Source organism: Beta vulgaris, chromosome 3, assembly GCF_026745355.1.
Source record: "Beta vulgaris subsp. vulgaris cultivar EL10 chromosome 3, EL10.2, whole genome shotgun sequence".
Taxonomy (NCBI): Eukaryota; Viridiplantae; Streptophyta; class Magnoliopsida; order Caryophyllales; family Amaranthaceae; genus Beta; species Beta vulgaris.
In genome coordinates, this window is record NC_079204.1 from 1,350,350 (window position 1) to 1,493,276 (window position 142,927).

The 142,927-nt window shown below is 34.7% G+C and overlaps 13 protein-coding genes and 1 pseudogene across 14 annotated transcripts in view; 3 read left to right on the forward strand and 11 right to left on the reverse strand.

Annotated features, from left to right (window-relative positions):
* The window catches only part of LOC104887949 (probable inorganic phosphate transporter 1-3), a 2,156-nt gene extending 999 nt beyond the window's left edge, over positions 1 to 1,157 (reverse strand). The window contains exon 1 of the mRNA XM_010672738.3: positions 1 to 1,157. This exon is cut by the window's left edge and continues 999 nt beyond it. Coding sequence (XP_010671040.1) covers positions 1 to 698 — 698 coding nt within the window. The 5' untranslated portion in view covers positions 699 to 1,157.
* A 10,480-nt stretch (positions 1,158 to 11,637) lies between these two features.
* LOC104887951 (probable inorganic phosphate transporter 1-3) lies at positions 11,638 to 15,272 on the reverse strand. The gene is made up of 3 exons (XM_010672740.4): positions 15,202 to 15,272; positions 13,449 to 14,190; positions 11,638 to 12,660 (listed from the first exon to the last, which is right to left on the reverse strand). The coding sequence occupies exons 2-3, from the start codon at positions 14,168 to 14,170 to the stop codon at positions 11,775 to 11,777; spliced, it is 1,608 nt and encodes a 535-aa protein (XP_010671042.1). The 5' UTR covers positions 14,171 to 14,190; positions 15,202 to 15,272; the 3' UTR covers positions 11,638 to 11,774.
* A 27,874-nt stretch (positions 15,273 to 43,146) lies between these two features.
* Positions 43,147 to 45,574, reverse strand: LOC104887952 (probable inorganic phosphate transporter 1-3). The gene has a single exon (XM_010672741.3). It carries the CDS (start codon positions 45,102 to 45,104, stop codon positions 43,506 to 43,508), a length of 1,599 nt encoding a protein of 532 aa, XP_010671043.1. The 5' UTR covers positions 45,105 to 45,574; the 3' UTR covers positions 43,147 to 43,505.
* Positions 45,575 to 50,696: 5,122 nt separating this feature from the next.
* Positions 50,697 to 54,290, reverse strand: LOC104888076 (probable inorganic phosphate transporter 1-3). The gene is made up of 2 exons (XM_010672908.2): positions 54,175 to 54,290; positions 50,697 to 52,316 (listed from the first exon to the last, which is right to left on the reverse strand). Exon 2 carries the CDS (start codon positions 52,293 to 52,295, stop codon positions 50,697 to 50,699), a length of 1,599 nt encoding a protein of 532 aa, XP_010671210.1. The 5' UTR covers positions 52,296 to 52,316; positions 54,175 to 54,290.
* A 2,515-nt stretch (positions 54,291 to 56,805) lies between these two features.
* Positions 56,806 to 58,409, reverse strand: LOC104888077 (probable inorganic phosphate transporter 1-3). The gene has a single exon (XM_010672909.2). The coding sequence runs from the start codon at positions 58,405 to 58,407 to the stop codon at positions 56,806 to 56,808; it is 1,602 nt and encodes a 533-aa protein (XP_010671211.1). The 5' UTR covers positions 58,408 to 58,409.
* A 6,559-nt stretch (positions 58,410 to 64,968) lies between these two features.
* Positions 64,969 to 70,651, reverse strand: LOC104888079 (probable inorganic phosphate transporter 1-3; annotated as a pseudogene).
* Positions 70,652 to 79,365: 8,714 nt separating this feature from the next.
* LOC104887953 (probable inorganic phosphate transporter 1-3) lies at positions 79,366 to 81,125 on the reverse strand. Its single transcript, XM_010672742.3, is given in 2 exon segments — positions 79,366 to 80,819; positions 80,822 to 81,125. Coding segments are annotated over 2 exon segments (1,599 nt in total). The 5' UTR covers positions 80,967 to 81,125.
* A 4,810-nt stretch (positions 81,126 to 85,935) lies between these two features.
* LOC104887954 (serine/threonine-protein phosphatase PP1 isozyme 2) lies at positions 85,936 to 94,708 on the reverse strand. The gene is made up of 4 exons (XM_010672745.4): positions 94,052 to 94,708; positions 87,872 to 88,431; positions 87,563 to 87,781; positions 85,936 to 86,566 (listed from the first exon to the last, which is right to left on the reverse strand). The coding sequence occupies exons 1-4, from the start codon at positions 94,224 to 94,226 to the stop codon at positions 86,543 to 86,545; spliced, it is 978 nt and encodes a 325-aa protein (XP_010671047.1). The 5' UTR covers positions 94,227 to 94,708; the 3' UTR covers positions 85,936 to 86,542.
* Positions 94,709 to 98,463: 3,755 nt separating this feature from the next.
* Positions 98,464 to 103,223, forward strand: LOC104887955 (uncharacterized). The gene is made up of 2 exons (XM_010672746.4): positions 98,464 to 100,470; positions 103,088 to 103,223. Exons 1-2 carry the CDS (start codon positions 98,668 to 98,670, stop codon positions 103,121 to 103,123), a joined length of 1,839 nt encoding a protein of 612 aa, XP_010671048.3. The 5' UTR covers positions 98,464 to 98,667; the 3' UTR covers positions 103,124 to 103,223.
* A 110-nt stretch (positions 103,224 to 103,333) lies between these two features.
* On the forward strand, positions 103,334 to 110,456 carry LOC104887956 (uncharacterized). 2 transcript variants are annotated; one of them, XM_048640745.1, is made up of 8 exons: positions 103,334 to 103,597; positions 105,164 to 105,307; positions 106,362 to 106,429; positions 106,569 to 106,619; positions 106,716 to 106,775; positions 106,910 to 107,019; positions 107,176 to 107,273; positions 110,034 to 110,456. In XM_048640745.1, exons 1-7 carry the CDS (start codon positions 103,474 to 103,476, stop codon positions 107,270 to 107,272), a joined length of 654 nt encoding a protein of 217 aa, XP_048496702.1. In that variant the 5' UTR covers positions 103,334 to 103,473; the 3' UTR covers position 107,273; positions 110,034 to 110,456. The 2 variants fall into 2 exon arrangements, with proteins under 2 accessions (XP_048496702.1, XP_010671049.1); XM_010672747.3 differs by having other exon boundaries at positions 106,910 to 107,273.
* A 930-nt stretch (positions 110,457 to 111,386) lies between these two features.
* LOC104888080 (early nodulin-75) lies at positions 111,387 to 114,659 on the forward strand. The gene is made up of 3 exons (XM_010672913.1): positions 111,387 to 111,608; positions 113,869 to 113,909; positions 114,278 to 114,659. Exons 1-3 carry the CDS (start codon positions 111,387 to 111,389, stop codon positions 114,657 to 114,659), a joined length of 645 nt encoding a protein of 214 aa, XP_010671215.1.
* A 1,104-nt stretch (positions 114,660 to 115,763) lies between these two features.
* On the reverse strand, positions 115,764 to 117,685 carry LOC104887958 (hypothetical protein). Its single transcript, XM_010672748.4, has one exon. It carries the CDS (start codon positions 117,668 to 117,670, stop codon positions 115,892 to 115,894), a length of 1,779 nt encoding a protein of 592 aa, XP_010671050.2. The 5' UTR covers positions 117,671 to 117,685; the 3' UTR covers positions 115,764 to 115,891.
* Positions 117,686 to 122,996: 5,311 nt separating this feature from the next.
* On the reverse strand, positions 122,997 to 124,781 carry LOC104888081 (hypothetical protein). Its single transcript, XM_010672914.1, has one exon. It carries the CDS (start codon positions 124,779 to 124,781, stop codon positions 122,997 to 122,999), a length of 1,785 nt encoding a protein of 594 aa, XP_010671216.1.
* Positions 124,782 to 139,605: 14,824 nt separating this feature from the next.
* LOC104888082 (ethylene-response factor C3) lies at positions 139,606 to 140,586 on the reverse strand. Its single transcript, XM_010672915.4, has one exon. The coding sequence runs from the start codon at positions 140,517 to 140,519 to the stop codon at positions 139,788 to 139,790; it is 732 nt and encodes a 243-aa protein (XP_010671217.1). The 5' UTR covers positions 140,520 to 140,586; the 3' UTR covers positions 139,606 to 139,787.
* Positions 140,587 to 142,927: the final 2,341 nt, after the last annotated feature.

Sequence of the window (142,927 nt, forward strand, 5' to 3'; positions counted from 1 at the left end):
CAATAGTATGTCGCAGCAGCAGGGAAGGCTCCAAACATCAACACAATACGCCACATGTAGTCTGACTCCGGTGGAAGGGAGGCCACAGGGTCGACTTTGAAAGGGGGAGGCTTGAATTTGTTCTCAAACGCGGTTGAAACTATTAAGGAAACTATCCCACCAGCTAAGATACCCATGCCTTGCATGGCAAAGACAGCAGCGATGAAGCTTCCACGGGTCTTCTTGTTAGCATACTCAGACATGATGGTAGCGGATAATGGGTAGTCTCCTCCAACACCGAATCCAAGCCAGAAGCGAAAGAAGCAAAGGGTGGTCATCACCCCTTTAGCACTTTTTCCGAAGGAAAGACCGGAGGCAATGGATGTGAAAACCATCAGAATCAAGGTGATACCATACACCTTTTTTCTACCCATCTTGTCTCCGAGCCAACCAAAAAAAAGTTGGCCAGCTAGAGTCCCACAAAGGGCAACTCCACTTACAGCAGCTGATACATTAATAGGTAATGCCCCTGGCTTCTTTGCTCCTACTTCAGTATAGTATAAGCGACCCAAAAGTTTTGTCACCAGAGAGATGCAAAACAAGTCATAGGCGTCTGTGAAGAAGCCCATACCAGCAATCACAATTGCTGTGAAGTGATACCATTGTGTTTTCGCCACATCAAGTGCGTTAAGCACTTCCAATTGATTTCCTTTGCCCATGATGATTTTTTTTTGTGTTTGCTATTTTTTTGTCTCCCTCTTTTTTTCTTCAATTAGTCATACACTCCCTGTAATCAGAGTAATATATCTACTTTAGTGATATGAAAGATACTTGTCACTACAATTACAATTTAACAATTGTTTAAACTCTAAGGCCAAAGAAAGACATGTCAATCCACTAAACTAACAATATAAAGAAAATATGGAGTATAACATAAATTTTAGAGAAGCTCATGATCTGTGCGCTTATCCACACCCGGGAGTATTATCCTTGAACGGGTCAGTCGCTCAACTAGGGTATCAAGGACAAGTATGAACTACGAAATTTTTACTGAGGATAAATGCTTAGATGATTTTAAAGAATTGTTGTTTTATCAGTTGAAACAATATGTTATTTTGTAACCTGCCAACTCAATTTTACGTTGTTCATTATGAAATGATACCCTATATGGAGACAATGTCAATAGAAATACAAGTCAATTCTTTTCCTAGTTTACATGCAAACTATAAGTTTCTTGCTAGTATCTAAACATTGATTTTTTTTTTTTTCAGCTGGTCTTCCTTGAGGTGTCCGATGCTCCAATGACAGTGCATCATGTAAATGCATTATCAATACCCTATTACCATTTTTCTTGCTTATTAGTTATATAACTTTAAGCTAACTCTTATCAATAACCCAATATTGTTAAATTATGGGCCTGGGCCGCACCCATCACAAGGAGAGAGAATCCACTTCACAACACAAAGGAGGTTCCACCATAAAACCATATGGCAATAAGGGGAGTAACCCTTTTGTATTATAAAGTGAACCCATCTCTCTTATTTAATCAATGTGAGACACTCACATGTAGTGTGCGCTATACATCATAGCTTCAACACATATACATGAAGTATCCATCATCGGTTACCCCTTTCATGCTAATCATTTAACTAATAACTCACATTGCACACGCAAATATCTTACACTCTATTATTCAAGGACGGTTTCAAGATATAATATAGGTTGGGAATAAGAAAATTGTTATGAGAAGAACAAAATTGAAAGTGGAAAAGTAGGTAAATTTCCCTTTTTGTTTTTCTCATATTTTGTTTGTAAGAGGGGGTCACGTACCCAATGGTTTCTTTATAAAAAAAGTTAAATTATATAATATATGTACAATCTAAGCAAGGTCTTGGGTACGAGTCTCACAGTATGCAGAAATTCTTGTTGGGAGACTCACCCACTCAATGCAGGTGTGCAAACAAGTCGATCTAGATGTACTCGGATCTCTGGTGAACTGGTGTACAGGTGTACTATGTGTAAAGTATCTTATTCTAGTTTATGAACCTATATATGGTTCTCTAATCTTCTTTAAAACTCTAAGGCTAACTCTTCATGGCCTCTAGTTTAATCTAATCTCAAATTCGCGTTTAAAAAAAGTTTGTTATTCTACTTACTAAAGAATCAATATTCGTAGAAATATGAAAGGGCAGTTGCTACCCTAAATTTTTTATATAGGTCTCAGGTCTGCTTATATATGATACAAATGGAATTTACACTCACACATCGGATATTACACTTAGACTTACTAAAGTATCGTGATTGTATACCCTACCAGTTCTTGGCGTAGTTCATAAGTATGGTGATCGAAGGATACTTTGATTAAATTACGGTGAACGTTTAATGCAGATAATCTTATTTACTAATGCATATGCAAATTTTTTAATTACACAGAGATAAGAATGCTGGAAGGCAATTACAACACGAGTATGCAAAAGGTACTGATATGAAGACTTAATGACGATGCTAAATATTAAGAAAAGAGGATTTAAAGAGCATGCATAAGGTAATTAGCATCATAAAATTACCCTTTTCTTTACTAATATATACTTTCTTGTTCGCATTGGTGAATATATTTATGTTCATGCAAGAAGAAGGCTTGTTAATTGATGCAAAATGTAACAAAATAGAATATAGATAATATAGTTGTAAATTTTGGAATAAACAAAGTATCTTAAACAACTAAATGTAACAAGCATTTACCATCACGTTGACGATTAATCTTAAAAAGAATTAAAGCTACTAAAAAAACTAACAACTAGCAATACCTAACAACTAATTCTCCTCAGGGTTGAGAAAAACTATATGCAAACCGAATAATTAGATACTGAACTAATAAAATTTAACGAACTAGGTACCTGCTCCAAAATATAAGTTATCAAATCAAATAATATGAAACTAAATGGGTCAAAAGAATTAATATAATTTTTTTCTTTTCAATACAGGATCAATTTACACTTTTTGTAAATAATAATAGTGCGACCTCTTAGCTATTACTATAGTGGAAATCACATGGTGATGCGGGTACTTAGTGTTGAATAATATTATAAACAACTAAATTAATAATTGTACTATAAAAAAATTAAAATATTGTAAGTTTTCAAATCTAGTTACCATATTGGATACCCGATATTCGATCCGAAAATCTGAATACCCGAATCTCATTATCCAAACTTATTCAGTTCGGTTTATGGATATCATTTTTTGTATTATCGTTATTGGATACCTGATCCAAAAACGATATTGGTTCGAGTACCTGACCCATACTCAACCCTAATTAATTCTGCTCACACAAGGTACTATAATAAGGTTTTACTAAACCGGCCTAGATAGAATGTTTGTATCATTAAATGAAACAGGTTTCATAAGTGGAGATGAGAGAGAGAGAGAAACTAACCTGTCTTAAGGCAAGACATGCACTCACAAGAGGGAAAATGAGTTGAGGGAGTAGAGAACTGGTGAAGGTAATGGAAGAAGAATGATAAGTATTTAAAAGGGTATCATGTTTACACATTCTCCCAGAATACTCTCCGGCATATATTAGGGATATACTCTCACTTTACGAGTCAAATACTATTCTTTTGATCAGGATTTACATGTTCGCATGAATGTATCTAAAATTGGAGGTCCTTATCTCTCTTACCTGATATTAGCTACATTAACTGTCTTACATGTTTTGAACAAATCAATAAGTACGGTATCTTTCAATAAACTAACTCATATTTGTTAATCAACAACATACTTAGAAAAGGACATAGGATATCGGATATATCTTACAATCCTAAGTTTCATAGTGTAATAGATGGGCTTATAATATTATGTTCCGTCCACTTAGGTTGGAGGGATATTATACTCTCTTCAACACTAAAAATGATGTAGGAGATAAACTGTCATATAGGAATGACTATGTGCGGAGTGGAATGAATTATGAGATGTAGTTAGGAATGCACAATAATTTTAGCTTACAGTACAATCGGTAAATAGTGGATTTTAACTAAGAACATGTGCAATTACGACGGCCATCTTGTTGGAAGTATAATCAATAAGGAAACCGGATATACCACTCCAAGGCACAGAAACTACCCTTTTCTATTAGTTTAATTTCGCCTCTCTAGAATCACCGGGTTAACATGAAATAACTAATGAGATACAATGGAGGAAAAACAATTCACAAGAGGATCTTCTATGTGAATCAACAAGAACTTTTGTGTTTGTTGTTTGTGAAGAACATTAGAGAAAAAATGCTGAATTTTCTCTAAAGCAAAGCAAGTTTTAGTGATATCAAAAACTGAATTCTTTTCCTCCATCAAATGAATGACAAAGGTATTATATAAATATTACCTTCATTGATTAGAGTAGTTATTGCCTTAATATCCCTTTAATCCTCTGATTAAGAATCCCAAACGTCATTAAAAGGATAAGTACACAATACAATGGTTAAAAACCGTTCACGCAAAATTTCACTCTCCGAAACAGTATGTACGCCGCGAGGCGCGATACAGATCATCGCAAACCGCGACAGTGCGCTGGTCGCGACCCGCGACGGGTGTCACGACCAGTGACGTCTCCCTGATCGCGACCCGCGACGGATGTCGCGACCAATGACGAGCTTCTTGTTTCGCTTGATTGTTTCACATGTTCAGCGTCTTCTAATCTTAGCATACTAGACCTCCAGCTCTTCTAGTATAGAACCATATGAACTTATGAACCCATTACACTATAAATGTAAGCATTGTTATGAGTAAGGTCTTGCAGCGTTAGTCTATTTTAATTCGGTCGCAGTTAGAGGGCCTATTATATCTTTTTAAGCAGTCCAATTCTCACTACGTTGCCAAACCATACCCTAATGTGTTCTCCATTTTCAATAGCCCATGAGCTATTCTTGGACAATAAATCCCACCCTTTTCCAATCCCTTTCTACACATGTGAATCATACTTAAAACTTGTGACGTTGTTTTTGTGAACGTATATGGCAAAAATACATTCTTTAGCAGCGCTTGACTTCCTATGACACATGTTCCACCCAAGCTTAGCCATGGACACCAGGTTCAAAGCCATATGATTCCTTATTCATAGACCCCCTTTTTCCTTTGGGAGGAATGTAGTATCTCTATTCACTAGATGCATTCCTTTTTTTATCCTTCGTGTCTCCCCAAAGGAGATTATTACGAATCCTATCTATATCTTCTAATTACGCTTTAGGAAGGCACGTGGCTTGCAGAGTCGACTGAACTAGACAAAGTCTCCCCGCTTTATTTAGAAATGTTGTTTTCCATTTAGCCAACCTACTCATCACTTTATCCACGACGAATTGAACTTTTGCTCTTGACGGATTTTTGTGAGAAATGGGGAGACCTAGATACATACCTAAATCTACCGACTCACGGATATTTAGAGTATCTTGGAATAAGTTTCTATCCTCTTCATTTGTATTGATCGAGAAAATTAACTTGCTTTTGTTTTCGTTAATCTTTTGACCAGACTTATGACAAAAAGCATTCAGCACCTCTCGAACGGTAAACGCACTGATCTCATCAACTCTCCCAAAAAGAAGGAGATCATATGCAAACATCAAAGCACAATAGAAGCTTTGGATATAAGAGTTTGAGCTCCATAAAGTCAACAATAGTACTTTTTATTTAAAAGAAAATTTTCATTAATTGAAGGTCAAACGACATTTACAATAGGGATTTAAGAAAAACAAGATACAATCAGACAATGTTAAATCAAATTCGTCTTCAAAAAAAGCTACAATGAATCAGATCGAGCAATACAACGTAGCCCTCTTGTATTGGCTAAATCAAGCAACTATTGATGATGCAGTCTATCATTTTGACATAGTCTGAGAAGAGCAATCTTGATCGAACCTTGTTGACCGTATCCGAGATTCCAATACCTTCATGTTGAGTCTCGAACCTCAACCAAGAACAATTTCTCGTACATAAAGACAAAAAAACTATACTCACAACTCCCATAGGGGAGAAGGAGACCTCTCCATGGCAGAACTAAAATTCTCATAATAGAGATTGAAAAAATCTCAAAAAGAGCGACTAATTTATCCAACAAGATAAGAAATAAAGAACTAAAAACTGGAAAAGGGGGGGGGGGGAGCTTATTATGGATGAAATCATCCATAATAGTTCCTAACTGATAAAGAAAGGATACAGAAGGCTAATATTTGAAAGAGAAAAGAGAGAGAAAGAGAGGGAGGAGAGGCGGTTAGGTTTCACTTAGATATCGGTCAACAATAGTCAACAATAATACTTAATGCTATGGTTTTAGCCTTTCTCCACACAAACAAAGTCAACGATTAATAAATTGCTTTTTGTCATTGTTGGAGTAGTAGTGAAAATTTATTTATTTTGCATTGTTGATAACTTGTGAGAATAAGTCACTATGGCACATCGCAAAAAAGACAAAAAAAAAAAAAAATGCAAGCAAATAATTGATGTCACAGTCTCACATATACTGGTTACTGATGGAAATTGTTCACTATGTACGCTACAACTCCGGTCCCGTCGGGAGAAAAAAAAGCAGAGTTCACTTACAACTCCGGTAACAATCATTATTTAACATATATAAATCATATATTATAACAAAATAATTATTCCTCATCTCTTGGGTCTTGGATTTTTTTCATCAAATTAACAATTGGATATATCATCTAATTACTATCAAATAAATAAAAAATTGCATATTGTTTCATGGCCAAACAATATTCCGATAGCAACATTATTAAATTTTCCTGGATTGAGAGTTTGACCAATACATCCAAGTTTAGTGGTGTATACACTATAACATATGGAATCTTTATATAATTTAATAATAAATGTTCATTGAGCCTAACACAAGCTCGTATTGAATGTCCCCCCGTTAAAAAAAAGGCGCTCTTGTTGAATGAGAGTTGGGCAGTTGGCCACATAACCCTAATGTGATTTTATCATTAAATCAATCGACGATAGATGGAATGTTGTGTTAGCTTATATACACATTCTTTCTTGTTAATACATAAGATACAATTAGTAATAGTTTTTTTTTTTGAGATATACAATTAGTACCAGTTAACATGAAGCTTAACCTATAAAATACTGTGTAAAACTCAAAAATACTAGAGTTGATCTCTTGCCTAGTTGCCCTTCTCTCTTCTCTAAATAAATCATAGTCTTCTTTTAGCCAGTTCGGCATTGCACCATTTGATGGTAATAAGCTTTAAAATATTTTTTTTTCTTACTAGTTTTATTATTAATCCTCGATCCCTCTTCTTTTTAGGGTTTTTAATTCAATTATTGGTTCTTTGTCCTTGTAGTTGTAGTAGGAGATTAAAATTGAATTATTTTTATTTCTCCTTTGTGGGAACTCAGAGTTAGTTATTTATTGTTTTTCAAAAGATGCAACTCATTGATTTTTGTTACTCAATTTTTTAGCCAATACTACATTGGATTATAGTTTTGCTTCACATGATCAAATTAAGAAACTAACTTTCTCCTTATTAACGGAAAACAATAGATGTTATAACAAACAGAATAAAGTAAGGAAATATTAAAGAATAATATACCCCGTCAAAAAAAAAAAGAATAATCTACACAAGAATTTATATGGTTCACTAATAATATTTAGCTATATCCACATGCACAAGAAAGATGTTTTATTATCTTTTAGGAGACAGAGTATAGTATGAATGTTTCGTAACGTCTTACAAAATCTTGCAGGATGGAAGAGCCCAAAACAAAGGGTCTAGTGGTACGGATCCTGAAAAATGACCCACGTGGGTTCGAAATTGTTCAAACATAAATCCTAAATTACTTTTTACTATCTAGATTACAGTTTTTAAAGAAAAGGAAAACTTTCAACCATTATACTTAACAAAACTTCCATTGTTGGTTACATTACAAAGAAATAACTATATATCTATGATATGAAACATGAAAAAAAAAAATAGAAATATTAGCAACTACCACAAATATGAAATCTAAAATGGCTACTTAACAACAAATCAACACGATGGTAACACTAATAAGCTCTTTGCATTTTTGGTGATATTGTGATGTATAAAATTCTCTATGTAAAAAATTAATATTCGCACTTTTAGTTTATAACATGCACATTTAAAAATTATAAAAATGTATAACATTAATCCTTCACATTTTAACACACTTCTCATTGCATATCATATAAATATATGAGTCGTGAATCAAGTGATCGACATTCGGCACAATGAAGTTTTGACTAATTTTACTTAGTACGTGTTTAATTTATTACTTAAGCAAGGGAAATAGGAAGAGAATGGAAATTAAACCAAATTCATTACCTACTATTATTTTTGTTTGGTGGGAAGGAAAGATTTAATATATTAGATAAAAAGGAGAGCTAAAAAAATAAAAGAAGATAAAGTGTAAAATATTTAGCAGTGTTATTTTGCTTGCCTTTCTTATTGACTTTCATCAAGTTTATACACAATAGCACAAGGTTACCACTGAGCCAAAATTGCATATGTTTAGTATTATGCGCGTGTCTTTTATAAAAAGGGTATTTGTTTTCCAATTTCTTCTTTTTTTTTCGGGATCCGCGTGGGTTTAATTGAACCCACGCTGGATTCGCCACTGGTGGAAAGCCTAAAATCTTTGTTTCTTTTAAGTTTTTTTTTTTTTGTTTCTTAGGTTATAATAATGTCTCCAGCGAAAAAGGGTTATTTTCTTTCGAAAGACAAGGTTTTTTCGATCTCCTTTGAAAGACAGGTTTTTTCGAACTCCTTCGAGAGACAAGGTTTTATTTGCGTTTAATAGGGTCTCCAGTTATGTCGGGTTACTATTGATGTTTAATGGTCGGGTACGAATTACGAATTCAACACAAGAATTTTCTTCCCCACAAAATTATGAAGCGACGACAGATCCACTTAAAAAGTTGTATGAGACAATAGAACGAGAATATGCCTAATTGTTATATCTATGTATTTGGATTCTCAACCCTTCACCAGTTAATTCTTGTTTTATTTTTGTTTCCAATATCATTAATTGTCAATAGTAGATGTCATATAATTTTAATTAATGAAATATAATGTCCTTTGGACTTCGTTCAAATAAAATAATAATTAGAGTATCTAGTCTCTCCCGGATGGGCTGCGTTTCTGGGCTGGCAAGGGACTCGTACATGTGGGCTTGTCTCTAAGATAAAAAGGCCTGTAGTTCAAGAAGCTGCACCCCAATAAAAGCTGGGCTACGTAAGGACTTGAGGCCGATAGCCCGAAAATAATTGCTATGCTAGTATGAAGCTCTTAGACTTAGCAGATCTAGTACTCAGATGCGCGCGAATTGGCCCAATGGGCCATAAAATTTTGAACTTATGTTGATTTTGTGCAATTTGTATCGTTGGAAAATTTTACATTTAGTTGTGACTAGACCTGGTTATTTTGACAAGATAGTCCAATGGTTAAAGAGTTAAAATTAATTTCATAGGACTTTTATTGAATAGGACTTTAATGGACAGGTCATTATTGAATATGGTCCTTATAAGCCCAATAAATAATTTTAAAACATAAAATATATATTGTAAAAGAAAATTTCATGTACGAAACTCGTAACCTGAATTGACCCGCCCCACTATGACCATTTATGAACCGACATGTTTTTGACCTGCACCGGCTTTGACCTGACCAGCCCAATAACCAGGACTAGTTGTGACCGAGCAAAATTGAAACCCACTCAAGGGAAAAGTTGTTATTATTCCTATCCATGATTAGCCAAACACGTTACAACCCTGACCGAAAAAAACTAGATGTAGTCACGACTCACGACAAATACTATCCGTAAATAATCATTTTCCTGTCAATATTAGATTTTGTCCATGCATAAAGTTGGCTTCATTTTTTTTAACATCAAGTGATTATATGATAGGAATTGATATTTTGAGAATATTTAGTAACAAAATTTCAATACTAACATTTAATAAAATGTATTCTCCATTTAGTTAAGAGAAACATCTATATTTATATTTATTTTACAAAATATGATGAATATAATATAATATAATATTTTATATATATATATACATACATATATATATATATACATACATATATATATATATATATACATATAATAATATATATGTATATATATATATATATGTATATATATATATATATGTATATATATGTACATATATATGTATATATTATATATATATATATATATATATATATATATATATATACATCATATATATATATATATCATACATATATATATATATATACATACATATATATATATATATATATACATATACATATATATATACATATACATATATATATATATATATATATATATATATATATATATATATATAAATAAGTGAGTTTATATGAGAATGCATACTTAAATAAGAAATGATAATGGATTTTACGCATTGTAACTCTAATGAACAATTTGGGGTCTAAAAATTTTTAGGGAGGTATAACTCTAATGAATAAGTGTTGTAACTTTAACATAATCGTGTGGTTGAGATTCATTCTCATTTCTCATGTGAGGAGCATTCTCATGTGATATTTATATATATAGGGGCAAGATCACATGAGAATGCTCCTTGACATGAGAAATGTAAATGAATCTCTTTTTTTTTTTTTTTTGCTAAGTAAGAAAGAAATATATTTCAAACCAAACATCATTACAACCAACATCTAGACTTTGAAAGGACAAACCAACTAGGTTGGACTCTCCAACTCAAAGCTAGGCACTAATTAGTAATTACAGACTTGTTGTGTAATACCTCTCATCCATTCTCTATCTCTCCTACTAATCCTCTTTGGGAGAATACTATAGACTCTTTCTATTACAGAATGTTGAATTCTATTAACTATACTATTCACAGACCCAACTTTCTTTTCCCAATACACATCATTCCTAGCCAACCATATGTAATAAAACACAGCTGCTACTGAATGTGAATGAATCTCAACCACACGATTAGATTAATGTGACAACACTTGTTCATTAGAGTTATACGCCCTAAAAATTTTTGAGTCCAAAAAAAAAATTTGAATTTTTTTCTAATATTTTGGAGTTACATCACTTATTCATACTCCCTCCGTTTCATTTTAATTGTTACGCATTGATATTTTACACTATTCCCAAAATGCACTTTGACCCTCGTTTGTGATCTATATGTGAATAAAAACATAGTCATGTAGGATCTTGATAAATTCATCTTAATATGTATTTTATTAATATGTACTTTATAATTTTTACAAATACAAAACTAGAGATATATATCGTCAAAGTTTCGCATTGGCATGCGTGAAAAGTGTAAGTGTAACAATTGAAATGAAACGGAGGGAGTAAGAGTTATAGCGTGTAGAATTTATTTTCATTTATCATGTAAGTATGCATTCTCATATGAACTCACTTCTATATATAATGTTAGTTGATGCAAAAATCAGAGTAAAACGGCGATGTATAAGAGCAAAAAGTTGTCGATTTAAAAGCACCCAAGCAAGGAATAGTTATTCTTGATCAACAAATACCTCCAAGCAGATCAGGCCATCACATCACTGGCACATTGATCTGCTTATAGAAATGTACAATCTTTAATAACATATACAAATTTCAAAATCTCTAGGGATATGAATATGATATATTACATTGACATTTATGTTATACAATCGCAAACACCAAAACCAAAATAAAACACTTTGAAGTAGGTACGTAACACTACCTTAGCAAAACAAGAGCATTAATTAAGAGCAAATTTTTAGATAATCATACTACTGAAGAATTTCCGCGAACATTAGTTTCCTCTTCATCTTCAATAGGAGCTTCATTAGCTGCTTCTTCCAATGACAAACCCTTAGCTTCTGGCACCAAGAAAGTAAAAAGCATACCTATGAAGTTAATCACACCAAGCACAATAAGTGAGTTCTTCTTTCCAATACCAGCTGGATAACCATGATCTCTCTTTGCCGGGTCCTTCTCTTGGGAAGCATATACAAAACCGAAGGCTCCAACAATGGCTCCGGCTTTACCTGCCGCAGCTGATATACCATGGCAAGTCGACCTTAACCTAGCTGGGAAGACCTCAGCAGGGACAACAAAAGTTGTTGCATTAGGTCCAAAGTTGGCGAAGAAGAAGGTAAGTCCATACATAATGATGAACCCAATACGATGCTCCCTTTGACTCCAGTAGTCATAGGGGAAAGCAATAGCAAACATGAAAATAGTCATCATTAGGAATCCCATAAGTTGGATGATCCATCGCCCTATTACGTCTATCAGGGCTACAGTGAACCAATATCCAGGGACAGTTCCACAAAGCGCGATCAAAGTTTGGGCTCTAGCCACCTTGTAGACTTCTCGTATGGCGCTCATCTTGCTTGCGTTCGGGATCCATCCAATAGAGGTGAAGATGTCCTTTTGGAAAAGATTTTGACTGTAAAATGCGATGTCAAGTAAGAACCAGGTAGTAGTGGTGCCAATCAAGCGCATGCCGTAAACTCGAGCAAACTCCTTTGTGAATAGCCCGAATTGTTTCTTCGAATCTTTCCCTATGTCTGCTATCTTGTCCTCCTCAGAATCAATGGTTACTTGTAGAACTTTTGACATGTCTGCTGCTGCTTGCTTAGCATTTTGGGCAACCAAAGCAGTATACCTTCATAATATTGTAAAATAAAATCTCGTTAGAATATTTCGATGTGTATCGTCAAATCATTATTTATTAGTACTTTATTTATAAAGTATTCAGAAAAATTCCATTTGGTACCATCGTACTTGGTGCTTTTCATCTAGTACCAAATTGTTTTTCGGATTCTATATGGTACTACTATAGTTTGGACTTCTTCTCTATTGTAATATTCTGTTACAACGATAACATACAAGTGGAATTTACCAAGTATTTAACTAGTAGTATGTGATTAGAAGTATTAGCGGTTAAAGATGTGCATCGTAGCAAATTGTGTAAAAGCAAATGGTAGAAATAAAAAAAAAAACAAGAGGGGTATCGTAGCAAATTGTGTAAAAGCAAATGGTAGAAATAAAAAAAACAAGAGGGTTATCAAAATTGTACTATGAGAGAATTTCTAATACACCTTTCGTTTTAAAATATAATTCCCATTTTTATTTTGGGTGTCCCAAAATATAGTTCCCGTTTCCATATTTAGTTTCATTTTTTTTCCGTAATTTGTTTTAAAAAACCGTGTCTCATCATTTATTTGTTTCTTGAATTTTGTTTTTTCCTTTGTTTATTCAACCAAAATGTTACGATTAATGTTCTTTCACCAATCATTCTCCATTCTCTCTCCTAAAATCATCTTTTCTCATACAACATTTATTTAAATAAAAAAAATCTTTACTATTCTTCTTAGATTTTACTTGCACAAATTACAGTGAAAAAAAGCAAATGGAAATTATATTTTGAAACGGAGGGAGTACAGTAAATACCTTGCAGTTTCAGGCATCTGCATGCGATAATAGTAGGTGAGACCGGCAGGGAAGGCACCAAACATCAAGATGACCCTCCAAATGTAGTCAGATTCAGGTGTAAGTGATCCAGCAGGATCTTCTTCAAATGAAGGTGGCTTAAACTTGTTCTCAAAGGCCGCGGACACAATAAGTGAGACCACACCACTTACCAAGATTCCAACTCCTTGCATAGCAAAGACAGCCGAAATGAAGGCCCCGCGAGTCTTCTTATTAGCATACTCAGACATGATAGTCGCGGAAAGTGGATAGTCTCCTCCAATACCAAACCCAAGCCAAAATCGGAAGAAGCAAAGAGTAGTCATGACGCCCTTAGCCGTGTGGCCAAAGGACAATCCTGAGGCTAACGATGAGAAAACCATAAGGACTAAGGTAAGACCATACACCTTTTTCCTGCCTAACTTGTCACCTAACCACCCAAAGAAGAGCTGGCCAGCGAGCGTACCACACAAGGCCACACCATTAACCGCGGCGGAGACATTGATGGGTAGGGAGCCCGGCCGTACTGGGTTGGGCTCGGTGTAGTAGAGCCGACCTAAGAGTTTTGTAACCAAAGAAATGGAGAAAAGATCATAGGCATCGGTGAAGAAACCCATACCAGCAATGACGATTGTTGTGAAATGGTACCATTGTACCTTTGCTACATCAAGTGCATTAAGCACTTCTAACTGGCTTTTGGCCATTAGTACCTAACCTTTGAAACCTGCGAGAAGAAAAAGATCGATCATGCACTTTCACCATTAATGATTTTATATGATAAACTACTTATTGCAATGCAAAAAAAATTAAGACTGTTGTTTTTGATGTAATCATAGAATAATGAATCCCAAAAATAAAATAAGAAGAATTTGTATCATTTTGTTGCTTTAAAATTCATTTCTAACACTTTCTTTTTGTCCATAATCGCTAATGCAGTATACCTTTCTTTGATCTTTAAGTTACGTATTAGTACGTAATTAAGATTAAAAAAATTAATATTTTTAAGGAAAAACATATTGATACATGAACTCTTACATACAAGATTCAACATAATACTTTTTAACAATTTAAATTAATAGAACTGACGACTGCAGTTTTCAGATTTTGACTATCAAAAGTCAAGTTTTTGCCGTATCATGCATTACACCTTTTTTCCGGTAATTTTATTTTTTGGTTAGACTAGCTCTTTCTAGGACCATCTTACAATATCCCTTAAGATGGTGGAAGAAAACATAATGGCTATCAACTAATAATATTTATATGGCCTAAAGCAAAGATTATTCATCTTACCAAATATCAATAAAAAAATTAGTAATATTTATATAGACCTAAAAAAATCATAAAAGCCATGCGATTTTACTTGTTTCACTTGGTACTAATTAATAATTACAACTACTCCCGTGCATGCTTCCAAATCTTTTTTACGTGTTTATTTAACACGTAAAAAATAACAGAAATAGGTAAAAGCAAGATAAAAGAAAATCAAAAGTGAAATAAAATATTGAAAAGGAGGGAGAAAAAAAATGTGACACATGGAAAAACTATTTATAAGAATCGAAATATAAATTATTTTCCTTATAACATTCCTTATAACATAAAATAGATTTATGAAGAATAATTTTTTAATAACTAATAATAAGATATGTAAGTATGAAGATAATTAAGGAGATAATGGTATAACCTTATAGGAATATAAGATTACAATTTACAAACTAGACTGAGAGTTGAGACCAACCTGCTGAGTGAGAAGATTAGGGACAGGAGCCTGAGAAGCTTGTCAAGCTAAAAAAAGGACTTATGATTTAGATGAAGGTAATGGTGAACGATGTCGAGTATTTATATGCATGAATGAGATGCCAGCTTAATTTTTATGGCATTAATTATTAGTTAGTATTAGCTTAGTTATGCTGTCGTTTCTGTAAGTCAATCAAACGACCTTTTCTTATATTGTAGGCAAGGCCGATCCACATTGAAGAATAAATGCCGTGGGACCAACCCTCTGCAAATTTGTCATTAAAAAATTCTACTTTGTCTCTCAATTTTATTATATAGGTTTATAGAATGTAAATCCAGCCATCAAATTTGTGTTAAAAATTTATAGTTATTTGGTTGACATTAAAAAAATATTAAAAATAGAATTAGTTTCTCAAAATTTAAAGTTCAATAACTTACACCATTTCTTATTACTGTTATATATATACAAAAGAATATAATAAATTTTCATCGATAACTTTGTAGTTTTTCGGTTTCAATGGCAAACTTGTGGTTTTCAAATTCTCACAAATGACCTTGTACTTTTGTTACGTTCAATTCCTAAACATGATTTTTTCCGTTAAATCTAATTGTTAAATCAATGCACGCAAATGAGATGTTTCTGAAATGCAAATTGAGGGAAATTTGGTCTTTTTTTTTTTTTTTACAAATTTTGACCTCAAATTTGGCCCATAAAGTGCCAAAATGTCCCCAAAACCTTGACAGGGCCATTTTTTCGGAATAAGTTGCGTTTCAATTTGCATGCATTATTTTTGTGAACCGAAAAAATAGCCCGGTCAAGGTTTTTGGACAATTTAGTTCTTTATGGGTCAAATTTGAGGTCGAAATTTGCAAAAAAGATTAGATGCCCCTTAATTTGCATTCCACAAACATTTCGATATGCGTTTATTGATTTAACAGTTAGATATAACAGAAATTTAATGGAAAAAATTACGTTTGGAAATTCAACAAGAATACAAGGTCATTTTTGAAAATTTGAAAACCACAGGACCACCATTGAGAAACCGAAAAACTACAAGGTTGCCAATGAAAATTTCCAAAAAAATATTGGTCCACCAATACCTAAATTATCAATAGGCTCCCCAAAAGCACGATAAAAGTTCATCCAAGACATGTTCGTTTGCGTTTATTGAGTGGTGCTTGGCTTGAGGTGGTTGAGGTGCTTAGGTCTGGCGGCAGTTTTGATGGGGGAAATTAGTTTAGTGTAGTGATTAAGTTATTCAATGTATTTGTCTTTATTTCTTAATTGTGGTCTCCAACTTTCTCTCTCTAGATTTCTTAAGAAGTCTCTCTACATTTCTTAAGAAGTGTGCCCTTTCTCTCTATGTCACTTATTAAAAACGGAGGAAGTATATTTTATCCTGTAATACTATTTTAAAGTGTAATATCAAAATTTCAATTTTTTTGTATATCTATACAAATATATTAAAAGGCGTGTTTAACAACGTTTATGCGCCACGTGGCACCCTGCCACCAGAATTTTGCCACGTGTCTGTTAACCAATGAACTCAAGTGGTCATTATTTAAAAAAATAAACTAGTTATTAGGCCCGGGCTATGCCTCGGGTAAGAAAAAATTTCATTTATTAATATTCTATCCACGTCTTTCTCATATAGTAAAAAAAAGAAACATACGTGAACATTCGAACCAATAACCTCAAATACGAAAGAAAAAGTTACAACCATCACTCTGCCATACTATTGTTGCTTATTTAACCAAAATTAATGATGATATATGAAAAGAGAACTTTTGAAATCCCTATAATGAATGACATGACTTTTTTAAATGAGTATGAGATGAATTATTTAACTACTGCTAAATTATAGCATAGAAAATGTCCGGGCATCGCCCGGGTGTAAACATTAGTTTAATATTATTTATGGTCATATGAGTGCCTTAAGTGTCTTATCGTAAAGATAACTGACATAACATATAAGTGGATCATCGTGGAGCTAGCAATAACGGTGATTTCGCCAAGAAGGCTCGAAAGCATGTCAAGATGATACGTCTGCCTTGTAGCACATAAGCAATTGTAAAAAATAATTAATTTTATAATGATGGAAAAATAAATTAAACAAAACAAGATTCGTGAGTAATATCAAAAAGTAAATTGAATTACATGAAGACAAAAGAATTTAGAATTAAGCATCCCCTCTAACTAGCTAGCATGGTCTAATGTAGTTATTACCGTCTCTATCCCACAAAAGATCTAATTATTAATGCTCAAAAAACAAAAATGCACCCTATAGTTACTAGAAATTCTCTTTTAAGAATTGATAGCTTCCCTAACATATATTTGAATTTTTTCCTTCGATAATGCAAAAGTGAGTTTTAATTCTCAAAATATGCCCAAAAAAATAAAAATTCCCTGCATACCGTCCAGGTAGGAAGGCACGCGAGAATTTTTTTTTTCCAACTTAAATAAAACCGCTACTTGAAGTAGCGGTTTACAAGTGCCGAGAATTTTTTTTTCTCAACTTAAGTAAAATCGCTACTTGAAGTAGCGGTTTACAAAAAAAAAAAAAAAAAAAAATTGTTGTTGTTGTTGTTGTTGTTTAAACCGCTACTTCAAGTAGCAGTTCATTAACCAAGTTGTGCTTACATTTTGCCCAGGTAAACCGCTACTCAGAGAAGCGATTTATATTTATAAACCGCTACTTGAGATAGCGGTTTATATTTATAAACAGCTACTCACAGTAGCGGTTTTCGTGGGATAAAAAAAAAACAGTTTCCCGCGTGCCGTCCTACGTGGACGGTACGCAGGGAATTTTTATTTTTTTTTTGGCATATTTTGAGAATTAAAACCCACTTTTACATTATCCAAGGAAAAAATTCACATGTATTCGCACCTACAATAATGAAATCCAACAAATAATATAAGTTAAGCACACATTCTAATTTCCTAACTATCAATTCCCTTAATTAGTTTTCCGGAGGAATATCAATTCCTTAACTGAAATTTTGTAAGCCATTAGAACTCAACTTTCATTGTAATTAACAATAAAGGTTTCGATCAAAATCTATTTTTCTAATCAAATGCAACGCTAAGGTGCACAATTTCAATTGAAAAACTAAGCATAACTAATAATCAAATAATTAGGGGATTGGAAGTGGGAATAAATAAAATTTAATGTACTTAACTGTAGATAATTAAACTAATCAAACATAAGTATATTATCAAAGCAATTAATTAATAATATAATTAAAACGGTTATTTCACCAATACCTTTGATAAAGAAATTTATAACAATACCCCAATTTTTTTTCAAAATTCACCAGATACCCCTAACCTTTTAAAAAAATCACTAGATATCCCTACCTTTAAAAAAATACCCAAAATGCCCTTAATGACTAACGACGATTAACTTCGTTCGTCATTAATGTTAATTAACCCTAAACAACCCTAATTTACCCCAAAAAACTCTAATTAACCCTAGAAATCCTAAAACCCTAACACACTCTCACCCCCAACCTACCCTCCATTCCCTCCTCCTCCCCCCAGCTCCCCCCTCCCCCACAGCCGTGCCTCCCCCCTCTCCCTCCCCCAGCCCTAATCCCCCACCTCTTTGAATCCCGATCCCCCCAACCCGCAAAGAAGTAAACTTCTCGTAGACCTCAAATTCTACGCCGCTGGAGATCTTGACGTTGTCGGTGCTAACGTAGGTAACCCAGAAGGAATTCTACGTCGATGCGATCTCTTCGAAGAGTAGGCGATGCTGTTTTGGAAACGGGGATATGAGAGTTGTTGATTTTGAGTGAAACTTTGAGTTTTTCGCGATGGTGTTTGAGGCCGGGTAAGGTGATCCAGTGTGGTGTACTGTCAATTGCGCAAGGTGGGGGAGCCATGATTATACTCTGTATCCATTCGAAGGGGGGGGGGGGAAGGGGACTGCTGGATTCGAAGGGGTTTGGGTGCGGGCTGGGTGGTGGGGGTGCGGGCTGAGTGTGGTCGGGTATGGGGGGTTTACGTGGGTGGATGGAAGGGTTACGTGGGGCGGCAGAGGGAGTGGGGGAGGGGTTGCGTGGCTGCTGCGGGGGAGGCCGGGGGGCTGGTGGTTGGTGGTGGAGTTGGGGTTGGGTTAGGCCTAGTTAGGATTTTTAGGGTTAGTTAGGGTTTTTAAAATTATTAGGGGTAACTTAAGTTTTTTTTAAGGTTAATTAGGTTTTTAGGGTTAATTAATGTTAATGACTAACGGAGTTAACCGCCATTAGTTATTGATTAAGGGCTTCTGGTGAATTTATTTAAAGGTCAGAAGTATCTGGTGAATTTTGAAAAAAAATGGGGATTTTTGGTGAATAATTTTTTTCGTCATGAGTATTTGACGAAATAACCGTAATTAAAACCATAATATATGCATAAATAAAAGTAGAAGAGAAGAAAAATCAATAATTGTATTGATTTAGCTAGAAAGATTGCAAAGAATAATGGATGTTGCTGTAACGATTTCAATGTAAAAATAATAGACCAACTTCTTAAAACCATCCTTATCAATTCAAAGCCTATCTTAATATATACATAAATTTTTGGAAGGTTTAAACTCTTGAAACATAGGAAAATCAGCTAAAAGCTTAAGGCCGCTCCCTTGAAATTTTCCATCAGAGCTTAGCCACGGCCACGCCAATGCTAGCTACCCATGGTGCTTGCTTCCTCCTATTACTTTTCTTCTTTGCCACAAAGACTTAAACCATGGTTTGCCCAAGAAAGAAAATTTAACGCACCACCAAGACATGCAATGCAAGGATAAGGCCTTGAATTAAGCTTGGAGGTCAATTAGGTGACTGAACATATTACCCTTGACGTTTGTCTCTCGACGTACACATGAACCAAGCATCATCATCGATCATAATAGCCTTGCCAAAGCAAGAAATTTGAGCAATTATCTATAAAACAAAAACAAAAGATTAAACACGATGAGATTAGAAATATTGAATTTGAAGAATGATACAGGGGCGTATTGTAGATTAAATCGACCTAATTTACGTTATTGTCATTTTTATTATGTCTCCGAAAGCTTACTGCTTGTCTTTATGGCTTTAATGCCTAGTAAAAAAAAAATCCAAATTCTCTTATCAAAAGACTAATCACAGCAATGTAGAAAGCCCTACAAATAAGCTACATGAAATAATGCCACATCGAACATGTATTATTATCATGATATCACATCAATAAGGAGCATGTATGAATTCAAATCTAGGATCAGCCGATAACTATGTACTAATCCACTTAAGTTATACGAAGTTCATAAATGATAAAAAAAATATAGAGAAACCTAATTCTTTCAACTATTTACATAAGAAAAAGTGACAAGTTGATAATTTTTTAATATTTCGTATATGAACGAAGAACCTATTAGTGATCTAACAAGCAAAAGCCTCAATAAAATTTATAAATATATATTTGCAATAATAATTAATCTAGTAAGTAGTTCACAATAAACTTAATTATCAACTTTACTAACAATCTGTATTACATTAGATTTTGTGTAATATCGGTGGAAATTATGGGACTTTTAGTAAAGTACTACGGCCACAAACTTACCAGACCCCAACCCCAACCACCCCCCCCCCCCCCCACCCCAACACACACACACACAAAAAAAACTCACAGGCTCGACCAAATATCGGAGTATCTATCTCCTCAGTTCTAGTGCTCTACTTAACGTGGTTAAGAAGAAATGAATATCCTATACTCGATTTGCGGATATTCGAATAGAAACAACTGGAGTGTCATACTAGCCATAATTAGCAAGTAAACAAAATAATAACACTTCAAAAACTTCTCTTTTGTCAACTAGGAACCACTTCGATCCCAAAAAAGAAAGCTAGGTAGTACCACTAGTACGTATCTAATTATCTAATTAGCTGACTATTACGTCATCTAAATGGTTTCGACAGCGTTTATTTTTTTAGTCGATTTAATTAAGATGGTTGTAGATCTAATATCTACGTCCTCACTCCTCTCTTTACCTTTGTTTGAAAAAAGTTTTGCTTTTCTGATGGGTAAGAACTAAGAACCTATTCTTGTATTAGAAACATCATAGCATAGGTGATTGAATATAGTTGTTACATCATATATATAGTGTAACAACCTAAAACCACTTCTTCTTTTATATATAATTAAAAAAAAAAATCAAATAGCATGAAACAAGTAACAAAATGACATTAGATTCATGTTATTATTTGTATAGTACATGCCATTTTTGTTCGAGAATGTATCATTATGTACATGTGAGATTTTTGTTACAAAATAAGTAATAGTGTAATATGTTAATTCAAGACATACTCTATAAACGACATAAGATTGATTATCCTTCACTAGTGGAAAAAACCCCATCGTATCTAGTCAAATCGGGATTGCAGATCCGATTTTGGTTCGGATCATATGGGCCCACAACCATTCTTAAGATTAACTGATCTGGTTGTACTACAAAACCGGACCAGTTATTGAAGTTAACTAACCCAACCCGATACAACCGCATCGATTACCCTCAATTACATTTAAAAAAAACAGTTCCTCGAAGATATATAGGCATAATTTCACACAAAACATTAGTGTAACCAACCAAAATTTCACACAAGTGAAGACTGATAGGCATAATTTCACACAAACAACATTATTGTATACATAACTAATAGGCATAATTACATATTTAGAAAAATCTGAACATTTGAATATTACAACAATATCTAACCAACCAATATAAATATGAAAAATATAAAAAAAATTACAAAAAAAGACAATTAATCGCTATACAAAAAATCAAAATTAAAGAACATTTACTATGAAAAATTTGACAAAAAATAAATTAGAATATATAAAAAGATGAAACCTAATCGCTAATAAACTAAAAATCGAAAAGAAAATGTAAACTAAAATCTAACTCGAACTTGGTTCACCCTTCACTGATTTGTCAAAACCCTAATTCCTTGAAAAGGAGAACGGGAGATTATTTGTCTTGGGCGAGACGAGACCAGCGAGATTGGTGTTGGGCGACTCGAGACTTTGATTTTTGCATCTTATCCTCTCCTCTGTCATCTCGTGAGTGATGGTGAAAATGAAAATATGTTAGCGCTGGATCCACTATTTGAGAGGGGGAGGAATTGGGGTTTGTGCTATTGTGGCTTAGCGCTGGACAAGACAATTTGGTATCCAAAGAAATTAATTAACTGATCCGATTTAGTGAACCGGATCAGTTAACAAACAATTGGATCGATTTTCTATTAACTATCCGGTTAAACAATGAACCGGATCGGTAAATTTAATTTCCCTCGCTTTGCCTCCCGAAAATGCAATATTTGCGGATCCAGTTTTGTTAAAATTGAATCTGTTGTTAAGTGATACATAACGTAAATTCCACTAGTGTTTGAAAAAAAATAGCCACGCTCGATCGAATAGAGAAAATGAATAATCAACTACAGTAGATTTTTCAGAAAACAAATAACGAACTAATGTTTATGCACAGAAAAAGAAAGAAAAAACGAAATATCTAGTTAAGTGTAATTTATCGCACGATTATAACTAAAATACTTTTGGCGAGAAATGTGTATTACCAACATCAACGCCAACATACGCCTTAGTGCATTCCTTTTTTCCAAATTTCACCCCTATTTTTTCATTTTACTCCCGTTTAATATCATGGCCCTGAATTTGCCTTATTTGAATTTATTGGAGTTTCTTGATTGAGAAATTTTTATAGAATTTTTATATTCTATCGATCAAATTGTTTTTTTATTCATCCACAAAGATATTTCAAATAGTCTGACGCTTTTCAAGAAACAGATTTTATAGTTTTGTCAAAATAAATATATGAAACAATCCCCCGTCCATATCTCAAATTTTGACCTTCATTTCATTTGATAGGGAGTTTAAAGCGATATAGATGACAACAAGTTGGGAACTAGAAAATAGAGTGATAGTTGGGCAAAATATAATTATTAAAAAAGTTAAATTATGAACTTGTAGATTTTTTTTTTTTGGGTGCAAAAAGAGGAGTAAAACTCCAAAGAGGAAAAAAAAAACTAAAATTGAATGTGACCAAGCGAATCCCCTAATATCCTCATGGACTATTTGATCCAAATTTAAATTGTACATCATGATAGAAAATAAATACGGAAACTTGCTCAACACTATCTTCTGTTAGTTTTGTTAATGTATATTTGTTTTTGTCAAAACTTGTAATTATTTTAAGCAATTAAATACAAGTCTAACCATGCTGAAGTCTGAAGATGCTAGCATGCACGCCAACCAAACAACTGGAACAGATATTGTAGATCGGCTTGATATTAAATAACGATAGTTAGAATAACTGAATAAGCCTACATTTAGTATTAAAAAAGTCTCTCAAATCCAACATTTACGTCAAATTAGCGGCAGTGATTAAACTTGTTACGTCTGTTATGATCTAAAGCAATAAGCCAATAATTATAACCATTTTAGTCTTAGGTATTAAAATACTCCTATAATCCTTTATTGATCGTATTATGTGGGAGCACGTAGTTGAACTTTTCTAATGATTGATATGCTATCAGATCATTGGATTTATTCTAGATAAATATAAAAACAGATGGATATTATATTCTAATTATAATTTCTCCTATATTGAGCATCTAAAGACTGTAATTCACGTAATTTATAAAGTGGACTTCACAACTTATTATTTAAGAGTTCAGACTGTGTAATCATATAAAAATAACTGACGTAATTGGAAAATTTTTTGGCTCATGGTATTTAGGTTACGGTTGACAAAGTTCGGATATCTGGCTAAATTTATAGGAATTGGAAGCGAAAACTGGTAGGGGCCGGTTTAGTAGAATTGGAACCGAAACCGGTACAATGAGAACGATTCCACAAAAATTAGAATCGGTAGTACTAAGGAAGTGTATGTTGGATATCGTTTTAGGTACTTGGTTATACTCCTTCTATTTTATAATATAATTAGTTATTAGGTTCAAGTTATAGAAAATTTTTCATTTATCAATATTGTACTTTAAAATAATAACACTAATAAATATTACTTGGTATAATGGTTAAGACTTTAGTTTATGAATTTGACGTCATGAGATCAAAACCTATACTATGCACTTTCTAAATTTGTTTAGTGTGCACGGATTACATAAAGTAAATAATACTCCTAAGGAGAGCGCCATGTGGTACCCTTCCTTGTTTTGGAACGCCTTCTAATATATTCTAATATATTTACATAGATGCTTGTTTTTTTTACACGGTCTTCAAGATAAACATTTGACGTACTTTCAATATCTTCAATTCTTTACTAATAAAAAAAGATAAAAAGTTGATATTATATAACTACACATTGAGGCGAATCTAACAAGATCCAACATGAATATTATTTTTATATGCAAATGAGAATATTTGGTCAAAGATTTTAAAATTTACATCAAGAGAGATAAACAAGCACTATAATATGGGACGTATGGTGCATAGGTTTATCAATTTGTTTTTAGCTATATTCAACAAAATTGATGAATATGACATAATTAATTAAAAATATTATTCTTATTATTGATATTCTAATTTCTATTATGAGAATATTTTTAATAACGCAAATCATAATTATTAATTTTGTTGGATGAAGTTAAAAATAAATAGTTAAATCTATGCACTAGGTGAATAGGTTAGAAAAATCGTATAACTTTACTAGCTTCCTGTATAGTTGTATACCATCAATACAAATATACAATAGTGTATATATGGTAATTTTCAACTTTTTCAACAACTGAGGAACTCCAAAAATTTAAACTAAATAAGGGTTTTGCTGAATGTCACCTTGTATTTACCATATGTCATCCGATATTTGTACTTTTTTTTGTACTTCTCAGTTCTTGTGCGTTTTTTCTCACCATTCTCCCTTTTTTCTCAACTTTCTCTCTCTAATATTCTATTTCTTTTACAATTTAATTTTTTTTTTTTGCTAAAGTGAAAATATATATTGCAAACCAATCTCAAATCAACAACCTACAGAGAAACCAAGGGGAGACAAACCAACTAGGTTGGACCCTCAACCCCAAGGCCCTCAACACCATTTACCTACAAACATTGACAGCAAGCTCTCTGAGCCATCCTCTATTTGCCATAGACACTTTTTTTGGGAGAACACTATAGCATCTATCTATAACATCTTTTTGTACTCTATGAACAATATTATTTACAGTAGACACATACTGGGACCAATACACATCATTCCTACTGCGCCATATATGATAAACCACAGCTCCCAGAACCATTGCATATACTTGTTTCTTAAATTTTGGTTCCTTGCATCTGCTGATCCACTGCATTATTGACTGCACAGTCATGTTACTCAGCTGTATCCCCATCCATGTAGCAATCCTTCTGAATATAGACTTGCTATAATTGCACTCAAAGAACAAGTGCGGTTGAGTCTCCTCCTGCATTCCACAGATCAGGCATAGGTCAGTTGTTGCAATACCCATGCCATATAACCTCTTTGTAGTCTGTAACCTGTCAAGTTGCATCAACCATATATAGGAAAAATCTGTGTTTTGGGATAATCATTCTCTCCCAGACATACTTATCCCAATGTATCTTGGCAAATTCACCTGTCAATATAATATATATTGACTTAACAGAATATTCATTCATATTCTGTAGCACAGCTTCACTGAGTTTTCCTTTAAGAACATCTTTTACTTCACAAATTTTCTTCCAATACCAGCTGCATCCTTGAGAAGGTTTATAATCCCACCAATTTGCATTCTTCACATAAAGCTCATTCACCCACTTGATCCAGAGATTATCTTTTTTGGTTTCCAGGGCCCAAGCAAATCTCCCTATAGTAGCCTTGTTCCAACACTCTAAATTCCTCACCCCTAGGCCTCCAGCATACTTAGGGCTGCAAACCTTCTCCCAGGCTACATAACCACCCCTGCTACTAAAATAATTTCCTGACCAAAGATAGGCTCTACATACCATTTGAATTTCATGAATAACCTTCTTTGGCAAGACAAACATTTGAGCCCAGTACACTTGAATACTTAGTAAAATAGCATTTACTAATACCAGTCTACCCTGGTAAGAAATGTTTCTACTACTCCAGCATCTCACTCTTGCTGTCATCTTCTCCACTAACACCATGCACTCTTTCACCCCCAATCTTTTGTGACTAATTGGGACCCCAAGATACTTAAAAGGCATTTTTCCTCTAGTGAAACCTGAAACATTCAGGATTCTTTGAACATCTTCTTCCTTCATGCCTGCTGTATAAACTTCTATTTTGTTTTCATTTACCTCCAACCCTGAAGCATTAGAGAAGTGTTTGAACCCTTGAAGCATCATGTAAACAGATTTGAAATCACCTTTACTACAAAGTATAAGATCATCAGCAAAACTCAGGTGGTTTAGCTTGATTCCAGAGCATCTAGGGTGAAAGTGAAAGTCAGTTTTCTCCCCTATCATCTTCAATGTTCTAGACAAGTAGTCCATCCCAATAACAAACAGGAGAGGTGACATAGGATCACCTTGTCGAAGTCCCTTCTTTCCAGGAAAGTAGCCACAGCAACTCCCATTAATCACTAAAGTATAGTGAGGTGATCTAACACAATCCATAATCAGCTGTGTGAATTTTTCAGGGAATCTGAGAGCCTTAAGTAAGCTTTCAATAAAATTCCAGTCAACTGAGTCATAAGCTTTCTTCAAGTCCATCTTAATGATACAGCTAGGACTAGCCTTGTTCCTCCCATATCCTTTCACCATATCTTGACAAATCAGCACATTATGAGCAATGAACCTCCCTTTGATAAATGCTCCCTGGTTCTCAGCAATGATCTCTGGTAGGATCTTGCTTAATCTGTTGCATATCACTTTAGTGATAGTTTTATATATCACATTACAGCATGCTATTGGTCTGTATTCAGTGACATGTCCTGGGCATTTCACTTTTGGCACTAAAGTGATAAGTGTGTTATTGACTTCTTTCAGGAGTTTTCCATTCTGAAAGAAATCTTTAACTGCTTGAATAACATCATTCCCCACAATGTTGCCATGAGTCTCTGAAAAAGTGGGTTCCAAACCCATCAGGTCCAGGGGATTTTTCCCCAGGAATAGAAAATAGCACATTCTTGATTTCTTCACCTGTCACAGGTTCCAAAAGGCTATGCTGATGATCTTCAGTAAGAAATTTGCCTCTTTCCATAATCTCCTGGCTTATTCGAGTCTCATGCTCTTTTGCTGTGCCCAGTAACATCTTGTAATACTCAATGAAAGCCTCATTCACTCTTTCATTTTCCTTCCAAACTCCAGAGCTATCATGAATGCCATAAATTGTATTGTGAAGTCTTCTCTGCTTGATAGCTTTGTGAAACAAAGCACTGTTCTCATCACCATGAGCAATCCATTCTACTTTTGCTTTTTGTCTCAAGAAAGATAGAAAATTCTCATGAATTCTCCTATATTCAGCTGCTGCCTTTGTTTCCATCTCTCTGTTGCTTAGATCATTACAATCCATGAGCTTCTTCTGACACTCCAGTAGCTTTGCAAGGGCCTGAGTATCAGCAGTTTGGATGTTTGCAAACCCTTCCTTATTCAACAGCTTCATTTCCTTCTTAACCAGCTTCAGTTTCTGAACTACACAGAACATTGCAGTGCCAGTAACATTTGTGGACCAAGCATCTCTAACCCTTCTCTGAAAATCAGGAGCTTTACTCCACATCTTATAGTATTTGAAAGGTTTGTTCCCCTGCACTATTTCCTTATGGACTCTCACTAATATTGGGCTATGATCAAACAACCCTTCAGGCATGAACCAAGCTTCAGAAGTAGGAAACATCTCCAGCCACTGATCATTACATAGAGCCCTATCCAACTTACTAAAGACTCTGGCCTCTCCCTCCTGTTTATTATTCCAGGTATAGAATGCTCCAGTAGATTTGAGATCACTCAACCCACATCTAGCTGCACATTCTCTCAGAGGCAACAACTCTGCTTCTCTTACATTGCCACCCGTTCTTTCTTCTCTATTCATCATACAGTTAAAATCACCCAAAACAAGCCATGGTAATTGGATCTGTGCTTCAAACTTCTTCAGATCCCTCCATAGTCCCTCCCTTCTATCTGCCTGATTAAAGGCATAAACAAAAGAACAGTAGAATTTGATTTTACTGCTCACCCCTTCAACCATACAATGAATTACCTGAGCTGACATTGCTATGATGTTGACATGGAATGATAATGCATTCCATGCAACTATAATTCTGCCATTCTGGTGATATGCAGAGTTAGAGCAAAAACACCACCCACTAAAGAGCCTTTTATACAAATCTCCCATCTTATTAACTTTTACCTTAGTCTCAATAAGACTAACTAATCCCAGGGCTCTAGTGTTTAGCAAATTTTTGACATCCAGTTGCTTATTAACACTAGAGATACCCCTGACATTCCAACAAAGGATGCTATCCATTCTCATTTGGAGAGTTCCCTCTCCTTTGTTCACCCTTCCTTGCTCCACAGTCAATGTTCCCCACCATAAGCTCCTCATTCTGTAAGCTATCCAGTATCTCAAATGCATTTTGTGTAGTTATCTTCTGAGGCTCCTGCACTGTTGCTCTAACCTTCACTTGCATCTCATCTTCCTTTTTTTCCTCCACCCTACTTGGAGCAGGACTTATAATCTGCTTAGCAGGTTGTTTTTGTTGCCAGACCTTCCTACTCACCATTCCACCCTTATCCCTACAGTCATCCTGTGTATGTCCCACTTTCTTACAATTACCACAAATGGTAGGTCTCCATTCATACTTGATCTCATACACCACCTCCACTCCTTTCTCATTTATGAAGTTCAATTGATCAGGAAATTCCTGATTCACTGCAACTTCAATCATAACTCGAGCAAATTGGAGCTTCTCTCTTTTCTCAGTAGCTTGATCTACCTTGATATACTTCCCCACCGGGCTCACCAACTTCCTTAAACATGATGTATTCCAGTATTTAAAATCCACCATCACCTGTATCCATATAGGGAGAACCTCAAAGTTCTGTTTCATCACATCCATATCAGGATCCCAGGCCTTGACAATGAGAGGCTTATTATCAAAAAAATTAGCACTCCCACTTAGGACCTGATCTCTGCATTCCATCGTTGTAAATCGCACAATGAATACCCCTCTCTTTAACATATTTACCTTATCCACCTTCTTGTTCCTCCAGATTCTCCTCACAAATCCTTCCATCACCAATGGTGGTGGATTTGCACCAATCACATAACATATGATTGATGACCTCCAAAAATCCACCTCCGGCTGAACATCCTCAAGCTCAATTTTCACAGTTTCTCTCATTGTATTATCCCTATTAACATTCTCAATACATCTATCATCTTTAATAGGGTCAGAGTTTTCTGAACATACCTCATTATCTGAGAATTGCAGAATCGGGATAGGTTCTACCTCCCTTACACTTCGATCAGCCCAGCTAAGCTTACTCCTATGTTCCTTATCCATCTTCTCAGCATTCGAATTCATCGAGGATAACCATTCGGAAAACAGCCTGTGAGATTTTTGAGTTCTCTGCAGCTCTAGCACATCATTTTCATCATCCCTCATTTCGACCTCCATTGCTTGCACACCAAGCAACTCATCCATTGACTTCGTTTTCTTCGCATTTGAATCCGAAACAGGTCCTTTTGGTTTACTGTGGGATTTCTGTTGTTTTGATGTTCTCGCCATGGCTAAGATGATTGCATCTAAAGAAGCTCAAACTTCCAGAAATCGTTACTGTTTCATTGAATAACCTAGAGAGAGGAGAGAGTTTCTCTCTCTAACCCTATCAGAATTAATTTTTTTTTATTATTCCCTACAATTTAATTTTTGGGTGAACATTTTTACAAATATTTATTCTTGCGGATCTTTTACTAAATATTCCCCAGTTTTTAGCTTATTCACTAAATATCCTCGATAGTTTTGAAATTTCGCCGGGTACTCCTAAGTTTTTATACAGATTTACGATGAGCCATTACTAGTAATGCAAGTCTAACTCCATTACTTGAGAATTAAGATTGGCCTAGTAGTTGTAAGGTCCTCTTGCCATCCCTGTGACAGGGGGTTCGATTTTCACCCCTTACAAGAAGGATCCCCGGCCCAATTTTTCTCATTCCTTGTAGTGGAATTCTCTTTATCTTAAAAAAAAGAGAGTAACTCCATTACTCATTAGACCTTAATCAACTCAAATTAACAACCTAATTATCTCCTTCTTTTGTGTCTTCCCTATCCCTTCTCTTTTCTTCATGGAGTTTCTATGCAGCTACAAGCCTATCACCATCGGAAGTTCTTCCTGTCTTTGAGCTCGAAGTTTTTGCAGAATCACTCTCTTTGCTCACCTAAATCATCACACATCGCTATTAAAATGCCTGAATCACCAACAGTAACACTAGCTAGTAGCTACTACCACCTCTACTCACCACAACCATTGACCAAAACAATCGCAAGAGTTTGATACTAAAACCCTAACCACGTACGCCTTTCATTATAATTAAAGACTCATCTATCTCTGAACAATGTCCAACAAAGGCCAACAAGAATAGTAGCAACCAATTTCACCACCCTCATTAGCGAAGAACGATAGCCTCCACCGCTGCCTGTATTTCCACTTGCCGCCACTTCGCCTCCAGTCGTCACCTAACTCTAGCACCAATTGCGCAAGCCTACATTCATGCAAGCCCTAAGGAAATCAAATCGGAGAAGAAATTAGGGTTTATGTTAGAATAATTTGTGGTAACTTTCAAACAAATTTTAGTCGAATATAGGCATGAATTTAATTAATTTTTATTTATCTCAAATATCAGATTAAAATTGTTTGACAATATAATATGAAATCATAATTTACATCCAAGAAAATCACAATGCGGAAATATTAGGGTTTTGTTTTAGTGGGCTAGAGAGAAGGTGGTGGTTCACGCTGGATCACAAGACGGCGGAGGTTGACAGGCGACGGCGTGGCGTGACAGTTGGTGGTGATGGGTTTGACAGTTGGTATGGTGACTAGAGCGAGGATGAGATAAAGCGAGTCTTTTTTACATAGGTTAATTAGTTTTTTTTGCTAATTAAGAAAATAATTTAGACATTTTGATAATCCAACTAGGGCTTAAATAAGGTTATTTGGAGGTTAATGACTAATAAAATAGATGATCGTTATATTCACTAAGGTTATGCTATGTAATTCTATAAAATTCGAGGGCCTTTGTAAATTTCCAAAACTTAAAAGGTATTTCGTAAATTATCTCAAAATCGGAGTGCATTTTATGAAAAATCCGTTATTTTGATATAGTGCAAAGATGATTACAAAATTATTAATCATTAGCCAAAAAATAGCAAGCATGATTATTACTTTGTTAGGTACCACTGTGGACCTAAATTTTCGACATCCACGCATGACTTAAACGAATTAATGCGTCTAGTCCGGTTTGATTTTCGAAATTCTAGTCTAGTGTGAAGAGCACAGTCAAAATAAAGCAAAACGAATCTTTTAATGCAGTGGATAAGATCTCCAATCTTCGAATTAGATCTAGCTAATTTCCTGAATTTAATGGGTTTGTTAACTTTAGGTCATGGGTCAGGTTTGACGGGTGTTTAAACTAAAAAAAAAAGTAGTTTTTGGGGTTCAAATCTTTGGATCGGGTCAGCTTTTGACATGTCTAGATCCTTTATTTCGGGCCAAAGAAATAATCGCCCTCAATCATTCTATATGATTAAAAGCTAAAGTGCAAAAGATGTGATAAATACTTATTTATGTAATAGTTGTTGCTATTTAAATCACATATATATAAGTCGGATAAATTAAGTCAATAGAAAGTTGCTAAATTTTTTGTATATAATTTTATTTTTGTATCTTGTCATGGTTCTCCGAGATTCTTTTGTGTTATCGATCTTGTATTCCCTCCGTTTTTTGTTGTTGTTTCTATTAGAATCTTTTTGTTAAAAGAAATTGGTAAAAGTATGTAGGAATAACTTTCGGAAACGAAAGGAGTAGTAGATATGCTCAAATGTTCGGAACTTCGCATTAGGATAAGTAGATACCCATGGGCCATGAGTATGAGAGCATCCCGAGGATAAAATTCCCGAGGATAAATTTCGAATGCCACGAAAAAGAAGGCAAGTCGCGGCTGAACTCAAAGCATGCGGCCTTGCTTCTTTTTTTTTTTTTTGAACAAGCATGCGGCCTTGCTAATGTATAAATACTACAGCATACACAGACGCAAAACTACATGAGTAAAGCAATAGTGCGACGCAACCCATATTAATTCACGAAGAAAGTTCGTACAACTAACTAGAAGTCATTCAAATTGCGTCTTTTACCATGTTCATTGTAAATTTTTAACACTTAAATTTTACTCAAACTCCATTAGAACCTTCATTATGCTTTCAAAACCCTATAGGCTGCCTTAAGAAACGAGCGAAAACTTAAGAGATTTTTCCAATGACATTTGGAATTCCTAAGATGCCTTAGGAAATAAGGGAAGTATCACGCAAGATTTACAAGGCCATAACCATAAAACGGAAATAGTTTATCAAGAGCTTATTCGTTATCGATTTTTGTTTTCAATTTTCTATTTTCCAAAAACAAAAAATTAAAAACTAAAAAAAGTAGTTTTCACTTTTTAGTTGTCATTTTTCAAAAAAATCATGTGTTCTATAAGTGTGACTAATTTTTGGGTCATTATAGGGCATATATTATATGACTTTCAAAACCAAAAAAACTGAAAACCATTGTGATATTACTTGTAAACAGACACTAAAGTACTAGTACCATCCGAAAGTAACTAAAATAAACTTCCACGGTATCATAGTAGTTGCAAAATTTTAACATTATCCTTACCTCCAATTTACTATTTTTTCAATCTTTAAATTGGCTATTTTGGTTTTCAATTGATTTCATATTAGTATATTTTGTGAAAAGTAATACATTAATACGAAATAAAGGAAGTTCATTTTGGTCAAATATATTGTGTTTATAATGTACTCCCTCCATAAAATATAAGACATGTACAATATTTAAACTCGAATTTGACCGTTAATTATTCTTAGCTCTTATTGATAAAATTAAATGAGAATAACATTATATACTATATTTTAAAATAAATATAACGATATATATAATTATATTATTTTATTTGTCATATTATAGAAGAAATTTATGATCAAAATAATTTTTTGGAAAGCATGCATGTAAATATGTGCCTTCTTTCTTAAACCAGATGGACAATATAATGGAACAAGCAACAAACCCATGTACACCTAGGAATAGATAGCCAAGAGGTCAAGTTGACTTCTAACTATAACTGATTCCCATTCTAACCTAGCTAGTCTATAACTCTAGGTTAGCAAACCTAATCAAATCCTGTATAATCACTAAATTAATTAATCACACACAATTATAAACCAAACAAACTGATAACTTGATTAACACACTTTAGATATTACGATAAATAATCCTAAATGAATCATGCACACACAACACCCAAAGAATAGGATATAAAATATATTCAATAAAATAAAATTAATCATGTCTTTGGAGCCACACTAATTATAATGATAATAGGTGAGTAAATACTTATGATGTCTTCTCGAAACATGCTAAACAATTTAGCCCTAACTCAAATTTTTCTATGGACGAGTCATGTCAACTTGACCACTTTATTAATGGGCTCAAATTCTATCATGGACCTACTATTTATCGGATTCAAGTTGGATTTCAAGGACGTTCCAATTTTTGGTACATCTAGACTTATGTCGAGTGGACCTGTTTAATAGAGTTTCCTCATCTCTAATCTAACAGAAAATTCTATGTGTATTAGGTCTCTTATATATGCTTATATTTTTCGGTTTAGTAATTATATATTAATATAAGTACTTCTTACGAATAAGATAAAATAAGGGGCTCAGATGAAGGGAAGTGGGGGAGAAAGAGGGGGAAAAACTAACCTGTCTAAACTCTAAATTACCAAATTGTACTCTCCACTCTCGAGGTGTAACACCAAAAAAAAGACCAAGGGAGTTGTAAGCTGGTGAAGGTAATGAAAGGAAGCAACAAAAATGTTTGTCATCTATAGACATTCTGCCGGAATTTTCTCCGGCATATAGTACGCATATACTATTCTCATATCTGCCGGAATCTACTCCGGCATCTAATAAGCATATACTTTACGCTAATAGTCAACGGCAATTGTTTTTACAGTTGACTTAACAATTTACATGCTTAGCTTGTATGACTCTTTCTAGGACAACTCAAGTGGGAAGTCATCATCTCTATTACATGAATACATGTCATTTGTTTTGTCCATTATGTGAACGAATCAAGTGTGAGTATTTATGAAGTAAATTACTAATCACTACCCAACAAAAAAGGAGTTGACTTCTTAGTTTTAATACACAACTTTTACAAAAATTAAAAATAGAAAAAAAAATGATGATTAACGTGAAAGAATTGTGGTGTGCATTACCTATAGTAATAGGGACAGCATATATTTTGTTATTTTTGTATCAAAGATTTTTGTTATTTTTGTTTTAAAGATTTTTCCTATGTTATTTCTTGTATGGCAATTAAAAATGTTATTGATTTGGTAGTGGGCAAAAAGAAGACAAAAAGGACAAAATAAATATTTGCTTAGAAGTAAATATTAAGAATTCCTAGACAATGATTTCAAATTTTACTAAATGGCAACTTATATCACTTTGTAATATTTAATTATTTTAATGCACTCATCAAAAAGCAAATGTTCAAACTAAACAAAATTGAGAAAGTATTATACATCCGGATATACATAGTACATCTAAGGTTATTTCTTTGCTCATTGCTCAATTGAGCAATTAAAAAAAAATAGTCTTAAGTGTTTGTTAGATCTGGATGTACAATACAGGTTTTGGTACTAAATAGGATATATAAAATTTTGCGTTTTGAATCCCAAAAAACTAAGTTAGAGTTCAAGCTCTTTTTAGTTCAATGCTAACTACTTCATATGACTATTTTTTTTTTCATAAAATACAAATCTCACAAATATATATATTGAGACGAATCTAAAAAAATCTCCTACGATTTTTTTTCCTAAATACAAATCACCGAATGCAATCAAAGTGTATAATGTAAATAATATACACTAATATTTGTAATAGATGAAGTATAAGTAGGAATAGCAACGGGTCGAACTTGGACCGAATTATGCATAATCCGACTCCGACCCTACAGAAAGTCGGATTTTTAAATCTGAGTCCGGCTCCGACTTCGACATCCGACTTTGAAAATCCGAATCTAACCCGACTTAAAATCCGAACATCCGACTCCGAGATCCGACCCGACCTAAAATCCGAACATCCGACTTAAAATCCGAACATCCGACTCCGAACCTGATCCGATTTATTTTTCTTCCAATTTTTTATAATAAATAGTCTTCTATAATACAATAATTTAATCATTATAATTTATTTTAATCATCATATGAAAATGTTATATAGTACAAATAATCTAATTATTACTATTATTTTTAACTATAATTTTTTCTATGGTAAAATTTTATATAATACAATTGGCTGAAATTCGAAGTCAGATTATACATCAATAATACATTACATAAATAAGAAAAAAGGATTGATTGACTCAAAGTCGGATTTCGGATTCGGATGTCGGATTATTTTATGAGATCCGACTCCGACCCTCCTCCGACTCGGAGTCGGATTACTTTTTTGTCAGAATCAACTCGGATTTTTTTACTTCGGATCGGAGCGGACTAGGGTCGGATTCGGACTGGATTGCCATCTCTAAGTATAAGTTTACAAGGTATGGTATTGGACTATTGGTAGGCTGGTAGCCATGACAGTGGCTTGATCGCTGATCACTAACACTGGACAGTTATCGATCTCGTCAGTCGTCACCGATAAAAAAGAGTTTGGCCTTCCTTTTTTTTTTTTCCTTTTAATCCTCCCAAGATATCATTTGGGCCATCCCAATGTAATATTGATAATATTTGGGTCACCATATCCCTCAAGAAGACAAGAAAAGGAAATCGGAATTGGGCCACCCATTTCTTAGATAGTAAGGACACTTATTTGTGACTATCTGCGAATGTATCATGAATTATGTGCTATCAACGACAAGTCCATGATAAATGTTATTTTTCTTCTAGGGATCGACACCTTATGGCTTATACCAAATTATTCTAACGTGCCATAAACAAATCCAACTCAACAACGAACATTCTTCTAGAGCATCAAAAACAGGCCTTCATAGGATAGAAGGATTTCAATATACAATCCTCATAATAGTTCTCTTGGCCTCGACAAAAAGAGTTTTAGTGAGGAATTTGAAGTTCTAAGACGAAGACGATTTGAGTGATTTTCCTGACTTACGTGTTACTAAATCATTTATGCCCATGTTGAGGTGGAGAATGCAGACAGTTCGGCATGATTGTTGGAGCTAATGCTTGCTACTTTTGAAAAATTTTATATATGAGTTTGTTAGTTGTTTTTTTTTTTTTAGATTGTTAGTTGTTAGAACCACAAAAGAAAATTAAGTTTTATGTTATATGCATATTTGCCTTCCACGAAAGGATCTATCGATCTATTATTATAGTTTTTGAAGTAGAAGTACTTGATTTAACTCAATTAATTGATTGTAGACAAAAAAATTAGCATTATCTACATAGACAAGGTACATAGTATATCACCATCAACGAATAAATTGTAGCAAATGATAACAAAAATTTCGAGTCTCCAAACTCATAAGAAGAAAATAAAACTTAATATATGGTTAGACAAAATCATGTATATGGGTTAAAAGAAACTCTCCGGTAGAGAGATAATGTAATATTATCGTGAAGTACAACTTAGAAACTAGTAAAAGAAAAGAAAATAAGGGATTTAGCCATAACTAATAAACGTGGTAGTAACCCCAAGATCAATGAAGAAGACTAGGTTTGGGAGAGAGAAGTGATAAAAGGAATCATAATAGAGGGCAAATTCATACTACCAGTTATACATCTTCAAATATCAAACTTAAAGTACCTACCCTACCCAAAAACCCAAACCCTAAAAGCCACCCATCGCCCTGCAGGGTCGCCGGCAAGCCTGCAACGGGTCCTCTTCTTCATCCTTAGGTTAGTTTCGTCCCCCTATGTTGAGTCATCCCTTCCCTGTTTGTCGTCCCCCGTTCTCCCTCCTCGTCTTTCCCTTCCCCTGTTGTCCATCCCCTCCCTTGTTCGTCGACCCTCGTTCCCCCTCCCCTGTTCCTTTTTCGTTAGTGTCGTGGTTTCCTCAGCGTCGTTTCCTCCCCCGTCCCCAACGTCATTTTGGATCGCGAGTCGAGTCTTCCGCTCTCCGTGGTGGTGTCGTGTCCTCCCCCCTCCCCCTGGTGGTGTCGTGTCTCCCCTCTCCCCTCCTTGGTTTATGTTTGAGGTATCTAGTTTAAGGTGTGGTGTTATGAATCTAGTGATGGTTTTTTTTAGTTTGATTCGTTTAGTGTATGTTTTTTCCAGATCTAATATACCTTGCTTTTTGGTGTATTATTGTTCTTGGGTGTTTGTTAGTAGTGATCAATCGGCAGTTCAAGTTTCTTGGTTTCCTATGACAAAGAAAGATCTAGGAAACCTGGTGAATAGAGCCAATTATGATCTTGGAGTTGGCCATAGGGTTTATACGACTTTAGGAATTCGAGTGTTAGTTAAAATGCGAGGAGGTTCTCAATTCAAATATGTTGTGCGTTGATAAGTCGATTTTTAGTTGCATATAAGTAGGATTTAAGTCTCATTTTCATGTAGTTTTCAGTACATCTTAGGTCTAATTACATGATTTAAGTAGTTTTTGAACCATTGTGTTATTCCGAGATACTTTTGCCTCTTCTTTTTTATTTTCAGGTTCTTGTGGTCAGTTGTGGGAAAGAGAGGCTAAGATGGTTCGTAGCTGGTCTAGATAGTGGTTCCCGAAGGCAGAGTAGATGAGTTTGAGTCCCTTGGAATCGAAGAAATGATCACTAGTGGAAAAAACCTTATCTGTCACTTAGTAACAGATTTAGTTTTTACAAAACAGCATCCAAAAATCAATAAAAAAAATGGGAGGGAACACTGGGTGGAAAATCTGTTCTGGTCCTTTAGCAAACCGAATCAACTTTTAGAAACTGCTTCGATTTTTCTAAGATATGATCCCGTTCACAAGACCGGATCATATTTTCCTTTTTTTTCTAAACAAAAACCCGCGATTAACACCAGCCCATTTCCCTCAATTGAACAGCCCATTTCCCGTTCAGTATAAAAGCCCCCCAAAGTTAAATCCTTCATTTTTCACCCTCTCACTCGCCCCTTTTTTCTCCTAACCCTCTAAATCTCTCCAACTCCGCTAATCTTCCTAACCCTAAACCAAACAACACCAGAGAAATGCAAACCTCTTGAAAGTAGGAGCAGTTAGAGTTTCGATTAAACAAAAAATCATCGCAAAAACTAACAAAAATAATAAAAATGTCAAATTTCTCAAATCCCTAATTTTTTTAATCTGCAAAATCAGAGAAATCATTCGCATATTCGGCATCTTCATTCCTTTGATTATCGTCGATATTTGTGTGTCTGATGCTGATGCTCCAACTTCAACTTTAACCGCCATTATTGATGCATCTCCTCCTCCGCAAATACAATCGGCAGAGTCGGCGAAGGAGGCAGCGAGTTCGCTAGATATTAGGATTGCAGTGGTCTTGTTAAATATCATCCATGGGTTTGAGTTTTTGTATGTAGATTGTAATTTTTTTTGTTTTTTTACATCTAGGTTTGTTTTCGTTAATTTTCATTTCAGTTTTTTTTTCCTTTTTTTTCGTTTTTAGATCTAGGTTTGTTTTCGTTAATTTTCATTTCAGTTTTTTTTTTTCCTTTTTTTATCTAGTTTTTTTTTCCTTTTTTTCGTTTTTTTAGCTCTATCATTTTTTTTTTCATTTTTTAGATCTATTGGATGATTTTCACGGCTGATTTTTCGTTTAAATTTCACGACTCATTTTTTCGTTTAATTTTCATGGCTGATTTTTCATCTAATTTTCATGGTTGATTTGTCATTTCACTTTCTACCTTCAATTGTGTATATTTAATTACAGATAGATTCCCCTCAAAAAAAAAAAATTACAGATAGATCTAGGAATTTTTTTTTTAGTTTGGAATTAATGTGGATGTATTTCACTGAATTTTTAGTTGTATGCCAGTGTGTATTTTTCGTTTTAGTTTGGGATGTATATATGTGGCTGATTTTTCGTTTTGTTTCGTATACCAGTTTATTTTGGTGGAAGGCGGTGGAAATGTGGATGTATTTCGTTTAGGTAGTTTAGACTTGCAGGTCTGCAACTTTTTTTTGACATACATTTCAACAAACTGATGCGGTTCTTAAGGAAAACTGATGCGGTTTTCCTTAAGAACCACATCAGTAAATCATTTAATGATCCAAATTTTGACCGAATCAGTAAATGATTGGGAGCTGCTGCAAGCCCACCTGATGCGGACCAAAATTGCATCAGTAAGCCCGATTTTGACCTCATCAAATGGGCTTTTTTCCACTAGTGGATGATACTTGAAGAATATTTTTTTAGCGGGACCACTCACAATTCCGCTTGACCAAGCGACAAGCCACAGGACCAAGCAAATTGCTGCTTACCCGTGCATATATGTAAAGTAAAGACAAACAATTATGTCTCATGTGCACTGCCGTGTAAGATTCTGCTTGTCCGTGCACCAAGGCGCGCGACCGTGCACATTTCTGCTTGCTTGTGCAAGCTGTTATCCGACGAGTTTCATTATTTCCTTTTTTACTTTTTATAGTTTTTTAGTTTTCTAAAACAAATTTTGGAGCAACTTTTGATTATTAGGAACTAGAATATTAGTTTTAGAGAGCTTTGGAGAGCAAAACTCCATTATTGAATCTTGAGATTACATCTTGGCTACTTTGGATTGATTCTTCCTTTATTGTTATGTCTTTTTATTTATTTCTCAATTGCTTTGTTATTTCAACTATGAGTGAGTACTTCTTTAATCTAGGGTTATGTTGAACCCTAGCAATTATTGATGCATGGATTTCCCTAATCCTAATTTAATGAAATTAATTATCCTTACTTGATTGAATTGTGCTTATTTTCAATATCATACTAGGGATAGGTGATTTTGAATTAATTTCTTATGTCTTGTTTTCAATGGAAGTTGAATCTAGATGAATTTGTTGATTTAATCAAGAGTTTGAATTTCTATATGGAAATAAGTAGAAAGGATTACTAGAAATTCATTTGTGATGCCATGCTTAATTTCTCTTTCTATGCATGGTAATAGGTATGATTTCTTGTTTAGAGTAGCATAAGTACTCGGGAGAGCTCTTTGGTATTTTTAGGGTGCATTACTCCTTTTGGACTATTGATTTTGTTATTCGGGATGAGAATTATTCATGTACCATTTGTGCTAGTGGACTTAATTCTAGGTGCTTTTATTGATTGATTTTACCTCGTGTGTCAATTGCTAGTTGGTATAGTTTAGCATCGGTATTAGTTTAGCATGCCTTTCACTGTTGTTTGTCACGTGTTAGTTAATTTAAGTCAAGATATCTAGTGTTTGATATCTTTTGTCTCTGTGGATTCGACCTTGACTTGCCCTGCTACATAGTTAGGAGGTTTGGTTAAGAATTATCTTTGTTAGTTGCACGACACGCCTATCATGGGTCGTTCTTCTAGGTTTGGGATTGTGAGGTAGGATCTTTGGATCCATAAGTGGGGTGAAGTTTATCAATCTAACTGGTCCCAATTTCTCGTGATGGCTTCATGTGTCATCACACCTAAAAAATGTATCTTGTGGGAGGCACTCCAATCTGATTTGGAGCAAGTTTCGACCTCCATATCTTTCGAGTTTCAATTTAATGAGACTAAACTGCGGGTACCTTCGCAGCAGGGTCGTCATAAGTTAAGTCATAAAGGATGTGACTTCATTATTAGTTGATTCAGTAGAATTCCAAGAGGATATTTCTTTTCAAGTACCTTGGGAGTTAGGGTCTAGTGGACATTGCAATTGGGGTCTACTAGCTGTCGTGCGACAGTCTCTCTTTGAAGATCGTCAGAGTTTCATATCACAACAGGCTCACTCTCATATCAAGTCTTTTTCATCAAGACATATAACTCAACCTCACCCGCCATCGCTCAAGACAACTGTTTTTGGATTGGATAGGTAATAGTTAGTTTTTTTTCATAGAGTATATACGAGCTAATAAAGCTCTTATTACAATGCCAGTAAGCATGTTTTTTATTTTCAAATATTAACATCTTTAAGTTTAAATTACATGATATTCAAGAAGCTAGTAGATACATTGAATTCAGTCTCCAACTTTTTTCATTAGTTAGATTGTTTCAAGAATTTTGTTTCTTCAACCCCTGCCAGTCCCCATATATCAAATATTATCGATCAAATTCGTTGATATGCGAATATAGTTTATTAGCTTCGTAGCCCTAAAAGACATGCTAACAGCCTAACATGTTCGCCCTTGAATATCTAAAATATCACGTACATAATTGGTTCAACAAAGCTGTACTACAACGCAACTTTGCTATAAACTTTTTATTTGCCTGCACGTCTACATAATAACAAGCAAGGGATGTGTATCTGTATCTAAGAAAAAACAATAATAGTAATAGAGTATCAACTTTTGCAAATATGTGGAGCACCGCACTGCCAGCAAATTTGTTCACCATTGGCAAACTTTTACCCAATAATATTTAGAAAATTTAAAACCCTAATTGAAAGAAAACATAAAAAGAAAACACATCACACCCCTTTGTAACTTTTAACCTATATGGTATAATAAATAATTTGATCAAAGCATTCTCTCCCTTTTGCAACTAAATAATTTAAAATAAAATTTTCATTTACTTTTTTCAGTCACCCTCCCCGTCAAATTTGAATGTCAGTTTGAATCCCAAATTTGATTGTTTTCCTCATACATTTTGATATTTGATATTAAACCTGTCTTATATTAGTTGCAATAATTTAATTTTTGCACCATACAAATGTCTCACTTTGATCATAATTACACCTAGTATATAAAAAACAAATGTTTGTATATAAGATGTTTTAAGATATACTCTTTGTGTATATTTTCAACATATTAACTTTTCATAATTTTTACTAGAAAAATTAAGAATAATAATAGTCAAAATTGTTTAGTATAGGAAGGAGGAAGTAGTTTATTTAGTGATATCTCTTCAATAATAATTTCTATCTATGACGTTTGTCTTCTCCACCGGCTAATAGATGAGTTAACATCTTGGAGAGTTTTGTAAATTTACATGATTGGATGTATTAGTTTTATATTCTTCTCTTCGTTAAACTCTTCTTTTTTTTTTTTACTCACTACATTGTTGTTTTCACTAGTTTTTATGAGATATCTATTTAAATACTTTTGGTGTACTTTAGGCACCTTTAGCATTAAATTAGGTGGGAGGAACCTTATTTTTAATTTGAAGGGAAATTAAAAGTAGTAAAAAAAAATTATTTGCTAGGAAAATTACGAAATATTATAAAAATTATTACTTTTCGATGGGCAGAGTCTACTAATAAATGAAGTTGAAAGTTGAAACAATGTAACAAGTAAAAAAAAGCAATAATTTAAAGAAAATATAGCAATTAAAAAAAAATTGAAGGGGGTGCTAATTATGTGGATCTGCGCTACAAAAGATGCATTGTCATTGAAATACATCATGTCAGGTACGTATAATGATATGGGAGCCGAAACCAAAGGAAAGTCGTTAGTTGAGTAGGTGTTGAAAATCATATGGTAGTCTAAATCTTGAGTCGCGCGTCTATTAGGATAAATTGTTATCGTAAATGTCGTTGATGTATCGTTAATGACAATCTCCCTTTAATTAAAAAAACAAAAAGTTTGTGTATGAGATAAGAGGGATCATACGCGGATGTGATTATATTTTGGTTGGTAAAGCTCTCATCCAATACATATATATCCTTAAACTATACATAGAAATTTGTTAGATGGAAAGTAACAGAAATCAACTCAATTTAACGAAAAGTTATAGCTATCTCACCTGAATTGTTTTGAGTTTGTGTATACACTCATATGTACAAGGAAATAAAAACCTTATTTACTCAAGTGAGGCTGGGAATCAATACACAAATAACGAAACCAAGATGTACAACAAACCGAATTAATTTTGGGAGGACAAAAAACCTGAAGTTAAGTATTCTATCAGTTGTTGTAAGTTTGCCTATTCAGTTATGAGTAGTAAAGAAATTATAATCAAGCGCCAGCTCTAACCTCATAATCAGCATCCTCAAAATCAACTTCTCCAGCAAGTTCTTCAAGAGATTTACCCATGGGCTCTGGTATGAGGAAAGTGCAGAGCATACCAAGGAAGTTGATTATGCCAAGAACGATAAGAGAGTTCTTCTTACCAATACCAGCTGGATAACCCTCATGTCTCCTAATCGGATCCTTCTCTTGAGATGCGTAAACAAATCCCAAGGCTCCTACTATAGCACCAGCCTTTCCGGATGCGGCTGATATACCATGGCAAGTGGATCTGAGCCTAGCGGGGAAAATCTCTGCTGGCACCACAAAGGTGGTGGCATTGGGACCGAAATTGGCAAAGAAGAAGGTAAGACCGTACATGATAATGAACCCAATACGATTATGCTCCTTTTTCCAATGGTCGTAGGGAAAGGCAATGGCGAACATGAATATAGTCATAAAAAAGAATCCCATCATTTGGATCCACCATCTACCAATTACATCTATGAAGGCCACAGTGAACCAATATCCAGGGACTGTTCCACAAAGAGCAATCAAGGTTTGAGCCCTCGCTATCATATAAACCTCTCTAATCGCATTCATTTCATTTGCAGGAGGAATCCATCCAACTGAGGAGAAGAGATCTTTTTGAAAAAGATTTTGACTGTAGAAAGCAATGTCGAGTAAGAACCAAGTGCTCGTGGTTCCTAAGAGACGGATACCATATCGATGAGCAAATTCACTAGAAAAAAGCCCAAACTGGTGCCTTTCACTTCTTACTATTTCCTCAAATCTCTCTTCCTCTGCATCTAGATGTACCTTGAGGATTTTTGACATGTCTTCAGCTGCCTGTCTAGGGTTTCTGGCAACTAAGGCAGTGTACCTAGCAGTCTCAGGCATTTGCATACGCCAATAATAGGTCAGGACAGCAGGAACAGCACCAAACATCAACACAATACGCCAAATGTAGTCTGATTCCTGTGGCATAGAGCCCACAGGGTCTAATTTGAAGGGGGGAGGTTTGAACTTGTTCTCGAATGCTGCTGAAACTATGAGGGCTACTATTCCACCAGCTAATATACCCAAACCTTGCATTGCAAAGACAGCGGCTATGAAGGTTCCACGGGTCTTGGTGTTGGAGTATTCTGACATGATGGTGGCTGAAAGAGGGTATTCACCTCCAACACCAAACCCAAGCCAGAATCGAAAAAAGCATAGAGTAGTCAACACCCCTTTGGCAGTACGACCCCCAAAGGAGATTCCTGAGGCAATAGACGTAAAGATCATCAAAATCAACGTCATTCCATACACCTTTTTTCGACCCATATGATCTCCGAGCCATCCAAAGAAAAGCTGCCCACCCATGGTTCCGAAAAGCGCCACACCGTATACTGCGGCTGATACATTAATGGGCAAGGTCCCTGGCGTATCTGCGTCAGGTCGGGTATAGTACAAGCGTCCGAGCAGCTTTGCCACCAAGGAGATGCAGAACAAGTCATAGGCATCCGTGAAAAAACCCATACCAGCAATCGCAATGGCTTTGAAATGGTACCATTGTGTTCTGGCTAAATCGAGCGAATTAAATACTTGCAATTGTCCTTTTGACATGATCACTAATCAACTGCTTGCTTTTTTCAGAGTCAACAAACTTCTATGTTCATCTCACATCATTTCTTCCCTGTAAAGTGTAAACAATACAAACCTTTTAATATGCTGATACTGTAATAGCTTATGGGTTTATAGATTATCAAGAATGAATTATCATAATCGAGACAATTACAGCATATTAGTTATAGCCACAGTTAAGGAGCAAATAATACGCACCTGAAACTTTAGATTAATTTGTAAGGAGAATTTCTTGATTTTGAACTTCAAACACATAATATTTGTAATTATGTGGACAAAATTTGGTGAGAAGAGGAAGAGAAAGTAAAAAAAAAAAAACTGACCTGGATCGCTAATGCTCAAGAGGGATAAAGAAGATCTGATTACGGAGCTAAGATGTGGATAATAAAAATGGCAATGCTTGCTCAGTTTGGGTCAACGCTATAGCTTTAGGACGAAGCTCTATAGTTTAATTAAAAGGGGGAAACAACATAAACTAGTAAAAGGCGAGCTAACTCTTAAGGGCTCTACATCTTTTTTTTTATATTGTTACTTCCTCCGTTTTTTTTTAGATGTTACACTTTTTATTTTAGGAAGTTTTAAATTAGATGTTATACTTTTATTTTGGGTAATAATTTATCTCTATCTCTCTCCCATCACATGTTCACATGGGGCCCTTTTGTTTTTTTTCATTCTCTCTATCTCTCTCATCTCCAAAAATTACTTAGGAGTCCGTGATTTGAAAAGTGTAACATCTAATAAAAAACGGAGGAAGTATGAAAAAAAGACATGTTTTAAAGTTTTTACTAGTATTTTGCTCTTAGCGATAACTCGGATCAGTTATAATTATCAATTATATTATTATTTATAGTTATTATAATTGATTTTATAGTTTTTCATTATTTTATATCTAGTGCGAAATTGAAAAATGGACGTTATAGCATGATAAATTATTTAAAAAACTTCTAAAAAATTACGGATAACAACTGTTTTACTGGAATTTGAGTAAGAGAATGTAATTACCTTAATAAAAGTTTTAGAGATTAAAATGTTTGTCCATCTCATTATAGTTACATATAATTATAGGACATTATTATGTTTTATTTTGAAAAATTAAGCATTTTGTATGTAGTGGTGGTTAATTAGACTCTCACATTTCATTTTAATGGTCATCTATTTAATTCCTAGTAGTTACACATTATTAATACTTTTGTATGATATCATAAACATGTGTATTAGACTATTAGTCTTAGAAGTTTGAGAATAGTGTCACGTGACAATACATTGTTGGAGATTGAAGAGTATCATATAGTGTGTTCCTTTACTGGAACACATTTAATTTATATGTACAGATTATTTACGTTTCATATGGTCAAAATTTCATAACTTTGTTGATATTTACCAAATTAAATAGCGTAAAATGAGAAGGATGTGAACTATTATTTCTTTGCATATTTTTATGGTGAATGTGCATGTTTTTTTTGTATTAACGATACATTTTCTTCGCCTCAATTTATGTGTGATAATTTTAATTTATTGCAGCTTATATAATTAGGTGTTAGAACTTATATCAAATATTGCATTAATTTTTGAATAAAAAAAAATATTGCATTAATTTTAGAACGAAAAAAGTTTTTTTTTTTTTAACATGTATGATATTCACAACGTAAATTGAGAGTCATTACTCATATATATACTTCATAATATTAGGAAAAAATTATAACTATTCAACCTCATCGTACAGATTTTATACCTAGTACAGTGATGCTGTCAATCACATTTCTCATCCAACTAGATGCCTTTCAATTTTTTTAGTGGGCATAACCTCAAAGTTTTGTCGTCTTTAACTTGTATATATTTATTTTAATGTTAAATTTTTATTTTAATTATTGTTGACTTCGAAATATAAGGAAACTCTGTAAAGATCCAAATTCCAAAGGGCATGGTTTCCACCACACAGAAGCCCTCACAAATCACAATGACTTTAGGGATTAAATTAGTTTCAATCTACTTAGGATGTATCCAAGAAAACATAGGATGTAGCATAAATGTTTACCCGTTAGGCGTTAGCTTTATAACGCGAAGTCGTGAACTGCGTTATGAATATCATGTTAACACGTTCTCCCTTGATCTCCAAGATCTTATATAAGTTATAATTCTTATACTCCCACTCAAGAAGTCAATTCTATGTTTGTGGAATTCAATCTATTTGCCTACACGTCTGCAACATATAACTGTCCTTGAGATTCAACTAAATCAAGTATGTTAGACTTTTTTTTATATATAAATAAAAAATCACACGACAAACAATATACTTTTTCCGTTCTGTTTTAAATGAAACGTTTGTTTTTTTATGGAAGCTAACACACTTTTTTAATCATAATATTCTTTAGTTGTACACACGTAAAAAATATAAAAAAAATTATAATTTGATAGTATGCATCGAGACCAATCTAACAAAGATCACATTTGACTATATTTTTCTTTATATAAAGACGATAAATTAGAGTCAATATTTATCTATGAATAGTGTCATTTCAGCCAATTTTCATTTAAAACATAATGAAGGAATTAGATGAGATTTGATCATAGATTTTGAAAATTACTTTTCAAGATTTTAACCAACTAAACTAGTTGATATTCACAACATGTTTACTTTTTAAAAAGTAGAAAAACTATTTGAACATAATAACATCAATAATTACCAAGTAGTACTTGGTCTAATGGTAAGGAGAGCACCCTTCCAACCTCAAGGTTGGGGGTTCAATCCCCACTAGAGGCACTTTGAGGGTAGGGTTTCCCCTTACCCTTCCTCCTTACTCTCAAGTGCATGGCTCATTAAAACCCGAGCGGGGTCCGGACCACTTCTTCTTACCAAAAAAATAAAAATAAATAAATAACATCAATAATTGAATAACCTTTGATAAAATGGATAAAATAACATGAAGAAACAAACTTTTAGGGTAACTGGGAAATTAATATGTGGAGGGATGTGGGCTAAAATTTATTCACCTTGGGTAAAACATTCCATATAATTTTTTTTTGAAAACAAATTACTTATATTTATCTCCCTTTACTTACCATATTGACATTTGCACTTATTGGAAAAACAATAAATACTCCCTTTTATACTACCTTCACTTATTCCTCATCAATCTTCTCCCTTCCATCAATCTCACCTTCTCTCTTTGAGATTTGACATTTTTTATAATTTATTTTTCTTGTGAAGATTTCGATAAATATCTATTATTTACTGCATCCGTTTCATTTTAATTGTTACACGTCACTTTGATATTTTACACTATTCACAAATTTCACTTTGACCATCATTTGTAATTTATACTCGGATGAAAATATAGTAATGTGGGATCTTGTAGATTCATCATAACATGTATTTCATTAATATGTACTCTTTATAATTTTTACAAATACAAACTAAAGATATATGGTTTCAAAATTTTGCATTGACATGTGTGAAAAGTGTAAGTGTGTAGATTAAAATAAAATGGATGGAGTATTATATGATTTAAAAAACACAAAAGGTAACTTTAGCTAGAACAGGATAGTAGGCTTTACCAAAAAATTGAATGGTCATCACTTTGAGCATTGATTTTGGAGATATATGACGTGATTTAGCCAAAAGAAAAAGCTCCCGAAAAAATTGACAAGTTCAACGAAAATTTTGAAGGAATTTTTAGTTTTAAGGTTTAGAATGTGGCAAATCTTTTAAAAAATTGCATAAATTTTTTGGATTAAATTTGTATGGCCGAACTTAATTTTCACTCTCTATGTTTTTCGAATTGGTTTTATTTTTTCTCACAATGTCACGTTGTAGATCTCAAAATTTATGCGATAAAAAATTTACCCCATTCCAAATCCCAAAACTACAATTATTTTTATCCAAAGTTTATGTTATAATAACCATTTTTATAGCAACTTTATTTAATTATTTTGCCTACATCATGGAATATATATTGAAAAAAAACACTCCCTTGGAAAAAAGATCCCCTCTTTCTATCCTTGATAGCCTGCCCTACTGGCGCCAGTCTCTCCTTCAGTTCAGACAAATTTAGTTCAGGAAAATTCAGTTCAGTTTAGTTATTAGTTTCATCTCACAGTTTTCATTCAATTCTGTTTAGTTTAGTTAGTTTCATCTCACATTTTTCATTCAATTCATTTCAGTTCAGTTTAGACTACTAATTCAGTTTAGTTCAGTTAGTCTAAAAGAACATAGCCTACTTTGCTTTTAATTTATGAACTGGCTCAATTTTGAACTATAATATCATAGTAATTAGTACTAGTATATATAGGAATCGGGTCACCTTTAGGCTCCATTTGGTAGGGCGTAAAACGTTTTCATGGAAAACTATATTTCTCTATTTTTAGTTTTACATTATTTGGTTGGCAAAGTAGTGTAAAATCATTTTCTGTTGGAGTAAACTTACTCTCTCGGTGATGGAAAACCATTTTCCCTTCAAAATGAAGGGAAAATCGTTTTACTCATCTCTCTTGTACACTCACTATCTCTTTAATTACTTTATTTCTTTTCATTTTCCTTTAATTTCATCATTTTTCTTACATGAAACCAAACAACGGAAACTAATTTTGAAATTGTTTTTTCCATTGTAAATTGTTTTCCAAAAAGTCATTTTTACACTGAAAATATTATGTCCTCCCAAACGGAGTCTTAATGTGTTTATGAATAGTTTGAATTAACTAATTGTTGGTTATTGATTTGATTTCATATGGAGTATTGTAGATCGTAATTAGTTTATTTGTGTATTGAATAAAGAAAATGACATCTAGACCAAAAAGATCAAAAGGGCAACAACAATCAATTTTCGGCAATTAATCATAGTACCCACCAATTTGAAAATCCTAGATCCCCAAATGATTCTAGGATGCATTACTTGTACTGGCATAGTATTTGAAGAGGCCAACTACTCCCAAGTTCTAGGAAGCAATACGTATACTGGCATATGATCAGAAGTAGCTTTTTAAATTTGGAAGTCTACAAAAGAAAGGAGTCTGATTCGTGTCAAATAATCTGACTTAAGCAAAATTGTACACCCTTTACATTTACTTATTTTATTCTTTTTATTTTAAATCTTGATACTATTTACAATTAGAAAGAAATTTTATAAATTTTTCTGAAGATATAAGAAAAAATGTTATGTGAGATCTTTTTTGATATGTCTCAATACGTACGTACTTTATTAATATTCAATTATTATAATTTATAAAAAATATGTAATAAAAAATATTTCGGGTCAAAAAATACAATGGCAAAAGAGGATAGTTAAAGTACGAAGAAAAAATACAAAGAAAGTATTGCAGAAAATATAGCTTAAAGAAATGAAACACAAAGGCGTGTAAAATATTTAATTTCATTGAAATCATCAGCTAGTTTTAGTAGCTCGGTAAACATATCAAATAAATTTATAGGCAAATAAAACAAACAAACTCTTTAATCGCACTCATCAATATGGCACATTGCCAAAATCCATTAACACAAAAATTAAATTAAATTTCGAAATCAAATAATTAAAACAGTAAATATGCTATCATTATTAGTATGAGATGATCGTAGTATAATCAAGCTGAACTCCTGTGGTCATCCTCAACTTCATCAACCTCCACCTCACCAGCCAGTTCTTCTAGAGATTTACCCATAGACTCGGGTACAAATAGTGTGCAAACCATACCAAGGAAGTTGATGACACTAAGCACAAAAAGGGAGTTCTTCTTCCCAATACCAGCTGGATAACCGTGATCTCTCTTGGCCGGATCCGGGTCTTGTGACGCGTAAACAAATCCGAAGGCTCCAATGATGGCCCCAGCTTTTCCAGTTGCTGCAGATATACCATGGCAAGTGGACCTTAACCTAGCCGGGAAGACCTCAGCAGGCACCACGAAAGTAGTGGCATTAGGACCAAAGTTGGCAAAGAAGAAGGTGAGCCCATACATGATGATGAAGCCAATACGATTCTCCTTTTGCTGCCAATGATGGTAGGGGAAGGCAATGGCAAGCATGAAAACAGTCATGAAAAAGAATCCCATCATTTGGATCCACCATCGTCCAATTACGTCTATGAAAGCGACGGTGAACCAATATCCAGGGACGGTTCCACAAAGAGCAATTAGAGTTTGAGCTCTCGCTATCATATAAACCTCTCTGATAGCATTCATATCAGCTGCAGGTGGAATCCATCCAATAGAGGTGAAAAGGTCCTTCTGGAAAAGGTTCTGACTGTAGAACGCAATGTCAAGTAAAAACCAGGTACTGGTTGTTCCTAAGAGGCGAATGCCGTACTGACGAGCAAATTGGGCAGTGAACAACCCGAATGATTGGTTAGAACTTTTTCCAATTTTTTCAACCTTCTCCTCTTCAGCATCAATTTGAACCTTCAGAACCTTCGACATGTCAGCAGCAGCCTGCTTGGCATTCTTTGCAACCAAGGCAGTGTACCTAGCAGTCTCAGGCATCTGCATACGCCAATAGTATGTCGCAGCAGCAGGGAAGGCTCCAAACATCAACACAATACGCCACATGTAGTCTGACTCCGGTGGGAGGGAGGCCACAGGGTCGACTTTGAAAGGGGGAGGCTTGAATTTGTTCTCGAATGCGGTCGCAACTATTAAGGAAACTATCCCACCAGCCAAGATACCCATGCCTTGCATGGCAAAGACAGCAGCGATAAAGCTTCCACGGGTCTTCTTGTTAGCATACTCAGACATGATGGTGGCGGAAAGTGGGTAGTCTCCTCCAACACCAAACCCAAGCCAGAAACGAAAGAAGCAAAGGGTGGTCATGACCCCTTTAGCGCTGCTTCCGAAGGAAAGACCAGAGGCAATGGATGTGAAAACCATCATGATCAAGGTGATACCATACACCTTTTTCCTCCCCATCTTGTCTCCCAACCAACCGAAGAATAGTTGGCCAGCTAGAGTCCCACAAAGGGCAACTCCACTCACAGCAGCTGCTACATTGATAGGCAATGCCCCTGGCTTCTTTGATCCTACTTCAGTGTAGTATAAGCGACCCAAAAGCTTTGTCACCAGGGAGATGCAAAACAAGTCGTAGGCATCTGTGAAAAAGCCCATACCAGCAATGACAATTGCTGTGAAATGGTACCATTGTGTTTTTGCCACATCAAGTGCATTTAGCACTTCCAGCTGTTGTCCTTTTGCCATGTATATGATGAAAAATGTATACTTCCTCTAGGATGCCAACACTGCAAGGTATATTACATATTTGAGTGATATTAATATTAGCATATGGTGAAAGGGATCAATATTTCTACAGAACCAAAATAGTGGAATGTTTTTGTTTTTTGGTGGACCATGATAGTGTTACGAATTATATACATAATAATGGCATGACAATAAGATCAGAAATAAAGTAACTAATTAGATGGATAAATAATTTGATAGCTCTGAAGGTCTAGTTTGTTATAGTGCTGGCAAAAAATTATCTAACCTAAAAGCAGATTTTTATTATGGCTTGTTAAAAAAATTGGCCAAATTTAATGTCGAATCGTGGAATCCATAAAAAGTTATTTGCAAAATCTACTTTAAATCTTCAATTTGTCTTCTAACGATTCGAAGTCAATCAACCTGATAAATACTTTTATAGCTTAAATAAACAAATAACACAAAAAATAAACACAATATCGATAAAATTTGGTAGATTGAGGAGATCATTCATCATACAACTGGATATATTATGAGCATGATACACCAAAAACAATTTTTTTCTCATTTGTTTATTTAAAATCATTCAAATACGCAAAATATGCTAAAAAATGAGGGATCAAATGAACAGATGAGCAAATATTAGTCTTGGATAACACGCTCACGGTACACAGAATTACCCAAATCTATAATAAAATTTTTGTTGACGCAGTGGGTAATTCACTCACTACTAATAGAATTTGATATAATTAAAGTGGAAAACTCAACATTAACAACTATTTTTAATAATTTATTAGAAGTGGATAGTTCATCCAACTAATAAATGTAGTTATTTCCCCATAACACAAACAATCAACAGAATACAAAAGTTAAGTCAAGATCTGGTAAACACTGCAAACCCAAAAAAACACACACATGCCAAGCACCAACAGGATTTAGGTGAAATTCTCGTAAACACTACAAACGCGGGGAAAAAAATTGACCTTTTAATTTTACCATTTCTCCCACCTCTAGTTTCGAGTGACTGTACTGTACGCCCTAATGTATTTTCTTTTGATGCTTTTGAAGGAAAATGTCCGAACTCTGACCTTACAAAACAACAATATCTAAAAAATAATACTTCCTCCGTTTCAAAATAGATGCTACATTGTTGACTTTTTCACTATTCATGAATGAGGTTTGACCATGCATTATTTACTATTAGGTAAAATCAAATGTTATAATGTAATATGTTGTTGGATTTGTCTTAATGTATATTTTCAGAAAATCAAAATTTTATACTTTACTCTAATACATAATTAAAGATATTAGTAGTCAAAGTAGTGCCTCGACAAGCGTTTTAGTCAACAATGTACCATCTATTTTGAAACGGAGGAAGTATATAAATGTATGATGTTGTTGATATATATATGCTTCAAACTTTTAATGTGTAGTTCTTAAAAATTAATTAATTATTATTTCCCAATTACGTCATTGAAAATATTAATTGTAAAAAATACATTAGAGACTTTCTTTTGGATCGGTAAGATGAACTGCTCTATCGGATCGGAACCTCGCACAGGTCAACCCGGTCCGAATTAGTGAACTACTGAGTAGAAGGAGGGTAAGGAAAATCCCTATTCTTAAAATGTCCCTAATGAGAATTGAACCCTAACTTTGAGGTTGACAGTCATAATACCAACTAACCACTAGGCTAAATTTAGTTTGATGATACATTAGAAATTATAAGATAATATAAATTAACATAAATTAAGATAAGATAAATCAAAATAAGTTGAATCAAACAAAAACATAAAAAAAAAAAATTTAAAAAAAAGGCGAGGCATAGACACAGTACACTTACCATGTGGAGGGGAGGAAGAGGAAGACCCTGAAGCACTAAAGAATTCTGATTTGTGAAGGAGTGGAGGGACGAAAGACAAGTATTTAAGTGCGTATATTATGTTTACACATTCTCCTGAAACCGTAATCTCCTCCGTAATCTAATAAGCATATACTCTCTTACAAGAAGTCAAAACATTACTTTTTTGCTTAAATAATTGTATTATCATTACAAAAATTTACATGCAAGTTTGTAAGAAATGATTGAAGCTTTCTACAACCGGAAATACTCCTACTTCTTACATGACTTCTGGAACACAACTGTCGTACCCTGTTGAAGATAACGAGTACGGTATCTTCTATTAAACTACTATTATTAACTTCTTAATCAACCAGTAAACTGCCAGAACATTAGATAATCCTCTTTCATTTTACATTTTCTAGTATTAGGATTAAGACTTAAGGGTTAGGGTTAGAGAGTTACTTAGGATTATAGGGTTAATTAGGATTAATGATTAACAGAAACTTAACATCGTTAGTCATTAACGGTTTTTCGTGAATTTTATTGAAATAGTAAGGGTACCTGTTGCATTAAAATAAAATTAGGGGTACCCCATGAATTTTGAAAAACCACAAAGGGTACCTGGTGAAAAAACCGAGTATTCTATGTACATAAATACTGTACTTGCAAATCTGCAACCGTCCTTAAAACTCCTCTCAATTCTTCAAATTGAAAAATCTCCTAATTGTATATTTTATTTTTATCTTAAGAAAATGAAAGTTTTAATGGACGATATGGTATGGCCAGGGTACGAAAGGTTTCGAAATCCGTACGAATGTTTTTTGCTTCTAAAAAATACTCCTTCTATTTTTTTAATTAATACATTGTTGTATGCACGAAAATTTAGGTAATGTCACTTTCAAATTTTTTGAATGGTAATTTTTGGCCTATTTAATGGGGAAAAGTGTAAAAGTACTCCATCTGTTTCAAAATATAAGGCATTCACGCTTTACGAAAATTACTTTGATAATATCTCTCAAATACGATAAATAAAAATTATAAAAATTATACCGTTGGATTCGTCTTGAAAAATACTATAATAATATTTTTAAAATTTTCTATTAACATAAATTGAAAGTAATTAGCGATCAAAGTTCGACCTCGAACATCGTGCGTGCCTTATATTGTGAAACGGAAGGAGTAGTTTTTAATGGGTGGAAAAAGAGATAAACAAATATAATAGCATTACTACATGGTGGGCCAAGTACCCCAAATATGAAAAATGTAGCAATTAAAAAAACAATCATTTAAGGAAAATTTAGCAATTAAAAAAACGGAGGGAGTAATAATATCTCCAACACTCCACCAACCATTGTAAAATAGGAATTTTCACCAAATAATCTCCGAATTTTAAAAAAGTTCATCATATATTCTCAATGTTTTCAAAATTCACCATACACCTCTGATTTTTTTTCCATAAATACATCCAGTTGCCCTTACTATCAAGTGTATACTAAAGGTGAGTATTTTGTCAGTTTTCTGTTAATCCACAATTTATTTCATATATACCCCCATATATTAAAAGTTAATACATAATATATATCCTCTAAATTAATGATATATCATTACAATGGCTAGTTTATCCATTGGAAAACAAGTTTGCTGCCAATCATTTGCATTCTGTACATAACTACAACTGATAGAATTCTACAACTTATTATCCCTTATTTGTGAATTTTTTCTTGGCTCATGAATTCACACTCAAAACAAACTTCAGAAACCATCAATATGCATAAATAAAACCCACAAGTAGATTTTGCAGATGTAGGAGAAAATTTGCAATTAGGAGACTACAACATACATCATAGATCTTTCATGACACATAATTTGTATCCAATAAACTAGTATTTTGGCATGTGTGATGCACCGCATTAGTTATAATTATCAAATGTATTATTATTAATAAATTTCATAATTGATACTATCAACTTTTCGTAATATTCTGTCTAGTGCGAGATTAGATAATGGATGTTATGGCAAGATAATTGTTCAGAAAAACTTATAAACAACTGAGGATAAGAATAACAAAATGAATGAAATTAGGGTAAGAGAATGTTATTAGTTAATAAAAGGGTTAAAGATCAAAAAGCTTGTCTACATGCTTTTATAATTATATATAATTATAAGACTCTATTATGTTTTACTTTGAAATATTAAGCATGAATATAGTAGTGGATTAGTGGTTATAATCTCACATTTCATTTCAAAAGTCATATGTTAGAATCCAAATAACTACATTATTTCTCTAATTCACATTATAAACATTTATATTAGAAGCTTGACAAGAGTGTCACGTGTCACCGTTCCATTGATAGAAACGCCTTTTAATATATTTGTATAGATATTGGATAAAGAACCACATGATATAGAGTCTGTGAAACACAATACTTAAGGGTAGAAAACTGCACTTAATTAATTTGTATCGATCACCATAATTATGTGATTAATTAATCAATCCAATTCCACATGCATTCCAAAAAATAACAAATTAAAAAATTTTCACAATTAATAAAATGAACCAACTCAACAATTGATTGTTAAAAGGACAATCCAAGAAATCTGAAGAAATAGTAAACAATTGAACATTTTGTCTTATGATGACTCAAGATAAGTCATTCTCACACGTAATTAAGCTGAACCCCTGTGGTTGTCTTCCTCAACTTCATCAACCTCCACCTCACCAGCTAGTTCTTCGAGAGATTTACCCATAGACTCGGGTACAAATAATGTGCAAACCATACCAAGGAAATTGATGACACTAAGCACAAAAAGGGAGTTCTTCTTCCCAATACCAGCTGGATAACCATGATCTCTCTTAGCCGGATCCGGGTCTTGTGATGCGTAAACAAATCCGAAGGCTCCAATGATGGCCCCAGCTTTTCCAGTTGCTGCAGATATACCATGGCAAGTGGACCTTAACCTAGCCGGGAAGACCTCAGCAGGCACCACGAAAGTAGTGGCATTAGGACCAAAGTTGGCAAAGAAGAAGGTGAGCCCATACATGATGATGAACCCAATACGATTCTCCTTTTGCTGCCAATGATGGTAAGGGAAGGCAATGGCAAGCATGAAAACAGTCATGAAAAAGAATCCCATCATTTGGATCCACCATCGTCCAATTACGTCTATGAAAGCGACGGTGAACCAATATCCAGGGACGGTTCCACAAAGAGCAATTAGAGTTTGAGCTCTCGCTATCATATAGACCTCTCTGATAGCATTCATATCAGCTGCAGGTGGAATCCATCCAATAGAGGTGAAAAGGTCCTTCTGGAAAAGATTCTGACTGTAGAACGCAATGTCAAGTAAAAACCAGGTACTAGTTGTTCCTAAGAGGCGAATACCATACTGACGAGCAAATTGGGCAGTGAACAACCCGAATGATTGGTTAGAACTTTTTCCAATTTTTTCAACCTTCTCCTCTTCAGCATCAATTTGAACCTTCAGAACCTTCGACATGTCAGCAGCAGCCTGCTTGGCATTCTTCGCAACCAAGGCAGTGTACCTAGCAGTCTCAGGCATCTGCATACGCCAATAGTATGTCGTAGCAGCAGGGAAGGCTCCAAACATCAACACAATACGCCACATGTAGTCTGACTCCGGTGGGAGGGAGGCCACAGGGTCGACTTTGAAAGGGGGAGGCTTGAATTTGTTCTCGAACGCAGTTGCAACTATTAAGGAAACTATCCCACCAGCCAAGATACCCATGCCTTGCATGGCAAAGACAGCAGCGATGAAGCTTCCACGGGTCTTCTTGTTAGCATACTCAGACATGATGGTGGCGGAAAGTGGGTAGTCTCCTCCAACACCAAACCCAAGCCAGAAACGGAAGAAGCAAAGGGTGGTCATGACCCCTTTAGCGCTGCTTCCGAAGGAAAGACCGGAGGCAATGGATGTGAAAACCATCATGATCAAGGTGATACCATACACCTTTTTCCTCCCCATCTTGTCTCCCAACCAACCAAAAAATAATTGGCCAGCTAGAGTCCCACAAAGGGCAACTCCACTCACAGCAGCTGCTACATTGATAGGCAATGCCCCTGGCTTCTTTGATCCTACTTCAGTGTAGTATAAGCGACCTAAAAGCTTTGTGACTAGGGAGATGCAAAACAAGTCGTAGGCATCTGTGAAAAAGCCCATACCAGCAATGACAATTGCTGTAAAATGATACCATTGTGTTTTTGCTATATCAAGTGCATTTAGCACTTCTAACTGTTGTCCTTTCGCCATGAATTTTTTTCTTTTTTCCTTTTTGATTTTTTTTTATTCTCCCTCTCTTTCAATCACTTTTTATCTTCGGTTGTCATGAACACCCTACAAAGTAGATTGTGTTGCTTAGTGATATGAATTATACAGAAGTAAAATGTAGAAAGCTCACATGCGAAAAAAAGACATATCTATGCTAAACTATATACTATCAAGAAAATATCAATCATGGAAGAATGAAACATTGAACTTGCACTTAATAAGTTCAACGACGTGTTCTTTAAGAAGTTTAACGTAGGTTAACTAGTTTGAAATCCCAAAATTAGATTAGAATGCATGAAATTTCTCAGTATCTAAATTTCACCACAATATAGTGCACAAAGTACAAATTGTAATTTATCCTCGTAATTATCAAATAATGATTAGTACTAATTAATACAATATCAAGCAATTTACGACTTACTAACTTGAAAACTGTTAATTTGTGGTACCAGACGATTGTAACATATCCAATGAAAGATGAAGAGGAATTAATATTATGGACAAGAAATTAAAAGAGAGACTTACATGCAGTAACCCGTATGGAGAAGAGACAACTTTGATTTATGAAAATTGAGGAAAGAAAGACAAGTATTTAAATGGTATTATGTTTACACATTCATCCAGAATCCGCTCCGTAATCTAATAGGTATATACTCTTGCTCTATCTCTCTCTACAGAAGTCAAATATTTATTTACAGAGTTTACATGCAAATTTGTATGAACGAAAGTTTCCACGTACAACTGGAAGTTCTTGTGTGTCTTACATGACGTCCGTAACACAACTGTCCTATATTGTTTGAAAAAATCAAGTATGGCATCTTTTCTTAAAGTATCACTAGAATTGCTTAATCTGGCAACTGGCATTTAACTACTACTTAGTTGATCGGGTAACTCTTTCTGAGAAATTATAATTAGGGCTAAAAGGCTTACTCTTCTCATTGAGATATTCACAATATATATGATATACAAGTTGCCAAAACAGGAAAAGAAATATGCACAAAAAGGAAACTATACAAAGTATCCTAACACCCCCCCTCAAGTTGGAGCATGGGAGGGTTCAAGAATGCCCAACTTGGACAACAAAAACTCAAACTGAGACTTGCCGAGAGCTTTGGTGAAAATATCGGCAAGTTGAGTAGAAGTAGGCACATAAGAAGGGGCAATAAGACCCTCAGTAACAGCATCTCGAATAAAATGACAGTCGACCTCAATATGTTTAGTGCGTTCGTGAAAGACCGGATTCTGAGCAAGATGAAGAGCAGACTGACTGTCACAAAACAAAGGAATGGATTTGGGATGATGAACACCCAAACTCAAGAGAAGAGCTTTCAACCACTTTAACTCACAAGTAATAGCTGCCATAGAGCGATATTCAGCTTCAGCGGACGAACGAGAAACAGTATGCTGTTTCTTTGTCTTCCAGGAAATGGGAGAGTGCCCTAAGAAGACAATCCAACCAGATAATGAACGACGAGTCAAAGGGCAAGCAGCCCAATCAGAGTCACACCAGCCCTGAAGAGTTAACTCACTATCCGAACGCAATAAAATACCCTGACCGGGAGTGCCTTTCAAATAGCGTACAACGCGTAAGGCAGCATCCCAATGAGCCTGTCGAGGAGCCTGCAGAAACTGAGAAAGAATGTGAACCGCATAAGCTAAGTCAGGCCGAGTAACAGCCAGATAAATCAAGCGACCTACAAGGCGCCGATAAGAAGCAGGATCAGCATAGAGAGGGCCATCATCAAGAGCAAGACGATGATTTTGCTCAATGGGAAAAGAAGCAGGCTTGGCACCCAGCAAACCAGCCTCAGAAACAATATCCAGGGTATACTTGCGTTGACACAAAAATAAGCCAGAAGAGCTCCGAGCAACCTCAATACCAAGAAAATACTTCAAAGGACCTAAGTCCTTCATCTTAAAACAATCACTGAGATAGGCCTTAAAAATTGTTAGAGCAGCGGAATCATTGCCAGAAATGATGAGATCGTCCACATAAACCAATACATTCATCTGCACAGAGCCATGAGTGTAGGTGAATAAAGAATAATCAGAGTAGGACTGTAAGAAACCATACCCTTTCAAGGATGCCACCAATTTCGCAAACCAACACCTAGGAGCCTGTTTGAGACCATAGAGAGATTTTCGGAGACGACAGACCAAGTTAGGATTAGCACAATGAAAGCCAGGAGGAAGTTTCATATAGACTTCTTCATCAAGATCACCGTGAAGAAAAGCATTATGTACATCCATTTGATGCAACTCCCAATTTTTCGAAGCAGCAATGGCGAGAAAGGCACGAACTGTAGTCATCTTTGCCACTGGAGCAAAAGTTTCATTATAGTCAACCCCGGCTTCCTGATGATTGCCCAAAACAACCAAACGAGACTTAAGACGTTCCACAGAACCATCAGATAAATACTTGGTCCGATAAACCCATTGACTCCCTAACGCCCGTTTACCAGAGGGAAGCTCCTCTAATGTCCAAGTACCATTGGCCTCTAAAGCCTGAATTTCATCCTGCATAGATGCCTGCCAAGCAGGACTTGTCATAGCTTCCTTAAAAGAACGAGGATCATCAGTGGCAACAATAGCAGCAATAAACTTTCGATGTTTCACAGAAAAACTGGTACAATTAATATAATGTGCAATAGGATAGGGAGTACCTGAAGAAGATGAAGAAAACGAGTCGCTAGGAGATGAGCTTGACGAAACCGCAGCGTTGGTAACATAATCACGCAACAAGATAGAAGGGTGTTTATCCCGCTTTCCACGGCCCAAGTCAGGCGAAGAAAGAGGAATAGTGGTAGGGGAAGACTCGGGCTGGTCAGGCGCGCCCAATGAAGAGGAGAGCTGAGATTCGGAAGTGGCGTGAGTGTGTTTAGGGGATGTGTTTGGGCCGGGAGCAGCAAGAGAGGGAGAAGATAATGTTTTGGGCCGGGTGAAGAGGAAGAGGGGCTAGACAGAGAGGGAGACACGGGAGAAGAAGGAGACGGAGATGGGCTAGACGCGGAACTGGGTACAGACGACCCAGAAGAGGAAGAGAGTGGATCGGGAGTTGGGCTAGGGGCAGCAGAAGTAATGGGCTGAACGGGGGGGTCGAAAATTTGTGAGGGAAAAGGATCATCATTAAAATCTGGGTGAATGGGATCATCATATGAAGGCACAAGAGTAGAAGGATCAATATTGACATCATCCGAATGTAAGAAGGGAAAGACCTCCTCAAAAAATTTGACATCTCTAGAGATAAAGAACTCTTTAGTGTCAAGGTCAAATAAACGCCAACCTTTCTTGCCAAAGGGATACCCAACAAAGACACATTTACGACTGCGGCTGGCAAACTTATCCCCCTTAGTTTTGTGATTATGAGCAAAGCAAAGACAACCAAAAGTACGAAGAGCCTCATAAGCAGGTAAATGACCATAAAGTAACTCAAAAGGAGATTTGTTGTCTAAGAGAACAGAAGGAGTTCGATTGAGAAGATGAGCAGCAGCAAGAACACATTCCCCCCAAAAATAGATAGGCAAATGCGCTTGGAAACGCAAAGCCCGACCCACATTAAGAATATGACGATGTTTGCGCTCAACGCGCCCGTTTTGTTGGGGGGTAGCAGCACAAGAGGTTTGAAAAATGATACCATTGGCAGAAAAATAATCAAATAAGCAATTGAATTCAGTGCCATTATCACTTTGAACTATTTTAATAGATTGAGAGAATTGACGTTCAACCATAGCAAAAAAGGACATGAACATGGAAAAAACCTCTAATTTATCAACCAACAAATAAACCCACACAGCACGAGAGTAATCATCAACAATGGTAAGAAAGTAATGAGCACCACATGAAGAAATATGTCTGTAGGGACCCCATAAATCACAATGAATTTTCTCAAAAATCCTACTAGCGCGAGAATCACTAGTGGGAAACTTAGTTCTAGAATGTTTGGCACGAAAACAAATTTCACATGCCTCAGAAAAACTACCCTTATGACCACACAGAGGGGGAAGCAATTTAAGTACATGTTCAGAAGGGTGACCCATGCGACGGTGCCAAAGACCAAAATTAGAAGAATGATGAACAGAAACTTGTTGCGCGTAATCACCGCCACTGAAGTAGTAAAGCCCATCTCGGTTACGCCCCGTTCCAATCAGCTCCTTCATGGGGTCCTGTATAGTGCACATAGAAGAAGTAAATTGTACAGTACATGACAAAGCAGAGGACAGCTGTGAAACCGAAAGTAAATTGCAATAAAATTGAGGAACAAAGAGCACATCAGTGAGAGTGAGAGCAGGAGATAAACGAACTGAACCCTGAAGACGAGCAATAACTGACGAACCATTAGGAAGGCCCACAGGACAATCATCAATAGTAACAACATCAAACAACAGAGACCGATCACCAGTGATATGGTGAGTAGCACCAGTGTCAATAATCCAAGAAGAAATAGACGTACCATTCAAGCGATCATCCGAAAGCTTAGAATTACCCAAGAGACCGGCGATGGCTTTCCATTGATCTGCCGAGAAAAGAGAGGCCGAAGGGGAAGAATCCAAGGAGGGCGAAGTGACACCCGAGGTAGCAGCCACAACGTGGGCTTTAGAAGAACCACGCCCACGAGAAGCAGCCGGTTTCGACCCACGGTTAGGAGATGGGCCAGAAGATCCTTCAGGGTACCCAACTACTTCATAACAGGTACTAGAATCATGCCCATGCTTTTTACAGTGCACACAAGCATGAAGAGTCCAACAACGAGACACGTATGGCCGGTTTTATGACAATGAGAACAAGTAGGTGGCGGAGATGGACGTGGGCGGCCACGACCCGCAGCGGTTTGCACCGCAAACCCCAAAACTTCAGTGGGTTTATCAAGAGTAGGCATGGGAGACATCCGAACCCGCTCATCCTGAACCGCTAAATGATAAGCGCGGTCAAGAGATGGAAGAGGGTCGGAAGACAAAATCTGTGTGCGAAGCGAACCAAAGTCGGCGTGCAAGCCCATCAAAAATTCATGCAGACGTTGTTCATCACGTCGAGTAGCATGACGAGACCCAGCATCACAAAAAGAACAACAAGAGCAGGAAATAAGTGGTTCATGTTTATTCAAATCCTCCCATAAACTGTTAAGTTTGCCATAATAAGTGGAGACAGACATAGACTTGGATTGTTCGCACTTAGATAAAGCAGATTTGAGGTGATGAATTTTAGGTCCATTAACCATGGCAAAACGAGTGCGAAGGTGATCCCACAAACGATGGGCATCACGAAACTTAGAAAGAGTGGATTTTACCTCAGGGTCGATGGTATTTGTAAGCCATGAGACAAGCATGGCATTGACAGTTACCCAATCAGTCACGGTGTATGGCGGTTCGGCGGCAGTGATCGTGCCGTCGACAAAGCCGAATTTCCGGCGAGCCTCCAAGGCCATTTGAACATCAACAGCCCAGTCGTCATAATTATCGAAGCGAAGTCGAGTGGGAGTAATATAATCACCGGGTCGATCACCGGGACCAAGATAAAAAGGAGAGGTAATATTTATGGAGTGAGGGGGCGGTGGAGGTGGGGGGCGGTGGAGGGTTGGCGGCAGCATCATCATCGGCAGCCATGAAAACACAGGTGAGAGAGAGGAAAAAAAAAAAAAAAAAAATCAAGAGAGGCGACGGAGAGATAAACGTGGCTGTGATACCATGAGAAATTATAATTAGGGCTAAAAGGCTTACTCTTCTCATTGAGATATTCACAATATATATGATATACAAGTTGCCAAAACAGGAAAAGAAATATGCACAAAAAGGAAACTATACAAAGTATCCTAACACTTTCTATTATTTTAAGTCCTCTTTTTTTTTGTTATTTTTGGGTCTAAGTACCAAGGCCTTTTATTTTCCACAATTTTCTCACTGTTAGCAAAGAAGTCCTGAAGTAGTATGTAACAATAGATAGATCCCAGTTAATTTTAAAAAAGAGGTAAACAAATTTGTATGGTTAATTAGCTAGATATTTTCCCCTGCCGATGTCTCAGGGGAGAAAGTATACTCCCATATCCGGTATTGGAAAACTTTTCCCATACCAGATACTTGATATGATTAGATGTAGCTCAGATATGATTTAATAGCTAACTGATATGATAAGATATTGTTAGGATATGATATAAGATTTCAACTAACAAGTCCCAAAAAAAATAAAATAAGAAAAACAAAAAAATTATAATTTTTTAATATTACTTTTGTCATCAAAATTACATAAATGTCATGGTATTGGCACATACCCGGTATGGGAATATCATTGCTCTGTCTCAAGGTTAATTCTGTGTATTGTATGGTGCTAGTTTAAGCCTGCCAATAAAAGGGTTGTCTTTTATATTGGACAATTGAATATGAAACACTCCTCTCGCCAGGGGCGGATTTACAGGGGTATAATTGTATCTCCATTCTTCACAAAAAAATTTGAAGGAAAAAAAGGAAAAAGGGGAAAAAATTACGTTGTCCAACACTGCAACACTACTCGCGCCTCACACGTCCCTTTCTTTCTCTCTCCTCTGGGCTCTCTGATCACCTCTCTATCAATATAACATTATTTTCTTTTTTACTCCCTCTCCCTCATACTTTTTCTTCTCTCTTTCTTTCTTTATTCCCCAAAAAGTCGCCACTCACAAGGAGACCGAAGGCCAGAAGGGCAGTCACCCCTTTGCCGGAGAGAAAGGCTTGGTAACCAACTGTTTGAGTCCAAAAATGACTGAAACACCCAAAAAAAAACACAATGGTACCATTATAACCTGACATTGGTATCAAATTGTTATCAGGTTTGGTACCAAGGTATCAATATTTTCGGAGAATGGTATCATTATAACCTAGCATTGGTACCAAGCAAATGTCAGCCACACGCGCGTGAAATCTTCCAACGCATAAAATGACCAAATTACCCCCGTTTGAGTCCCCTAAGAGACTCAAACGGTTGGACGCCAAGACAAACTCTTTGCCGGAGACCAAAAGCGAGTCGCCAGAAGTCGCCAAAACGGCAGTTCACCAGAAGTAGACTGGTTTTAGGTTTTTTTTTCATTTTTTTTATTTCTGTTAGTTTATAGAATTCTCAATTTTTTTTAATGGAATTTGGAGATATGATTCGAAGTAGTTTTATGAATGAAAATCCAATCGAAGAAGTAAAGAACTGATGAACTTTTGTTAGATGTGAAATTGTGAAGTGTGATTGTCATTGTGTGAACTCTGAACTGTCAAACTCATGAATGGAATTTTGAGTATTAATTTATAGACTTATGTTAGATGTGAATTGATGAATGGAATTTTGATATGAATTGATGAATGGAATTTTGATGTGAATTTATATTTTGAATTGAAATAAGAAATTATGAAAATGAAATTTAAATATTGCGCAATTGTGAAATATGAAAATGTAGATTTATTTGAATTGAAATTAGAGATTAGAAATTGTGAAATTGAAATAGAGATTATTGTGAATTAAAATTAGTTGAATTTGGAGCTAGATGTTGTGAAATTTAATTTGAAACAGGGGACTTTGGAATTAATATCTAATCATCTATTTACTTTATACTACTACCTCCGTTTCTTTTTAATTGTTACACTTTGACATTTTACACTATTCACAAATTGCACTTTGACCCTCGTTTGTGATTTATATGTGAATAAAAACATAGTCATGTGGGATCTTGTTAGATTCGTATTAGTTTGTATTTTATTAATATGTAGTTTTTATATTTTTTACAAATACAAAATTAGAGATATAAAGGCTCAAAGTAGTGCATCGGCATGCGTGAAAAGTGTAAGTGTAACAATTAAAAAGAAACGGAGGTAGTAGTTTGGAAGATGAAAAAAAAAATTTAGGATCTTTTTGGAAGAGAGGTGGAGGAAAATCACAAAAATCTTCAACTTCATCATTTTAAATTAGTTTTAATTTGAATTAATTGATATTGGCATTGTATGGCCTAAAAACCGCAACCCTTCGTATCAAAAGGGCTGCGTTTTTTAGATCACCGCAGTCCTTCATAGTTAAGGGTTGCGTTTTCTTAAATATTGCAGGCTCCCAGCCCTTAAAGCGCGGTCCTTTCAGTTAATTCCTCTAGTGTGACTTATTAGGTTAAATACAGTAAACGAGTATTGGACCGGTATGTTATTGTTAAGGTAATCCGAAATATAGACCACTTTGATTGGCATCATTATTATTCCCACATAGTTAGAAAAAAAACAGTGAAGAAGTAAATCAAACTATTTAAATTCTTCTCTATTTTTGAAAACTTTTGATACTTTTTACTCAACTAATTAAACGTTTGCCAAAACATTTTTGTTAGACCTTCTAACCTAAGACTTGCTGGTTTGCAAGATAAGATGTAACATTTTTTCTAGCTAAATTTTTTACTAATTAATGATTAAAGATAATGATGAAAGTTATACGTACTTTGGTGAAGGTAAATATCAAACTATGTAAATCAAAAAAAGATAAAAGAAAATTACTACTCTAAAACCAATTTTGGCCAGCTTATCATACTACATATTAAACCTAGGATTCAGTTGGCTGAGTATACGCTTACTGCATCATTTATATGAATTTCTCTAGAACTCTAAAAATTAGAGACAAATATAATGGGGTTGTTCCGCAAAATCTTTAATTCACGAGTAACATTAGTCAATGACGAGAGATACCCTTAAAAAACCTCTTTCCTAGATTGTTTCGTCTTGCTTTAAATCCTATGGCCTCAATAGCCTCGCTGGGATTCTGGGATGGCCATGAATGGCATTGGGCTTTGGCATGGCAAAGACCTCTTCGACCTCGGGACATTGATGAACGTGACGCTCTTCATGATCTGCTGAAAAATGTGGTTCTTGACCTCTCTTGTGATGATTACCTTGTATGGACTCCAAATAAATCTGGAGTGTTTTCCGTCAAATCTGCATCTTTTGAGCTTGCTAAGTGCTCTAGCTTCCCACCTCGCGACATTATAAAGGGGATATGGAGAGGTTTAGTACCTCATAGAGTCGAAATCTTCTGCTGGTTGGCTCTTTTGGAAAAAATTAATACAAAATCCAAGTTGGGGCGAATTGGAATCATTCCTATGGAGGAAGCCGTGTGTGTGTTATGCAATTCAGAGGTTGAGTCTGTTAATCACCTTCTTCTGCATTGTGAGTTCTCATGGAAACTTTGGTCTTGGTGGTTGAATTTATGGGAATACTCTTGGGCTTTCCCGGATTCCATAAAGAGCGCCTTTTATCAATGGCAAGTTTACGGTAACGGAATTTTCTTTAAAAAAATTTGGCATGCTATCTTTTTCATTATTATTTGGTCCCTTTGGAAAGAAAGGAACTCAAGGATTTTCAATAATTCTATCTCTTCTTTGGAGGAAATCAAAGACTTGATCTTAACAAGATTGTGTTGGTGGATTCGAGCCTGGGATGACAAATTTCCGTTCGCATGTTCTGAAGTAATTCGCAACCCATTGTGTCTCAAGTGGTCGCAATCCACTGGGTGCGTCTCCGGCATCCTTGGCCCAGTAAAATATTTGAAGTCATCTTGGTCCCCTCCTCCCTCAAACCATCTTCAATGGAATGTAGACGCTTCCTTCAAGCCGGGGCTTGATCACGCAGCTGTAGGTGGTGTGTTGCGAGATGATAAAGGTTGCTTTGTTTGTCTCTTCTCCAGCCCCATTCCCAGATTGGAAATAAATTCCGCTGAGATTTATGCTATCTTCAGAGCATTGAAAATCTCTCTTAGTTCGGACCGCATCAAGGCTCACCATCTCACAATAGTCTCGGATTCTGCCAATGCAGTGAGGTGGTGCAACCAAGATGAAGGGGGGCCCTGGAACCTCAATTTCATGATCAATTTCATTCGAAACGCAAGGAAGTGTTGGCTATCTCTGATTATACTTCATAGGGGTAGAGAGACAAATGGGGTTGCAGATGCCTTAGCAAAGCAAGGATTGAGTAGATCCGACGAGTTTCTAGCGTGGTTATGACCTTCTCTCATGTAATTCCTTTCTAAGAACTGGCCATGGTTTTTAGATTCTTCTATAAGTCTAATAACCATGCTGTAATGTTGCTGTAACAAGTCCTATGAGCCTCTGGCACTTTGAATAAAAACACCAAACTATCAAAAAAAAAACATTAGTCAATGACGAATTAGCCATAACAAACTTCAGATCATCTTGAATTATCCGATTAGATAAACTACAAAAAAGCATTAATGACCATGATTTTGCAATTAATTAATCGATCCATTCCACATACATCCCAAAGTAACAAAATAAAGATTCTCACAAATAATATTTTGAACCAACAAAAAAACTTCATTGTCAACCAATAAAACAACAAGCTTACAGAAATCGTAATTAAATATATAATATGCTTTAAGATGACTTAAGATATGTGGATTTCATCGGTAGCTAATCAAGCTGAACCCCTTTGGTAGTTGTCATCCTCAACTTCATCAACTTCCACCTCACCGGCTAGTTCTTCGAGAGATTTACCCATAGACTCGGGTACAAATAATGTGCAAACCATACCAAGGAAGTTGATGACACTAAGCACAAAAAGGGAGTTCTTCTTCCCAATACCAGCTGGATAACCGTGGTCTCTCTTAGCCGGATCCGGGTCTTGTGACGCGTAAACAAATCCGAAGGCTCCAATGATGGCCCCAGCTTTTCCAGTTGCTGCAGATATACCATGGCAAGTGGACCTTAACCTAGCCGGGAAGACCTCAGCAGGCACCACGAAAGTAGTGGCATTAGGACCAAAGTTGGCAAAGAAGAAGGTGAGCCCATACATGATGATGAACCCAATACGATTCTCCTTTTGCTGCCAATGATGGTAGGGGAAGGCAATGGCAAGCATGAAAACAGTCATGAAAAAGAATCCCATCATTTGGATCCACCATCGTCCAATTACGTCTATGAAAGCGACGGTGAACCAATATCCAGGGACGGTTCCACAAAGAGCGATTAGAGTTTGAGCTCTCGCTATCATATACACCTCTCTGATAGCATTCATATCAGCCGCAGGTGGAATCCATCCAATAGAGGTGAAAAGGTCCTTCTGGAAAAGGTTCTGACTGTAGAACGCAATGTCAAGTAAAAACCAGGTACTGGTTGTTCCTAAGAGGCGAATGCCGTACTGACGAGCAAATTGGGCAGTGAACAACCCGAATGATTGGTTAGAACTTTTTCCAATTTTTTCAACCTTCTCCTCTTCGGCATCAATTTGAACCTTGAGAACCTTCGACATGTCAGCAGCAGCCTGCTTGGCATTCTTCGCAACCAAGGCAGTGTACCTAGCAGTCTCAGGCATCTGCATACGCCAATAGTATGTCGCAGCAGCAGGAAAGGCTCCAAACATCAACACAATACGCCACATGTAGTCTGACTCCGGTGGGAGGGAGGCCACAGGGTCGACTTTGAAAGGGGAGGCTTGAATTTGTTCTCGAATGCGGTCGCAACTATTAAGGAAACTATCCCACCAGCCAAGATACCCATGCCTTGCATGGCAAAGACAGCAGCGATAAAGCTTCCACGGGTCTTCTTGTTAGCATACTCAGACATGATGGTGGCGGAAAGTGGGTAGTCTCCTCCAACACCAAACCCAAGCCAGAAACGGAAGAAGCAAAGGGTGGTCATGACCCCTTTAGCGCTGCTTCCGAAGGAAAGACCGGAGGCAATTGATGTGAAAACCATCATGATCAAGGTGATACCATACACCTTTTTCCTTCCCATCTTGTCTCCCAACCAACCAAAGAATAGTTGGCCAGCTAAAGTCCCACAAAGGGCAACTCCACTTACAGCAGCTGCTACATTGATAGGCAATGCCCCTGGCTTCTTTGATCCTACTTCAGTGTAGTATAAGCGACCCAAAAGCTTTGTCACCAGGGAGATGCAAAACAAGTCGTAGGCATCTGTGAAAAAGCCCATACCAGCAATGACAATTGCTGTGAAATGGTACCATTGTGTTTTTGCCACATCAAGTGCATTTAGCACTTCCAACTGTTGTCCTTTCGCCATAATTTTTTTTTCTTTTTTCCTTTTTGATTTTTTTTTTGTCTCCCTCTCTTTCAATCACTTTTTATCTTCGATTGTCATGAACACCCTACAAAGTGGATTGTGTTGCTTAGTGATATGAATTATATAGAAGTAAAATGTAGAAAGCTCACATCCGAAAAAAAGACATATAATTAGGCTAAGCTAGCAGTATTATATATTATACTAATTGGTACCATCAATCACAGAAGATAACACCATTAATATATTCAAGTAAATAGAATGGTGTACTCTTCAGGAGTTTAACTAGCTTATATTTGTTTGCAATCCAAAAACTATATTAGAAAACCTAAAACACATTTCTAGTTAAATTTGACCATGATAGAATACAAACTAGCTAGAAAATTTTCACGTAACAAATTAGTACTAATCAGTACTATATAAGCAATTTACGTCGTACTAATTGATTTGATGACTACTCTTAATGCATGTATTAAACGATTGTACCATTTTTTTTTATGAAAGATGCATGACAAGGAATATTATGGAAAAGAAGTTAATAGGAGAGAGACTTACATACGCTAATCCCTTTGAAGATGAGACAACTTTGATTTATGAAACTGGAGGAAAGAATGACAAGTATTTATATATATGGGTGTTATGATTACACACCCTCCCGGAATCCACTCCGTAATCTAAGAAGCATATACTCTTCATCTATTTGTTTATGGAGTTTATAAATTTCCAGAGTATTTATTTCTCTCTCAGCAAGTCAAATATTTGTTTATGGAGTTTATAAATTTCCAGAGTTGGAAGTTCTCGTGTCTCACATGATACATTGTTTGAAGAAATCAAGTACGGTATCTTTTCTTATACCGTACAATAATTATCAATGTATAATCACTTCATTAATCTGCTATAAACTACTAGATAGTGGGATAATTGTAAGTTGTTCCAAATAATTGATAATATTTGAAAGGCTTTTTCAACAATTTCCTTGCTGTTAACGATTAACGAAGGAATCATCCAGTAGTCATCTAAGAATGGGTATCTCTCATATCAGCTAATAAGAAAAAATCTGATAAGCTGTATCAGCAAAAGAATACTATAAAGGGTATAGAGATTTATCATTATAGAATTTTCGGTTTTTCTCACCAACTACCCCGACATTTCAAATAATATACCGGGTACTTTCGCACTTTTCAAAATTTACTTAAAATGCTTTTATTGACTAATGGCGGTTAACACTTTTCAACATTAAGGTATCGAGAATTTTTTATTTGAAATACTATTGCATTATGGAGTCACTTGTAAGTTGTAAGGGTAAGTATTAAAAGAGAAAATCTCAAGTGAGAGTTGGGATTACAGATTCCCTCATTGAAAAAGAGAGAGAGAATACTAGCATATTATAAGCTAGTAGGCCATTTAACGTATTTGTCAATTTCTTTAAAATCTCATGTCGTCCTTACTTGGCTAAACGGTATATGATCAAAATTCTCTCCAACTAAAGCATGTTTGTAGAGGTCCATACCCAACTTCACCCTTTGTCACCTTTTGTTTGGTTCATTCTTTGGTGGGATGTTCACCAAAAGATCGTTTTGTACTAAAAATGACAATTGGAGAAACAACTTTCTTCCCACATTCATCTTATATATATTGGAGCTTTGGCAATCTCAAACTGATATGCATTATTCAAATACATATTAGGGGAATTTTGGTGAATTACAAATATATACAACAATTATAATTTAGGCTCCGTTTGGTAGGGCGTAAAACATTTTCAGTGTAAAATGATTTTCATGAAAAACAATTTACAACGGAAAACACAATTCCAAAATTAATTTTCCGTTGTTTGATTCGATGTAAGAAAAATGATGAAATGAAAGGAAAATGAAAGGGAAAGTAAGGAGGTAGTGAGAGGAGTGTACAAGAGAGATAAGGAAAATAGTTTTCCTTTCATTTTGAAAGGAAAATTGTTTTCCATCATTGGGAGAGTAATTTTACCCCAAGGGAAAATTGTTTTACACTCTTTTGCCAACCAAACAATGTAAAACTGAAAATAGAGGAAAACAGTTTTCCAAAAAAACGTTTTACGTTCTACCAAACAGAGCCTTAATATGAAACATTTACTTGCAGTTTAATATATGACTCAATAAACATGTAAGTTATGTACTTATATGTAACATTTTGTTTACAAAGTATAACATTAGAGTTTAAATATACAACATCTCAAAATTATATTACAAAATTTACTAGTTCGTGAAACATAATTCAATTTGTTTGTGGCATGATATATGCATTTTTCATTCGTAACGGTTCAAAATTAGACATTTTTGATATATATATATATATATATATATATATATATATATATAGAGAGAGAGAGAGAGAGAGAGCGTATTGTGTCGGACTCGTCCGACCATAATCTTGGTCGGACGACTTTCAGGTGGTTCTAATTTTTTTTCAGGTAGTCTTCATTTTTTTTCAGGTGGTTCCAATTTTTTTTCAGGTAGTCTTCATTTTGTTTTCAGTTAGTCTTCTTTGTTTTTCAGTGGGTTTTTGTGCTTCAGTTAGACTTACTTGGGTTTCAGTTGGTCTTTATTCTTTTTCAGGTAGTCTACATTTTTTCTTCAGGTAGTCTTTATTTTGTTTCAGTTAGTCCATTATTTCTTTCAGTTGGCCCATTATTTCTTTCAGTTGGTCCAACTGAAAGAAAAGAAAGTCTAACTGAAAGAAAAGAAAGTCCAACTGAAAGAAAACAAAGTCCAACTGAAAGAAAAGAAAGTCCAACTGAAAGAAAACAAAGTCCAACTGAAAGAAAACAAATTCCAACTGAAAGAAAACAAAGTCAAACTGAAAAGAAAATAAAACACTAACCTTTAATTAAAACTCACTATCCCATTTTTTGAGTTCTTCATTAGTAGAACTGTTAGCAGTAGAAGAACAACTATCTTAGGAGTTGGCTTACGCTTACGCTTAGGAGTTGGCTTTGACTTCAACCAAGGGAGGTCCTGAGGCTGGTAGTCGTACCCCATTTTCTTGGTATCCAAGACATCTCTAACATAGATTTTTACAGGCTGAGCATTTTCATCATAGAAGTAGAAATAGGTGTTCAAGAAATCTTTATCCGTGAAATCCTTATTATTAATGGACAAGCTCTTCCATATGGACCATGTTCTATCCACATTAGCATGGTGGGAATAGAAGATCGGGTCCCGTCCCGCGGAGTAAAAGTTACCCATATCGAGAGGATCTTTGCAGTGACATTAGGGAGAGGAATCGCGGTGTCGGCGCAATCATCTTCGATCAACAGTTTGATGGTTTCACATTCAAGAGCAACGGATTCTTCGACTTCGAACTTCTCTCCATCGGAGGATTTCAATGTGATCATCCTCACTGTTGTGGCAGCCATTGAAGGAGAAGAAGAAATCGAGAGGGTCTTGTAGTGGTAATGGCAACAATAGTACAGAGTGGGGAGAAGAAGAAGAGAAGAGAGAAAGTGGTGCGTACAGAGTTTGAGTTGGAGTTTGAGTTTTGGGCTCAGCCCGTCTGACAGTAAGTATTGGTCAGACGGTCTGACCCAATACTTTCACACACACACACACACACACACACACACACACACACACACACACACACACACACACACACACACACACACACACACACACACACACCACACACACACACACACACACACACACACACACACACACACACACACACACACACACACACACACACACACACACACACACACACACACACACACACACACACACACAACATATATATATATATATATATTTTTATATATATATATATATATTTATATATATATATATTTTTATATATATATATTTATATATATAATCCAATCATTCTTGTCTTTAATCAAATTCACCTAATTAAAAAAATAAGATAAGAGGCAATAGGATTCGACCATTCAGTAGTTCGTAATAATCTAATTTTTTACTACTATTAGATATAAATCAAAAATAGATTAAAGCATTAAAAATTGAACTTTGACGGCATAGTAATAATAGAATCTAACAGTGATACTTGTACAGTGCAGCTTGTTGAAAGCATCGAAAGTATACTTTGGTACTTTGTAGCATATGTTTAATCATGTGTTCCCAAATAATTCAAGTGGGTGTTATCTAGTTTAGTTGGTAAAATCTTATTAGCGTGATAATCAAAACCTGAAATTTAATCAGTTTACGTTATTAAGCTTAGTCGCTTATTATACAAAAAAAATAGTTACGCTTCAAGATAATTAAAAACCATTAATCTATTTAGAAAGTGACATAAGACGGATCCATTAATTCAATTTTAACTTAGGATATTAATTATAGACTGCCGAGTCTTGAAAACACTATAAATTTGATCATGTGGGTTGTAATAGATGCAACATGTATGCAAACTTACATCAGAATAAAACTAGTCGATGGTTTGACTCGAACAGAGCTTGCTCCATCCAGTGATGCTTTCCTTTTATTGGCTGCTCAGCATTATATATTAGCGAATGAAAAAAAAAATGTCAATGGGTTGACGAGCACGAAGTTTGTCTAAATCAGCGCAGCAAAAATATAAGTCTAAGTTGGAGCCCACGAAAATGTTATACTCTCTCTGTTTCATATTAATTGTTACACTTTTATTCACAAATTGCACTTTGACCCTCGTTTATGATTTATACGTGAATAAAAACATAGTCATGTGAGAGCTTGTTAGATTCGTCTTAGTATTTATTTTATTAATATGTACTTTTTATAATTTTTACAAATACAAAACTAGAAATATATATCATCAAAGTTTTGCATTGGATGCGTGAAAAGTGTAAGTGTAACAATTAAAATGAAACGGAAGGAGTAAATTAATGGGACCTAACTAATCATAACTTTTTCAACCTATAAACTTTCACAAACTTTTGTACAAGTCAGGTCACACCTTGAATAAATGGTGTGCCTAACTAATAAAAAGGTCAAAGTTGGGCCTTATATAATGAAGCTCGCATCCCCTAAAAAAGGCCCAAGCGTGAATATGTTTTCAGATGGGTTACTTTTGTATTCATTTTCAAAGGGGTTACTTTTTGTAACAGGGATTACTTTTGTTGAATCTAGTTTTTTTTTTCTTCCAATTTTTAGGTGTTACTTTAGTGAAATAAGGGGTCACTTTTTTGAATGTTAAGGGGGTACTCTACTGAAACTAGGAATTAGTTTTTGTAATACTAAGGGGTTAATTTTACTGAAAGTATGGGTTATGTACATTTTGTAATTATAAGGGGTTACTTCTACGGTTAATAGGGCATGGGTTTCTTTTTGTAATTATAAGGTGTTACTTTTGTAATTATAAGAGGTTACTTTTATAATTTTAAGGGGTTCTTTTTACTAAAACGAGGGGTTACATTTTAAATTTATTATAGGGTTCTTTTGTACTTATACAAGGGTTACTTTTGTAACAGGAGTTACTTTTTCAAATGCTAAGAGTTGTTTTTTGTAATTTTGAGGGGCTACTTTTTAGTGAAAGTATGGGTTATTTTTTGTATTATAAAAGTTACTTTATACAAACACCAAACCATTCCTCAATCTCCCTCCCCTCTCTTTGATCAAATCATGAAACCGCCACGTCCTCTTCCTCCCCGTCACCACCACAACCACCGACTCATACAACCAACCACCATCACTCCTCTCAACTCCTCCATCAAACTGCTGCAAACCCATTCAAAAAAAAAGAACAAAATAGAAACCATCATTATCAGCAGAGGATAAGCCACAAAGCGTCGATCAACCAATCATAGACTCGTGCAGCAGTTTCCGAGATAAGTCATCGGAAAAGAGCGATAATCAGTCGGAAAAATAAAATCCGGTAGAAGAGGAAGATTGAGAAGACAAAATAGTGGGTTGAAGGTAAGCCAAAGCAGCTTGTTTAACTAAATAATTTCAGATGAAAATCACGTAGACGGAACCAATAGAAGAATCGGATATTCCGGCGATTGCAACGGCGAGAGTAGGAGAGAGAATCGAGGAAGGAATCGAGGAGATCGTCGTCAGTGGTGGTGGTGGTTGTCGTTGGTGTGTTTTCGAGAAGAGGAATCGGGGCGGGGGGAAAGAGAAAATGGTAAATGTTTGGTGAAGAGGAATTAGGGCGGAGAAGGAGGAAGAGTTACAGTAATGTGGCCGCACAGTTTGGTTTTTGTGTGGCGTGTTGCACAAAAAAACAGATTGATAAACTTTTGCTAGTTATTTGTAAAAGTAAAAAGAAGTCACTATTACCATATAAGAACCTAACCTGATTAGAGCAACCACAATTGTGGGATATGAAGGTCGTAATGAAATATATATGAGGGTAACTCCCAATTTGTTGACGCCTTTGAATTTGTAACTAGTTTATAGGCTCGGGATATTTCCCGAGTACTTATAATTTTTATTATTAATATTTTACTTTAGAATGATATCACCATCATTTGTTTTAATGGTTAATACTTTAGTATATAAAATTAGAGTCACGAGATAAAATCTTATACAATGAGTTTACTATTTCTTTGATTAAGAAAACCTTTTGATATATTAGTATAAATGTTTCATATATTTATAATAAAAAAGATATTTCATTAATGGAGGAAAATAAAGCTAAGAGATTCGTTAATGGGGGAGAGAAAGTTAGGGTTTATAATTGAGGAGAGGGAAAGTTAGGAATATGTTGAACATTTAAAGAGGAAAGTATAAAATAGTTAGGGTTTAGAATTTGCAAATGACACCCTTGCACACGGAATTTAAGAATTCTTAAAATTGGGCTATTACTATAAAGGTTGGAATTTGGTTGGAATTGGGCTAATTCCAATTCCAAATTCCTGGATTTCCCAAAGATATAATTTGGCCCAATTTCACATTTAGAAATGAAATGCTCATTCCCAAACATAGCATTATAATCATTAATTTCTGTGTAAGTTATTTGAATTGTTTATAAATAAGAAGGGGTTATTTAGGAACTAACTTAGATCTCGTTAATATCTATTGTAGACCCCGATTGCGTAGACGAGGAATATCAAGAGTGTTAATCCATTCGCAAACTTAACTTTTGGGCACGCGTCACAAGATAATCTCAGATGTCCATCTAAACATAGATCCCGTTAGTGTAAAATGAATTGATCACGTGATTATGTGCTTATAAAATTTATAAGTATGGACTAAAATTATGAAGTATCGACTTAATATAGATTATGAATACGAATGACAAAATGGACAACGACTATGGATTTAGATTATGAATCATGACTATAGACGATGTACGATATGACAACAATGTTTGTTATAACGTTATTAAAACCGTTTAATATCATTTAGTAATGTTATGATTATTAATCATTATTATTAGTAGTAGTAGTATTGTTATTATTTATTATTATTGTTGTTGTTGTTGTTGTTTTTATTAATATTGAGATCTTATGAAAGTTGGAATTAGTCAAAACATGTGAGAATGAAATGATTATGAATTTGAATATTAAATGAACTCATGAAATGAAATATTGAAACCGTTATGAATGGATTGAGATTATGATGGATTGAACAAGATGACGTAAATGTGTACGTGATTTATTTGATGACCTGGTTAAAAGATGTGTTAATCATGTAAACTGAAATATCGGAGGGAAATGATGAACAGGTTGCCCTGTATGAGAGGTTCAGCAGCCCCTACAGGTTCTCTAGTTACTATGCTGACTATGCTGTTACTCTCTTTCTTCTATCTTGTTGTGATCCAAGTAGAAGGGGTGTGCACACTAAGAACTTTGTTATGATATCCGTAGGTGGTTACAGTGGTTCGCCCCGGCCTACAAGTAGGTGGTTACAGGGGTTTACCCCGACCTACAATGTTGAAGTAAGTGGTTACAAGGGTTTACCCCGGCTTATTGACGTTCTCTTTCCTCTCCTTGAATAACTGGATTAATTGAATTAATGATGTGATTATTCAGTGTATATATATGTGTATATGTGCTATGATTTCCAAAACTATTAATCTACTATTTTACAAAAATATTTTTCAACTTAAGTATTTTAGGGGATGGAGTTGGAATTACTTTGGTTTTCTGATTTTTGGGAGCTTGTCTCTCTTGTCTATTTTCAATGTATTTGTGCAGGTGGATGATCGACGGGGGAACAAAAGGGAGATCATTTAGAGTTGTAATCCACTTAGCATATGATTAGCTTCCGCTGGAACTTTGAAACACTTAAGTAATTAGTAATGTTTAATGAATGATTCACTTGGTTATAAGGATTAATGAATTTGACTTTTGTTAGTTTTTAATTTAGCGTTGCATTTATTTCCAAGGAGATAAGTGCGGTAGTAACGCCACCCATCGAGTCGAACCCACGTGGATTTTTCCCCCAAATCTCGAGCTTTGTCAAATAAAGAAGGGTTCGGGTCGGCGGGGTATTAAAGTACGCGACACGCCTTTCATTTAGCTTAATTTCATTAGGTTTAGGGTCAGCTCTTAGCAAGTTCAAAATGGGACTTGGAACAAGGCTTCCCTTTTGGAGGGGCCTCAACTTTTTGAAAGAAAAAAATTCCTGAAAGACTGACATCACGTACTCAAAATTACTTTGCACCCAAAAAACAGTCAACAATACTTTCTCTCTCCTTACTTTTTTCCTAAAGCTATGAACTTTCTATCTCTCTCTCCTCACTTTAATCCTAAATCTCTAAAGAAATGAAACACAAAGGCGTGTAAAATATTTAATTTCATTGCAATCATCAGATAGTTTTAGTAGCTCGGTAACATATCTAATAAATTTAAAGGCAAATAAAACAACCAAACTCTTAAATCACACTCATCAATATGGCACATTGCCAAAATTCATTAACAGAAAAATTAAATTAAATTTCGAGATCAAAAATCAAATAATTAAAATAGTGAATCTGCTATCATTAGTAGTATAAGATCATTGTAGTATCAATCAAGCTGAACCCTTATGGTTGTCATCCTCAACTTCATCGACTTCCACTTCACCAGCTAGTTCTTCTAGAGATTTACCCATAGACTCGGGTACAAATAATGTGCAAACCATACCAAGGAAGTTGATGACACTAAGCACAAAAAGGGAGTTCTTCTTCCCAATACCAGCTGGATAACCGTGATCTCTCTTGGCCGGATCCGGATCTTGTGACGCGTAAACAAATCCAAAGGCTCCAATGATGGCACCAGCTTTTCCAGTTGCTGCAGATATACCATGGCAAGTGGACCTTAACCTAGCCGGGAAGACCTCAGCAGGCACCACGAAAGTAGTGGCATTAGGACCAAAGTTGGCAAAGAAGAAGGTGAGCCCATACATGATGATGAACCCAATACGATTCTCCTTTTGCTGCCAATGATGGTAAGGGAAGGCAATGGCAAGCATGAAAACAGTCATGAAAAAGAATCCCATCATTTGGATCCACCATCGTCCAATTACGTCTATGAAAGCGACGGTGAACCAATATCCAGGGACGGTTCCACAAAGAGCGATTAGAGTTTGAGCTCTAGCTATCATATACACCTCTCTGATAGCATTCATATCAGCCGCAGGTGGAATCCATCCAATAGAGGTGAAAAGGTCCTTCTGGAAAAGGTTCTGACTGTAGAACGCAATGTCAAGTAAAAACCAGGTACTGGTTGTTCCTAAGAGGCGAATGCCATACTGACGAGCAAATTGGGCAGTGAACAACCCGAATGATTGGTTAGAACTTTTTCCAATTTTTTCAACCTTCTCCTCTTCGGCATCAATTTGAACCTTCAGAACCTTCGACATGTCAGCAGCAGCCTGCTTGGCATTCTTCGCAACCAAGGCAGTGTACCTAGCAGTCTCGGGCATCTGCATACGCCAATAGTATGTCGCAGCAGCAGGGAAGGCTCCAAACATCAACACAATACGCCACATGTAGTCTGACTCCGGTGGGAGGGAGGCCACAGGGTCGACTTTGAAAGGGGGAGGCTTGAATTTGTTCTCGAACGCGGTTGCAACTATTAAGGAAACTATCCCACCAGCCAAGATACCCATGCCTTGCATGGCAAAGACAGCAGCGATGAAGCTTCCACGGGTCTTCTTGTTAGCATACTCAGACATGATGGTGGCGGAAAGTGGGTAGTCTCCTCCAACACCAAACCCAAGCCAGAAACGAAAGAAGCAAAGGGTGGTCATGACCCCTTTAGCGCTGCTTCCGAAGGAAAGACCGGAGGCAATGGATGTGAAAACCATCATGATCAAGGTGATACCATACACCTTTTTCCTCCCCATCTTGTCTCCCAACCAACCAAAGAATAGTTGGCCAGCTAGAGTCCCACAAAGGGCAACTCCACTCACAGCAGCTGCTACATTGATAGGCAATGCCCCTGGCTTCTTTGATCCTACTTCAGTGTAGTATAAGCGACCAAAAGTTTTGTCACCAGGGAGATGCAAAACAAGTCGTAGGCATCTGTGAAAAAGCCCATACCAGCAATGACAATTGCTGTGAAATGGTACCATTGTGTTTTTGCCACATCAAGTGCATTTAGCACTTCTAATTGTTGTCCTTTCGCCATAATGTTTTTTTCTTGTTTTTTCCTTTTTGATTTTTTTTTTGTCTCCCTCTCTTTCAATCACTTTAATTTTCGGTTGTCATGAACAACCTACAAGGTAGATTCCATTGTTAGTGATATGAAATATATAGAAGTGATATGTAGAAAGCTCAAATCCGAAAAAAGACATACAATTAGCTAAGCTAGCAGTATTATACTAATTGGCATAGATATCAAGAAAGTATACCATCAATCACAAAAGATAACACCATTAAGTAAATTGAATGGCGTATTCTTCCCGAGTTTAACTAGCTTATATTTGTTTGCAATCCAAAAACTAAATTAGAAAACATATAAAACATATTTCTAGGTAAATTTGACCATGATAATGTACAAACTAGAAAATTTTCACGTAACAAATTAGAACAAGATTAGTACTGATCAGTACTACATAAGCAATTTACGTCGTACTAATTAATTTGATAACTCTTAATGTCATGTATTAAACGATTGTACCATTTTTTATGAAAGCTGCATGAAAAGGAATATTATGGAAAAGAAGTTAAAAGGAGAGAGACTTACATACACTAATCCCTGTGAAGAGGAGACAACTTTGATTTATGAAACTGGAGGAAAGAATGACAAGTATTTATATATATGGGTGTTATGATTACACATTCTCCCGGAATCCACTCCGCTATCTAATAAGCATATACTCTTCATCTATATTTAATCTCTCTCTCAGCAAGTCGAATATTTGTTTATGGAGTTTATAAATTTCCAGAGTTGGAAGTTCTCGTGTCTCACATGATACAATGTTTGAAGAAATCAAGTACGGTATCTTTTCTTATACCGTACAATAATTATCAATGTATAATCACTTCACTAATCTGCTATAAAGTATAAACTACTAGATAGTTGGATAATCATGTTTACTGTTTCCTTGATATTTGTAAGTTGTCCAAATAAATTCATAATATTATAAAGGCTTTTTCAACAATTTCCTTTCTGTTAGCGATTAACGAAGGAATCATTCAGTATTCATGTAAGAATGGGTATCTCTCATGAGAAAAAATCTGATAAGCTGTATCAGCAGAAGATTATTATAAAGGATAAAAGGGTATAGTCGTACAGAGATTTCTCATCATAGAATTTTCGGTTTTCTCACCAACTATCACCGAGCTTTCATTCACAGAGTACCTTCACATTTTTCAAAATTCACGGGGTACCATTAAATTTCATGGTAATATTTTAATGACTAATGCCGGTTAACGCTTTTGAAAATTGAAGATATCGAGAATTATTTATTGTAAATACTAGTGCATATACAACTAAAAAAATTTCAAAACGTTTTTCCATTTACGAAAGAAAGCTAAACTAGTGGATCAAACCTCAACCAGCCCAGACCAGCCCGAGCCCTTAATCGGACTGAACCGACCTCAACCAGGGCTGAATCGATTCATGTTTGAGAAACTCCAACCATGAACTTGAATCTAACCGATCAACTAACTTGTCTGGTTCATGTTCATGCGAAATTGAACCTGCCCAATAACGGCCCGACCCGTGCTTAAGTCTAATTTACTGAGTTAACGATATCCTAGAGAATGTTAGTCCAATGAAACGGAGGACCCATTGAGTTGAAATGCAAACTGGTAATGGACTTTTCAAAATTCACTCGGTACTATCAAATTTCATGGTAAGAGCATCCCCATTTATGGACAAATTGGCCATAAAATTGGGTCATCATGAAGGTAAAAAAAAAATATTGCCTTCCACTCATTACTTTTGCATGCTTTATATTTGGTCATAGAATGACTAAATTCATGTTTGGGCATCATATGACCCAAAAATGAATCAAGTCATGTAAAAGGAGGAGGAAAGGGCCCACAAAATATTTGGGAAACATGAATCAATTTAAATAGTTTGTAATAGCATTTGTTTCTGATTTTATGTCGAAGTTGTTGTTTCATTGTCATGTTGTTAAATACGTAAAATTAATTAATGATTGCGCTAGTGAATAATCCCAATTAAAACTTTTTTTAATCTAAATTAATTACTAAATGTATTTAATTAGGATCATAAATACCCAAAATAATGTAATTTATAATATTATAAATATCAAAAGGTACAAATAATGTATTGATGTAGGAGAGAGAAAATAGGATGGGGTATAGTAATATAAAAAGTAGAATAGAGAAGGATGATGTTATTTTCTTTGGATCATGAGTGGGATGCATTTATCAAAATGAGTCATAAAGCATGACTAATTTTTGTAAGATGAGAGAGAAAGTTGATGAGAGAGAGGGATGACATGTTTTTTTGGGGCATGAGTGGGGATGCTCTAATAGATTCAAATTCCCTTAATGACTAACGACGGTTAACTCTGTTAGTCATTAACCCAAATATTTTGTTTTAAACCTAAATAACCCCTAACCACCACCTGAATCTAACCAAGACCACCTACCCGACCCCAGCAACCCCCCACAGCCCAAGCAGCCCCCACTCCCACCCCTGCAGCCACCCACGCATCCCCCCACCTACCCTCCCAATACCCCTTGGAAATCTGGAAAATCAGAGACATAAACCAAGTGAGAGAGGAGGGGTGGGGTGCTGCTAGGGGTGGGGGAGGTGGTGGTGGTTAGGGTTCAGATGGTCGCTAGGAGTTAAGATTAGGGATTAATTAAGGTCTAAAATAAAAAATTAGGGTTAATTACTAAAGGAGTTAACAATCGTTCGTAATTAAGGACGTTGTAATGTATTATCATGAAACTCGAGGATACTCGTGAATTTTGAAAAGTGAGAGGTTACCTAGTGAATGTTCTGAAAACTCAAGGGGTACTTGGTGAAAAATTCTTAGAATTATCATTTTCGATGTAATAAACGATCAACTAAGCGTAATGATATGACATTAATCCTTCTCATAAATGGGCAAGTGGGAGATGGTTATGTTTCTTGGATTCATTTTGTTTTTAATTTTACTTTTTTAGTTGTGTATGTGAGATATAAGAAGAGCAAAGTAAGGCTCGAGACAAATAAGGAAGAGAAAATTAAAGATTAAAATAATTTTTTTATCAAGGGGTTCCTGAAAGGGCTAAAAAAATGGTTTTAGACTCCTCACTTCGATTAATGTAGTCAGAGATGAGAAAAGAAATCTTGATTTTCTCCAACTCTTAGAGGATCATTAAAAAACAGCAATTATAAGATAAGAGGCAATGGGAGTCGAACCGTCCAATAGTTGAATCGTCATATAAAGGTAACGTACATGGTTCGTATTAATCTAATTTTTTTACCACTATTAGATATAAATCCAATATACATTATAGCATCAAAAATTGAAGTCGATGGTAGAGTAATAATAGAATCTCACGGTGATACTTGATTGCTTGTATAGTTGTATAGTGCAGCTTATTGAAAGCATCGAAAATATGCTTGGTACTTTGTAGTATATGTTTAATCATGTGTTCTCCTATATTACGCTTCAAATGAATTTCATCTAACTTATTTGATAAAATCTTGTGTAGATAATACCTAATACCTAAAATTGAATCTTGTTTATAACATTGCGCTTAATTGCTCATTTAAAAAAAAAATACGCATCAAGATAATTAAAAACAATTAATTTAAAAGAAACATAAGGTCAATCCACAAGTTCAATTTTAACTTGTTAATTAATTATATATTGCTGAGTCTTGAAAACAATGTAAATTTGGTCATGTGAATTCTATTAGATGCAATCATGCAAAGTTACATCAGAATAAAATTAGTTAATGGTTTGACTCGAACAGAGCTTGCTTCATCCAGTGATGCTTTCCTTTTATTGGCTGCATGTATAATTTGATCAGCATTATATATTAGCGAATAAAAGAAAAATGTCAATGGGTTGACGAGCACGAAGTTTGTCCAAATCAGCGCAGCAAAAATATAAGTCTAAGGTGGAGCCCACAAAATGTTAGTGTATAAATTAATAGGACCTTACTAATCACCAATTAGTCAACCCATAAACTTTTGCTAGTTATTTGTAAAAGTAGAAAGAAGTCACTATTACCCTAGAAAAAACTAATCCCGATTATGTAGAAATATTATAAGTCGTCTTTGCTTAAAAAGAAGGGAGTAATGAAATATATGAGGGTGATTTCCGATTTGGTAAGGCCTTTGAACTTGTAATAATTAATCTATTGTATGGGTAGAACCCAAGTGTGTTAGCAGACATCCTCAGGAGTCCGCGAACACCATGCAGGATGCAAACATATAAATAGTATCCCAAGCTCATGAAATCAGATCACTACGCCCAATCGGTTCGAAAACGTTGTTGGTAATCGTCTAACAAGACAAAATAGAGGAATCTTCCCTTTTGTTAGACGTATCACAGTTATACATGTGTCAAAAGATTACACGTCTTGTCAGAGGAATAGTACTTCTATAAATAGCCGACTAGTGGACACGTATTGACGTGAGCGTCGGAGAGGGTTTCCTCGCATCTTCCCAAGAGTAGTTTACGTTTTCTTTCCTTGCAGTTATTCACCAGCGGACGTCAACTCTATTACTTGGCAAACTCTTCTCAAGACCGCCAACCTGTTTTACAACTGGAACATCTATATCAATTTTGCTTGCTTTAAATTGCTTTTTTACTTAAGGGTGCTACTCTTTCTTCAATTGTGATATTCTATCAAATAATACTTTATCTATTATATACTTTTTGAAAAAAAAAATACAATTTTAATGAATATATTGTCGTCGATTTATATTTTATGACCAAGAGCCAATTCCGAATATTGACCCTTCTTTTTTCCCTCTCGTTTGTGCGTGAAATCACTCACATGCACAATTTTTTTGGCTCGAATCAAAACACAAAAAAGCAAAGTTTATAATCTAAAGTTCGACTTTTTTTTTGCCAAAATCCGACTACAAGATGTGCATTTGAAAGGTAACAAATAACAATGCTACTTGTCATTCCTCAGAAACGACTAGCAAAGGATATCAATAACGCAAAAAGAGCCTCTAAACAGTTTCGATGGTACATACACGCTAGAGTACATACATAGTGGATGTCCATAAATAGAAGGTGAACCGTTAGCTATTATTACAGGATTAAACAAAGCTGGCGTTGAACTTAATTCCATGCCAACATCTTCCAGAAACATGAAAAGGACCCCTCAAAATAAACAAATAACTAGATCTTCGCCTGGTATAACACCAGGACCATCAGCGAAAGCACCAACAGGCAACAGCAAAGCTTAAACTTGGTCTCAACTGAAATTTTGGTGCTAAACACGTTCAGCAGCAGAAGAACAAGGCTTGAACTTAATTAACAAAACGTCGCGGTCCAAGGTGACAATATAAAACTATCAAAATATGATGTAAATGATTGGCTTTAGATTCCAGGTCGTATTGTACTACTATTATACATAAATTCATCATCATCCTGTCCCTCCCAAGAAAATATCTCATTGCAGGCGCACGGTTTTACTTTGACGAAGTTCGTTAACGAGAAGGTCGAAAGCTCAACTTCTGCACCTGCATGTAACACCATGGAATATTTATATCTTCTTCCCTTAATGGGAAACTTCCAACCATTGACTCTGTCATGAGGGTCATTTTCTTCATATTCTTCCTCCAAGGAAAGACTGCACATATAGAAGAATCCAAGTACTCATTCACCAGATAAACCTTTAACATAACGTGCAAAGCAATATGTAATATATAGAGTAAAGCCGTAAAGTCTACATATAGGAAAGAGATATCTAAAAAGAATTTATTTCTCTGATTAATTATAGTGTTAAGTTTGGTATATGTAACAAGTAAAGCATGAAGTATGTAATTCATATATGTCATATATTGCACATGAAGAGTAGAAACAGCAAGTTACAATAGTTTTTCTGGTATGCAGCATACGAGTAAGAATAGAAAAAGTGATTAAAGGCATAATAGAGGTCAGGAGCCCCATGTCACATGAGATATGAAGAGATAGAGTAAAAGAGAGATTGGAAGGGCACATATCATACAGTTTGGTGAGGTAATATTAAGGTTGACAATAACGAATGGATTCTACAAGACAATCATTAAAGGACGGATGGAGTAGTAATATCATACACACACGCAAAATGTGAAATATAGGATGAACCACGTGTTTCTTGAGTACGGACAGGTGACAACAAACAAAAGCCATGTTTGACAATCAATTGTTCGCTGTTGGTCATTTCGTCTGATTTTGTTTGATCAGCTCAACATATTAGTTGTTTTTATCGGTTGTTTTAAAGGAGCCATGAGGATTAGCCATTGTAAAGAGATTCGGTAACAGAAGTTTATTGCAAAGGCTGTTAATGCATGTGTATGTTGACTAATTTTTGTTTTTGTTTTTTTGGTTTTGGAAAGCAGCGTTCTTTAGCTAGTTCACATTAATTAGCTAAAAGCCAAAGCAAACAAAAGAACCAGCCAAAAGTCATCTACAAAACAAGGCAAGTGAAGCTGGACATATAATACTAAAGCCCCATAATGTCCATGTTCTACGATGGATAAGTCTATTCTCTCAAAAGAACAAAAAACAAAATTTGATGGATAAGTCAATATGATGCAATTTAACCGGAAAGATAACTACTGGAAAGTTTCTTCAAAATTCATACCTTGACCTTAGTGGGAGTCCCTATTTTGGCATTGGTTGTACTCCCAAAGCCGAATTTTGGCCTCTTTTCTGCAGGCTTGAGTATTTGGAAGGAACACATTAAAGTTTCATCCACACTCATCATAGCTCCAGCATTGTCAAACTCTCCACAGTAATTAGGCGCCGAAAATATAGTTACAAGCTGCCTATTAGCGAAGAACTCATATCCATCCTCAACAACCTACACAATCAGATATAAGAATATTGTGAATAATTAAAATTGGAGACACATATCTATTGTAGTATTACGATCTTATAAGAATATATCAACCTGGTGTGCACGACATATAAGATCAAGGTCCAGCTTTTGAAGAGCCTCCGTGACTTTATCAGGACCAAAGGTATAGGAAACCCCTCTGTCATTCATTCCCCAGCCTTGGATCTCGTTACTAGGATCCGACCAAAGGAGATCACATAACAAACCACTTTCAGGAACATCAGTTGGACGATGTAGATTACGTATTTGGTCTAGTCTATGCAAGTCTGGAGAAAGTCCCCCATGCATGCAAAGTATCCTCTCATCAATAAGAGCTGCTACAGGAATGCAGTTAAAACAATCTGTAAAGACTTTCCAGAGTCTGACATTAAACCTTCGCTTACATTCGTCATAAAATCCATATATACGATTTACAGAGGCACATTCATGGTTGCCCCTTAAAAGAAAAAAGTTTTCAGGGTATTTTATTTTATATGCAAGAAGAAGACATATTGTTTCCAGACTCTGCTTCCCACGATCAACATAATCACCCAGGAACAAGTAATTAGATTTTGGAGGTAATCCGCCATATTCAAACAGCCTCAGAAGATCAGAATACTGTCCATGAATGTCTCCTGTTCACATGAGAGATGACACATTAGATAATTGATTCAAAAGGGGTAGAAGTTTCCCACTTTTTCCAATACAAATTAGCAGAAAAAGCTTTGCATCATAGTAGCAAATTCAATGAGAGAGGTAGTAATTCTACACATTTCAGCATCACAATTTCATGGAGCTGTGCTATGTCCTAGGAACTAACAAAAAAATGGAATAAAACAGGGTATCAACTTATATTAAGTAATGGTCACGACCAAAGTAGTGCTCATAGCAGAGTAGTGGTGTTATGTAAAGGGTTGCAATCTAATTACTTTTAAGGTTATTAGATTTTCAAGGTAAATCACAAATATACTTCTGAGAAACAAGCACGACTGAAGTGGCTATCCATACAATTCATTTATGAGAAAATAGTGCATAGCAAAAGTAAATGAAAATTTCTGGAAATGTAGCATTCGGTCATGTTATAACTGCTCCACATTTGGTTTGAAGCAAAAACCTGGTGTGGTATGATGATGAATCGCAAACATCAACTGATTACGCATGTTCCCATAAAAGAAAAATATATACTTTTGATATCCAACAAGCACAATAAAGTGGTTATCTATAAAATTCCATTTACGGATCTGTAGACGAAATATAGTATAAATATGCACCTTGACAATGATTTCGAGCTTTACTAAGTTTTCTTAAGTACCCTTGGGCCTGCTCTATCTCAATTCTCAAGGCCCGACCCAAGAACTAACCACTCCCCTACCCCCCCCCCCCCCCCACTGCTTCCATGAAGATTCGAATTCAGTGCTTTGGGGTGATCTCCACTGAGCTATCACCTCTCCTCCCAGCTCTACTGATTAAACCCCTTCTCAAATCTTATAACTTATCAAACTTCTATCAGTTCACTAGAGGTCCAAAGGCCTAAACATCTCAGCATTAGCATAGAACAACAGTGTTGCATCACTATCAAAGGTCACATTTCTTGAAATCATGTCTGAATCTCCAGCTTAAGTATTTGTGTCTAATCCACACCAATTTGTATTTCCCCGTCAGTAGCATACACAACATCAAACCTATGGTGATACAGTGTGGAGTTCTTATTAATATACACGAAGCACTAATCACAACTTACATATGGCATTCTGCTCCACACCTTGAATTCTGAAATCAAAAGGTGTAAGAGACGTATACTTAAACCCCAGAGAAACACTGTACCCTATGCAATCTTTTCTAGTCAATTACTTTATACAAATAATCCTTCATTGTCCATTAACCCTGTTCACTCATCTTAATTATTGAAAATCTCAGCAAGAATATGACGGGACAATGCATCTCATCAATAGCAGAATGAGATTTTAGAGCACGCCAACTGCATGCCAGTCAAGGTCACGGGCATACTAAAATTGCTAATATATACTACTTAGCAAATTGCCATAGTTCATAGAGATCTCCGCTGAATTTTCTGCAAAATATTAGGACCAAAGTATTAACCCAGATTCACCTGTGAACATTGCACCCTTGCCGGAAGACCAGGCACAAAATAGCCAGAAATTATACATCAGAAACCCTGTTGGACATAGCATGCATCCGAACCAACTCAAATCACACCTAGGAAGATATGAGGAATGGCTGTGTTTCCAGTGGGCAATAGCTTAGCAAAAATATATCCTTGCTAAGAGGATTAGAGCTGCAAAATGGCTGCTAATAGCTCATAGACTAAGGAGCTGTGCAGCAGAATCCTGGATAATCCATTACAAATTTCTCATAGCTCTGTTGTTAGTTCATTGTCTTGGTTGGTTTTTCGTTTCAGTTGGGAGTATCAACAAACTTTTGACAGTACTGCAGTTGCAAGCACATTTCGTTCATTTATTCCTTGTACTTGTTTTCAAGCCATCTTACTTCTTGTAAATAAAGGCATCACTTCTGCAGTCATTTCATTACTCTCAAATTATTTCACTCTTTTTCTTATAGCTTGCCCTTGCCAAGGGCTTTCCATTTTCCAAAGTTAGAGAAACTTCCCGACCTGGTGATTTTGCTTCTATATCCAATGAGTAAATAAGTTCTAAAAGATACAAAGAGCAAGGAGGCGCAAAGGCCCTAAAATGCAAAGTACACGGTGAAGCGTAGACAATTGGAGCAAAACTTATGCATATTTCCACAAAATATTTTCCTCACCTAAAGCACATTACTGCGACTGCATTGATCATCGATGAGTATTTCTTGAATCAAACAAGAGAAAAAACATGAATATAGTTCACATGGTTTTTTTGGTAGCGCCAAGAGGTGTAAAGGTTAGTGCTGCTACAAAATGTGTACTTCCATGCCAATCATGCTTCTTACAACTAAGCAGGTGGTCAACTAAGGGTGTGTTATCTTCAGCTTACAAAAATAAGTTAGGTCTAATAAGTTCACATAAGTTCCAATGAGTTCCGAGTAGTTCATATAAGTTCCAAATAAGTTTGAACCAGTTTAGATAAGTTCCGTAAAAATCTAGCACCTTATAAAATAAACCCTTTATAAGTTTCGGAAAAATATGGAAGAAAAGCGCCCTAAATCGATTATTTTACTGCTCAAGGTTTATCTTCCTGAAATGGAACTAGTAAAAGATAAGTAGAGTCTGTGATCACCACGGACTGACACTGGGAAAACTAGCTGACAGAAGATTGAATGTCCATTTACCTGCCAGACTCTCCTAGTATTTCTTTAAAGCCAAAGAGTTTATTCAGTGCAGGCCTTCTTTCCTTCACTCTGCCTCTTACAGGCTACAGCAGTGGAATAAGTGTTGATCATTATAAAAACACTTACACATTAAGATCCCCTATGGTTTCATCGGTAAATAATTTCCACAATATAGAAAAATCAGGAAGACACAGGGAAAATCACAAGAGTTTGGAGGCAACAGAAGTTCTATTAGACATGCTCTAGATTCTTTTACAACACCAGAAATCTACCAGATGTTTGGCTTTTCCAATTCACCGCGCTCCGCTGCCCCCCACCACTTCCATTTCTGGAAAAGTAATAAAGTTGCACCAATAGAAAAGACTCCTACCATGTAGTGAGAGTGGAAGTATGAATGTCAATCGAAATTCAGGGATTTTCCCTAACCTCATGAATCAGGTTACCTTCCCTAAAAACTTTTCCTAAACTTCAAATAATAAATCCATCCCTTCTTTTATTTGCTACATCTATTTTATATCGTTTCCAATATGCACATTTAACCATTATAATATTTAATTATGAACTAATATAATTAAAAAAGAAAGTTCATATTAATGAAAATACACATTAAGTAAATATAACAGCATCCATCATAATCTTTGCTCTTATATACTCCCTCCTCTTTGTAGACAGTTGGTCCACTTTGACTTTTGCAAAATTCACATACCCTAATTTGACTATTCTTTTTACTTTATATATATATATATATATATATTATATATATATATTTATATATATATATATATATATATATATATATATATAAGATATCAATGGTCAGTGTGGAACAACTATTTACAAATGGAATGCTAGAACTTAACCAATAATTCTCTTTCTTCATCATCAAGCAACAGTCAAAGTTTATGAACTTTGAAATTGTAGTACACAAGCAAGTTTTTAGTGTGTAGACCCATTTTTTGCAAAACAGCTAATTATTGAGCGTACCCTATGAACAAAATGGATGGAAAAAAAATCATTTTCTGGGCTTCAAATTGCACACTTTACATTTCAACTTATCAGCAAGATGGATTTTAGGAACATACAACCTTGCAGTAAGGTGCTAAGAAAATGGGAATTTGATGTTATGCCCAGCTAGGATATATATAAAAAGTAAGAAACCTAGGTGGAAACTTCACTAACATTCCATTAAACAGTGAACATGTAATGTTAAGGTATAAATCTTTAATTTGCCAAACCAAACACAGAAGCTCCAATAAGAAGTCTCTATAATTGACTACTAAACTATTCATAGCAGACTGTTGATAATATTGAGCTTGTCCTTCACCTACAAAGAACTTATACACTTCCCTATGCACCATGGAATCTTCCCTGAATTGTTGGGTTTTGTCCCATCTGGATGTAGCCTCAAGGAAAATATAGAAGGAGCCCAGGTATTCATCTTAGCCTTTCCATTGAAAAGGAGAGCTACTATTCCAGTTTCCATGTCTAAACAAAACCATATTACAGATAGAAACTTTCATAATCCCGACACTAAAAAGACAGCCATTTTTACTCAATCTCAAAGTGACAGTGTATCAAACTACCAAGCATCTAATTCGTTTTGTGACATATTACCAGTTTTGGGGGGAAATGATCACCATGACATGCCGACTTCAGCCCACAGATATAGAGAAGAACTCAAGGCCCGTTTAATTAGCAACTTAGTGGTATTAAATGGTAGTAATGGTAATGGATGCTGGTGCAAACTTGTGAAGGCATTCTCCATGTCAACATCCAATCATACATGTAATGCTACTTTATCCCTAAACACCTATTTTTCTCCCTAAATTCCATTACTTGGGAAGGTGGTATTAGGTGGTAATGGAAATTTATGAAGGATACATATGTTTTGACATCAAGTTTCATCACCATGGATGTTAATGTGGGAAATTCTTCACAAATTTACACTAAAAAGCAGAATCATTGCCACCATTTAGTACAACTAACCATACGAGCCATCAAGGATAAAGCCATGCAAGATGAAATTAGTATATCAATTCTAGCTCAGAGATAACATTCTCACATCAGTCACATGTATACTATAGCAACTCAAAAAACCTCCAATTGGACAACAAACTTTTTTGTAGGATTATCTTTTAAGAATACTGGACAGCTACAATCAACAAAAAGCAATTACCACAAAATTGATTATAATTGCAGCGCTTAGTTTTGGTTAACACTTAACAGCGCACCCAAGAAAACAGCCCTCTTTATCTTTAACAATTGGCACCAAGAAGATCTAGCAGCCACAAGTTCCTTGAAAAACTCAGCAGCCAATTGTGACATTGACACTACACATTTTGGTGAGCAAAAGTTGCTTAATGAAATGATATTACCTAGTCAACAAGACCTTATATCCATTTCAAAAATTGATTAGAACAATGAAACAACTCAGAATTGTTAAATTTCATTGTCTACTCATCAAACTTAGTAACGTAAAACTAAGATTTGACATGGTCGATTCAGAAATTAATTACACTTATCAAGGAATTAATATCACTCACCAAACTTAACCACCTCATTCCAATAGTTCTTTCACAAGATCACCTGATTCTCGATACGAAAATGGGTACAGGAACGCAATTCGCTACCAATTTCAGTTATATATATTACCCCAAAAGTACACCACATCGCCCTTTCGGGACCACTATTAGCAAGGACTATAAAGAATCAGGTAACACTGTTCTCTCAAGAAATCATCACTCATAAATTTGCACACACCCAGCTAAAAAAAGTACAGCAACTATGAACAAAACTCAAAACTACAAAACAATATTCATATTAAAGTAGAAAAAACAGTTCCAAAATCAATATTTCATAAGTGAACAATTAATCTAAAGAAAACCCACTTCAAATACTAATCCCAACAAAAATAAAATAAATTCTACAAGCAAATAAAAGTAATCTGAATAGAAAAAATTAACTTACCACAAATCTTTACAGGAGCTTCAATTTCCAAAAGATTAGGTTGGTGCAAGAAAACACCTCTAGAAACAAGGCAAAGTTGACGAATCTCAGGCTCAGAAAGTTGAACTTGTTTTCCTGGTTTTCCCTTAACATCAAGCAACCTACTAATTATGCTATCAAGAACACCTGAATCCATAACAATTTCTAAAACAAAACAAACAAAAAAAAGAATCTTTTTCACAATGAGTTGCAGAAAAGAATGGTGGGAAAACAAAAGAAGAAGAAAGATAGAAAATTTATATAAGGGTTTGTTTGGGAAAAAAGGGGGAAATAGAGGGTATTAGTTTAAAGTTTATAAGGAGGGAGAAAAAGAGAATGAGAGAAGAGAAGGTTGTAGTTGTAGTTGTAGTTGTTGTTGTTGTTGTTGTTGTTTTTGGCCATTAAAGATAAAGATGGAAGAATTGCAGAGGAAAAAGGAGGGAATGAATTCTTGTTGCTTTATTTAATTTATTTAGAGGGAGATTATTATTCGCAAAGGAGAAGGTGTGAACTGTGAAAAGACGCGGAAAGAGAATGAAATGATGCCTGATTGTGAGAGAGAAAGGGTGTTTTGTGTTTTCATGGAATGTAAAGAGAGATGATTTTGCACTGCATAGCAACTAAAACTAAACTATCAAAGTGGCAAAGTACTCTCTCAAGTCTCAAGTGTCAAGTGGCTTATTATGGCTATCAAGTTGACATTGTCACTTTCTTGATTCTTCTCTTAAGCGCGTCAATAGATCTTTAGGGCCTAATAAGGGTGTCTATTAATGGTTATAACTTATAAGTAGAATTTTCGGACGTGGATGCAAGGTAAAAAGAAGTCGGGGTTCTGACTAACTTTTGAATTTTTTTAAAAAATTTAGGTTGAATATGTATATTTTTTTAATTAAATAGGTTATTTTTTTTATATTTAACCCTATTTAAAAATATAAATTATGTTTTTGGTCATCTTTAGATTATTTTTCTTGTTTGGCCTTGCTTGGATGCATAATTGGTTTTGATTGGACCTGATTAGTTCTGATTTTCTCTTATGTTTACAGCTGATTAAAGCTAATCAGACTTGAGACTTATACTTTTTACAAAAATGTGATTTTGACGTGCCGAAATTATTCTTAAAAACGTGTCATATTGTGTTTCTCCAATTCCAAAGTGTGGCTAACATGCACAACATTGTGTGTTGTTGTGTCATGCTTCTTTGTGATGAATTATACCTTGTTTTAAGTAGGACAAATGCTTTGCCATATTATTTATTTGAGAATTCACCCTTTTGTATATTTTGCACTAAATGAGACATATAAAACCTTAACTTCCCTCTCCTCTCCCTCTTGTGTTTTCTCTAGTATTTAATTATTTATGGTGCTATTCAATGAGTTAAGTAAGTATGGCATTCTAGAAAGTAAGAACATCCACATTCATATATATATATAAAAAATTGCCATCTTTTTTCTGATTTTTCATTCCGCTACTTAAAGTATGTTATGGGTCATGATGAAAACACCATTTATATCCAACTCATAACCAATAAATAGATGAGAAACAAATTTTCTTCTATTGTGTCTATTTCTTTTTTTTAGTAGTTCTTTTGTGTTAAACTATAAAAAAGAATGCATTCCCTTCAAAAAAGAAAAGAAATAAAAGAAATGTATAATTGTATATGATCTTAGAAAGTGAGATTGTTGATTGAAGAAAAGGTATTTTCAAATTACTTCTCCTATTTTATGAAAACGATTACAAGATTGAATAACAAACTCGAAAAAGGTGTGAAGTAACCTTACCAACACATGTGTCAAACTACTATATATTGGTTGCTCGCGTACGACTTTAGTTATGGAAACTTGTCATCCCATGACTTATTATTCCATATTTTCATGGTCTGTCATATTTTATCGTGAGTAGACTTATATATTTTTTCATGACTCGTTATTGTTTCTTTTTTTTTTTGACAGGAAACTCATTCATGACGAAAATTCATGAGTGATCATGACTTAAAATGAAGTTTGAAAATCCTGGCTTTAACATAAAGATTTAAGACAAATATACGCACTAACATAAATTACAATGAATTTGATTCCTTTCAAGATCAATCAAACACTCCTCAATAAATTCTAATGAACTTTCTCACTCACTTCCCACTTTGTAACCCTAAACATCTCATGATACCATCTCAAGTTCCGTCATTATTGAGTCGTTCATATCAATTTTAGTTCTTAATATCTTATCATCACATGTTGAGTCACAAATATTTAATATGGAACCAAACACGAAAAATTCCGTTAATTCATCAAATTTGAAATATTTATAGTAGGATGTCTTTCTAATACAATGTTCCCTCTTTTTTTTATATTAATATATACACTTTGTAATTTATTATAATTTTACTTTGACTATCGTTTGTGATATATGCATAGGAAATCATAATCATGTGCATTTTTGTTAGATATGTCTTAGGGCATGTTCTCTTCGGCATAAAACAACTGAACTGAACTTATTAGAACTGAACTGAACTGAACTGAATTGAATTGAATTAAACTAAATGTAATAAATATATAAATAAAATTTTAAACAATAATAATATGAATATTAAATAATAATTATAATGATAAGTAATAATAATGAATAATAATAATAGTATTTTAGATATTTTTAAATGATAGTTATAAATAAATAATATTAATAATCATAAATTAATAATAATAATAATAATAATAATTAATGATAACAATGATAATTAATAATAATTATTTTATATTATTTGTATTAATATATTAATACTTGATGATGATATATAATAACAATAATAATTAAGAAGTAAATTAATATTACTATTTTAATAATTAGATTTAATAATATAAAAACATTTAGTAATAAAAATAATGATTGGGTTGGACCGCGAAAATTACATCATAAACCGTCTTGACGCGATTTGATTGATTTATGGGCTAAAAAAAGTGGGTTTATTTGTGCTTTGACCTAAACCATGTTCTTCCTAATAATAATAGTAATAATAATGAGTAAAGCTATAATAAACAAAATAATATATAGAAACAACAACAATAATAATAATACTTAATAGTAATGATATATATTTAAATAATAATAATAATAATGATAATAATAATAATAATAATAATAATAATAATAATGATAATAATAATAATAATAATAAGAGTAATTAGTAAAATAAATTATACCAACATAATACTAGTATTTAACAAAATGGTTATAAAAGAATGGAGTTGAACTGAACTGATCTGAATTGAACTGATTGGAGCTGAACTGAACTGAACTTATTGGAGCTGAACTAAACCGGACTGAACTGATTTGAACTGATCTGAATTGAACTAAACTGAACTGAAATGAATAGTGATATGTGAGAGTAAAAGTATTGTCAAGAGCTGATCTGAACTGAACTGATCTGATCTGAACTGAACTGAATTGAATTGAGCTGAACTGAACTGAATTGGACTGAACTGAAAATAAGATGGGGAGAACAGGCCCTTAACATATATGTTTTTCAGATATCAACTTATCCATCACTCTGTCTTAAAAAAGCATTAAATAGAGGCACATCTTTTTAAAGAAAAATAGGGGTATTTTGAAATTTTTGTGTAAAAAATTCAGGACACTTTAGTCCAAACAAATTGATATAAAATAAAATAGGCACAACATTTTGGGATACCTAAAAATGAATGTTAGCACTATGTTGTCTTAAGAATTTGCAGGTCCATGTGTTAATTATAAATTTGGACCCTAAATATAAAAATATTATGCACATATAACTAATGTATTCTACAAAGTATATAATTGTTAAACTATTTTTTACAAAATAAAGCTTGGATTTGAACAATGTCTAAAAAAACATTATAATCAAGACTTTTGAGCTCTCTAAAAAGTGGAGCCCTGTGCTGTTGGTCGCTTTGCACGCCCTATCAAACAACCTGTATATTATGGAACGGAGGGAGTAATATGTAATCCTAAGAGCTATATATATCATTCTCGTAAAATATTAATGGTTAGAGTTGCAGTTCGTCGATGGTGCGTACGAGTGTATGTAGAGGAAGGTGCGCACTATTTAAAACGCAACATCCCAAAGCATAAAACGCAGGTTCATTAAACAAAAAACGCACGAAACAAACATTTTTTGATCTTCAATGAACACCGAAATTTCATTACTTCTTCCGTTTCAATTTAATTGTGGCATTTTAAAAATCACGGACTCCTATACAGTTTTTGGAGAGGAGAGAGATTGAGAAAGAAAAGAAAAGGATACTATGTAATAGGGGAGAAATAAAAAAAAGTTATTACAAAAAATGAAAGTGTCACAGCTAAATTGGAACTTACTAAATAGATCGTGTTACCATTCAATTGAAACGGAGAAAGTAAAAAAAAAAACCTTCAAATTTTCGTTAGAGTTGAGCGTTCAATAAACGCCAAGCTTTTATTAAAAAAAAATCATCCCATATTCCCATCAAAACTCAAAACTTATCGCAATTGCAATTGTGAAGAAAAAAAAAAAGAAGAAAAAACAGCCAGGAATAGGATACATAAATCGCACCAAATTTGAATATTAAGGTCAAAACTCAAAGCTTTCGTCAATGATATGCTCTAAGTTTGTAAGTGCAGTTTGTGTTTTAATCCAAGCTAACCAAAGTTTGCCAAGTAGAGCGTGGATAGGAGGGATGAGCCAGGATATCACATACACTGAGGGACCATGGGTTTGTAATAAATGCAGGAAAGTGGGACACAACGATAGAAATTGTGTGAAAAAAGCAAGCAACAGTGGTGGTAAGGAGGAAGGTCAACGTAAGCTTGAGGTTGTTAATGGAAGCCAAAATACCAGAAGGCTTGGAGTTGATGAGAGGGGATGGACCCAGATACAAACAAAAAGAAGAGGGAGAAAGTCATCTACCTCAGTGGGCCCGGGGTCCAGATGGACACCAAAAAAGAAAGGTGAAGAGGATAAGCAAAAAGTGGCTGTTAGACAAGAGCAGAGAATAGAAGGAAACCAAAATTCCAAAGTGGAAGGTGGGGCCCATAAATCTCCTATCCAATCTAAAAAGAAAATCCCACTTTCTGATGAAAACCAATTTGTAGTACTTCAAACACTGCAATGCGCTGACTCTATATCTATTTCTCCACATCCTAGCCCGAAACGTGGAGATGTCAAGTCTCAGGACTGTACACTTTTGCAACCCCCTTCTTTCCATAATCCCATAATACGAGACATCCTTGTTTCCCAAAATCAAACACTTCCATGCCCATCTCACCTCACCACAACCCAGAAAAACAACAAGGAAAATTCTCCCATCCTCATATCCCCTCCCTCTTCAAACAACCCAAATCACCATGGATCAGCAGGAGGAGATGGACCTATACGCATTTACCTGCCCAACCCCTCCAGCATCACCACCCTCACCTCCACCCCCACCACGGGTTCAAGTGGTATCCTCCCTCAACCCCATTGTCTTCTCTCGACCAATCCGACCACTCACCCCCGAACTGAACCCGGGGTTTGTGGATTATTACCTTCCGGACTCCCTGGAGGTCCCGACGGAATTTTACACAGAGTTAACCCTAAAGGAAGTGAAGGAGTTGATAATCAACCCATATCTCAAGCCGGAGGCAGCAAAGCATCTCATGATGTTAGCCAACTCAGAATTCAAACCAGCCCATATGCCACAGCTTCTCGATGCAACTCACCTACCTCCATTGATGAGAATATTTCTCACGTGGTTTTGCAACAAAGAGGTAGAAGTAGAACAAGAAGAGAGAAACCTCATGATGACTCTAGGACCATGGATCGATCCAGCCCCTCTGTTCCCTTTGATCCGAACGGTAGTCTTGATGAAACTTCGGCCGGTAACACTTCAGGCGATGAGCAATACCGACGCGATACTATGTACACGTCTCCACCTCCCCATGAAACAATTGGGGATCACAGCCTCTTGGGGAGAGGTAAAAGGCAAAAGAAACCCGCGAGAGGCCGAAGTAGTGTTTTGGCCACACCGAAAAATGTGGACATGTCCGGCAACCGGGACAGAAATAGATCCGTGGGTGGTAGGAAACGAGGAGATTCTCAGGATGCTTCTCGACAAACAACAACATTGTACAAAGGGATGAACATGCTCTTTTGGAATGTTAGGGGGATAGCTAGGCCTTCTTTTAAGCCAAATTTCAGACTCTTGGTTCAGCAACATCACCCATCACTAGTGATCCTTGTTGAGACATGGGTGGGGAGGGAAAAAACCGCTGAGATTATTCGGGACTGTGGCTTTGATTCGTGGTATCTGGTGGACCCGGTGGGTTTTGTGGGCGGCATCTTACTGCTTTGGAAATCACACGTGATGGATTTTCAAGTGGTGGGTCATGGCGCTCAGGGAGTATACGGTGTAACTGAGGTAATAGCTTCTAAAACTTTTTTGTCATTTCTGCTATTTATGCTAGTACCAAATTTAGGATAAGGAAACAATTGTGGGATGATTTGGAAAATTTTGCAAATGATTTGAATAAGCCGTGGCTAGTTTTAGGTGATTTTAATGAGGTGATAAATCAGGGGGAAAAATTGGGAGGGAGACCTATTTGTAGGAGTAGGGCCGAGTTATTTGCTCGGAAAATGGATAACTGTAATCTAATGGACTTGGGGTTCACTGGGCCAAAATTCACTTGGACTAATAAAAGGAAGCGTAATCCGATATTTGAAAGAATTGATCGGGGGGGGCTAATTCGGAATGGGTTAACTTATTTCCTAACGCTAGTATCTGGCACCTTCCTAGAGTGACTTCGGACCATTGCCCAATTCTCCTTAATTTAGATACTAATCTGGACCTTAATGGATCAAAACCTTTTAGGTTCGAACCTATGTGGACCCTTCATGAAAACTTTATGGAAGAATTAGAAGATCATGGCCGGGAGAAGAGTTGGATATCCAAGAAAAACTTAGTGGGCTTCAAAAGAGTTTAATGGAGTGGAATAAAAACACTTTTGGGAACATTTACAAAAAGAAAAACAAACTCTTGGCTCGGCTTAAAGGGATTCAAGCCTACCTTCAAACCAACCCCTTCTCTTTTTTTCACCAAAAATTGGAAATAGAAATCCAAAGAGACCTTCTTAGCACATTAGATAAGAGGAACTGTTGTGGAGAACTAAGAGTAGGATGGATAGAATTGGGGAAGGGGAAAGAAACACTGCTTTTTTCCATAGAAACGTGCTAATTAAACGTAATGCATCCCGGATCCTTAGCTTGAGAGGATGAGGTAGGAAATGATATCCAAGACCCAGATAGGATAAGGAGACTAATTCAGGACTTTTATCGAGCCTTATATACTTCGGAACACGTCTCTTGTAGCCAAGGGTTTTCTCACCAGGAGGCAAACATACATTTAGGCTACGTACCTGACCCGGGGAAATAGGAGAGCCTTGTTTGATATGAAACCGCTTAAAGCCCCGGGCCGGATGGTTTCCACCCTATATTCTTTCAAAAGACCTGGGAAGTGGTGGGTACAGAGGTGTGTAGAAATATTCAACGATGGTTTAGGGACGGGAAAATTCCAGAACAACTATGTCAAGCCCTAATTTGCCTCATCCCTAAACAAGCATCGCCGGAAAAACTTGGACCAATTGTGTAATAATTTCTTATGGGGAGAGGAGAATAGCCAAAAGAAACTTCACCTAGTGAATAGAGAGACCACTTTTCTTCCTAAGGAGCAGGGGGGATTGGGAATAAGAAACCAAAAGTTCACCAATAGAGCCTACATGGCCAAATTAGGTTGGAAAGTTTCACAAGGTCAAAACAACTTAGCCCAGGAGTGTATAATCTCGAAGTACATTCATAATGATAGGGTTACCCAATTTAGAAATGGTTCTAATCTTTGGAAAAACATAGGCAAGGGGTGGGAACTTCTCAAGGAGACTAGCATGTGGAGTCTAGGGAATGGTGAGAGTATAGAGTTTTGGCATGATGACTGGTTATCTATAGGACCTATACGTGGGTGGATTCAGGGACCTCTCTCGATGGAAGAGAGCTATAGGAAAGTTGGAACTGTGATCAAGAATGGAATTTGGGATATAGAAAACCTTACCATAGATCTGCCGGACCATATCCTTCACCGGATCCTATCTATTCCACCGCCAAACCGAAATGATGTAAGTGACCTTATGTCCTCATCCTTTGTCACTAGCTCGGGTTTCTCTCTCGTCTTGCTTATAAGGCCCAACTCCCTTCTCATCATGACACCTCCGATCTATCTTGGATCTGGGAAGGTTTCATGGAACCAAAAATTAAATTCTTTATATGGTTATTGTGGCATGACCGTATTCCCCACAGGCACCTTCTCACTATACGTCGAATTACACAAGATTCCTCATGCCCTCGGTGTCAGGAGTTGGGGGAAGATTCTCATCACATAATTAAGACGTGTCAGAAAAGTGCGGAAATCTGGAACCTCCCAAACACCCCTCAGATTCACGAGGATGAGTTCAGAAGTTGGCTTAAGGAAAATATGAGCTCCAACAAATCCTTTCGCGGTATCCCTTGGAAATGTGTGTTCCCATACACATGTTATGAAATCTGGAAGGATAGGAATCAGTGTGTGTTTAAGAACCTTCACCCATCCCCGATCCAAGTCATTAGCTTTAAAGCTAGTGGAGGTGCTAGAGACTACATTCTGTCAATTAAGGATACGAGCATGCTAGGTATTACAAGGAGACCCATGATGTACCACCCTCGAGAATTCCTATGTATCTATGTTGACGCTTCCTTTATTAGTCCTCTTGTTGTAGCTGGCCTTGGGGGGGTGGTCATGGATCACGAGAAAAAATGGGTCCTGGGTTGGGGGAAAAAAGTTTACACTAATGATTCTCTTGCAGCTGAGTTACTAGGGATCTTGGAGGCATTATATATAGTGGAGGCTCCCACCTAAATCGCTCCATTATATACTCCGATTGCAAAGAAGCTGTAGATCTGGTTAATCACAGGAAAGAATTTGACAAAGTGGCAAATATGGTTAATGCTTGCAGGCAGTGGCGCACGAGATTCCCAGAGATTCAGATTAAACACTGTCGGCGCGAGGGAAACAGAACGGCGGATGCTTTGGCAAGAAACTGTAGGACTTCGGATATGGCTTGTGTTGTAACTAGGGTTCTCCCATCCCCCGAGTTATTGTAGGGACCTTTTAAAGTCGGATTGTATGAACCTTAATATTTGTACGGATCTTGATATGGATATGTAATTGAGTTCTCTTGTTCACCAAAAAAAAAAAAAAAAAAAAAAAAAAAAAATTATCACCAAATCTTGGAGGAAACCCATAAAATCCCATCAATAAAATTTGCTAGAAAACCAATTCTACTTCACTAAGAAGGTATTAAAAGTGCATTTTTCAGAGAAAAGATCAAAACTTTGAAAGATGAGGAGAAACAATGGAGGAAATTACACAAACCCATGTCTAACAATGCACCAACCTTGGGCTTCTCTCCTTGTTTATGGCATTAAGCGAGTTGAGGGTCGATCCTGGCCTGCCCCCATTAGAGGTTTTTCTTTTTCTCTCTCTTCTTAATTTTGGAATTTGTTTCTTTTTTTAAGAATTTGTCTTAAAAAGGTTTAATTTTGACTGTTAGCTTTTAATTTTTGGTGGGTAATTATTAAATTTGCTGTAAACAAGTATGTTGTTGAAAGTACTTGTAGTTGATGAGTGTTTACTTGTATTTCTAATATTGTGATGCAAGAGAATATTTGATACAGTAATTTTGTTGAGCTGATATTTAACTGCAATTTGTGGGTGGAAAATTTACTTAGATTTGAATCATGTTATGTATTTCCACTGTTTTTTCAGTTGTAAGTTGTAATAGTGTGAGTTTTGCACTTTTTACTTGACTTTGGCCATTTTTTTTTTGGTAAACAAAGCCTTTCATTCCTTAATTAATATTGTTGAAAATATTACAATCAGAAATTTAACTGTTCAATGCAATAACTAGGGGTAGGGAAAATCCTAGTTACAATACAAGCCGCATCCATGACCCTACAAGCCTTGGCCAATCTATCCGCTTCATGGTTTAACTTCCTATTACAATGCATAATCAGAGTCCCCGGGAACTTCCTGATCCACTGCCTGCAAGAATTTAATAGATTGAGATGTAAATCAGAACGATCCTCTGTAATGAGATCGAGTGCATTCTTACAGTTGGAGACTTTGGCCATTGTTGGCTATACATACGTGCGGAAAAAATAGTCATTTGGAATCCTGTTAGATTCGTCTCAATATATAATTTCAAGATACAAACTTTCTATAAATTTTTATAGATGATTAAGGATATTGATAGGATATTAATGGTCAAAGTGTTGTATTGTCAAGTGTGAAAGTCAAACTATTGCAACTAAAGAAGAACGAAGGAAGTTCAGTTTCTTTTTAGAAGCTTGTTATTGGGTACTTGAAGGCATTGACTAATATGTTTGGAAGGCGGGGTAGAAAATTACTAGAAGCTAGGATGGTCATAGTGGTGCTATCTGCTATGTGTGATGGTAGATTAGCTGGTTGTGGTGGTATATGTTTGTGGCGGAGTTTGGGATGATTGTATGGTGGATTCTTTGTGGTACCACTTTACAAAAGATCGGTACCTCCCTAGTAAGGACCTTTTATTGCCTAAGGGTTTTGTTGGGGGGCGGGAGCTGGGAGGGTGGCTGGTGGGACACGATGTCATGAATTCTTGATAGTAACAAGCTATTCTTGTTACATTCCTTAGTTCCAAAAGGGTTCAAACCTTGCAAATTTCTTGTTTACCCATGAGTTATATATCTCATATGCTTTTGATTTAAAGCTTTATAATGGTCCTTGACGATTGAAAAACATAGTTCTCGGTTCTTGTTGAAGGGGAAAACTTAGCTCACTGATGGTTGGAAATAGAGAAGTAAATACGTTGTTGAAGAAATCTCAGTTGTCTCGTTTTCATCTACTTTTAGTTGTCAAAAATTAAAATATGTGATATTTCTTGTTGATAAGAGAAGCTACTGTCAGGTAATAATAATATGCTTAATATGCATCCTTTAGTTTTTTGTGATGCATGCTTCTGTATGTATAATTTTTGATATGTTCTGTGAAGGTCGACTGTGGATACATGCTGCTAGTAAAATCCCTGAAGCTGAAACTATAAGAGCTATGGAGGACTTCTACAGAGAAATTTATGCAGTAAATGGGATAAAGGACCTCAAGTTTCCAGAAAATTATCCAACTTCACGGTTGTTAGGTTGTCACTCTTAATCAAATTTTCTTTTACAGAATAATGCATGTTTGATCTGTTCTAGTTGATTGACATTCATCATTGTGTGCATTTGAACGGGTGGACATTCTTGTGGCCTAAGATTTGGTTTCTAAAAGATGGGTTTCTTCTCGAATAATTGGTTTGGAGAACATGAAGTCTAGTTTACTTTTATAAGCTCTGGAATTTATGCTATTGAGTGATAGATATAACTGAAATGGTAACTTATCTCCACTATGGACAATCCTTTTTCACCAACTTATGATTGTTACATGGAACGCAGAACGTTCCGGAATGTGGTACGGAAACGGGAACGCGGAACGCAGCCTCTAGAGTAAACCAGATGGACTCCTAGACCACGCACCACGTACCACGTATCACGCTCCACGTTCCGGGACGCGTCCCCTGGAACTTGGCCACGTACCACGTTCCTGGTATCAATGTTATGACATTCTGCTGATAGTTGTATGCTGTGGAATTGCTGAGAGGCGGTTTGTTATTCCCTTTAATCTAAAACACTGGCTGTCTGCTATACCTCAAGTATAAAATGTGGCGTGACAATGAACACCTGTTATGTTTACAGTATTGTTTGACATTCATATGTCCAGTTCAAACTACAACCACAATACATAACCAAACAGTATAACTCAAATCTAATATATACTTCGAAGCAGAGAAGCCCTTTGTTATAGTGCTATATGTCAATGTTGGGAATGCTCTAGGGGTACTTGCTTATGTTTCAAAATGTTTGTGTGTGACTATACTGTAATCTTTGGTGTTTCTAAAAATGAGATGAGAATAATTTTCACTACTCCTGAGGCAGTATATCTTGTTTGAAGCTTCAGAAGCTAACTCCATGCAACTAAGTATGATCTCTAAAAAAGTTTCCGCATAGAGTTTTTAAACTTTTTTGCCTTAGTATCTAAATCTTCTTTCGGGGACATGTACACATGTTATCTTGATGCTAACTATTAAGTATGCCTTCTCTTGAACATGCTTTCTCCCTTGTCTTGGCTCCTTAATGAAGTGCCTTTAAAATCAGGTTGTGTGGAGGTGGTTGGATGTATTAAATGTGAAGAGCTGCAATCCTGGGAGGAATTACCAGAAGGGGTAGAGAATATACTGTCTTTTTTTGTTTTTTGGTTCTTTACCAATTTAGCTTCAATTAAACTTCAAGACAGTGATTCATAGTAAAGAAGTTATACATGCAATATGTGGAGAAACGTTAAATCTTTCCTTTGTTTCACAGGTTAGGCTTGAGGGCCAAACAGAGTATTGCTGGTTGTGTGAGCAGCCACAGGTATACAATCCTTTGATCAATCTTTTCTTTTCTGTACCCGGAGGAAGGATTAATGCTTGGATGATTATGATGCTAAAACATGTACTTGAATCACAGAAACTAATTATCCCTTTCGAAATGCGGGGGCAGCAAGGTGTTTATAATTTGGAAAGGAAGGTATGCTTGAACAATAAATTCTGGTTTCTTTTCTCTATCTCCAGGGATACAGACTATACAGTGTTTCTTTTAAGTTCATTACTTGGTTCCTACTGCCGCTAAAAAAGCCGTGAATTTCTTGGTTATGGAAATAGATATACGATGGAGCTGCAAGAGGTCTGCGTCCAGTTGAACCACCATACCCTGTCAAGTTTCCACTTATTGATCCTCGAGATCCATTCTCACTGAAACCAGGATCACTCACGTGTGTCTCTAGTAACTCCAAGGCTTCTGTATTGAAAATTTCTTCTAGTCTTGGCAATGTCATAGCTAGTGCACGAGTGGCTGCTACACAGTTCTCAAGGGAAAATAAGGGTGATTATTGTGTAGATTCTGAAGCAGAAACTCCTGTTTCTTCTAGGACAAGGAATAAATCGAAGGGTACAGCGGAGACTGAAGAAATGGTGCCTCATATTACATATAGCACTAATGATCAGTACTGTCAGCCTGATCAATAAGGTATACATGTTTTTATAAGAGTTCATTTATCCTGAATAGCAAGTCTCTATTTAAAATTTCCTTACGATAAATTATTCTAAAACCAACTCACTTTTTAGCCTAGAGGGGTCATTTTTTATGTAAAATGGGTCACTATATAACTTAAAGGGGTCACTTTTTACCTTTAGAGGGTCACTTCTACTATAAATGATCCCTTTAGGGTAAAAAGTTACCCTTGTCTTAGTGTATATTCTAAGACGTTAGTTGGTCTTATATGAGAGTTTGTATATCCTGGAGTTGGAGGGGAATGATCTCCATGGTTGCGCTAATCAACAAAACTATTATTGTAAGACGGTCTTATTGATAGGTGTGTTGCGCACCTAACAATGATAAAATTCCTAACTAACCTCCTAACTATGTAGCACAACAAGTCAAGTTTGAATCCACAGAGACAAACGGTATCAAACACTAGAAATCTCGACTCAAATTAACTAAATAAGTGATAAACAACAGTGAAAGAGATGTTGAACTAATAATAACGTTAAACTATGACAACTAGTAAAAACACACGAGGTAAAATCAATCAATAAAAGAACCTAGAATTAAGTATCCCCACCAGCACGAATAATACATGAATAATTCCTATGCCAATAAACATAATCAATGATCCAAAAGGAGTAATGCACCCTAAAAATACCAAAGATCTCTCCCGAGTACATATGGCTACTCTAGACAAGCAATCATACCTATTCCCATGGAATCATGGAAGAAAGAGACATTAATCATGTCATCACAACAAATTCCTAGTAATCATATCTACTTATTCCCATAAAGATATTCAACTCATTGAATCAACAAATCCATCTAGATTCAATTCCTACTGAAAACAAGACATAATGAATCAATTCAAAATCACCTATCCTTGGTATGATAATGAAAATAAGTACAATTCAATCAAGGGCAATTAATCACATTGAAGTGGGGTTATGGGGGGAGGGGAAGAATTCATGCATTACTCATTGTTAGGGTTCAACTTAACCCTAGATTATAGAACTACTCACTCATAATTGAAATAACAAAGAAATTGGGAAAATTAGAAAGACATAACAATAAAGGAAGAGAGTAAATTAGAAAAACTTTGTCTTTACTTCAATGAGTCAATCCAAAGTAGCCAACTTGTAGAAATCAAGGTTCAAGAATGGAGTTTACTCTCCAAAAGCTCTCTAAAAAGTAATACTCTATTCTCTAATAATCCAAAAACTACCCAAAAGTATGTTTTATAAAACCTAAAATCGTTTATAAAAACTAGAAAAGGAAATAATAAAACCGTGGACATATTCCCGAAAAGCAAGTTGCACGGGCAAGCGGAAAACCGCACAGGCGCGCGCCATGTTGCACGGGGAAGTGAAATCCTGCTTGGGCATGCACGCGAGAAGGTTTTCTCCTTTTCGTTCACATATGTGCAGGGGAAGCGGCCATCCGCTTGGGCGTGTGCCTTGGTGCATAGGCAAGCGGAATCCTTCTTGGGCATGCACGTGAGACAACATGATTTCTCGTTTCTTCCACAGATTTGCACTGCAAGCGGCTATGTGCTTGGGCATGCGCCTTTTCGCTCGGTCAAGTAGGAAAGCGTGGTCCCGTAAAGAGAATATTCTTTAATATCATCATTCTTTCAACCCCAAAGTACTCAAATTCATCTTCTCACATTCGAGAACCGCCAACTAGACCATCTACGAACCATCTTAGCTTCTCTTAGTCACAACCGACTACAAGAACCTGAAAATCACAAAGAAAAACCAAAAGTATCTCGAAATAACATAATGGTTCAAAAGAATGCTCAAATTATGCAATTAGACCTAAGATGTACTAAAAACTACACGAAAATGAGACTTAAGACCTACTTATATGCAACTAAAAGCCGACTTATCATTTATATGGGTTAGTGGGTGGCTTGTTTCTCCCTTCCTGTATAATGAGTTTCACGGTTTCACCCATGATGTGAATACTGTGGAGAATACTTTTCTAATGACCTTGTTGGTGTAGTACATTGTATGATGCAGATGCCCTAAGTGGTGGCACTGATGTAGTTGATATGTTTGGCTCTGTAAATTTATGTTGCAGTTGATCACTTGGATGTTGTAGCAATATTTAGTACTGTTAGGTTTAAAGACTTTGATGAAGTAAACATGAACCAAATCACAAAACAATAGAGATAAAGAGGCAAGAGACCGACACAAGAATTTGAGAGGTGGAAATTTTGCTCAAATTTTAGGACTCTAAAAGCCACCTATTAAAGAGATCGAAAATTGTTTAACCAGTATACAAGAGATTTTGTAAAGCTCTGCAATGATTAAAGTCCCTCATGAATGTGCTTGGAGGCTTCAAAGAGGTATTCTCAATGATAAGAATATTCTGAATGAAACCCTCTAAAACATCTAGAAAATGGTATTTATACCAAGAGGCAAAATGAAGAAAACTTGAGTTAGATACAGCACTGAAACCCACTTAATTGGGCGGGTATCTTAACCATTGCTGTGATATCCGTTCATCTTGTGTCCTTCAGTGCACTGGTTAGCCTGAAATCACAATGCTCCAGGCTTCAGCTACCTTGCACATAGTCATGAATGTTTTTGCTTCAAAACTTGCTTGTTGCTTACATTCACAATCTCATTTCACAGTCATGACTTCTTTTATTGGAGTGTCAGATTGTATCTTACCCATGTTTGTTTGGACCGTCTGGATTGTGGAATATGATGAATGACAAAATGTATTCCACTGCAGGTCTCATTTTTAGCTGCACAAGAGTCTAACAGTGAGCTACATATGATCACAGTGAACAACAATGAGAAGGTCATTGGCATATTGGAATTGAACAAAGTGCACTTCTTTGCGTTTCTTTTTCCTTTCAAAGCAACTTAAAGGACACTCAGGTTCCGTATTCCTTGATATTTTGGTGAACCAGTCATATGGAAGATTTAGTTGTGAAGCATGTACAAATATTTTAAATAGTTGCCATGGCTCTAGATTATTTTCTGTTGCAGATAATAATGATTATGTTTATTTTGTACTTCAGATAATAATGATCTGGATGTAAAATAAAATTCGTGGTTACAATTTTATCAAGCTTTTGATCATTAATCCTTGTTAATGATGAGATCATTCAAATTCAATATTCACTCAGGTCTGCTTATGATTTTGTAGCTATTGTCTATTCTCAAGTTGTATAAAATGCTCCATTGGATTTCCAGAGCTTAATTTACAAGGATGTGATTTGGGTTTACTGAAATCTGAAGATAGCGCTTGGGAGGAGTGACGATACCTACATTCCCTGGTATGCATCCTTCGCCCATACAATTTTTCGAATGACTCAACTCCTACACCTCTGCCTCTGTACTTTCTATTTTCTTCTTCCCTTTATGTAAAAGATACTAAACTTTAGATGAGATATAAGGTGTCACTTGAAGAACTTTGTTTTTTGAACAATGTGTAGGGTTAGGATTGGGGCATTTACATACTATAGTAGAGCTAAGAATGAGATCCTTGGTACGTTCGGTATCATTGTTAGTTTTTGGTTTTTAGATATTAAATGTCATATGATATTTGGTTTACGAATAGTAAAATTGTACTAAAAATGATCATTTTTATTTGGAACACTGATAACAGAAAAGTGCAAACTTCTTTTTCTGGTTTCCATAATTCTGTTTTTAGTTTGGAGAATAATTGGAAAAAGAAAACGGTAACAAAGAAGTGCTTCCCTTTTGGTATGCTTAATGCTATTGTTTCTTGTAGTTCCTGTTGCTTAAAAGATTTAGCACATTTCGCTAACCTAGATCTAATGAGAATAAATTGTAAGTTACCATGAAAGGCATGTGTAACTCTTCAAGAAATTGCAATTCACTTATTGTTCCTCATATCCATTGTTTAAAATTGTGAAAGCTTTTATTACTCCAACTAACCCTTCATCAAAAAAAGACTTACACTATACCTTTCTTGTTAATGCTTCTGTTTAACTTCCTGCTACACGAAATCGTCACCTTCGAGTACTTATTACTAGCCAAAAGCTCTATAAAAGGAACCCATTTTACTTCTGGTTTGGACCATCACACACAAATTTCTCCTTAGAAACAAAGAAAAATGTCTGGAAAACACTTGCTGCTTTTGCTCCTCATTGCTGTTCTCATCACCACCGGTTGTCTTGCTCATCATGATGACTACAAACATGACAAGAAGCCGCCCAAGAAGAAATCCCCTAAGGGCGATTATCATAAACCACCTGCTAAACATGATAAAAAGCCACCCATGAAGAAGTATCCACCAGAAGAGAAGCCCCCAACGGCACCTTACAAACCACCTTCGGTGTTTTAAAATCAGCTATATGATGCCTCTGTCTTTTATCTAATTCCCAAAAATAAGACTTGTCATGGGGCTCTATTTGTGTTTGACTGTTAGTTGATCTTTCACCTATACTGGGGAGTTTGTTTCATAATACTAGAATGTCGTATTGTTGGTTGTTGAACTTGTCTTGTGTACTACACTATTGTGTGTCTGTTATGTTTGAAGTGAAATTTACACATCTATTGTGCTCATAAGCTCATTGCATTATACACTCCTTTGAGCTCTTTTTAAAATGCTTACTTTGTTGTCTATTTCTTATAATTCTGAGGGGAAAATTACTGTGAAAGATTTGGTTTGTCTTTTTTTTTTTTGCCAAGTATGTGTGTGTTTTAAGAACTTGTGAGGCTAGAAGCCAGTTTATCACCTTTGAAAGTAAATAGAGTTGAGAAAGTGAACATTATTGGTAGTAATGTGCGAAATTAGCAAGGGAGTGAGGCCATATGGGGTCACTGTGAGAGGTTTCAATCTTAGTGAATAGTGAATACGCTAAATATGTAAAACTTAAATAGATATCTAAATGTGGAATAGGAGAGTGGTAGGCCTTGTACGAAGTGAAATTACTAAACTACCCCCACAAACTGGTGCTCTGGTTTGGTTCTTGCAACCTGATAATGAACAAAGATCGTAAATTAATGTAAAACTTTTTTTTTAAGTTGTTAAGATGAAGAATCTGACCGAACTGACACCTCGCACAGGTATAAGCCGTCAGGTTTGCACGTCAGACTCTTTGGAGGGAGGGAGGAAGGTAACGGAAACCTCACCCCAAAGAGTCCCTAGTTTGATCCCATGACCTTTAAAATCACGAGGCCAAATCTCTACCACTAGGTCAATGCTTGGTAAATTAATGTAAAACTTAGACTATACGAATTATTTAGTATTTGGATTAGCTGCTATCATATGAATGCTCAGAAAAATCTCCTGTACAGGATATCAAAGATGTTAAAAGATATAATTTTGTGCACTTATTTTCTTGTCAGCTTGTTAGCATTGAAGATTGAACAATGCAGACAGTAGATGTTAACATCTATGACCATGATTGATGAATAGTGGATTTGCATATTGAATATTTGGACCATCAGAAACCACATAATCAGGCTCATCTGAATTCAGAATTTAGTCACTATAGTGGCAGAAAGTTTACTATAAGTTCGTCAAAGGAAGTTTACTAGATATCTTTGTTACAGCCGAAATATGCGACTTCATCAGAATTTGGGAAAAAGAAGTTTCACCTAAAATTGAATGATTTTCAACAATTTTAGCTTATTACAAAGTTCTCTAAGAAGTAAAATGAACTATAAAGAGGGTGGCAAATTGGCAATCATCCATAGATTTATGCATTTTATCTTCAAATTCACTGAGCACAAAAATGTGTCTAACTAGCCATCTTATGTTGTGGATTTTCCTTGGGTTATTGGTGCTTTTTACCAATCCCACTTTTGCTCAGAACCCACCAAACCATGGCCTCAAACCACCTATTCTTTCCGACGGCTATCTACCCCGGATAATGTTTAGACGACCAACTATTCACAGATTTCCACCTCTAAAGAATCGGTGGCTCTTAGCACACAAACCACTACCATCAGAATTGTCTCCGAGCCATAAGCCACCTGTGAGAGTTGATTATTTTGTGGAAATAGCTGATGCAACAACGCCTCGTTTGCCTCCAATAATTACAAGAATTCCTCCTTCCGCCCCAACACCAACTCTGCGTTTGCCTCCTATAAGGGGGAGACCACCTATTGTCCCGTCACCACCAACACATTGAGCAAGCCGCTGTGGACTATTCCATCATACGACATTCCTACACTAAATCACAACCAGATGAGTAAAATTAAAGTTTGAGAGTCAGTCATTTTACGAACAGAAGCCCTTATTTTCATATTTGTTATTCATTCAATCAATCGCTCAAGTAATATATAGAAATAAACTCAGCTAGCTGCTCAGTTCCCCTGAGATGCAGCTATAAGCTCTTGTTAAGAATATAGCGTTTCACCTACTTAAAGAAGTGTCATATACCCCAATTCCCCTCATTACTATATGAATGCTTATAATTCAGCTTGTAATAACTTTCGCAGTATTTTCAATTCAGTAATGGTATATTTGTTCATCAAGAAGAGTATGTTTCCTATAATGGTGAATTCAGAGGAACATGTACACAATACTTTTCCTGTATCTCTTTTATTCTAAAAGTTCTTTGAAACATTTTCTTGAATTATGTCAGGTACCAAGAAATCCTTCAGCAACCTATTTTTCAAGAACAAGGTCAGATCAGTTAACTTTTCAAATGTAAAGAGAAAGAATGTGGGTACTTTTTCTTTAACATATATTGTTTATATAAGTGCAGTTGATTACCCCAAAAGGCCAAAATTGCTGCAAGGAATTGAACTAAATTTTGACATATATAACTAATCAATTCATACTAAATTATTGTTCTTTTCATGTTTTATCTGTGAAGCTTGTCATAGCTTTTGCTCCAACTAACCTCCAACTAATTGTCATCTCAAATGTTCCTTCTAACCTAGCTTTTATCTGAAGCAGTATAAATAGCACCTACTATCTGAACCATCACTATAAGTCCCTCCCTGAGTGTTGCATATCATCATGTCTAGTACTAAACGTTTGCTCGTTAGGTTCCTTATAGTAGTAGTGATCTTCACCGCTCATTGCCTTGCTAATCATCAACATGATCATCGCAAAACTTCTCCACGGCACAAGTCAATTGAAAACCGGAAACCATTACCTCAACACAAATCATTAGTACCATCCAAGGGAGAAAAGGTATCAACTGGGAAAAAACCTCCAGTGCCTCCACAAAACCGGGAAAAGCCACCACATGAGGATCACAAATCTCATGTCTCAGGTGGAAAAGCTCCTAAAAGGGGTGCTAACAAACCACCTGTTGAACATAGCCCACAATTGCCTCCGGGTAGAAATGAGCTTCCTCTGAAGAAGCTACCCCCTTCTGAAAAGAAGCCCCCATTGCCACCCCACAAACCACCCTCGACATACTGAATCTTCTCCACACACTTTCTTTTGTTGCTGCATTGCATGAATAAGACATGTCCTGGGCTTTATATGTCAGGCTTTCTCTTTTTATGATACTCCATATGGTTATTGAGCTCGTCTTAATTTTTTCTTTTAATTGAACTTCTGTATTCTTGTGAGAAAGTGATCCATTCTCTTAAATCTTAATTACTGTTTCTTAGCACATCTGCTTGTTTACTGTCTTCCTTTGATTCTGAGGTTAAAGTTAAAAAAACATAAAAGAATTGCTAGAATTATTATGTTCAGTTGTTTTCTACATGGTGCACTAGAACATCTTACTCAAGAGTCGAGACTCAAGAGTACATAGTGCATCAACTAACATATATTCTATTTCGGAACAGTTCACTTGGAGCAAATTTAGTAAATATAGGAATAAAAATAGGAGCAACAGATTTGGTTGAAGTGCAAAATTGATCAGCATTAAACCAATGTTTCAGTTTATGGTATTGGCAAAAGAAATCAGCATTAAACCAATGTTTCAGTTTATGGTATTGGCAAAAGAGGCAGCCGAACACTCTCATAAGCTATGGAAAAAAAGCTTTGTGAAAACTTGTTCTCTACTCACGCCTTACCTGTTGTTCTGTGATGAACAGTTCTCTGAGTCTGCATAACAAGTTGTATGCAGACATCCAATCTATTCCATGGTTGTCACTTAAAGGAAGCGAAATATCCCTGTAATTAACTTCAGAATGAACAAACACCTAAAGCTTCGGAACCTTAGTTTTAGTTATCCTTAGCAGCAGAAACTTTAAAAGCTTCAGTAAATAAGAGATTCTTACAGACTTACAGTACGAACAAAAAGAATTTCTTTCGAAAATTAACAATCGACTGGATACAGTTTCTTCTGGACAATATAATTTGAACTGCATCAGTAAACCCATATAATCTGACAATTTATGAAAGATATGTGAAAGATGTACATACTATGTAGCAAGTTTTGGATGATTTGTCTCCTTGTAGCTTATACAAGCTATCCAATATGTGCATTATGCCTGATAGTTTGTAACTTGATCAAATTTTATTTAGTCATTTAGAACAGATCAAATTAATAGAATAAACTGGGTAGAGCATAATAGTTTTTTGACAGGTAATAGAACATTACACACTCCCAGCAACAGTACTACATCCCCAAAATTTAATCATCTCCATTCAATAGAAAGTTATCTTGAGTAAACCAACTACTAAACTAACAAGTCTAATCAATCATAAAGAACAAGTTGATCATACTCTGGCTTAGCAACAGCAGCAAGCATAACATCCTCCGGGTTCAAAATCCCACCTTCCTCCAAGAACAAAGTCACCAGATTCTTCGAAAACCCACTAACAAGCGCGACCCCTGGTTGAGTACTCGGAACTGGAGTAGCTTTCGAGTGCCTGAGATTCCAAAACACAATCTCAGGCACCTTTTCGTACCCACTCTCCTTAAACTTTCTTTGTATCACCATATAATCTGTCTCCCACGGGTTATTCCTGCCTGAAGCCATATCGAACTCCATATCACTAAATATAAACAGCCTTTTTATCATCTGTTCTTCTGGGATTTTCGCTTTCACTGCCACCGCCAAAATCTGATCAAACGCCTTCTGCAAATTTGTGCACCAACCCCAATCCATATTCTTAATAAAGTTAGTCTTCTGTTTTAGTGTTCCTCCTCTAATCGTGTGAAAATTAGGATTTTCACTAAAAGTGATTACTTTCCCCTTCCATGGTTCCTCACTTAACTCTGAAATTAACAATCCAAGAGCTACACAAACTTCCATTGGAGTCCCAGACATAGACCCAGAAACATCACAAATTGCCATACAATTATTCAACTTCCCTTTTTTTGCTAAATCATCCACCATTCTCTTCCATTGAAGTTCGGCAACTTCACCACCCTTTTCATCATTATTCAATGACGCGATTATCTCATGAGGAAGCAATGCTCCTGCTGCAATCGTCGCCTTACCACTCTTTACCTTTTCTAAGTAGTCCACAAATCTCTCTTCATCATGCTTATAAAACAAACTTGTGTACAATTTCATAGCAACAGAAGGAACCCTATTGTAAGGCAAAGCATCCCACTTCTTAGCACAAATATACACCTCCGGTAACTCGAGTGCTTTTCTTAGGGGGACTAAAACCTCCTTCCTCAATCGATCACGCACCTTGAACACGTAATGTGCTTCCTCCATGTTCTTGTATTCGTCATAATCCTCCTTAGGAAACACGCGCCTTGCAATGCTTTCGCAGAGCAATGTCACCTCATCATAGGTAGAATCAATAGTAGGGCACCACTTAGCAGCAAACCCTAAGTTATACAAATCATTCTTTTGGAGACACTCCATATCTTTCTTTAACAAATCAGCAAAAATATCAGAAATCGAATCATACAAAAGTCGAAAATTCACATCTTCATTATACCTTTCTATAATCTTCTTAGTCCTCTCATTCTTTCTATGATACCTTAAAACCCTAGCCTTCTCTTTTTCCTCCTCACTCTTCTTTTCTTCACCATCATCTTCTTTTCCTATAACCCTCTTTTTACACTTATTGATCCTCCTCCCATGCATGCTCCCATGCATGCTCCTATGCATGCGCCCATGCATGAATCCATAATGATGAATCATATCATAAACCTCCTCCTTAGGCTTTCGAGTATCGCTACCTTCGAGAAGACGAAAGAGAATCTCAGGCATGTCCTTCAAATAGCCGAAACCGGATACAACACCCATGTTAAGTGATAATGTTCTAGGGTGGTTTTCATGTAGCCATAAAGCAGCAGTGTAAAACCCTTGTTTATCTGACTTGCCAGTACCTCGAACAGCCCTAAGGTTGCATATCAACTTAAGGGTTAAAAGAGGATCATGTGTCCAAGAAAGTTGGACGAGACGGATGAGTTCGGATGCGGGTGTGTAGGGAACCACATGGAAGAAGAAGTCTAAGGAAGGATTGCCGGAAGCTAAGAAGGTTGCTGATCGATTTTCGGTGTAGCCCATGTATGGGTAAGATGGGTATGAAAATGGAGGAGAAGATGAAGAAGAGAGCTTGTTATTGTTGTCATTGTGGTGTGTAATGGTGGTGGGAATGGGTGTGATAATGGGGATTTGAGGAGGGCCTAAAAGAGAGGTTCTTGTAGTTGTTTGTGCCATTGTTTTATGTTTTAGGGTTTAGTGATGTTGTTGGGAATTGAGATGTGAAAGTGAGATCCAAGATTTTATTTATAGTGTGAAAATATTTATAGTTGAGATTTTACTTGGGGATCAAGTATATATAGGTCAAATGGGAAATTAAATGAGATTGGAGAATAAAGATGTTGGAAACAGAAAGCAAGCCCATTGACAGCTAAAATACTTCCGTTTTTTTTTATTGTTACATTTTTTTTTAAAATGGTTGTTTCTTTATAATTGTTATATTATTTAAATTTTTCTTATTTGGGGTATATGGTCATCGAAAAGTAATACTATTATACCTGTTTTTTTTTTTTGAGGGGAATTATACCTGTTTTTTTTCTCTTTTCACAGTAAAAAGTACTCTACTATTATTCCATAAAAAAAAATACTCTTTTTTCACCTTTTTCCATTATTTTATATTAAATGGATCAAAAAGTACCTTTTAAATAGCTTGAAAGTGACATCGTCTAAATTATTGTGTTATAAATAATGTAACAATTATATTAAAAAGAGGAAGGGAGTATAAGGTACATACAATATTTGATGTCAAACTGATTATTGATTACTAATACACCCATTATAAGAATTATTCATTGTCAAGCAAACTTTTGTATAACATGCGTACCTTGTATCATGAAAACGGAGGGAGTATGAACTAGTATCAAAATTGAAATATTAAAGTGAATTCCTTAAGATTGATCTCGATTAGTTATGTGTAAAATCTTGTTAGATTTACAGTAATATATACTTTTAAAATTATGTATTGATGTTTGAAATGGGAACTAAAAAGTATACAAAAAGCAGATAAAAAACATTTGAAAGAGAGTAGAAAATACAAGTCTAGTCCTCTATTTGATGTTTTTTTCCCTTCAAATTGTGTTTATTATTTTATTCCCTCAAAAATAAAATAATAGTATCATTTCATTTGACAAATATTTAATTTTTTTAGACATTATAATTAGGCTCAAAAAACCATTTTCAATTACAAATATTAATTATATCTTTGTAAATGGAATTGAAATATTTAGAACCTATTAAGCAAATTTCATTTTGGAAAGAGATCATGTCTAATTAGGAAAACAAATCGTCCTAATTCAGGAATTTTTTTTGATAGAATCCCTCACTCGTTTTAAATCTTAACTAGTTATTAGGCCCGGGCTATGCCCCGGGTAAGAAAAAATTTCATTTATTAATATTGTACTTTGATATAATAACACTAAATACAACTTGGTCTAGTGGTTAAAACTTTAGTACATGAACTTGAGGTCACGGGATCAAACCTATACTATGCAATTTTTAATTTTTTTTTTATTGTACATGGATTACATGAACTAACTAAAACTCCTTAGGGAGAGCGCCACGTGGCACCGTTCCTGGTTTACGCACGCCTTTTAATATATTAGTATAGATATAGATGCATGCCTAATTAGGTTTACAAAATGTAGTGTTAAGGACCTCAATTTTGTTTAATTTGTTGACCTCTCATCTTATCACTTATGTGACTAACTTTTTTTTCTTTTTTGCCAAAATTAATTTTAGAACTAGCTTAGTAAGTTTCAAAGCTGAAAAAGTCTGTTAATTGACTAACGATGCAATCTTGATCATCGTGGAACTGAAACCGCTAATTATGGAACAGGTTTGCAAAATTGGCGTTAATCTTCACATGGGTCAGTTTAAATGTTTTTTCTTTGTAAAGGTAAAAATTCATTAAATCTCAAAATAAACTTAACGCATGTCTACACCAGAAAAATTACAATTTAGGTCTGTTCTCTTCGGCATAAAACAGTTGAACTAAACTAAATTGAACTGAATTGAACTAGACTGAACTGAAATGAATAGTGACATGTGAGAGTAAAAGTATTGTCTAAAGCTGAGCTAAACTGAATTGAACTGAACTGAAAATAAGTTGGGCAGAACATGCCCTTAATTTGTACATAAGTATAGTAACTAGTGGCGAATCCGCGAATCCAAGAATCAATATAAGCGTGTTCAATATACATATGTTAAGTTTTGTTTTGGAAATTAGTCAAATTTCATTAGAAAAATCTCAATAATCTCGAAATTTATAGGGAAAAATTTTCATTTTTTTGTCTTTAAGTGGGGTCAAAGGACCGCAGTTGCTTCAATGTGCCTCCGCCACTGATAGTAACCTATAAAAATTGATATTGGCTCAAATGGTGAGCTTTCCCATCTTCCCTAACAAAATCAGATAGGGTTCAATAACTTCAATTTCTTTCCCAAGTATTTGCGTGAGACTTAAGGGGGGATGGGGGGAGAGGGTGTAGCTTGTAATGAACCTTTAGGTGGGGACCTTGTGCAAGGACAATCCTGAAGATTTCTTATTATATGAAAAAAAAATATAGCAACTTATAATTTATATACAAGGCAAAAAAAATGATCTAACAAGAACGAAACTAAGATTTATCGATAGCAGAAACTAATTTCGGCTTTATAGCTCCATCTTGAATCTTAACATGCTCTTAAATGACTTTAATTGTAACTTGAACCAATGTTCAGTTGCTGGTATTGGCAAAAGAGGCAGCAGAACACTCTCAAAAGTTATGAAAAAAATCTGTTGAAACTTGTTCTCTACTGAACGTAAAAGAGGAATTGATGTGGAAACCATCAAGTGCATTTACCACAATCCGTGTAATACCCCTCATAATTGTTTTAAAGGGATTTAGTAGGCTACTCATTTCAATAAGATGCATCTTTCTTTTAGGGAGTTTAATTCCTTAATTACTCTACAATTAAGCGTGTTTGGCTACGAGTAGTTCAGGAATGGGTGACCTCCTAGGAAGATTCTCAGGATGCGCATGGATCGGGGTGTTACAATGCGCTGTTATGGTTGTCACTTAAAGGAAGCAAAATATCCCTGTAACTTAACTTCAGAATGAACAAACACAGAAACCTTTGGCACCTGAATTTCAGTTATCCTTAGCAGCAGAAACTTTAAAAGATTCTGTAAATAAGAGATTCAGTGATTCACAGTATGACCAAAAAAAAAATTTCCTTCACGAATACAAGGATCAACTAGATTGAATTTTCTGTCTAATACAATTTATCTGCATCAGTAAACCCATATAATCTGACAATGTATAAAAGATATGAGAAAGATATGCATACTGCATAATATAAACCATGCTATTCAGCAAATTTGGGATGATTTCTCTCCTCATAAAAGCTATCTAATATACGTATTAAGCCTGATTAACTTGATTAAATTTTATTTAGTAATTTAGAGAATCATAAACAAGAAGTTGATCATAATCTGGCTTAGCAACAGCAGTAAGCATAACAGTCTCCGGGTTCAAACTCCTGCCTTCCTCCAAGAACAAAGACACAAATATTGTAAGAAAAAAAAGCATTCGAAGCTGTGAAAAACAGGATCAAGATGGGGAAGGTGATAAGACCTCAAAAAACTATCAAAGAATCAGTAATCTCCAAGCTAAGAACCATCACTACCAGCCAAAGAGCGTGTATAATCGCAAAATGGCCACACATTGAGTCGCCATAGTTTGTGTTTCTTCCTCTAACAAATCCAAGGCACAAATGTAGTTCAATCTGTGACAGATTTATTAGATAAAACTGAAGCACAAAAACTACTGATCGAGATAGTCAATTACCACATAATTACTTGAAACATACTCAAAAATCAATAACTCAAACACACCTTGAACTGCTGAAGCCTCACTCTGAAATTTTCTCTCTTGGGGCCTCAAAGTGATGCTTAAAACTCGAGTTTCTAGAACACTTAGAGTACTGAATGTTTCAGCTGCGAAAGGATCAGTGACTGATTAGCAAAACACATCACACAGTTATTATTGTTAGAACAAGTACAAAAAAAAGTATCCTGGCCAAAAATCTTTTCATACAACTTCCAGGACTTAAGAACACTCTGTAGCATGACATCGAAAAAAAAGGTCTTCCTTACTCAGTACAGTCAGAGGTGGACTGTATGAGGCTCCCGAAGCAACTGAAGCACGTACTCGTTGCTAGTACAGGTAACCTGAACACATATAACTGAAATAGAGCACAATATGCAAATCACTAAAGCTAAAGATCACATTGTTATATGCATGTAATATTATTCAGAAATCTGTACCAAGTAACATATGCTTCATAATCAGTATCAGAACATATCTCAATTTCTGGTTAACCCATATTTCCTCTAATCAAAAAGTCCTGTATCTTTTGACAATTATAAACCATATATTGAAACAGATACGGGGGAAGAAATAAACCGAAAGAAAGAGTTTATGTTGTCATTGCATTCATGATGAAAATAAGACCTGGACACGTATGGAACGCGCCTCATTATATACTTCAGAATGACAGAAAAGACTTCAGCCTTTCCTCAAGGACTTCAACCTGTGCAACCATGGAATTCGACATAGATATTCATCACATAAGTGAAATCTAAGAAGTGTAAAACGAACAATAATGCATTAACATTTCATAAGGTCTAGAACAATCATTATCATATACACTAAATATGCCATTGATTTTCAACATTCCCTCATCCCTCTGAAGTTTATGGTGAAGAACCAAATGAAGGGATATTGATTCAAAATTGTACTTTCTTTTGGAAACTGTTTTATTATGAAAATCCATTATCATACACTGAATTTGCTTTCCCTCCAACCAAACAAAACCGTTGTATCAGTCAGACAGTCATGTATGGAATGAGTGAATTTGCTTTTCCTTCCAACCAAACAAAACCATTGTACCAGTCATGTATTAGCAAATTGTTCGAAAAGCCGCTAAGTAAGACAGCAATCCCATGGTTGATCGTTCAGTGACATTGAGTTCAGGTCAGTTACAACTCAAATTATACTATTAGGTCCAAACTCGGCCTTTACAGAAGGCGTCAAGTCGAGCCAAATTCAGCCTATTCGAGTCGAAACTCTTCTATTCATGTGCCTACCCCTGCAGTAAGCATACAACATCAAAATGAAGCTGATCATGTATATCTGATCTTGACAGACAAAATTAAAGTATAACAGAGGCAACATCCATAGAATGAGTTCACCACATTCTCAATATATTCTGGAATAAAATCATTCTTTATTATATACCAATTAATTAAGCATGAGTACAGAGTACTACATTACTTAGTAATTTGATCAATGCTTAAACTAGAACAAAAACATCAATCATGAACTACAAGCTGATCATACTCAGGCCTAGAAATAGCAGCATTCATCACGCTCTCAGGAGTCAAAACACCACAATCATCCAAGAACAAGGTTAGCAAATTCTTCGAAAGGCCGCTAACAACTGCCATCCCAGGTTGATCACACTTTACAGGAACACCTAATGAGCCCTTCAAATTCCAAACCACAAGTTCCGGAACCTTCTGAATTCCTCGATCTCGAAACTTCCTCTGTATATCAGCATACTCCATCTCCCAGGGATGAACACAAACCTTATCAAACTCCTCATCAATAAAAACAAAAAACCTTCTTAACATCTGATCTTCAGTCAAATTCTCCTCCAAAGTAAATTTCAGAATTTGATCAAAAACTTTCTGTAAATCCACCTTAGAATCACACATCATATGTTGAACTGACTCCACTTTTTCAACAAGTTTTTCACCCTCAATGTGATACAACTCAGGATCTTCACCCCATGTAATTACCTTCCCCTTCCATGGCTCACACGACAACTCCGAAACCAAAATCATAAAACCAACACAAACATCACCTGATATATTATTAGCCATTGCACTACAATTAACTAATTCTCCATTATTCTTACCTAAATCATCCAGCATTCGCTTCCATTGAAGCTCGGATACAAGATTAAGTTCTTTATCAGAATCATAAAGACTTGAAACAATTTCATTAGGAAGTAAAGCACCAGCACAAATTGTTAACTCTCCTTCCTCAACATCTTCAAGATACTCCTCAAACCCATCTCTATCTCGCTTAAGAAACACCTTCTTCCCTACATACATAGCCTTAGAAGCGACTCGATCATAAGGGATATCCCTCCATCTTTTAGCACACATATAAACCTCAGGCAAATCGAGTTCACGTCGAAGAGGGACTAAAACTTCCTTCCTCAATCGAGTACGAACTCTATAAGCATAATGATTTTCCTCTACTCCATCATACTCCTTACATTCATCACGTGGAAATAATTTCCTTGCAATCTTTTCACAAATCAAAAGATACTCATCATAAGAAGAATCTAATGAAGGACACCACTTTGCAGCTAAACTAACATTGTCAACATCATTCACTCTTAATAATTCCATATCTTTCTTTAAAAGATGAGCAAAAACATCACAAACACAATCATACAAAAACTTATACTCAGGATCATGATTATACCTATCTATAGCTTTCTTAGCTTTATTAGCCTTTTTCTCAAGTTTAATAACCTTAGCCTTTTTAAGATCATCTACACCTGCAACCTTCTTCGTGCAACGTTGCGCGAAGAAGGCAGGTTTCATGGTTTCCCATTCCCTTTTCATTCTATATCTTACGTCAGATCCCTCGAGGATCCTAAAAAGAATCTCGAGAAGATCCTTGAGGGATCCGAAACGAGCAATGTACCCCACGTTGCATGCTAGGGTTTTAGGGTGGTTTTTGTGAAGCCACAAAGCAGAAGTGTAAAACCCTTCTTTATCATTCTTGCCAGTGCCTCTAACAGCCCTTAAATTACATATGAGTTTAAGGGTTGTTAAAGGAGAGTGTTGCCAAGAGAATTGTAACCGTTGGATGAGTTCTGATGAGGTGGTTTGTTGGGTTACGTGGAAGAAATCTAGACATGGGTTTCCAGTAGAGAAATATGATGATGATGATGATGATGATGATGATAATGATGATGGTGGTTTGAGTTGATCAGAGGGATGAATGGACGGTGGTGATGCGGTGGTGGAGATAGTAGAGGAGTGGAGCTCTGGAGGACCTAATAAACCAGGAGCCATTTTTGGAGAAAGAATTAGAATTAATAGAGAGATTAGATTTATTAGAGAATTAGAATTAAGAGAGAGAATTAGAATTAGAAGAGGGAATTATATGTTTAATTTATAATTAGGATTGCTTGGGGATCAAGGAGTAAGGACGGCTGATTTGCTAGGGTTTAATTAAGTATCTGTAAACAAAGTTTTTTTTAGCACCCCACCTCCTGGTTGCAATAATGAGTACATTTCGGACTGTAATAACTTTATTTCGGGATTGTTTTAGTTAATTTGATGTTCGTTTTTTCACAAAAAATAAATAAATTAAATACCTGTTTTTCTTCTTTAGGAGTGTCCGGGATGTTTGGTGGGTTAAATTCCCCAATGCGTATCATAAATTGAACGTTGATGGATCCAAATTATGAGATGATAGTGCTTCTTGTGATTTTATCATTAGGGATGATTCTGGTGGTATTGTTATTATGGGTGCCATGTCTATTAATCATAGCAATTCCGTTCTTGTGGCGGAAGCTTGGGTATGGGAGAAGGAATTAGCACTGCTTTGGTGTTTGGTATTAAGAATCTGATTGTAGAAGGGAATAATCATCTTGTGATCAATTATCTATGTAGGACTTGAAAAATTCATTGGGAAATCAATTCCCTCGTGGATGATGCTCATTCTGATTTGGCTTATTGTGGAAATGTCACGTTTTCTCATTGTTTAAGAGAGGCGAATCAAGCAGCGGACTTTCCAGCTCACAAAGGTCACTCCTGTGGTTCTCTTCATTACTGGTTTGAACTTCTGGACTTAAACTTTCTCTCTATTACCCGAAATGATGTTTTAAGTTGGTCTTATATAAAGAACTAGCCTAGTTTTTCTCTCTTGTTTAAAAAAAAAAAATGAAGTTGGAGTGTTGGGGTACAAGTTACGAGTAAGCCCATTTGATTTTGGACAAATTTATTTCTTCAAGTATTATATGGGTTGATTACCCAAATGGAATTGGGTTTTAAAGATGGGGAGAGGGGGGTGGGGAAGAAAGCACTAATTAAGCGGACAGTAAAAATATTGGATAACCGAGTCCATATCTGAATGTGTGTTGAAAATTTAGATCCATTAGAGGTCATGAGCACTTCTGGTCCTATTTTTATTTTTTTGGACTATGTTGGTCGGTTCTTAGTTGATCTGGTTTTGTAATCGGGATTCGAGTTTTGAATACATATTTTATTATAAACTAGTTTTGAATCCCGTACGTTGCACATGTTTTTTATTTTATTATATTGCAATCTTTTGTTACTATTATTGTTGATTTTGCGTTGCGTGAAATGAGATTTTTCAACACTATTTTATTTACATACTTTTACTGTTCTTTTTCTATTACAACAATTACTGATTTAGGTAGTTTTATCTTTTGGAACCATTCCACTTTTGATATAAAAAAAAAGGCAATTACAGTTGACAATATTATCTTTGGGACAGATAAAAAAGAAGTGTAAAGAGTATTTTAGGACAGATAAAAAGGGAAAGTGTAAAGACTAAAGAGTATTTTGAGACGGAAGAAAGTACCTAGTAAATTTTGAGATCTTGATAAGACTGAAAAATAACTATTGAGAATATTTTTCGCTACTTTATCAAAATATATTAATCTTTTAAATTATTGGCAAAATGACTCTTATGATTGGTATACGAATCCAAAATTTGAAAGGTTGACTATTTTAAATGATTTACTTATTAAAAGGTTGACTATTTGAAAGTCAAAATTTAATGATTTTAAGTAATTAAATATTTTATTTAGTCATATTTTGAAAATTATTTGAATAGCCTAAACATCTTTGAGTTTAGTAAAAAGGATTTTAAAATGGAATAAGAAATCAACTACGCCCTAGTACCCAATCATTAAATAATTATTGCAAGTCCAAACACAATTTCCTAAATCCAAAAAGGGTTACCTATATAAACCCCAAATTTTTTACTACACTTTATTTTCTTTCTCTTCCTTCTCCTCCTTTTCTTTTTTTCGGCTCTCCCCCTTTCCTCTCCTTTTCTCTCTTTCGTTTTCTTCTCTCTCCTCTTCGCGTGTTCGACCGACCACCGCAAACCGTCGCCAACAGCCACCGGACCACTACTGCCGCCCTTCCCCTTGTGTCGTCGTTTTTTCTTTTCTCTCTTTGGTTATTTCTTCCTCCTCTATTTTTATTTAATGTTAACTTTATTCTTTTTAAGGATTGATTTAATATTTTCATGATTAAAGTTCATAGTTTGATGATTTAAATATAAATTTCAAATTATGTAATTGATATAGTGAAGTAATTAAATTTTCGATTTATTTATTATGTTTGAACTAAGATTTTAAGTATCAAAGCATGGGTTTTTAGGATTTTATGAGTTGGAAAATCATAGTATTATATTATAGTTTATGAAATTAAGTACTCTTAACTATAATTATGATTATGATTATGTTTAATCATATTTTAAAGGGTTTTATAACCATCTAACCTTTCATTATTGGATCATGTTGTCCTCTTTGAATTATTTTAATTACTTTATGAGGAACGATGACCTTATTTGGTAAGTTGGTTATTCACTTATGAAAGGTTGGTTGGTTGTTAACTTGGATAAACAAATAAATAATGGTTATGGAAATAATATTGGAATTATTCTTGGGTTGTTAAGTTGATGATCACCTTATCTAATTCTAAGATAAAAATGAAATTTTATGTATCCTTGATTATTGCGGTTTTACTTTGTGAGTCATAACAAGTACATAATTTAATAATCACTTAAAGTGGAAAGTGAATAGTAATAAGTTTTGGACTTGTGCATGTCTAAAGCGTTAGACTAGTATGAGTTGGAGTACATTAGTGGTAGCCTGTGGCTTTTTATTGGGACGGGTTGATCATCATTTCCTATTCTTATTTAAAAGGTCCCTCGATATTATAGTATAGGTCAAGGTCATACGAAGTCGCGCGCTCATACTTCGTCTTCTAAATTGAAGATTGGTTTGGTTTGGACAACTCTTTCCATCGTCTACTCCATTTAAATTAACTAACTTATTAGTGGTGGAGTCAAGTTCAGCAAAAATAGTCTGATATGTTATTATATGATAATTTATCCCTGCTTAATATTTATTAGTATCATGTTAAACATATATATTTATTTTACGCGATTTATGTGTGTATGTTGATTATGGATATGCCTTACTTATTGATCCTGTGATGACCCATTTGATGAGTGGTCTATCTGGACCAATAGAGCATGGTCCATTTTAGGTTCGAAGGTGGTGCATCATGGGATCGGGTTTTCGTTGATAGCTTGTCTTGACTTTATTAATATTATAGTTGACTTTGACTTTATGTTGGTTTGACTTTTGGAGTTGTCTTTTGGTTTACTAAGTTTTATTTTTGAAGTTATTTATTATTGTTTCTGCTGTAAAATTGTGAATAAGCCGATACGTTATCACACGGGCAGATAATGCTTTGATTATTGTTTAAGTTTTATTTTAAAAAGGTTTTTAAAAATAGAGAATTGTCAGGGTGTTACACCTTTTTTCTTAAATTGAAGATGGGCAAGTATATCTATTTGGCAGGAGAGAGTAATTAAGAAAAACTATATCCATTCAGTGGGTAATTTATCTGCTAAAGATAGACATTAATACATAGTGCAATCCAACCTGATATCAATAAATATCATTTCAATTGACTCAATAGCAGATTACCCACTAGCCGGATCTAGCAATCTCCAAGTAAAATGAAGTCACTCATATATTTTTTTTTTACGATTTTCACATATATCTATGATAATATTTTTTGCATCTTATAACCTTGCGAGTTTTCAAATTCACGATATATCCCCGACATTTGAAAAAATACATCAAGCTACCCTTATGACTAACAGAAGTCTAGCGATGTTATCATTAACCTCTACTCCTCCCTCTAATCCTAATTAAATCATCTAACCTTACCCTCTCTAACCCCATCTAACCCTAACATTAACCCCTAATTAACCCTAACAACCCAATCACCACCCCTCCTCCACCACCCCTTTCCCTACCGCCCACCACTACCCAAACCCCCCTTGCACAAGTGTGGAGAGGGGGGAAATTGAGAATCTCATTTTATTTGGGGTAATAATCTAACCTTTTTAAAAAGGATAGAAGAAAGGCTTCTAATTAATTGGTCAACTTTATTCTTAATGAAGTCACTCATATAAACAAACTATTAGGATATTTGCATTTATTACTCTTGTTCTCTATCGTTTTGCTAACTATTCTGATTATCCAATAACTAAAGTAAATCATGTGTAAACTAATTTAATTGGTAAAATCTTGAGAAGCGATATCCAAAACTTAAGATCAAATTCCGCCTAATCAACTACTTCTTTTGTCTTTTTCTTCTAAGAGTCGCTATTTATACTTAATTGTTCCAATCTACCAAAAACGAAAACGTTAAAGATTCAATCCAACTCAACTTTAAAACTAATAATTTATCACCCCAATTCACTCACACCCGGACATTTGTTAACCACGGGACCAAGAGAAAACATCTATCTCAATCTGAAGCAAAATCACGAATGAAAAGTCGCCAATCAACAAGTGAACCAAATCCGAGATACTACAAGCACCAAAAATATGATATGGTGTATTCCATTAAATTCAATGACCATCTTATGACTTATTTATTATTAATCTAAGTATAGACCGACAATTGGATTTTGTCTACAGTTTATGATGGCAATGACTCGTGCACATACTATTATTGTTTACAGATTGAAAACTACTGCTACGATTAATAGTTGATACTGCTACAAGTTTCATTTTTCTTGACAATTCAACTGAGTTATCGTCAATTTTTCAACGCAGCATCTGTATTGATGACTGTCATTATTCCTTGGCTTAGTAGCTTCACTCTCAACCGCAAAATAAAATTCAACCGCAAAATAAAATTCTTATAGTCCGTTCGTTATTTTTCGTTTTCAGTTTTTTTGAAATTAAAAATCAAAAACAGAAAATCAGAAAAAGTGGTTTTTATTTTTTAATTGTCAGTTTTCAAAATCATCATATTCCGAATAAATTTGACTAAATTTTTTATACATTATAGAACGTATATCATATATCTTTGAAAATCAAGAAAACCAAAAAAATAAAAAATCACAATAATACCGAACGGGCACTTAGCTTTCAAATTCAACTTCTTTGTTTTCTTGAGTGAAGTACTTTTTCATTGTTAACTTATTAGGACGGTACTTAATTCTAATTTTTGCAACTTATCTTTTTAAAACATTTAGTATATGATAAAATTAGTTTTTGGATTAATGAAAAACAAAAGTTTACTACATTATACCTTCAATGTTAGCTACTGTCAAGCTATATCTTCTTCTTAGTTTTTAAACCACTACATCAACTACTATTAAACAAGCTTAAAAAAATAAATTTAATAAGACATAACACTTTTTATCGATAAGACATAACACTTTTTTATCTCTAGTTTAGTTTTGACTTGATCAAACATTGAATTGAGATAAAAGACTCTCACTATGATTAACTAATACTTGCGTATTTTAAAGGTGAAGACCAAACAATAATAGCTAATGAACCACTTCATTAACTATTTTCGTATTTTTACAAGTGAAAACCGAGCAATAATAGCTAATGAATCACTTCATGGATGATGGATCCCAGCTATTTGTTGGTTTTGTATCACAAATCCCACTTGAATTAATTCAAGCTTGCTTTGTAAGGCTATGTTTAGTTCACCTGAAATTTTCTGATCTGATCTGAACTTATTTTTTCTGATCTGATCTGATCTGAACTTATTTTTTCTGAACTGATCTGATTACAAGATCTTATCTTTTAGATTTCTCTCAATATAAAAGAAAAAACATAGTCATGTCGGGTCTTGTTTGATTCGTCTCAATGAGTACTTTATTAATATTCAATTATTATAATTTTTACTAATATGTAATGAAAGATATTTTATAGTAAAAATGAGTTTAAAAACTGACAGATTTGATCTGATCTGATCTGAACTTATTTTTTCTGATCTGATCTGATCTGATCTGATTAGATCTGAAATAAGCAAAAATAAGGTGAACTGAACATAGCCTAAGTCTCGGAGAAAATTCACATATACCATATAATACTTGGCCTCCAAGGATTATGATGTCCTTGGACTCCAAGGCTTATGCTAATATGCTTGCATTTACTATAAATTCTCACTTAGCATAGACTTAGGCTATGTTCAGTTCACCTGAAATTTTCTGATCTGAACTTATCTGATCTGATCTGATCTGAACTTATTTTTTCTGATCTGATCTGATCTGAACTTATTTTTTCTGATCTGATCTGATCTGATCTGATCTGATCTGAACTATATTTTCAACAAGATCTTATCTTTTATAAATATATTATTACTATTATATTATTACTTTGTAAATCATTATTATCAATACATTATAAGATATTCTTTATAGTGTTACTATTATTATCATTTTATTTCTATTACAACTTTTATACAACTTTTATTATTAATAATAATTATTATTATTATCAGTATTATAAGAACAATAATAATTATGATCATAATTATTATTATTACTAAAAATAATTATATAACTCAAGTCATTATTTTATAAGAGCACTTATACAATGTTTCACACTTTCCCTTAAAAAAAGTTTCACACTTGAGAAGTCGGCAAACTGAACTCTTTTTTTTCCATATAAAATAGAACAAGATATACAAACAACTATGACTTGAGCAAAAAATAAATAAATATCGTGCAACTTCAAATAGCTAGAGAGATTTGAAATTCGGTAGGAAGAGGTATACCAATCTAAATTTATAATTTGTATCTCACACTTAGCTTATTTTGAAATGTAATCCGAACATAGTAGTTTCGTTATCATGAATTTGAGATATCATATTTTATATATTTCTTATTTTTGCGTCAATCTTATGTTCTTAACACTGGCTTTTAATTTTCTATTATTTAATAACAACAAAATAACTTAATATAATAATAACAATGACATTTATAATGGTAACAAAAGATTAATAATAATTACCAATATTAATAATTAATAAGTAACAACAACAATAATAATAATTCTTTTGAACAAATGTACTAGTAAATAATAATACCCCTTTGTATTTTTTTATCTTTGTCACTTAGAATCTTGACACTATTCACAATAAGAGATAATCTTTTAGATTTTTCTCAATATATAAGAAAAATATAGTCATGTGGGGTCTTGTTTGATTCGTCTCAATGAGTACTTTATTAATATTCAATTATTATAATTTTTATTAATATGTAGTGAAAGATATTTAATAATAATAAGTTTTTAAATATAAGCATGATATGATCTGAACTGATCTGATCTGATCTGATCTGATCTGAACTTATTTTTTCTGATCTGATCTGATCTGAACTTATTTATTCTGATCTGATCTGATCTAATCTGATCTGATTAGATCTGAAATAAGCAAAAATAAGGTGAACTGAACATAGCCTTTTATTTCAGATCTAATCAGATCAGATCAGAAAAAATAAGTTCAGATCAGATCAGAAAAAATAAGTTCATATCAGATCAGATCAGATCAGATCAGATCAGATCAGACCAGATCAGATCAGATCAGATCAGTTCAGATCATATCATGCTTATATTTAAAAACTTATTATTATTAAATATCTTTCACTACATATTAATAAAAATTATAATAATTGAATATTAATAAAGTACTCATTGAGACGAATCAAACAAGACCCCACATGACTATATTTTTTCTTATATATTGAGAAAAATCTAAAAGATTATCTCTTATTGTGAATAGTGTCAAGATTCTAAGTGAGAAAGATAAAAAAATACAAAGGAGTATTATTATTTACTAGTACATTTGTTCAAAAGAATTATTATTGTTGTTGTTGTTGTTGTACTTATTAATTATTAATATTGGTAATTATTATTAATCTTGTTGTTACCATTATAAATGTCATTGTTATTATTATATTAAGTTATTTTGTTGTTATTAAATAATAGAAAATTAAAAGCCACGTGTTAAGAACATAAGATTGACGCAAAAATAAGAAATATATAAAATATGATATCTCAAATTCATGACAACGAAACTACTAAGTTCGGATTACATTTCAAAATAAGCTAAGTGTGAGATACAAATTATAAATTTAGATTCGGTATACCTTTCCTACCGAATTCCAAATCTCTCTAGCTATTTGAAGTTGCACGATATTTATTTATTTTTTGCTCAAGTCATGTATGTGTTTGTATATCTTATTTTTATTTTATGGAAAAAAAAGAGTTGAATTTGCCGACTTCTCAAGTGTGAAACTTTTTTTTAAGGGAAAGTGTGAAACATTGTATAAGTGCTCTTATAAAATAATGACTTGAGTTATATAATTATTTTTAGTAATAATAATAATTATGATTATAATTATTATTGTTGTTCTTATAATAATGATAATAATAATAATTATTATTATTAATAATAAAAGTTGTGTAAAAGTTGTAATAGAAATAAAATGATAATAATAGTAATACTATAAAGAAGATCTTATAATGTACTCCCTCTGTTTTTTTTTATCTTTCTCACTTGGAATTAGGGATGGCAATGGGGCGGGTCCACCTGGACCCAGACCCAAACCCGTTTATTTTTCAAAGACCCAGACCCGTTGGGTCTAGATTTTTCAGACCCAGACCCGCTGAGTCTAGCGGGTCCATGGGTCCTAAATGGGTCCTTCTTAGTTTTAAGTTTTCATCACATTTTTAAATATATGTAATTAAAAATTTTCCCCCTAATATATATAGGTTCTTGTATCCATGGTTAAACCATTCTCTAAATAAAATTTTAAGAATTAACTGATAAAATATCAAAATGTTACAACTTATAAAGTAAATGTCTCTCATAAAATTTTAGAGTTTAGGTTAAAAAAAAAATTCTAATATGTAAATGGGTCCGCGGGGCGGGTCTGGGTCTAGCATATGTGGACCCCGACCCACGCTCTCCGGGTCCCGGACCCGACCCGGACCCATTGGGTCTAAAATTTCTAGACCCAGACCCTTATAAATGGGTCGGGTCCTAGCGGGTCTGGGTCGGGTCCAGGACCCATTGCCATCCCTACTTGGAATCTTGACACTATTCATGCATAGAGAGAATCTTCTCAAATGTTCTCAATTTATAAGAAAAAACATAGTCATGTGGGGTCTTGTTTGATTCATCTCAATTAGTACTTTATTAATATTCAATCGTCATAATTTTTACTAATATATAATGAAAGTTATTTAAGTTTTAAAACGTGCATTGGAAGACGCGCACAGAAAAGTAGGAATGATAAAAAAAAACAGAGGGAGTATTGCATAATAATGATTTACAAAGTAATAATATAATAGTAATAATATATTTTATAAAAGATAAGATCTTGTAAATCAGATCAGTTCAGATCAGATCAGATCAGATGAGAAAAAATAAGTTCAGATCAGATCAGAAAAAATAAGTTCAGATCATATCAGAAAAAATAAGTTCAGATCAGACAAGTTCAGATCAGAAAATTTCGGGTGAACTAAACATAGCCTTACATTTGTATCAAGTGTACCAAGAGTATCATACACATATTAGTTCTTAGGCTATATTCAGTTCACCTTATTTTTGCTTATTTCAGATCTAATCAGATCAGATCAGATCAGAATAAATAAGTTCAGATCAGATCAGATCAGAAAAAATAAGTTCAGATCAGATCAGATCAGTTCAGATCATATCATGCTTATATTTAAAAACTTATTATTATTAAATATCTTTCACTACATATTAATAAAAATTATAATAATTGAATATTAATAAAGTACTCATTGAGACGAATCAAACAAGACCCCACATGACTATATTTTTTCTTATATATTGAGAAAAATCTAAAAGATTATCTCTTATTGTGAATAGTGTCAAGATTCTAAGCGACAAAGATAAAAAAAATACAAAGGGGGTATTATTATTTACTAGTACATTTGTTCAAAAGAATTATTATTATTGTTGTTGTTGTACTTATTAATTATTAATATTGGTAATTATTATTAATCTTATTGTTACCATTATAAATGTCATTGATTATTATATTAAGTTATTTTGTTGTTATTAAATAATAGAAAATTAAAAGCCATGTGTTAAGAACATAAGATGGACGCAAAAATAAGAAATATATAAAATATGATATCTCAAATTCATGATAACGAAACTACTATGTTCGGATTACATTTCAAAATAAGCTAAGTGTGAGATACAAATTATAAATTTAGATTTGGTATACCTCTTCCTACCGAATTTCAAATCTCTCTAGCTATTTGAAGTTGCACGATATTTATTTATTTTTTGCTCAAGTCATAGTTGTTTGTATATCTTGTTCTATTTTATATGGAAAAAAAAAGAGTTCAGTTTGCCGACTTCTCAAGTGTGAAACGTTTTTTTAAGGGAAAGTGTGAAACATTGTATAAGTGCTCTTATAAAATAAATGACTTGAGTTATATAATTATTTTTAGTAATAATAATAATTATGATTATAATTATTATTGTTGTTCTTATAATAATGATAATAATAATAATTATTATTAATAATAAAAGTTGTATAAAAGTTGTAATGAAATAAAATGATAATAATAGTAACACTATAAAGAATATCTTATAATGTATTGCATAATAATGATTTACAAAGTAATAATATAATAGTAATAATATATTTTATAAAAGATAAGATCTTGTTGAAAAAATAAGTTCAGATCAGATCAGATCAGAAAAAATAAGTTCAGATCAGATCAGATCAGATAAGTTCAGATCAGAAAATTTCAGGTGAACTGAACATAGCCTTAGAGAGAATACTCTTATACATCTCCTTCAAGACTCTCTGAAAATTAGATCCAACTAGTATTTTTGGCCCGGGCAATGTCCCGGGTCAATAACAATGAGCACATACCTATTTTATTTTTATATAATGTTTGTGATGGAATAAAATTTTGATAAATATTTTTCATATTATCATTTGTTACATTTTATTTCCGAATTTTAAAATGAATTAAGACATGGATTGATGATAATTACCTTTTATTTTCAAAATTTAACATAAATTCTTACATGAAGCAGTGCTAGTGTTTTTAGTGGGTACATTTGTCGTAAAAGCAAAAAAAAAAAAAATCTTAAATTCTAAACATATTGGGCCACAAAAATATGTCAATGCAGTCTCTTGTTATTGCTCTAATAACGGTGTTAAGGATAAAATTACTTGTTGAAAACTATAAGATTTTAAAATATTCTGTTTGATACATTAGATAATAAAGTTTATAACACTAAATTGAAAGTTAAACTTTCACTTTTCATAATGAGGTCAAGCATTTAATACCTACAAAGTATTTTTTAAAACATGTACATTACATCGATTCTTAAAAAGATACTTGATGATTTTAGCGATATGTCACTATCTTTTATATTCCATTATATTCTATATTCAATCATTTATCCCTAATTTTAAAAAGTATTCATAATAATTTTATTAATAATATCATCGAACATATAGCATATTTGACTAAATATTGAAACAAATAATGGAAATAGCTCAAGTGGTTAAAGTACTAACTAATGACATATGAGGTCATGTGTTCAAATCTTAACATGTGCAATTTTTGACAGAATAACATTACAAGCTTACATGGAAGTGGTGTGCTTACATGGCATCATATATACTTTGGAGTGCGAGTGCCACGTGGCGTTCTTTCGTTGAAACGCGCGCCTTTTAATATATTGTATAGATATTAGTTAGAAAGTCATACCATACTCTTGTTATTCTTTGGAGTTGTACTCTCGTACTCTTTTTCATATATTGGATAATATTAGTGCACGTTTTTATGGTTTTTTTTTTTTTTTTACCTTTTTTCTAAAGGTTTTTTTCCCACGTTAAATTATATGTTTATTTCTATTTATCTTGTCCATATTTTACTTATTTTTCTCATTATCACTATTTGCTTTCGCTTGTACTCCTAATCCCAACACAATTATGAAATTAACAACACAGAAAATCATGCATAAAGTCTTAATCCTGTTTGAACTGATTGGGTTGATATCAACAATATTTGAATAAAACGAAATGTCACTTGACATATTTACCAGTTTCCAAACGTAACGTTACTCCTCTCTTTCTTCCATATGGATAGAAATCATACTCTTAAGAATTTTGACTCTAACAAATTAACAACATTTGGCACTCTTAAAAAGATGCACTTTCCATTTTCTCACAAGATCCGGCTGAGTCTGACCAAAATGTTTTGATCTTTTGACATTTGCAAATTGCACCATAAAAAATTACTTATCTTGTATACTGGACCAACTATTATATTATAAATTTACAACCTACGGAAAGCTTTAGTTTATTATTCATTTCCGTGGGTCATGACCAATTGATTGATATTATATAGTGGCTTTCTCAAATAGATAGTCTATGCCGCCACATGAAATAAAGTACGAATTTTTTATTCAAATTTTAATTTAGTTTCTTGAATTATGGCTTATATATTTAGGACGGTATTAAAGAAAAAATAAAGTGCTTGTTTGATTGCAATGAGAATTATTATTTTAATAAAAATTTACAATTTGTGAGAATTTAATTCTATTATAAAATTTTCAGTATTTGTCTAATTTGTTTGGTAGATATAAGAGAAGTTATAATTTATATAAACTTATCTAAGAAGTGCGAGTGATCAAGGGGATGGTAGATAAATTAATTATTATATTTTATAGGAATTTTATATTTTCGTGAATTTTCATTGCTCCCATTTCCCCCACTTCATGTCAACCAAATAATTACTCAAATCAAAAAATCATGAGAATTTGTATTGCCTACGTAATTTCCTGTATATCAAACTACCATAGTTGCTAATACTTGTCATATTTATCTTTAATTTGTAGCTTGCTTTCAGTATACATTTGTTACGATAACGGACACGAATGTAGAAGTGAGCTTGTCTATCAAATATACAAACTTCTCAAGACCAAAAGATTTGAATCTTTAACCACAAGGCTAGAAAGTAACTGAAATTGGTACCACTTTAAGCTATCACCGGTTTCTTATTATGATAAACTTGTGATAATTTATAGAATTAATTGGGATAAATTATATGTAACAACTAATTTCAAATAAAATAAGTATTTTTTTAGCATAATTTAAGAAGACTTGTTAATATAAAATTAATTTATAGTTAGAATCAGCATCCTCAAGTCATGTGCTCATTATTTGAAAAGTTGCTGAAAATGCCATTTACCATGTTGTTGAAGAGTTTTTATATGGTTATTTATTAACTTCTTTGGGTTGTATTATGTGGTCCGCAACTTTCGTGTATAAGATGCATAAAAACAGATTTATGTCATTTTACAAGTTGTCTTTCTTCATTATTAAACCTAACGATGACTTTAATAGTATTATTTTATCTTAAGATGATGAGATTTCATAATCCCATTGTTGGAAGTTGGCGTCCCTAGTCCCTACAAGATCGTACTCCTCCAATTACAACCTAGTAGCAATGAATTGTTTTTAAGAGGGCAGAAAAATAAGAATATTAATATGGAGCTAATAAGACGATAATCTCAAATTCTCAAACATAACCATGCAAGTTGACGATTTGTTGTAGCCCATGGTATTCATAATCAGTAATACTGCTCAAGATCTCACTAATATTTTCAATTTTCACCCAAAAATATACAAAGAAACTAATTAATTTAACTCCCAGGAACAGTGCCGTTTGACATAATTCTGATTAGGAACATCTTTTAATATATTAATATAGGTTGTCCTGTCAAAAAAAATATAGGTTGTCAACAAATTGTCGAACATTACAAAAGAAAACATGGATCTTATGATAAGTTATATGAGTATATTGATCTAATTAAGGCTGCTGGTAGGAGTTAAACTAACGTAACAATTCGATCAGAATTTAATTTAAAGTAAGCAGATTAAGGTTGGAATTTGAATAAATTTAATTGAATAAGGTTAATGTCTATTTTTCCAACCTAAATATAACCTATTTTCTTTTCATATTTAACTCATTTTTAAGAGAGAAAATCTCAAAAATATATTGACAAATTTTTAATTGGTAAAAAAAGACTCTAAAATAGAAACTACTATATTGTTCTTTTTTTCTCATATGATTATTTTCAATGGTCTATATGTATAACCCTCTTAAATTAATACTCCAACAAAAGTCAGGATTGAAATTCCAACTTGTTAATTAAAAAGGTTAGGTTGAACTCCAATAAACTTCAACCTGTTTATAGTTGACACATAAAAGAACCCAACTTGTTAACCATATTACACATGTTTTGGATGAGACTAAAAATAGCAAAAACAACCACTTCACTAAAATTACCAAAAAAAGAAGAAAAAAATGGATAGAAAAAAGACTATATAATTAAAATCGATCGATAGAAAACATTTGGGCCATAAAATGACTTAATTAGCTTCTCCTCTGCCATCCACATGGCCCCTAGCTATAGTGTTCTTTTTTTTGTTTTGACGTGGACCCATATATAATTTTTTTTAGCTTCCTTCGGAAACTCGTGATAAGATGAATTTTCTCTAGGCTGTCCTCATACATAGCGACTCACCCAGAGTCCCAACAAGTCCCAACTCCCCCCTTCGGCCTTCCCCCAACAATATTGAAATTTGCTTCTACCAAAATTCGAACATTGGTCTCCCATGTGTGAGATAGGAAACTATACCATTGGACCCAAATATCCTTGGTGTATGTGGGCCCATATATAATGTTGATAATTAAAAGTTGAAAAGTATAATGAGTTGTGAAGACATAAAAAAAAAATGAATCCACATAGTCCAAAATTTACAAAATATAAAAACAAAAAATAGCTTAAAGGAAAAAAAAAAACAAAAATTACTAATACTAGAAATTCACAAAAGAAAAAAAAATATAAAAAAAAAAACAATATTTTTCACATTTGAGCTAGCTAGGTAACTCTAATTAAAAATATCACCTTAATTTAAGAATTGCTAATACTTTCACTTGCCATCAATAATTGTTCCAAGTAATCAGAACCCAAATCTTCAAAAACAAACACATTACTACTATTATTATTAGTATTAGTATTAGTATTAGTATTTTCCAACGATGATGATGATCCCTTGTTTATTTTCCCTTTGTTTTTCTTACACATAGAGTTATTAGACTTATTCTTCCTTAAAGAAAGTCTATTTTTCATTACCAAAACTGGCGAACACCCATTTCCAAACTCATAATTCATCTCTTTAAGCGATTCTTTCACTACTTCCTCTGGAAAATTAAGAACAGCCATGGATCCTCGAGTCGAAATCGCGGCTTGATCATAAGCTAATGCCGCAGCTTCAGGTGTATCAAAGGTTCCTAACCATACCCTAACACCATTTCTCGTTGAATCTCTTATTTCAGCTGCATATTTTCCCCAAGGACGTTTTCTTACACCTCTATATGATTTTTCACCTTCACCTCTACGTGTATTCTTTTCTTCCTTGATTATTGATGATGACATTGATGATGATACTTCTTCCTCCTTCACTCCAACCCTCCTCCACGAGGATGAGGATGATACCGCTCCTGGTATCGTCGTGGTGCGTGCATAGCTTGTCATCTCATTTTCGTCCAAGGGAAGAATATTTGGTAGATTAAATTCTTCCCAAGAGAACGTTTCTGGAGATGATGAATAAAATGAACAAGTTTCTGAAGATGATGAGTTCATTTTTTTTTTTTGTTTGGTTTTTTTTTTGTTGTGTTTAGTTGTTAACAATAATGTAAGGAGTAATAGATGAATGATGATTGATGAGTTTGGTTCACTACTTCCTTTTATATACGTTGAAATGGGAGAAAAGACCTGATTTAACCTGTTCTCTCCAGCTTATTTTCAGTTCAGTTTAGTTCAATTCAGTTCAACTTTGGACAATATTTTTACTCTCACATATCACTATTCATTTCAGCTCAGTTCAATTCAGTTCAATTTATTAGTTCTGTTCAGTTTCGTTGTTTTATGCCGAAAAGAACAGGCTTAAGTAAGAAAGAAATAAAGTAAAGTGAAGTAAAATAAAATTAGTAAGTTCAAATGAAATTAGTTAAAATGAGAATATACACGTGGGTCAAATAACTCATGGCGGCCAGGTCATCAGTTTGCAGCTGAGTGATATCACCTAGTACAAATCTATCAATGACTGAGTATTATTCTCGGTTCCTAGTCGCTTTTTTTCCCCTTAAATTAATTAAGGGGTAAATCTAGCTTAGTTGAATTATTATAATCTTAAATATTAATAAAGTGTAGGTTAAGACATCGGAATTATAATAATTGTCATATGGTCTAGCTAAATTCTGTTATTACATGAAGGAATATATATCATTGGGTGCTTTAATTATTAGCTACATAATGGTGTCATGTTTAGGTTTTATTATGTTTTTCTTTTTAATATATTAATTATAGAAATGAAAACAAAGGATATATGTTGTGTATAGATCTCCCTTGAGGAAAAAAAAACACCTTAACTTTCTCTTTAATTTGGCAATTATAAAAAAAAATAGTACAAAAAATTATACATGTGGTGGAGTGGAAATCGATCATATGAAAATGAGAATGAAAAAAAAATTCAATTTATCATAATAATTATGATTGAATTTACCATTCATATGATTTGAAATAAAAATTGATAAGCAAGAGTAAGAGATTACAATGCTGACAAAAAAAGACAACCTATATATGATATATCCTTTTTTATTGAACAAACCCTCTACTAAAAAAGGGCACCTCAAGGAGAAAGAATATATTCCAATTCCAGATCAAAGTTGAGCAAAGATCTAGGACAAACAAAAAAAGGTAGTTAGGAAGCATAGTTTTAGGAAAAAAAAAAAGGTAATAATTGAAGCTTACTAAAATAGTATATTCAACCTAAAAGTGGGATTTTTATAAATAATATTTTCTATAAAACTATTAAATGTTGTACTTTTTTATGTTTCCAGTGCATGTGCTTAACCACTAATTATGAGTAGGGCGGGCAATGATGTGAGTCGAGCTCGAGTTTGACTAAACTCGACTCGAACTCGAAAACTCATACTCAAACTCGATTCGACTCGAAAACTCGCGAGTTTCAAATTTTCAAGCTCAAACTCGAACTCGAACTCGTTTCAAGCGTGAACTCGAACTCGTTTCAAGCTTTTTGGTCATTTGATATAGTTTTATTTTTTATAGAAGAAATTCTTTACTTTGCTTTTTAGTCATTTTATACTTTTTTTTTTCATTTTTTAAAAGAAAAATACAAGTATTTTTATAGAAAAAAATAAAGTTAAAATTTCTTATAAAAATTAAAAGTATATATATATATATATATATAGGTTTATCGAGTATCTCACGAGTTTCTCGAGTCGAGTATTGAGTTGCTCGATTCGACTCGTTAACCTGTCAAGTCGAGTTCAAGCTCGAGTCGAGCTTTGACCGAGCCGGGTTCAAGTAGCTCGCAAGCTGACTCAACTCATTGCCAACCCTAATTATGAGTAGGTCAGGCGACCTATCCTGCTGTTGTGAGTGTTTGTGCAGTGTTTGTGCTATATTTGACGGATGATAAAAAAAATATTGATATGATTTGTTAATCTAGTGTGGAATTTTATAATTAAGTAACCAAAAAGTAATTCATATCTTTCCATTTTATCTTAGTAAGTACATCTAAAGTTTTACCTACAAAAAAAATTCTATATTATCAATTATTCATATCCTAATACAATAATCCCCAAATTTTGCATTATTATCACATCTATTTTACAAATTTCTAAATTATTATTCATGGGCAAGAAAAACTAAACCCGCCACATAATTTTGGATCATTGTTATTAGGATATGTGTTATCATATTATCATTCTCATACTACTCAAACTTATCAAAGTTTTTCTACATTATGTCATTGCATTTGTTGGCTTTCTACTTTGTATCCTAATTTTTTTGCAATTTTTTTTATAAAAGGTACTCCTACTAGTGTTTTTTTTTTAGTTTTTTCCTATTTGTTTTTCATGTCTCTAATGTTTAATTTCAACTATTAGTATCTTAACTTATGTTTTAGTAAAAATTGTTATGAAATGTTAATGGTTAACAAATATGTATTGTATGAAGAGAAACTA

Coding starts and splice junctions, on each gene's coding strand:
- LOC104887958 (XM_010672748.4), bottom strand. CDS start 117,670: ATGGGCTACACCGAAAATCGATCAGCAACCTTCTTAGCTTCCGGCAAT.
- LOC104887955 (XM_010672746.4), top strand. CDS start 98,668: ATGATATGCTCTAAGTTTGTAAGTGCAGTTTGTGTTTTAATCCAAGCT. Junction 100,471..103,087: donor GAGTATACGGTGTAACTGAG/GTAATAGCTTCT, acceptor TAATGCTTGCAG/GCAGTGGCGCACGAGATTCC.
- LOC104887956 (XM_010672747.3), top strand. CDS start 103,474: ATGAGGAGAAACAATGGAGGAAATTACACAAACCCATGTCTAACAATG. Junction 103,598..105,163: donor CTGGCCTGCCCCCATTAGAG/GTTTTTCTTTTT, acceptor TGTTCTGTGAAG/GTCGACTGTGGATACATGCT. Junction 105,308..106,361: donor TCCAACTTCACGGTTGTTAG/GTTGTCACTCTT, acceptor CTTTAAAATCAG/GTTGTGTGGAGGTGGTTGGA.
- LOC104887954 (XM_010672745.4), bottom strand. CDS start 94,226: ATGGATTCAGGTGTTCTTGATAGCATAATTAGTAGGTTGCTTGATGTT. Junction 88,432..94,051: donor AGCTCCTGTAAAGATTTGTG/GTAAGTTAATTT, acceptor TCATGTGAACAG/GAGACATTCATGGACAGTAT. Junction 87,782..87,871: donor TTATATGTCGTGCACACCAG/GTTGATATATTC, acceptor CTGATTGTGTAG/GTTGTTGAGGATGGATATGA.
- LOC104887952 (XM_010672741.3), bottom strand. CDS start 45,104: ATGTCAAAAGGACAATTGCAAGTATTTAATTCGCTCGATTTAGCCAGA.
- LOC104888081 (XM_010672914.1), bottom strand. CDS start 124,781: ATGGCTCCTGGTTTATTAGGTCCTCCAGAGCTCCACTCCTCTACTATC.
- LOC104888077 (XM_010672909.2), bottom strand. CDS start 58,407: ATGGCGAAAGGACAACAGTTAGAAGTGCTAAATGCACTTGATATAGCA.
- LOC104887951 (XM_010672740.4), bottom strand. CDS start 14,170: ATGGCCAAAAGCCAGTTAGAAGTGCTTAATGCACTTGATGTAGCAAAG. Junction 12,661..13,448: donor CAGATGCCTGAAACTGCAAG/GTATTTACTGTA, acceptor AATATTATGAAG/GTATACTGCTTTGGTTGCCC.
- LOC104888080 (XM_010672913.1), top strand. CDS start 111,387: ATGTCTGGAAAACACTTGCTGCTTTTGCTCCTCATTGCTGTTCTCATC. Junction 111,609..113,868: donor CACCTTACAAACCACCTTCG/GTGTTTTAAAAT, acceptor GAATTATGTCAG/GTACCAAGAAATCCTTCAGC. Junction 113,910..114,277: donor ACCTATTTTTCAAGAACAAG/GTCAGATCAGTT, acceptor TTTGCTCGTTAG/GTTCCTTATAGTAGTAGTGA.
- LOC104888082 (XM_010672915.4), bottom strand. CDS start 140,519: ATGAACTCATCATCTTCAGAAACTTGTTCATTTTATTCATCATCTCCA.
- LOC104888076 (XM_010672908.2), bottom strand. CDS start 52,295: ATGGCAAAAGGACAACAGCTGGAAGTGCTAAATGCACTTGATGTGGCA.